A 126,105-nucleotide genomic window follows, 5' to 3' on the forward strand; every position below is an offset into this window, starting at 1 on the left:
TTCCAAGCAACCATCTGGGTCTGGAGAAAGACCAAACAACAGGGAACAGGTGAGGAAGATGAGTTAAAATACTCCAGTGCAAAAGAAAACCAGTTCTGCCCTTAAAGTTTTCTGTTGTGAGCGGTGTACATTCCAGCTTCCTGCTTAACTCAAAAAGCATATCTGACTGAGTAGCACTTACTTTCTTCCACCTTCGTCACTAAAGTAAATAATGTACAGGTTGAGGTTTGGGCTCAGATTCAGAGGGCTGGAAAGCAATGGTAGCACATTGACGGTCTGGCCAGGAGCAAGTGGAAATGAGCTGGAATAAATACAGGGGGGCAGGTAGGAAAGTGTAATAAATCCAATTTAAGCAGCCAATGTGACACAAGCTAAGGTTCTACCAAATTCCAAGATTGTTTTAAATGTTTAACTGGAAATTGACCATTTATAAATGTTTTTTTCTGCTTTGATTAAATCCCACTGCTACTCACTGTCTCTATAGTAGTAATAGTCTGTCAGAAGTCCATCTACTACTGTTAAATGAATAATTTATCTTATTTGTCCATTGTCCACAGATACAGCCAGCAGAGCAGCAGAATTATCTTTACTATGCTAGTGTCCGCTTTTCCAAAAATGAGGCGAATCCTATCTACTCTAACATCAGAGCAGCTCTGCCCCGAAGATACAAGGAAAACAAGAGGGAAGAAGAGATGGTCGAGTACGCTGCTGTAACATTTAACAGTGCCAGTACGCCCTGGAGGTGAGCAGCTCCTCACACAAGAACATTATCTATCAGACCAAAATTACAGCTAGAAACAATTAAGAGTGTTTTCATACTAATAATGCTTTGTGATCTTGGTTTGTATCTTTTACGGTAATACCATATTTTCAGAATCCCTTCATTTAATTTATTTCCCTCCCAGAACCAGAGGTCAGGAAGCTGCAGAGGCTCCATCTTCATTGTACAGTACAATCAACAAACAGCCCAAAAGACATGGAAAGAGGAATCTCTAGTTTACTTTCCATCCACGGTGTTTTTTTCCCCCTCATGAAAGGAAACCATATGGAGTTTTAAAATTTTTTCTGATTGATTGCATTAGATTGTGAGTGTGACTTCCATAAAATGATTTCTCGGCCTTCTCTCTCACGTATTGACTAATTTGATCGACTCCTCGTTCCACCTGGAGCACCTCCATGGAGGCAGGTGGGAGGAGTTGGATGAATTGTTAGAATGGTGCAACACCATCTCTCACTGGCTTCCTACCTACAGACACAGACACAGTTGTTTTGCAACCACTATCCGGAATTGAAACCCATGTTTCTGTGGCAAGTGAGAATATTGATGACCTCCAACTTTTTCTGCATATCAAGCTGGGCACCACCTATTCACTCTCTCATTGCTGAACATAATGATTCCAGTCAGTTCAGTTCATGTCAACATTTTATTACTCAAAAATCCTGTTTTGGCTCAATAATGTGAATGTCGTTGCGAGACAAAGACACCCTAAAAGTGGTGAGCTAGGTGGAGCTGTCACCTCCCGTTCCTTTTCTCTATATAAAGCTGTGAATTCCTAAGTTCTAATCAATCAGAAAGCCGTAAACTGCATTTGGGTAGACAGCACAGTAGGTATGGCAATACTTTACCCTCACAAGCATCCCTACCTCCAGGCTCTATAAGGTGCAATCAGTTAGACTGTTAGTCAGTTTTCTCATCTGAGTCATTTTGTGTTTGGTGGAGGTGTAGACACTTGCCGGAGAAACATTTATTTTACATTAACAAGACTGAAATAGAACCCAGCCTCTGACTTAGCTCTTGAGTGCTGTATCAGTTAGTGAACAGGTAATACGCTTATGGTTCAGTAAAATTGCAATATAGAACTTCTCACTTAAAGCACACAAACAAAACCACAAACCACATCATTGGGGTATTTGTGGATATTGTCCATTTGCTAGACACTTGTAGTTTCCTTTTGCTGCCACTAGGTGTTAATAAAGAGACATATTGGACTAAAGTATTTTTAACATCCTGTCAAGTACATTTTCATTTTGTTTTGTTTTTTACTTTTTTATTTATCTCAAGTGGTTTTATTTTAATTAAAATATCTATTGTCAATACTTTAACACATTCTTTGAATTATTTTTACTCCTGTAACATTATCAAATTGTCTTTGTCTTTCTGTCTGCTTTCTGTATTCTTACTACAGCTTTTACATGGCCCACCTGTTTTTGTTTTGCATTATTCCCATTTTACCTCTATCATCATGTCTGTATTTGACCTATGCTCTATATTTTTCTTTTTGGCTCAAAACAACAAAAAAGTTTTGTTCCACTGTTTGAGTCGAAGTGGTTCTGCTCTTCTTTAAACTTAAATGGGTAATTTTGTTCTGTTTACAGTGTATTGATGTGCTTTGTAAAGCCAGCTACCCCCCAGTTGTTTACTTCTCTGGTTAAATAGAGCAGATTTGTAAACCATTTTAGATGGATTTCATCCCTTGACCATAATTAGTTGATAACACATCTTCACCTTCAAATAGCCCAAGATTTTGAAAGAAGATTTTCAAATAATCAAGACATCCAGGCAAAACAACAGGGCTGCTGATGCAAAGTGTTGAACTTCATTCTATAGGTCAGTTGGTCACATCATTGTAATGTCAGTGCTGGTCTTGTTCAGGTGGTCCACTGTCCCAAACTGGACCAGCTTCCTTTTATTGTTCTTAAAAGTCCAGCATTCAGTATTGACAACAATGCCTCTAGACAAAGTTGATAAAACTTTCTGTATGGCAATGTTTGACCTAGTGTGTAGTCTCTTATATTGATTTTGTACTTTTTCTGATTTTCTGAACAAAGTTACATGCACAATTTCTGCAGTGAAAGATTAGTCAATTAAACTAAAGATCGAGTTCTTCCTCTGTCGAGAAACACAGCAGGTTCATCACATTAAATGCAGACTGCAGTTTCCCTGAGTGAGAGTGAGAGGCCACAATTGGTAAGTTCAAGTTCATTTTTAAATTTAGTCCAGACAAAAGCTTTTGAAAGTGCTTCTCCGAGTGATAAAACAGTTTTTAAAAAGTCAGCAAAAAACTGACTGACTGGTTTCTTTCTTGGGCATAATATTCACCTGCTGATGTGTGTTATTGTTCCTGGGGTTAGACATGAAGGCAAGAAGAGCAACTATGGGTTTGACTGCAGAGCCAGTGGATTTGTTATCTTCCTCCTCTCTTTGCCAGGTATTGTTAATCTACACTTACAGTTTAGCTCATTTAGCACATTTATTTCAAGCACTAGGTTTAAGAAAAAAAAAAATCATAGATCATCATCATTTTGACCTGAGGTACCATTTAGGCTGATGGGATGTCACAGGCTTAGCGGACATATAAAGGTGTGTATCATCAGCATAACTACAAAAATGAACACCGTAGGGGTGGAGGATGTTGCCAAGGGGAGGGAGCAGGGGTGTAGCTATAGACAGTGCAGACAGTGCAATTGCACTGGGGACCGTGTCATGAGTGGGCCCCACCCGACAGCAAGTGCACCTCTAGCAGAACTGTGGTGAAAACGCTTTGAACAGTGCTTTGCTATCTCTCAGCTGCCTTTACTGGGTTTTCAATGAGAGAACAGTTAGTTTATACTGTATATCCTCAAATGTGCACATTCACCTCTGTCATGGTGTGAGTAACTTTATTAAAAAAACGTCAGTAGCAGAAAAGTATAACACAATTATAGGCTTATTCTACATATACCATAAAAACTATGAAGAACCTATACAAAAATGATTCAGTTGAATGAATATTTTCTTATTTTCTCTGGGATTCATGTCATATACAGACGCAATGAATAATTCTGGGTAATATGTTGTTGTCCAACCTTAAGTCTGTATTTGATCAGTATCTGCTCCAGTAGCAGAATCAGCCTGTTGCAGAGTGCAGGAAGCAGATTGCAGAGCTATCCTGACAGCTGTGCTGATACTTGTGCTGCTGTAATGCATAAAGTTGGTGATTTGCAGGTTGGATTGGGTGCAGGTGTTGATTAAGATATATTTTTGGTGGTAGGTTAGGTGGGTTGGCTCTCATGATGGGTCTGGTGAATGTGGTAAAAAAAAAAAAAAAAAATCCAATTGTGTGCATATGTGTGTGCCTGTTTGCTTCTTAACTAAGGAGCTCAAGGACCATCATAATAGCCTGCACTAGGGCCCGTCATTACTAACATACACCACTGGGAAGGAGGTAAATGATAAACAGGAGTGGCCCCAACACTGAACCTTGTGGAACTCTGTGGTGAACTATGGAGCTTTCTGACTAGTAGTTTTGCATTTGTACAAAAAGTGTGACTTGTCATCAAGGTAGATCATGAGTTGAGGCATAAATACCCTCTTGAGCATTTTAGAGATGAATGGTAGTGTACAAAAAGGGTTGGATTTTAGAATTAAATTATTATACTCAGAGGATTGGAAGTTTTTTTCAAATGTTGAATCATACTATCATAAGACCATAGTGTATCCATACTAGATCCTACCAGTCTGCTTGGTTATGTGCATTACATGTTCATATATGGTTAACTTGAACAGCCACATAAGTTTCTCACATCTCAATGTTCTGCATTTCTCTGCAAACAGCAACCTGACCACAGCATGAACAGAGAAGAAACAAACCAAGAGAAAAATCACATGTCATTTCCCTTCCTCTAATGCATACTCTGCTTTTCATCCTGTCCAGTAAAATTGTCTCATGGTTCCCTAGTCCAATGCATTCCTGTTCTTCCACTACACCTGCACACTGTATGACAACCTGCCTCAGTGCACATAGAGATTAACTACAGAGGGCATGTGTAAATATTTACTATCAAAAGAAGTGATTTGGTGTCAGATGTGCTTTGTGTTACACTGATACAAAGTCAGAATAACTGAGTGAGTTACAAACTATACCTGTAAAAAAAGACACTTTTGTTTTCTCTGTTTTTTTTTTTTTTTTTTTGCATGTTTTGCAGCATTTGACTTTTGGCTTCCCAGACTGCTGCAGGACAGAAGAGATAAGATTTGTGGGTTTTCCTTTTTTTAAATGGTGTTTTCTTGTGTCAGTGGGATGTTGGCAGCAAAACACGTTCAACAGGCTACAACAGTGTTCTCTGTAATTAGATTAAATTAAAAGTTTGCAAACCACCACAACACTTTTGTGATGTGGGAATTTACTGACATTTGGCCACATATTTAAGACCTAAAGAGGAAGGAAATCTAGTTGTTCACCAGCCTGATATCTGCTTTTCTGCTTGCTGACCACAGAGGAAAGATGACGCCCTTCTTCATTGAAAGTAGAATTTTTATTCTGCTTTTTATTCTGTTGACCTGTTTTGTTGTCTGTGAAGCCTCACAGAGAAATGAGAGGAGCAGCTATGAGTTTACCTGCAGCAGCGAGTGGATTTGTTGTCTTCCTCCTCTTTGTGTCAGGTACTGTATATCTACAGTCACATTCAACATGCTCAGCTTCTCAGAAATGCCTGTTTTTGTGACGCAAATGTTGGTTTTGCGCACAATTGTTGAAACTCGCCAGACGATAACAATTTATTTTGACAGTTATTGTTTTTGTTGTGTCAGTTGTACTGGATATTGGGAAGATCTTGTATTTTGTTTGCCTAAAATCACCTGCTGCCTTTTTTTCTTCGCTTTTGGAGGGTTTTATTCAGACCTGTTCCCTCCTCAACCTATGAATGCCTGTTTAATTTGTTCTAAAGCCGACCCTGGTTGCAGAAGCACCACCTTATGTGGCAGCTGAATATTTTTTAGTTTTTTGGAGGGACATAGTATGCCTCACAGGAAAGTCATCACATACTGTCTCAACTTCTTTTGTATTGTCTTACTTCTGCACAAAACCCTGCTACTTACTCTTGTTCAGTGCTCAGTGTTGACTGCAGTTTTCTGCTTTTGTCTCAGTTTTATACCATGTACTTTATCAAAGTTTGGAGGACTTTTTTGTTGACACAAAAATTCACTTTTTTACAATTTACAATTTTTAAAATTAATAGACAAAAGATGAAACACCCAGAAGTAATAAGTATTCGTATGTCCTTACAATGATAAAGTATGATAAAGGTCCGAAATAATTTTATATTTCAGTTGAGTTCTAGGTAGACAGAGGCATGATTCGGAAGTTTTTATGACAATGACTGCAGGTAACTGGTCTGAAAATTGATTCTGATTCAGAAGCTTGTCCAAGTTACCTTTCCCCCAAAATAGTTATAATTCGCTTTGTCTCATTAACTGAGTGAAGTCATTGATTTTGATTGTGGTTCCTGATGTGGTCTGTGTTACTTTGGCTGCTTGTATCTATGAGCACAGCTCTCTTCCTAAATATGAAGGCCTGCATTTTTAGGCACACTAGAGGTCAATGTATAACGAGCCAGTCGGACAGGATCATCTGGAAAGAGCAGAAAAGCCACCCTAACATCCCCATAATTCTCCCTTTAGATTCTGTTCACAAATATAAACAGGAGAGATAACAAGACAGATGCAGATGCCAAAGCTGCAGCAAGACCCCCACAAACACATCAGGGACCACATTCTTGAACCTTGTAAAGGCTGACAGAACACATTTAAAAAGGTTTACCTAATTCCTATGAGCTCTTCATTATGAAACAGGGTACAAAAACGACCAAGACCACTGGTCCAGACACAACATGAAATCTGGACTTTCTTGGATCTTGGTATCAGCTTTTCTTGGAAGGCAGAGTCTAACTCCCAGATACCCAAACATCTTTTCTTGAGCCTCCTATCCAGAGGAAGAGACTGTCAGGTTAAGAAGCTTGTCAAAGTGCTTGTAGTAACAGTATCATCAGCTGACATCCCCTCCCTGAACACATACAAGCTGATGCATTTCTTGTTTGTTTTAGACTTTTGGAATTTATTATTTTTTGAAAACAAAAAAATGTCCCTCCCCAATTAAACTGTTATCTGTCAATTTTCAAGTTACAAAAGAAGGGTTTGATGAAGATGGTCGGTCATTAAATCTACCTTCCATGCATTGTATCACACGATGCTTTCTGACCTCGAGTGAAACAACATGCAGCCGAACACTTGTTCTGTCTTCACGACAGAGCCTCATTAACATCATTACACTTTAGTCACTTTGCCATGATAAAAAATAGGACTAAAACCTTTTTTTTATGATCTGAATGCAGCTCCGATGTAATGCTGGAAGTAGTATTAGAAATGCAGTTCAATTCAGTTCTAGAAAAATAGATAATTAAAATGAGTCTATTCTCTGATTTGTTCTGAATCTGATTGTGGCGTCTGATGTCTTCTTGTGTTACAGCGGTGCAGGGCCAGAGTGGTTGGGAAGTTAAATGCAATCCTCCTCAGATCTGTGCCTCAAAAGGATCAACAGCAGAAATACACTGCACCTACAGATACCCGCCCACAGTTACAATTGTTACGAATAAATTCTGGTTTACGAAACAGAAGAGAAATGGTGATTATGTGGATCTGAGAACAGACCCAGAATATTCAGGACGTGTGAAGTATGACTGTGATCAGAACAAATGCACTCTGCGAATCACAGACGTGACAGATAGAGACTCAGCTGAGTACAAGTTTGTAGTTGTAACAGACCAACCAGATGGGAAATATACTGGTTTACCTGGAGTCACTTTGTCTGTCGCAGGTAACATTTTCATCTGAATATTTATCAGTTTAGTTCCAAGTGTTCAACATCTCATGAAAGTTAGTGGTGTGTGCTTATATGTGTGTGTATGCTGACAGTTCAGTCTGAAATGAAGTCCTCTGTTCCTTTTTCACATACTCAGATCTCCAGGTGCAGGTGAACAGTTTAGAGGTCCAGAAGCCTTTTAGCTGGGCAGAGATGACGTGTCGCAGCAGTTGTCGTCTGCCAGGTCATCTTCACTACGCTTGGTTCAAGAATGAATGGAAAATTTGGGAGGAAGTATCTGATTCTTATTCAGACTACGTTGGCGCCGCAGACGTCTATTCCTGTGCTATAGATGGATATGAGGCCTCCCGCTCTCCTCCAGTGTGTGAGTTTACTCCACAGTCCTCCACGAACGTAAAGCCACCTGGTGGAGCTTTTTAGCTAGGGTACTGTACAACATACACACAATCTGCTTTGTTGATGCTAGCAACATATTACTCCACAGTCCTCCACTAATGTAAAGCCTTTAGCATTAGCATATTAGCTAGTGTACTGAACCATGAATGCATGCTTCTTTAATATGTATGACAGTACTTGACTTATACTTTGTGGCTGACCATACAAGTGTGTGTGTGTGTGTGTGTGTGTGTGTGTGCATGTGCATGCAGCTTCATAGATAACTGTCAAGTCTCCTCTGAGGTAACTTGAGGGAAGAGGTCCAGTTCCCCAGCAAATGTTTAGATCAAACAACATATTCAGCTCTGTCCTCTGATGTTTTGAGGACTGTGGTTGTTGTTGCATACAAACAGGAATGAGGGATAGTTTAATGATACAGTGCCAACAACAGTGACAGTGATGATAGAATAATGTTAGTTAAAGATCTTCACTGCAGCAGGTAAAACAGACATCCTGAATCTCTATGAAGAGCACCTGAGCATAACAAGCACAAAAAACATCTCAGATTGCTTGTCCTCACTCTGCTTCCTGCCCATTCTTTGCTCCATGATCATTTCTAGTGAGTCAGTGGGTCAAGCCAGTAATGGATCGTGCCTTTCTGGTCAGTTATTGATGTTGTTCCTGCCGTCTGACCTTAAGCGGCACCCCCAACTGGCAACAGCATAAACAAAGGACACTTTACTAAACTGTTTTAATTAAACACATGCAGTAGTTACCTGCTGCCATCACTGACTGGAGCTTCCTGAGATAAATCAGCCTGGATTGCCTTTATATCCTTAAAACAATGGCACTAGTGTTCTCTTTGCAGTCCAGCCTATTATCACCTTGTGTTGGTAAGCTACATGGTTGTCTTTAAGGGTGTAACCAACAAGTATGGAATCATTGGAAATTTTTTCCAGGCCTCAGCCAGATGTTGGACTCAGTGCCCAAAAAATCAGGAGAAAAAACTGAAGGGAAAAGGGGGAAAAAGGAAAATTATTGTACTCTACTGCTATAAAGCTGTGTATATATTATATTGATCAATTGTCTGTCCTCACCACTACATGAGAGGATCAGCACTCTGCCTTGCAGGAATAATCAATTATTAAAAAGAAGAAATGTATCCTGTTTTACTGTCTTGGATTATGAATTATTTTCTTTATACAAACAATAGCAAATAAAACAATATGTTTTAGAATAACATTCTCACATTAAAGTTAATGTTTATTTCTCCTCCAGATGCTCCAAAGCTTCCCTCTGTGTGGGTGAGTCCCTCTGGTGTGATAGTGGAGGGCTGTTCAGTGAATCTGACCTGCAGCAGTGATGCTAACCCAGCAGCTAATTATACCTGGTACAAGGAGAACCAAACACTGCTTAAAAACGAACAACAGCTCGTCTTCAGGTCCATCCGGTCCTCTGACACTGGACAGTATTTCTGCACAGCTGAGAACAAGCTTGGGAGGAAACAAACTAAAGATATCTTTCTTGATGTGAAATGTGAGTGAAGCAGCTTATCTAAAAAACAACATGCAGCTGATGAATACAAAAAATGTTTTAATCAGTAAAAACCAGGAGACAACTTTGTTAATCGGACCTGCTTTCTTCAGTTCTTCCTGCTGCCAGTCACAAGACCACCTCTGAAATTTAGACACTTCCACACACACGACTAAAACTAATTTCAACACAGGATAGAGTACAGATGACATTGTTCCTCCTTTTTGTTCATTTACTTTTATTTTTTCCAGATGCTCCAAAGCTTCCCTCTGTGTCAGTGAGTCCCTCTGGTGAGATAGTGGAGGGCAGTTCAGTGACTCTGACCTGCAGCAGTGATGCTAACCCAGCAGCTACTTATACCTTGTACAAGGAGAGCCAAACACTGCTTCAAGGACCAGAGGGCATCTATCGTTTTACCTCCATCAGCTCTACGGACAGCGGTATCTACCTCTGCAAGTCTGAAAATCAGTACGGACAGATCAACTCTCCATCTCTCTGTATAGATGTCCTGTGTAAGTAGAAAGCATCACTTCGACACTGATCTGATGATTGATGAAAACGACTTCAACAGTCCGACCAGCTGCAGACTTAAAGGTCAGCTGTGTGAAGTTTGCAGTTACCTCCTTCACACACAGCAGTGGTTCATGGATTTGGATACTGCACATCAGCCATGGTGCATGAAAAGTCTAAATGTTTGTAGAAACTTGTGAATATGTTTGCCTCAGTATATACTCTTGCAACCAGTCTGCCTTTGCAAGATGGTACCACACTCAGAGAGCCTTTGCCTAAAATCACACAAATGAGTTTGCATATATTTCACCAGATGCTCCAAAGCTTCCCTCTGTGTCAGTGAGTCCCTCTGGGGAGATAAAGGAGGGCAGTTCAGTGACTCTGACCTGCAGCAGTGATGCTAACCCAGCAGCTAATTATACCTGGTACAAGGAGAATGAAGACTCACCAAAAGCATCAGGACAGAACTTTACCATCACTGACTTCATAGGTGAACACAGTGGGAATTATTACTGTGAAGTCCAGAACAAAAGAGGACGTCACAACTCCACCTTACATCTGAATGTTGTGGCAGGTAAGTCATGTTCATTAACCTGCACACACACCTGTTCACTGCACCAGATCACATGTTGAATATTTAACATAACTGGTGCAAAGACAATAACATCCCCTGTCTTTCAGACAGACAGTCAGATAGTATCACCTGCCAAAGCGATTTATCAGTCTAATCCCACTAGTGAGGTATACATATCTATCTATACTTCCAGGGAATTCAGCAGTGATAATGAATATCATCAGGCTGACTCTGATGGGCTTGATGGTGATTCCTCTTCTTCTCCTGCATCTGTGGATGAGGTAAAACAGTCAGTGAATCAATTCGGCCACCTTTTAATTTTCTTCTGCCAGCTTCCTGTGTTTATGTTTCATTTTATGTTTGTGTTTGACTGAATCCAGGAAGAAGAAAACTGTGATTGTCACCGCTGAACCGCATGAACCTGTAGAGATGATAGAGGTAAGAGAGAGGCCCTGCTGACAAAACTGTTCCTATGTCACAGGTCTAAATAACTGGCTCATATGAGCTTCTCTGGAAAGTGAAGAAGGTGTTTTTTTAAGTAATGCATTTGTCTGTAACACAGTCTCAGCAAATCATTCACTTTTAAACATGATTAAGTAGATGTTTAAAATTTTTCATGAATGTGGTCCATTGAGCCTTATTTTCTCATCTCTCCCCATCAGGTAGACCCTTCTCCTGTGTATGAGTACATCTCAGACACGGAGTAGCAGGAAGACATGGTCAGGTTAGAGCCTCCTGCGTCGAACAAAGCAGGCTAACTTCAGATTTATAATCATTGTTCAACCACAACATTACACAAGATTGTGTGAATTCCTTCAGGTGCAGCTGAACCAGAGGCAGGACTCAGTAGTATGATATTAAAGTATCACAGTGGAGAGCGAGGCTGTGGAGGAGGTGGCGGATGTGGATGCATTTACCTTCAGCTCCAAACATTTTCATGCTCAGTTTTCAGTAGCAGCAGCAGCAGCAGCAGCAGGTAGGAGTCAGCAGCGCAGGCAGTCAGCAACAGCAACAGTCAGTTTAGGAGAATGTGGTGCTGCTGACTGAGCTGAATCATATCAAGGTGTCAAACATGATTTATTGATTAGATCAGCTGATATCCAAGCATACTTATGTCCCCACAACATGAGTTATACATGTCCACACACACACACACACAGAAACACCAGCGTATAACTGACACCTGTCTTTTGCCGACAGATGCTTTGCCTCTCTCTCTCTCTCTCTCTCTCTCTCTCTCTCTCTCTCTCTCTCTCTCTCTCTCTCTCTCTCTCTCTCTCTCTCTCTCTCTCTCTCTCTCTCTCTCTCTCTCTCTCTCTCTCTCTCTCTCTCTCTCACACACACACACACACAGAGTCCTGAGTGTGATGTGCTGCCGTCACCCTGGTGTGTGCAGCACAGGAAATGAAACTTCTGCATTGAGCTCCTTGTTCTCAATGAAAATAAAAAGAGATTTTGGTCAGGTTTTAATTTTTTAAACTATATTTTAGTCTCATTGTTTCTTGTGATCAGTTTTGCATGTTGATGTAGTCAGAGTTAGTGTTTAATTTCGGCACTGCTGTCTTGTCTTCGTCTTGTCTTAGTCATGGACAAAAAGGTGAAAAATAACAGATTTTGTCACAGTTTTCATTCATGAAATTAACTCTGTGCCACTGTGTAATTTTTACTGAAGATGACCTGAACTTATATTTGAGCTGTAAATCTCCATGCAGCCCTTTTAAATTCTTTGGGCTCATTCAAAGTAGCAGAGTAGGTCGGGATTCACGAGAAGGGAAGTTTTTTTCAGAATAAAAGCTCATTACTGATAAGCTTGTGCAACTCCTTAATTATGAGTCTTTGTTCCACTGAAACAAGTCGTTTTAAAGAGTTTGTTGCTCTTGCAATAAGCCATAGATGTTGATGTTGACATGATGACCTCTAATGCTTCATAAATGAACTGTCCAGGGTAAACAAGTGAAAATGCAAATAGTTTCAATCATAAAATGTGAACATAATGTAAATTAAAAATTGACATACCAACCAGTGAGGGATGGTTAAATGTTGTTTGCATTGATACATTGAGGACACATTGTGATCCAGTCAGCCCAACCACCTCTGGATGTGGTCATGCATGCATTGTGACCACTTTGAGCACACGTGTAAATACAGTTTCCATCCACTTATAACAACTACATGGCTGGAAATAATACCAATAAATGTGGAAGCTTTAGTTTGGCACATTCATCACTCTGAGAGCTTCCTTCACTGTCTGCTTTAAAGGCTCAGTTCAGCCAAATAACAAAAACACAAATCTTCTCTCTTACCTCCAGTTGTATCCATCAATGTCAGTAGTTTTTGTGTTATTTTGCTGCATACTGTGAGATTTGTGAGTTTTTTTTTCATATTTTTTATTCCAATTTCAATGGATAATGTCTCTTTATCCAGCTGAAGCACCTAAACAAGGCAAAGTCTTAAAATGACTTTTTCTAATCAACATGATTATGTCACCACTGTGTGTCCATACCAGATCATACAGTGCTCTTGATGTGTGTTAACATGAACAGGCGTATAAGTTTCTTACAGTTTCTCTCAGCCAACTGCAGTGACCCGACCGCAGTGTGAACAGAGAGGAAACAAACCAAGAGACAAATAACACGCCAGTTGATACTCGACTTCACTACACCTGCAGACTGTGTGACATCCTCTTTTTTTTCTTTAACTTTAAAACAAAATGTGTTTCACAGCACTGTGCTCAGCATTTGATGTCCTGCACTGCTGCAGTACAGAAGAGGTTAAATATGTGTGTTTTCCTCTTTTTGAATGGTCTTTTCTTGGGTCAGTGGGATGTTGGCAGCGATACATATTCAACATTCTAAAAATAAATTTAAAGTTTGCAAACCACCTCACTGTTGTGATGTGGGTGTTTACTGGCATTTGGCCACATATTGAAGACCTAAAGAGGAAGGAAATCTTGTCGGTCACCAGCCTGATCTCTGTCTTCTGCTTGTTGACCACAGTGGAAAGTTGACGCCCTTCTTCAGCGTAAGTAGAATTGTTCATTTATACCACCTGTATATTTTATTTTTTAATCTGCTGACGTGTTTTATTGTCTGTGAAGCCTCACAGAGAGATGAGCGGAGCAGCTATGAGTTCACCTGCAGCAGCAAGAGGATTTGCTGTCTTCCTCCTCTTTGCGTCAGGTACTGTATATCTATATATATCAGTCATGTTCACTGCGCTACACGAGGGGAAACTTCTCAGAAATACTTGTTTTTGTGACACAAATGTTGGTTTGGAAACTCGGGATGTTTTGTTTGCCGATCTCCTTTATTCTTGGACTTTGTGTATAGCAGCTGTTTCATGCTGTAAACTGAGAATATTGAGGGTTTTATTCAGACCTGTTTCCTCCTCACCCTGTGAAAACCTGTTTACCTGTTTAATTTGTTGTAAAGCTGACCCTGGTTGCAGAAGCACCAGCTAATTTCTTTAGAGGGACGCAAGCTTCACAAGGAATTCATCGCATACTGTCTCAACTAGTTTTAAATCATCTCACATCTGGCCCAAACCCTGCTTGTTCCTTTTGTACTGTCTGGCTTAAGTGTGATATTTCACACTTAAGTTTTTTTTATCTCTTATCTCTGTTTCTATCACATACCTCACTGTTCTGCATTTTGTTTTAGTTTTCACACTTAACTCAGCAGCAACCTGACCAGAGCGGGAACTAACCAAGAAAAGCCCAAACAACTCTATTCAGTAAACTGGATTAAGGTCCGGTCAAGTCCTGTTCACTTCACTGCACCTTCAGAGTGCTCAGACATGAACTGTAGGAAGCATGTAAACACTTTCCAGTCTTCCTTTGCACTGACTGTGTATAACTGTGCAAACGCTTCTCTGTGCCTTTGTTCACCCTGGTTTAAAAAGTTAAAAAAATCATTTTTGTGGGGAAAGAATGATACAGAACCACTCTAAATATTTTATGTACTGCTCTTCTGTTGGATCGCAGAAGAGTGTGTTAAATGTCTTTTTATGAACTTTCTATTTGGATGAGTTGTTGTTTTTATAGTTGTTTCGATGCACTTTGCAGACATTTTGCTGACAGTTTTTATAATGGATGGACCAAAACTGAAAGACAGATGCATGACTGGGAACTTGTTATGACCATGACTGCAGATAACTGGTCTAAAAATGGAGGATTTTGAAGCTTGTCCAGTTACCTCCCCCTTTATCTCATTACCTGATAGTTAAGTGAGGTTATTAGTTGTGATTGTGACTCCTGATGTCTTCTTGTGGTACAGTGGCACAGGGTGAAGATGTCTGGGAAGTGACTTACACTTCTACTCAGATCTGTGCCTTAAAAGGTTCAACAGTGGACATAGAGTGCAGCTACAGATACCCAACCAGAATAAATGGGCAAGATACGGAAGTTCAGGAGGAAATCTGGTTTAAAGGTGATGAACAAATACATCTGCAGCGCGGTGGTGACAAGAACTGCGCTCTGAGAATCAGAGATCTGAGAGAGAGCAACTCAGCTGAGTACAAGTTCATGTTCACAACAAACCAACCAGATGGGAAATATACTGGTTCACCTGGAGTCACTGTAACTGTCGCAGGTAACATTTCATCTGAATATTCATCAGTTTAGTTCCGAGTGTTCAACATCTCATGATGGTTTGTTGTGTGTTTATATGCTGACAGTTCAGTCTAAAATAAAGACTTGTGTTCCTTATTCACATATTCAGATCTCCAGGTGCAGGTGGACAGATTAGAGATCTACCAGTTTAATAGCTGGGCAGAGATGAAGTGTCAGAGCAGTTGTCGTCTACCTGGTCATCTTCACTACACCTGGTACAAGAATGGATTGAAAATTTGGGAGCAAGCCTCTGATTCTTACTCAGGCTTCTTTTATCCGGCAGACAGCTTTTCCTGTGCTGTACGAGGATATGAGATGTTCCCCTCTCCGCCAGTGTGTGAGTTTACTTCCAGTCTTCCACTGACGTAACACCATCTGATGGAGCCTTTCACTTTTTCTGCCTTAACTGCGTGAAACTCACTGGTATTTGGTGGTTGATTGTACAGAATGAGATGAAAAACAAATCACTGCACTGTGAGATTGTGGGAATGATGCATACTTATCTCTTGGCACTGATGAACTGTAGGACATTTTGAGTCTTTCTGTCTGTGACGTTTATGTGGTTTAGGTTTTCAATTCAAGTTAAAAGTAAGATGAGCTAGTTTGGCATTTCTGATATGGGCCTTATTGCCATCAAACAAATTGAAATTAAATGTTCAACATGTTCATTTTTCTCCTCCAGATGCTCCAAAGCGTCCCTCTGTGTCAGTGAGTCCCTCTATTGAGATAGTGGAGGGCAGTTCAGTGACTCTGACCTGCAGCAGTGATGCTAACCCAGCAGCTAGTTATACCTGGTACAAGAGGAAAATATATGAATACTCTCATCGTTTCAGTAAAGAACCACAGATCGTCTTCAGGTCCATCCAGTCCTCTGACACTGGACAGTATTTCTGTAGAGCTGAGAACAAGCTTGGGAGGAAACAATCTGAAGATTTCTTTGTTGATGTGAAATGTGAGTGAAGCAGCTTATCTAAAAAACAACATGCAGCTGATGAATACAAAAATCATTTTAATCAGTAAAAACCAGGAGACAAGTTTGTTAATCGTACCTGCTTTCTTCAGTTCTTCCTGCTGCCAGTCACAAGACCACCTCTGAAGTTTCAGACGCTTCCACACACACGATTAAAACTAATTTCAACACAGCATAGAGCACAGATGATATCTTTCCTTATTTTTGTTCATTTACTTTTGTCTTTTCTAGATGCTCCAAAGCTTCCCTCTGTGTCAGTGAGTCCCTCTATTGAGATAGAGGAGGGCAGTTCAGTGACTCTGACCTGCAGCAGTGTTGCTAACCCAGCAGCTAGTTATACCTGGTACAAGAGGAATGCAAATCCAGACCCTCTCGGTAAAGAACCACAGCTCGTCTTCAGGTCCATCCAGTCCTCTGATGCTGGACAGTATTTCTGTAGAGCTGAGAACAAGCTTGGAAAGAAACGATCTGAAGATTTCTTTGTTGATGTGAAATGTGAGTGAAGCAGCTTATCTAAAAACAACATGCAGCCGATGAATACAAAAATAATTTTAATCCGTAAAAACCAGGAGACAAGTTTGTTAATCGTACCTGCTTTCTTCAGTTCTTCCTGCTGCCAGTCACAAGACCACCTCTGAAGTTTCAGATGCTTCCACACACACGACTAATGCTCATTTCAACACAGCATAGAGCACAGACGATATCTTTCCTCATTTTTGTTCATTTACTTATATCTTTTTCAGATGCTCCAAAGCTTCGCCCTGTTTCAGTGAGTCCCTCTGTTGAGATAGTGGAGGGCAGTTCAGTAACTCTGACCTGCAACAGTGATGCTAACCCAGCAGCTAGTTATACCTGGTACAAGGAGACTGGACATGAATCCCTTCATCCTCTCGGTAAAGAACCACAGCTCGTCTTCATGTCCATCCAGTCCTCTGACGCTGGACAGTATTTCTGTACAGCTGAGAACGAGCTTGGGAGGAAACAATCTGAAGATTTCTTTGTTGATGTGAAATGTGAGTGAAGCAGCTTATCTAAACAGCAACATGCAGCTGATGAATACAAAAATCATTTTAATCAGTAAAAACCAGGAGACAAGTTTGTTAATCGTACCTGCTTTCTTCAGTTCTCTCTGCTGCCAGTCACAAGACCACCTCTGACGCTTCCACACACACGACTAATGCTCATTTCAACACAGCATAGAGCACAGATGATATCTTTCCTTATTTTTGTTCATTTACTTTTGTCTTTTCTAGATGCTCCAAAGCTTCCCTCTGTGTCAGTGAGTCCCTCTGGTGAGATAGTGGAGGGCAGTTCAGTGACTCTGACCTGCAGCAGTGATGCTAACCCAGCAGCTAATTATACCTGGTACAAGGAGAGTAAAGCCTCACCACAAGCATCAGGACAGAGCTTCACCATCACTGACTCCAGGCCTGAACACAGTGGGAATTATTACTGTGAAGCCCAGAACAGAAGAGGAAGCCTTAACAACACCTTACATCTGAGTGTTGTAGCAGGTACGTTTGCACACATTCTGCACCAGAGATCACAAAGCATCTTGTGATACAATGCAGGAAATGTGGTCTTAATGACCGTCCATCAGTGTCAGCCTTTCTTGTGCAACTCCTCATTATCAGATGGAAGGATTCACTTTCAAATAAAAAAATAACTCAAAAACAAACATCCTAGAAAAGCTCATACCGAGATCCAAGAAAGACAACTAGAGATGAACCTCAGATCAACAGCTCAAAGGTGGAATTTCTGTTGTTTGCAGATGATGTCCTTTAGGCTTTATTAGACATTGACCACCAGCGTAAAGAAAATTAATGAGGCTTTATTAATGTAAGATGTGAGATTTCTTCACAATAAAGTGTGTGAAAATATTGAGACACAGCAAGGAAAGTTGGGATATTTTTGGGGCACCAGGAGAAGGTGATGGGACTGATCTCCAACTGGTCTGGGAGAGCTTGGAGGAGCACAGGAGGACTGTTGCTCCAATGTAATTTGTCTCTCAGGAGATCCATAATTCTTGTATTTTCTTGGTGAGCAGTGTCTCTAAATGAGCTGCAGTGAAAATGTGGCACAAATATGTGTCAATTAATTACTACAGTTAATTACTTTACAGTTCTGTCACTATACCAAACTGGATGTCAGTGTATTACAATGTGATGTACACACCAGAAGAGAATGTTCAGCACACATTTGTTCATTTTCAAACCAATATTGACAGATTTGTTGTCATTATTACTGTGAATGACGTTTGTTTATGTGTTACACTCAGATGAAATGCATCAGGCACAGCATAGCACTGGACCACAAAGACCTTTAGATTAGCTCTGTGGCATCTCTCTCTCTAAACAGTGTCTGCTTACTGTCCAACCATCATGATCCAGATGAGAAAAGCTCTGACACTCGTCATCCTGCTACTGCGCGCTTACGGCAATGAATAATGCCAAGTGTTTTTAGGAGATTTTATGATTTTCTGTCAGACGAATTAACTGTTTTGCTTTGATCACCATTTCTCAGGGGCAGGGGGATTAATAGCTGCTGTAACAATCCCTGTTGTTCTTCTCGTTATCATATCCCTCTCTGTCTTCCTGTGGATCAGGTGAGAAGCTCGGTTTAAAATGAATCATTGCATTTTACATCATTGAAAGTTTGTCAGAATTAAAACATTCAATCATGTATTCTATTTATTCTCTCAACCAGAAAAAAGAGGGCTTCCAATGAATCTTCTGAGACTGAAGAGGGCCCAGGCAACCGGGAGCGGGGGAGAATAGCTACAGTACTTATACATATACAGCACTTCCTGTTCATTCATGCTGCTGAGTCACTAACTGTCTTTAAGTGCTTCTAGAAAGGACATCTGTCTGAGAAGGACTTCTTGTTGCTACTGTTTGTCCTGTCCTTCTATATTTCTTTACCCTGCTTCTTCTGTCATACAACAGCATGTTACAGTGGCCCTGAGGGTCAAAACACAACTTTACACAAAACTGGACATTTGAGAAAACACAACATTTCAGATGGTGGGAAAAGTAGGCCAACTTGTTTGTGATTGGACAGAACCAGGGTCCCTGGCGACAGTTCAACCATTTCCTGTTACTCTCAGCAGCATCCTTGTACGAATTTTAAACTGAGTTTGAAAGGATGGAAGAGGAGATAATAACAAGTTAATATGATCAACAATTTTCAATTTGTTTTCAACATATTGTCATACATGACATTATAGTTAGGACTGAGAAGTCAGTAAGTGACATCAGAAGGGTTATGTTATCAGAGATGGATAAGATGGCATGCTAACACCTGCTAACACATGCTGTCTTTTGTGAGATCCTGTTGTGTGTTGTGAAATGTTTTTGTGTTCTGTGAAATGTGTTTTGAGGAGCAGGATGACCTTCAGTACGCCAGCATCCTCTTCTCCAGCAACCAGTCAGATCTTCTCTACTCCAACATCAGACCAGCTCAGCCCTTAAGACACATGGAACAACAAGAAGCCACTGAGTACAGTGCTATCAAATATATCAGTACCAGCTCTGCCCTGAGGTGAGCAGCTCTTCACATACACTATTCTCACTGCAAGATTAAAATGACCTAACTTTGAAATACGTTCATTGCATTTTCCTGCTCAGTTTTTATTATTATAATTTTTGAGATATGATGGGAATTATTAATTATTCTTTATTCTCAGAACCGGGGGTCAGGAAGAGGATCCAGCTGCATTGTACAGCACAGTCAACAAATCCTGATGAGCGCAACAGGCAGAGTGCATTTAAAGTCTGATATTTCCATGTTTATTCATACATCCTTATAATTTGGATTTAAGCTGGTGGGATTGTTAAAATAGATTTCTCAGGATGGGCCAAGAAGGTACGGTAGAGACCACTACGTATCTTTGAGAATCTTATAAACTGAACACTCACCCGTGTTCAGCTTTGTGTTTTACTCAGCTCTCAAGAGTGTGTGTGAAATCCTTTCATTCATTAAATTGCAAACATTACTTGTTTAACATGCTTTTCATGGCCACCTGACCCCTGGCCCCAAAACATACCTGAAGAAGTTGTTGAGGGATGTGATGCCGCTCAGAGTTTGGAGCTTCTTTGTGAATTACTCTTTGAACAAGCATTGATTTCATTTACTATCATCAAAATTATATATTTTTTTGTATATTCATGTTACTATGCATTTTATGACCTGCAGAATATAATGGTACCAGAATGAGGGAAGTCTGAAACTGTACGTGTGCCTTCAAATATTATGATGTCTGGAACCAAATGTACCAAGAATGTGTTTGATGTCTATTCTCATGAAAAAGCAGTTCCCGGGTCCAGCTCGGCTCATTGTGTACATTTTGGCAACACACAATAACCCTCACATCACATCAGGCTGACAACTGGTAATTATTGGAGTGACACTATTGGTGTGTAAGTGGACCTGAACCCATCTGCTCCATGCTTGCACCCATTTTTCCATAGACTCACATGTCCAACATATTTTTAGGAGTTTAATCTAACTTGACCAGCTAGGAGCTACTTTTTTAAGATGTAATATGGCCCAACTTTTAGTTCAGGGGAAGTAGTTAAAGTGATTTCCAACATCTATGTCTGCTGTGGTAACACAGTTAGAGAAAAGTCAGGCTGAAGCTGTTCCCCTGCTTTCATCGTGGAAAAAACACATAACCCCTTCAGACCCGGTGTTCATGATAATGGACATCAAATATGAGTCACATCATTGCTGCCCGAGTTGCACTGATGGATTTCTGGATTTCTTGGGAAAGGCTGGGGAACCTCTGGTCCATTCATAAATAAAAAGCATTTACTGTTGTTTTCACTGATAAAAAATTAACATAAAATATAGGCTGCACGATCTTTAGAGTGGTCCCTGAACGCAACACAAGCGTCGTGTGTGATATCACATCATCATATAATGTCGTTGCATTATGGCAGCTGTCAAGACAACGGAAGTAGATTTTGTGTGGCGCCCTTTCCAAGAGAAATGGAGAAATTATTTTATTTGTTGTTGTTGTTGTTGAATGAGAAGACAAACCAGTGTGTCCGAGTTAGATTGTGTGGACTGGCTGGCAGTGGTGAAGAAGGCTAACCTCAAGAGGCTTTACAACAACAAACATGCTAAACTGGATTAGTTGTGAGGTCCAATGTGCTTGGATAAAATTAATGCTCTTCAGTGGAGTCTGTGTTCCAACAAGCAGCTTTCACGAGACCACATCCTGACAAAGACAGTGTCATAAAGGCAAGTCTTGTGGTGAGCGAGCTAATAGCTAAGAAGCTAAAGCCTCATTCAGAGGGAGGACCTGTGAAGGAGAGCCTTGTTGCTGCTGTGGAGCTGCGAGCAGCAGACAAAGTGAAACTGTTCCAAAGCGTCTGTTTGTCTGGATTAATTCATGGAGACAAAGAAACCTGATGTGGAAACTCAGTGATAGCAAGCGTCTGTGTGATTTTTACCTTCATGGTGGACATTACCAAGAACCTCTCTGAACTGAGCCTCAAGCTCCGGCAGCTGGAAAGAAGAAACACTGCATTTTCCTGCTGTGCAAGAACAAAAGCTGCTGTGACGTCTGAATCTGCTGCTGAGTGTGAAAACTCCTTCAGATGTTGGTTTCAGGACATGAAGAAACTGGAGATATTTGCTGTTTAATGTGGCACCGGCTGATGTGACCGACAACCTACAACATAAAGTTATTGAGCTGCAAAGCACGAAGCTACAGCAACCTCCATCTGCTCCAGTTCTGTTAATTATACGTACATCTGGAGGATTTTCCCATTCAGAGGAGACATATCCTGAAGTGTACATCTTTGTTTGGGACAACCTTTGGGACAAATATTAAATGTTATAATAATAATAAATGTTTCTGGAAGTAATGTCACAATCGTAAGAATTTATAGAAATCATGACTGTGTAAATTAAATTCCTTTTTGAGTTGCTCAAATGTATTCAAGGTTTGCTCTTGAAACACCTGTGCAACCTATATTAACCCTGAGTCCATAGTAGATGGTTAAAGTCTGGGTTAGAAGCTATTTTAGTGGCCCTGCTACTAGACTTTGACAATTTTATTCTCTTACGTACATTTGACCATATTTTCATTGTTCCCTTGATCCATTCATTTCCAATCTTAAGTTTCTTTTGAGTCTTCTGGGTCAAGAATGGGAGTGATTCTATCGGTATGTCTGGACCAATTGACATAATTAGTCTATAAAGGATGAGTGAAATCCAAAAGCTGCTAATGTATGGTAAAGGAAGCTTCATTTGACCATATCAAATGCCTTATGAGCATCCAGACTGAGCAACATGGTCGGCACCATTTTTTGTACATGGCATAATGCTTAGTGTCTCCTAATGTTAGTGGCACCTTATCTCTAGAATGAAACCTGGTTGGATTAATTTTGATATACATCTTTGCATCCTCTGTGCTAATATATTTGTCAGTATTTTTAAGTCATTGCAAAGTAAACTAATAGGCCTGTATCCCTCACATGCTGTTGGATCTTTGCCTTCCTTATGTAAGACAGAAATAATGGCCTCCAACCATGTTATTGTTAAATCACCTGATGACTAAGCATAATTGAATACCTTGTGTAGTACTGGTATTAACACATCTGTAAAGCATTTATACAGAGAGCCATCTGTGCCGGGGGATTTATTATTAAGATTTTTTATTGTATCCGATATTTCCCTGAGTGAAATTGGCTGAATCATTTCAGATGCTTCATCCGCTGATAATGATGGTAGATTTAATTTGTTTAGAAATTCTTGTATTTTGTTGTCAATGGAATCAGGCTCTGAGTCATTATATAAAGTTTTATAGTCTTCTGCAAATGCATCAGCTATCTCTGTTGGTTTTTCCCTAATTTGTTTTGACGCTGGATGTCTTCTTTTAAAATTATCCTATTTGTTTAGTGTTCTCAGCAAGCTCTATTACCAATATCTTTGAGATGTAAAGCGTAAATTTCCTTCTGCTTTGTATGTTAAAAGCAGTTGGAGGAATGTGGAATTAGCTAATGTTCTTTTATGCTCTAATTCTAACTCTTTGATTCTGTTTTCTAGGATTCTTTGTTGCTCTAAATGATCTTTTTTCAGCCTAGATGTTATTTCTATTATTTTCCCTCTTACGACCGCTTTTCCCGCCTCCCATAAAATTGATGGTTATACCTCCCCATTGTCATTTATTTGAAAGTAGTCCTTTAAACATTGTTTTATTTCCTGTAATACCTTCTCATCTGATAGGATTGATACATTAAACCTCCAGTACTTGAAGCAAGATCCTTGACCCAAATCCACAGTCAATGTAATCGGGGCATGATCACTAATGGCTATATTCTCAATGTTACAATCTGTGACTTTGTATAAATGTTGTTGTGACACACAAAAAAAGGTCTGTCCTTGAATAGCTACCGTGTGGATTGGAGTAAAAAGTAAAATCCTTTCCTCTAGGGTTCTTCCTTCTCCAGGGATCAACCAGGCCTAGCTCTGTAATTACATTATTTAACACTTTGGATTTTTTGGTGCTCAATCTAATTTACTGTTTTGCACAGTGTTGAAGTCTCCGCCCATTACTATCATTCCTTTCCCATTTGCTGTCAGCATATTTGCTAAAGTTTTAACAAATGTTACGCTTTCTTTATTTGGGGTATATACATTTAATATTGAAATAGTCATGCCACAGTGCCCACAACCATTACATATCTTCCCATATTATCTTTTATCCCTTTTTCAGGTAGAAATGGTAGAGATGTATTGAGACCATTAACTCTGCACCTCATATAAATAAAAACAATTGTGCATAAGAAAGATACACAGTGAAAAAGACATAGAAATACACACTTCTTTCAAAACAAGTTCACAATAACAGTAGAACATGACTCCCAAATGTCTCTCACCCAGAGGGTGGTGGCTAGTTCTCTATGGGGAAATGGCACTATGTGCACTTGCAACTCCCAGATGTAAAACAAAAGTTGCTAAACCTACTCCCAATCAACAGAAATTATGCTCACAATAACCAACTTTTCTATTTATTTGTGTAAGTAATACAGTTTATTAAACCAGCTCTATTCTTCTAATATCTGCATGAACTTTGGCAGGGTCTTACATTGTCAGTGTCCTCCTCTGTGATGCGAGGCTGGCCCCTCCTCTCCCCTCGGCCTGTCACTGTACTCCAGCTGCCTCGCATCATCACCTTCTGAAGTTTCTCAATCCGATCCTCCTCCACGTCGATGCCCATCTCTCTTAGCACGGGTGCAGCCTCCATCAGTGTAGTGAATGTCTTAGATCCTGCCTCCAAAAACAGCTGTGCAGTGGGGACTGTGAATTCACGTTCTTCTCTTCAGTTTCTTTATTACATCCCGTACCTGTTTCCTCTTTCTCTGAAGTGAACAATCTGTCCCTCAAATGTAGACTTCTGCTTCCAAGCTTGCTGGAGGATGGGGGGTCTCATTCTTGGTTCCAAGTCGTCACATTTTAATAATCTTGCTTCCTCTTGGAGGAGAAAGGCCACCGACCTCTCCAAACCATCCTGTCCTCATTATCTCCCAGCCTCTCCTCCATTTCCACTGTCTGCTGTTCCAACAAGGCCGTCCTTTCAACAAGTTCCTTCATGTTACTTTCCAGTCTTGCCAGTCTCGTCTTGTTGTCTTTAGCCGCCTCTGTGTGTTCTTGTCTTAACTTTCGTATCTCCGCCAGTATAATCGAGTCCTGCTCGCTGCCACATGCTCTCATCCCCGGCTCAGTCTCAGTCATTGCGTCGGTGTTTGCATTGGATAAATTATTTTTCATTTTTTGCCTACTCTTTCTGTCCATCTTGACTTGTTAACTTCCTTTATCAAGTTCCTGTTAGTTTATGTCGCTTTCTGCCTTCTTTTCTTATTTCAAAGAGCTGGTTTTAGTTGGTTTTTGGAAGAGCTAATTTTTGCCCTGTTTCCTGCCGCATGGCGCCACCGGAAGTCCTCTGCCTTTCAACATTTTAATATTTGAAATAAACAGATTTATAGATTAGATATTACACTCACGCAGTTTCACTGTCTCAGCACGCGCTACAGGTGTGAAGTGATGCATCAAAGTGTCACATGTGTCACTCGTGTCGCTGTTTTCTAACTCTTCAACTGTGCGAACACATAAAAAAGTCTCCCTTTAAATGTTCTCAGTTGTGTTAGTGGATTACATCAAGAAGTTCAGAGTTGCAGAAACAGCAAAACAAGTTACTTCTTTGTTTCGAGTTAAATCTTCCGGCTCATCATGCATGTAAATAATGTAAAGAGGAAGGAAGTTTGGTGTATTTTTTACAACCTGCTGCTTTCAGACCTTATCAGACAACCATCTTGCACATTAGATAATAGTGTCCTTGATGTGACTGATTTACCACGTGCACTATTTACTAATACTACTAGTACTCGTGTACATAGTTTCCCCCCCCACACACCGTTTTAACCACACAGAGAGATGAGAGGAGCAGCTATGGGTTTAACTTCAGCAGCTGGTGGGTTCGTCTTTCTTCTCCTCACTGCGACAGGTATTGTATATCTACATTTATGTTGTAGGCCATTTATACTTCAGGTATTTGCAGTCAGAAGAACCTGTGAGTTTAAGGAACAACATTTTAATTCATTCATTCAGTCATTCTCAGATCACACTGTTCCTAGATTTGACCTGTAAAGTGATGCACGTTGCCTTCCTTAACGCTTGTGACTATAGCAACATTCACTTTTGGATGTAGAAGGCACTGTCAGTACCCCTACCTGTGTGTATAAATGCCCGTATCTGGATTGTCAACCCACAGTGTTTTGTGGATTTCTAGATAAAATCTCTATCATTTCACCCTAAGGATGCTGTAAATGTAAGCCTCTTGCACAGCTGGGAACTTACTGATATCTGCCTGCGATCACTTTTATGATGAGGAAGTAACATTTTGGGGCGGAGGGGTCTCAGTCTGACGAGACTGATGCAAATCAGCGGGAGCCATTCTGCTCCTTCATCTTGTTGACTGAAGTCTCAAACAGTGGACTGTGGCCACGCATGTTACTGCTTCTATGTAATTAAGTTGACGTCAGACATTTTCATTTCAACCTGTTTTTAGGACAGAACTTCTAGAGTCAGTGTTTACACTTTCTCTTCAATATTCACAACATTATAATATACTGACCTGCTAACATGAGTTAGCCCTGTGTGTCCTTTTTAAGAGATTTAATCCTTCAAGTATGGAAGCCCATTTCTGCCAAGAGAAGGGGGCGAAATCCACAGAGAGTTTGGCATTATTAGAGTGAAAATAAACACAATCATGATAGACAGGCAAAAATAATCTTATAGTTTTAATTTAGGAAGTCAAAGATTTGACTTAATGTCATATTTATTTTAAGATATTTGTTTTGTCTTCCTGGGAGAAATGGGCTTCCATATGGCAAGTCCATTTTTAATTTAGATGGATTTGTGAATTGAGCTTTAAAAGCAGGCAGTCTAAAAGTGATATGTCAATGTATGCTCCATCAAACATCTCCTCCATTAGTGCCAGCTGGATGGACTATGAGTGCCAAAAGCGACTTTTAGTCTCTGTATTTGTACTTCTCCATTCCTGTGTTCACTTAGTGTAGAAATAACATTAAAGTCATAAAAAATGAGAAAAGAATTTTTTTTTTGCACCCAAAAGTGATAAATGTCCCCGTGACTTAAACAAAAACGCAAACCTCTGATAAAAAACTGTATCTTTGTTCCCTAAAGTGAGCAGGTGAATGACCTCAGCAGGCAATTTCTCTGAGTTCCCCCCTTTTAAAGTCCCTTAAAATGTAACGAAACTGTTGGTAAATGTAGTTCTAATTTCTACAGAAATACAGTGAAAACAAGTCAGTACTCTGATGTTGTTCTGAATCTGATTGTGGAGTCTGATGTCTTCTTGTGTTACAGTGGTGCAGGGCCTGAATGGTTGGGAGGTTAAATGCAATCCTCCTCAGATCTGTGCCTCAAAAGGATCAACAGCAGAAATACACTGCACCTACAGATACCCGCCCACAGTTACAAACGTTACAAATAAATTCTGGTTTACGAAACTGAAGACAAATGGTGATTATGTGAATCTGAGAACAGACCCAGAATATTCAGGACGTGTGAAGTATGACTGTGATCAGAACAGCTGCACTCTGCGAATCACAGACGTGACAGATAGAGACCAAGCTAACTACAAGTTCAGATTCATAACAGACCAACCTGATGGGAAATATACTGGTTTACCTGGAGTCACTTTGTCTGTCGCAGGTAACATTTTCATCTGAATATTTATCAGTTTAGTTCCAAGTGTTCAACATCTCATGAAAGTTAGTGGTGTGTGCTTTTTTTTGTGTGTATGCTGACAGTTCAGTCTGAAATGAAGACCTCTGTTCCTTTTTCACATACTCAGATCTCCAGGTGCAGGTGAACAGTTTAGAGGTCCAGAAGCCTCTTAGCTGGGCAGAGATGACGTGTCGCAGCAGTTGTCGTCTGCCAGGTCATCTTCACTACGCTTGGTTCAAGAATGAATGGAAAATTAGGGAGGACGCATCTGATTCTTATTCAGACTACGTTGGCGCCGCAGACGTCTATTCCTGTGCTGTAGATGGATATGAGGCCTCCCGCTCTCCTCCAGTGTGTGAGTTAATTCCACAGTCCTCCACTAACGTAACGCCACCTGGTGGAGCATTTTAGCTAGGGTACTGTACAACATACACACAATCTGCTTTGTTGTGCATGATAATCAGTTTGATGCTAGCAACATACTTTAAACAAGTTGGGACAGGGGCAACAAAAGACTGGGAAAGTTGTGGAACTCTCCAAACACACCTGTTGGGAACATTCCACAGGTAAACAGGTTGATTGATGACAGGTGATAGTATCATGATTGGGTATGAAAGGAGTATCCTGGAAGGCTCAGTCATCCACAAGCGAGGATGGAGGGACCTTCATAAGACATTTGTCAGTAAACACAGCTCGCTTGTAAGTGATTGCATTCTGTTATTAGTTACGTTTCACGCAGCCTCCCAAGTTTTTTTGGACCAATTCAATAACATTTGGCAAGAAAGACACTGAGCACCTTGGACAGCTCCAGGATCAGCACTCTGCACCGCCGCATTATCAAACACAAAGAAAACAGAAAATGTATTCTGTTTGACTTTTTAAAATTTCTCTCTGGATAAATGTTTTTCTTTAGGATACAAACAATAACAAATAAAACAGGATATTCGCTATAATAAAATTCTTACCTTAAGGTAATGCTTGTTTATTTCTCCTCCAGATGCACCAAGGCTTCCCTCTGTGTCGGTGAATCCCTCTACTGATTTCATGGTGGGCAGTACAGTGACTCTGACCTGTAGCAGTGATGCTAGGCCAGCAGCTAAGTATTCCTGGTACAAGGAGAACCAAACAGTGCTCATCAACAATCCACAGCTTGTCCTCTGGTCCATCCAGTCCTCTGACTCCGGAGAGTTTTACTGTGCAGCTGAGAACAAGCTGGGGAGGAAACAATCTGAACACATCTCCGTCGATGCGAAATGTGAGTAAAATACAGTCTATAAGATACAAAGACATTTCAACAAGAAGCTTGCATTACTAACGGAGCTAAGAGGTTTGATAAAGATGCTACTTAACGGCGTCATGGTGAATGTAGGATCCGAGTTTGACCCATTTTATGGAGTGGAGGTTAGCATGTCTCATCCTCTGCTACTTCAATTTTCATCATTCATTAAACCTGTTTCTTTTTTTTTTCAGCTGCAGCAGATTTAGACCACCTTCAAGTATTTAAAAACGATGAGCCACTATAGTAATGCACAATCAACTGACGTGACTCTGCATTCGTCCATACAGATGCTCCAAAGCTTCCCTCTGTGTCAGTGAGTCCCCCTGGTGAGATAGTGGAGGGCAGTTCAGTGACTCTGACCTGCAGCAGTGATGCTAACCCAGCAGCTAATTATACCTGGTACAAGGAGAGCCTAAAGATGCGTCAAGGTCCAGAAGGCAGTTACAACTTCACCTCCATCAGCTCCAAGGACGGAGGGCACTACTATTGCATTTCCTCCAACCAATATGGGAATAAAATCTCTTCACCTCTATTCATAGATGTTAAGTGTAGGTCACCAAACTTCTAACACATGTACATGACATTGAGGGCATGAGATGAGCTGATCAGACATTTTTCTCCTCCTTTGAAGCCCCTCCTGGCATTTAATTGCCTAGTTTTCCTGTGTATGGATATAACCCTGCAAACGCATATTGATGGATTGTCTCTCCGTACACATTGTCTTCCAGATGCTCCAAAGCTTCCCTCTGTGTCAGTGAGTCCCTCAGGTGAGATAGTAGAGGGGAGGTCAGTGACTCTGAAGTGTCTCAGTGATGCTAACCCACCAGCTAATTATACCTGGTACAATGAGCACCAAAAGCTGCTTCAAGGGCAGACAAGAAGTCAACATTTCTCTTCCATCAGCTCCAAAGACAGAGGGCAGTACTACTGCAAGTCGGAGAACAAATATGGGCACATCATGTCTTCACCTCTATTAATAGACGTTCAGTGTAAGTCACATTTTATTTTTCGTAATAGAAAGTCAAATCATGCATGCTCATATTGATAGAATATGTCTCCATACATATTGTTTAATTGCTCACCAGATGCTCCAAGGCTTCTGTCTGTGTCACTGAGTCCCTCTGGTAAGATAGTGGACGGCAGTTCAGTAACTCTGACCTGCAGCAGTGATGCTAACCCAGCAGCTAGTTATACCTGGTACAAGGAGAATGAAGACTCACCAAAAGCTTCAGGAGAGATCTTCACCATCACTGACGTCAGAGCTGAACACAGCGGGAATTATTGCTGTGAAGCCCAGAACAAAAGAGGACATAGCTACACCACTTTGCATGTCACTGTTGTGGCAGGTAAGTTTTTCAATTCGCTCATACGTCATAATGCACCATATCACGTCCATCCATTGGAGGGAGGCATCGTCTACACCAAAACAACAGATCCCTGACTATAACACACAGTGAGAAATGATAGCTAAATCTCAGAAGACACAAATCATCCGTTAAAAAAAGAAGAAAAAGACAAAGAAAAAGGATTGCAGTCTCTAATTGCTGGAATCTCAGCATAGTGACATTGCTAAAAAGAAGCCAGATTAGACAAAACAGCAGAGACAACAGAAGCTGTGCATTAATTAGCCATACTGTAATTTGGAAACATCTGTCACAGACTTTCAGAATGACTACCTGGTTTCACTTTGTCCTGTGGTTCTTGCTTTGTTTGAACACTCACCCTGTTAGGAATTTAAACCGACGTTTGGGGTACGTTCCCCTCAGTCTTCCTCTGTATTTTTGTGTTTAACATATATGATTGTCCGACTAATTTTGGCCTGTCAGGACTTGCTGTTGTTGTTGTAGTGGCATCCTCGTGTTCCCATCAATCATCATCAATACAGATTTTTATTTAGAGGAGAAAGTTTAGGTCATTTCAATGTGCCCACGCTGCAAAAAGTTAATTTCAAGTTAGATGAAATATCTTGAATCAGGTTAAATAGTAAGATAAGAGAAGAGAAAATCAACTTTATTAATCCCCAGCTGGGGAAATTTAGTGTTACAGGCAGCATAAAAAAAAATTGTGAATTCTTACTGAGATTTTGTTATTTGTTCTGAGTAGCTTAATGCTTCAAACCAGAATTTCGAGAATTGCAAAGCTGTTTGATCAACACTGAAAAAACTGCTTTGTTGAAGTCTGAATTTCTGTGTCCAGACAAATGTAGGCTCCTTGCCTTAAGTTTGGATGGACTACTTTCAAGATAACTGTGGCTTCTTTCAGGCAGATAATTTTACTTGTTATAAAATTTTTGATAAATGAAAATTTCCTGCTCTGTTGACGGATAATTTACTTATTTTAAGTAAATCTCTGGTTTTGTTGACTTCTCTCTTCTTGAGAGCAGAGTTTTTGCAGTGCAGAACCAGTTTTAGTCTTTGTCCTTTCGGAGGGGGGAAAAAAAACATGGTCAGTCTCAAAAGACCATACACAACACAAACAAAGAACGATATTTTTGTTTTTTTTCACTCTGTGGAGCCACCATTCAGCCCAAACACCCAACTGAAAACACTCAAATTCATTTTTTGATTTTACCGCAGGTCCCCGAAAAGCGTGGACATCAGCAGTCATTGGAACAACCCCCGCTGTTTTCCTGGCTATCATTTGGCTCTCTGTCTACCTACTGATCAGGTGAGTAGATCGGATTACAAAAGCACCATAGATTGAGTATCTGAAGGTGTCGTTTTTAGTAGTCAGTTTGGCAATCAAATCCATGTGTTTATTTTTGATTAACTCTCCGAACCAGAAAAAACAGGGCTGCCAAGCAGTTATCTGAGCCTGGAGACAGACCGCACGACAGGGAAGAGGTGAGCAGATAGAGTCAAACACTCCAATGTAAACTCCTGTGACACCTTGTTCTGGTTCCTCAGTTTCGTAGTCACTAGTGCCGATAAAATATTTTGCTGGGATTTAATTGCCACTAACTTTTATGGCTGTACCAGCTACTCACATGCACTAAATGGCTTCCGTTGCAGCCGTCGCTCACTGGACTGCGTGGTTAAGCTCGTTAGGGTCTCCTTCTTGTGTCAACGACTGTGAACTGAGCTCAGCATTTGTTTCTGTTAATTTCAGTTGATAAATGCATGCAGGCTAAACTAAGCCGAAATGTTTCATATGGGTACATTTATATAGATTCATACTCATACTCACACGCTGATGGCAGTGAGCTACCAAGCTGGGTGCTGGCCTGAGCATCGGGAGTAAATCGGGGTTCAGGGTCATGTGGACAGGCAGACATGGGGATCAAACCACCAACCCTGTGATCAGTGGATGGCCTGCTCTACCACCTGAGCAACAGCCGCACATACACATCAAGTATTAGGCTTGTCACTCGCTTAGCATCTATTAAAGATTACTGAATTTTTGACTTTTTGAAGGAAATCTGTTTTTGACCTGTTTCATAGTTATGAAGCATGTTCCAGGCTGAAGAAGCTCCATACAGCACAGTTCTCATCGTGTTCTTTACACGAGGACGAAGAGCTGCCAGCAGATCAGAACTCACTGTCGTGTTTGATAGATGACAAGCGAATACATGAATAACAAGCCTTGATTTTAATGTAGCCTCCACAGTTTGCCAGGATAGTCGTTTTATGCTTTTCACACACAAGAGTACGGTAAGATCAGTGAAGTGCTAATCTGGCAGCTCTGTTCTGCGCGATCAGCAGCATTTGACCAGATGACTGGGCCCCAGGTGTCGTATAACACGTGTTCTAACAACGCCGGTCACGACAGAAGATGGGACACAACTTACCGTCAGTCCGAACTCCTCGCCTCTGATCACAAATGTAAGCGGACAACATTGCTACAGATGTAAACTGGAGAAGTCGCTTTGTGTTTGCAGTGTCTGCCCAGTGCGTCAGAGGAGGAGGCTGACCTTCACTATGCCACTGTCCACTTCTCCAAGAACCAGCCCGATCCTGTGTACTGCAACATCAGACCAGCTGGACCCCGCAGACACGAGGACGAAGAAGTCGTTGAGTACGCTGCTGTCAAATTTAACAGTGCCGGCACTCCCCCGAGGTGAGCTGCTTCAAGCATTTAGTCGAATTGATGAAGTATTGAATTTTAACACTTTCATTGCCAGTGCAATTGCTTATTTTGTTGATATTTTTAGCCTCTGTTTGTGTTTAATATTATGTCAATCCCCTGATTTTTACTTTTTTTTCCTCTCAGAACAAGAGGGCCAGAAAGTGGGGAGGATCCAGCTGCACTGTACAGTACAGTCAACAGAACTGTTGAATGCGAAAGGAATCTCTAGTCTGTCTGTTTCTTCATTTTTTCTTTTTCAGCCATGATAGGGGCAAAGTTAGTCGTTCAGTTGGTCTGCTAGTTGCTCCATAATACTACTAGTGGTCAGAAACTCCACACAGTATCTTTAACTTTTACCTTAAACAGGCAAGAGAGACGTTTCTTGCTTTAACATATCATTGTGAAGTGATGTTAATTGGCCACAGTAATGACGACAGAATAATGACAGCGTCTGTGTTTGGATTGGTTTCCTATAAGCCTCGCTTTCACTATGTGGCTTTATCTGACATCAGGTACGATCTCTCTGGAAAATGAAGGCTGACCGTGATCCAGTCTGGCTGACACCGTTTCTATCTGCCTTCAGACATCTCTGCAGTTCTGTATTAGATACCTAGCAGATGGTACGTTTGTAATTAGTATTTTTTTTTTAATTTTTATTTAATGCCAATATAAATTTGCCATTTAAAAGCTCATGTGCGATTGGAGCAACCGTGCAATAAAGTTGATTTAGTTGTAGTTTCACACAGCTGCCACTAGATGGCAGTGAATAGACATGTTTTACTGATAGGAAACCACATCAGAGATCCTGTGAGGTGCATTCCTCTCTTTTCTGTGTAAACAGTCAACATTTTTCTGCCCTCCTTTTTAAACAGCCCCATTTTCACAATTGGATTTATTTCTAGTTATGTGATGAAGTTATTTCTACCACAGTACCATCACAGCTCATTAAATTCTCGTCTTCCTTCCGTTTTATACTTATTAGTATCTCTTTTTTTCTCACTTGCAGTTGTTTACATTTTTCCTTATTCTGTTCTGTATTATTTCTGTTTTTCTGGATTAAAAATTTGGTTGAAATTCTCACAGCTCATGTCCACAACAAAGGCCATAACCTGTGATGAAGGTGGGTATTGCTTGATTTTGAAGGGAAATGGTCCAGGAGGAGAAGTGAAGCCAGAGTAGAAGGACTGTGTGTGTTCAACTGAAATGAAACTGGAAACGGAATAAAAAGCTGCAGTATGAAGAAGAAGAAGAAAGGCCGACATGAAAAATAATAATTTCTTTAGATCGGGGGGCGATGACTGCAACTGCTTCTCTTTGACGAGCCATCTGATGGCAGATGGTAGTGATGATGTTGAAGCTACAGCTGGTTTTCCAGGTTTGGGTCAGTCAGTCCTGAACAGAACTGAGTCTTTGCAAGAGTCAGTTTTGAAAAGAGCTGCATACAGCAGGAGGCTGTTGCTTTGCAGCTCAATGGTTTCCTGTTGTGGGTTGCCAGTCACATCAGCTGGTGCCACATTAAACAGCAAGAGTATTCTTCAGTTTACTGTTCATGTTATGAAACTTCTCACCAAACGCCTGAAGGAGTTTCATTCTCAGCAGCAGATTCGGACGTCACAGCAGCTTTTGTTGTTGCACAGTAGGAAAATGCAGTGTTTCCTCTTTCCAGATGCACTTGTCACAGCTTTAATTTCACCTCAAATGATTTCACATTTGAAAGCAGAGAGCTGAGAAGCTGCTGGAGCTTGAGGCTCAGCTCTGAGAGGTTCTTGCTAATGTCCATCACGAAGGTAAAAATCACACAGACACTTGCTATCGCTGAGTTTCCATGACAGGTTTTCCTTCGACCCCAGACAAACAGACACGTTGGAACAGTTTCACTTTGTCTGCTGCTTGCAGCTCCAAAGCAGCAACAAGGCTCTCCTTCACAGGTCCTCCCTCTGAATGAGGCTTTAGCTTCGTAGCTATTAGCTCGCTCACCACAAGACTTGCCTTTATGACACTGTTTCTGTGAGGATCTTGTGAAAGCTGCTTATTGGGACTCCACTAAAGAGCGTTAATTTTATCCAAGTACATTTGTCCTCGCAGCTCATCCGCTTTAGCATGTTTGTAGCTCTTGAGACTAGCCTTGTCATCCACAAGAACTAACTTGGACACACTGGTTTGTCTTTCACTTCAACAATAAAAATAATTTTCCATTTCTCTTGCTACATTGCGCATCTACTGTCCTTTTGTAACAGTCGCCATGATGCATATGATCGGTATAGTGTAACTGTTATGTGCGCGTTGTGTTCAGGGATATGTGATGGATATCTTAATCTCATATTTAATTTTACTGTCTTTCTTTTATATTTTTTATATTATTAGTATTTTTGGTATTTCATAGTTGCCTCACTGGAACGAGACTGCAAAACAATATTTTCTTGGCCATTTACCGCCATCTGGTTCACCACGCCTATTAATAATACAATGAGGAAGGAAGTCTGGTATATTTTGACAGCCTGCTTTTCTATCTCCTGCGGACTCTCCCGGCCACAGGGGAACTTTACAGTTCAAGACAGTTTCTTTCTGAGTTGTAAGTAGAAGTGTTTGATGTGACTAAAGATATCGTATGTACATTAATGACCCTCCTATGTGCGTTATTGTTACCTAAGCCACAGAGACGACGGGAGCAGTTATGAGTTTACCAGCAGCAGTGATTGGATTTGTGGTCTTCCTTCTCTCTATGCCAGGTAATGCACATGAACAGTTACATTATGGGGCATTTAAGCTGCTGTTTTGTGTATCATTTCATGTTTAGCTCATTTAGCATTATATGGTTTTATTGTGGTGATTTAAATTCCTGAGATGTTTTTTTCCCCCCAAGCATGACACATCTCTATCTTTTTAATACGAAGTATGAAAAATGATTTGCTTTATTAAAAAATTAGTCACTTTGTAGATGACATTGAGAGTCTGCTGGCGACAACAATTGTGTTCTTGCTGCTTAATGAAATGAAACACTATATACACATAAGAAGATAATAATATTAATAATAATAACTTTATTTGTATAGCACTTTTCATACAAAAGGAAATGTATCACAAAGTGCTTTGCAATCAAAGATAAAGAGAATAAAGAGGAACCCACCCACACACACACCCACACCCACACACACACCCACACCCACATACACACCCACACACAAGAGCACACAAACTTACACAATCAACACTCCCGTTACATCTTGATGAACTAAGTACTGAGGAAACGCCATCTTAAATTGAAAAGAAATTAAATGAAATAAGGAAAAACAGTGGATAAATGTGAAATGTTAAAACAATAAAAACAAATAAAACTGATTATACAAATTAATTATACATAAAAATTAAGGAGCAAGACCATTAAGAGCTTTATATACCAATAAAAGGATTTTAAAATCAATTCTAAAAGGCACCGGAAGCCGATGCAGAGACTATGAAATCGGAGTAATGTGAGCTCTCTTTCTGGTTTGGAGTAATTATAGTTGGAAAATAGTCTTTTTTGGGAGACCAGAAAGAAGAGCATTGCCATAATCAGTCCTGCAGGTAATAAAAGCATGAATAAGTGTCTCATTGGCTTGAGAGAGAAACTGGTGGACTAAAATGCCTTTCTTGTGACGTCTTTTATATGAGCCTCAAAATTCAATTCTGCGTCAAATGTTACTACAAGATTTTTAATCTGTTGACGTGGGCTAAAAGAGACGGCTTGTCGTTTGCTAGATAGTTTCTATCTCTGGTCTCCTGTACCAATAACTTAAACCTGAGTTTTGTCCTGGTTGAGCTGTAGAAAGTTCTTTGCCATCCAGGATTTAATGTCTGAAATACAGTTAAAAAGGACATCAAGTGGTCATCTGTCATCAGGAGACACGGCGGTGTAAAGTTGTGTGTCATCTGCATAGCTGTGAAAGTTGATGCCGTGCCTCCTGATGACATTTCCAAGTGGTAGCATGTATAGGTTAAAAAGGGTTGGACCTAAAATTGACCCCTGGGGAACACCGCATTTCATTTGATAAAAACTAGATGTGTGTTCACCCATGCTGTCACAGAATTTCCTGTCTGTGAGACATGATTTGAACCAGATAAAGACAGTACCAGAGATGCCAATTAAATATCGGAGTCTATTTAAAAGAATGGTGTGATCTACTGTGTCAAACGCTGCACTCAAATCTAAAAGCATGAAGACAGACGGCATTTTTGTGTCCATGTTTGACCTGATGTTATTGACAATTTTCACTAATGCTGTCTCTGTGCTGTGATATTTTCTAAAACCAGATTGATAAATTTCAGCAGTGTTTGTTGAGGTCATGAAATCATTTAATTGGTTAAGTTGGAAACAGGTCGGTAATTCTCTGGTAATGATGCATCCAGATTGTTCTTCTTAAAGAGTGGCTTAACTATGGCAGTCTTAAAAGCAGTGGGGAAAACCAGTCTGTAGAGAATGATTAATGATGGTCAGCAGATCATCTTTTAAAAACCTATAAATGTCTTTAACAAATTGATGTTGGAATGGGGTCAGGAGGAGGCAGGAAGAGGCAGGTGGCTAAACTTAACTGGGAGACAACTTTCTCAAGCATTTCAGCATCCAACAGGACAAACCTTAAACCCTTTGAAAAATGTTCTCTTCTTGCATTTTTAACGGCCTTGTTGTAGATGATCAGGTGCTGAAAAATTTGAAAATGAACTGTTTGTTTTTCCGCCATTTTCTTTCTGCTATTCTGCAGTGTCTCTTCAATTTTATTATGTCACAGTTTCTCCAGGAAGGTTTTGAATTCGTTTTGACCTTTTTAAGTTTTACTGGTGCCACCATGTCAAGTGCTAAGTTGAGTTTACGACAAAATCACAAGAAGAAGGTAAAAGAAGGTAAAATCTCTGGAGGAATATCATGTAAAATATCAGTAAAACTTGCAGCCACTTCAGATGTAAAATAGTGTTTCCTTACAGTATGCTCTGTAATTTCCTGTTGCTTAAAACTATTTACCTTAAAAAAGACGCAAAAATGATCTGACAAGCCCACGTCCACAACAAAGGAAACCTGCACTGACAGGCCATGGGTTATGACCAGGTCTAATACATGTCCTCTGTTGTGGGTGGGCTGTGTAATACATTGAATGAAATTCATGCAGTTAATTAAGTTTAAAAAAATCTAGGCTAAAAGAGTCTGATTTATTGTCCACATGTATATTAAAAAGATGAGGATTATGTGTAAAACTAAAGTGACAAGTGTGTACAAGAGTATTTGTTTGTATTTGAATGTATGTGGCAGTCCGAGTGCATGCTGTGTAATGTATAAGGCATGTTCAAGATAAAACTAAATTTGATATAGGTCTGACTGCCTCTATATATTTTCATTTATGTCTATTAGCTTTTAGGTAAATGTGGCGAGATCTGGAGCCTACCCGGACCCCATGGTCCACAGAGGCAGCTCTGTTGTGCATGGTAACTGCACAAAGTCATGAATCTTCCCTTTACCTTCACACAAACTAATGTGGAAGCAGCAGATAGATTCAGTTATATCATATATCGAAACGCTACAGAGACATCAGATTCAGTGGTAAATTACCAAAGTCTCACAGGATGAAAATGTAATGTGACTGTATCCTTATCCAATTAACCAACCTGATGAGCGTGTTCAGGTTTTTACGACCTGAGTGTAGCAACAATGATTCAAAACCGATAGACGCCTCATAAAATACTGTACCATGTTCAGTCAGAGCAGGATGGTATATGTTCATCCTGTCTCACTGGCTCACAGTGGGATGAGGTGAGAGGCAAAGTCGCTTTTAAAATTCTGAATTAGTTCAGTTAATTTGATGAAACTGACGGTTGTTTCTGGTGTGCTCTGTGTTACAGTGGTACAGGGTCAGAGTGGCTGGGGAGTGACTTACAGCTCTACGCAGGTCTGTGCCTTAGAGGGGTCCACAGTGGAAATACGCTGCAACTACACATACCCTTCAACAGAAAGCCCTACAACTGAGGTCTTACAAACAGTGTGGTTTACCAGAAAGAATGATGATCTGAGAACAGATTCAGAGTATGCAGGCCGTGTGTGGTATCACTGTGAGGGAAACAGCTGCACTCTGAAAATCACAGACCTGAGGAAGAGCGACTCAGCCAAGTACATATTCAGGTTCATAACAAACCAACCAGGTGGAAGCTATGCTGGTTTACCTGGAGTCAGCTTGTCTGTCACAGGTAACGTTTTCATTTGAATATTTCAAATATGTGCTGAAGAAGAAATTCGCTTGTTCCAAAGGGGCAATAATGAACATGCTCGCACAGATACTGTGAATGTGCTTTGGTGTAAATGCGTGTATGAATAGAAATCATATTTCTGTTCCCTCCACACAAATCCAGATCTACAGGTGCTGCAGGTCCGTCCGAGGTCAAGTCAAAAGGGGACAGACCTGAAGTGTCACAGCAGTTGTCAACCTGATCAAACTTCCTACATCTGGTACAAGAATGGGCAGAAAATTCCGGGAGAGACGTCTTCATATTCAGGCCACTATCGCTGGGCAGACAGCTACTCCTGTGCCCTGAAAGGACACGAGGATCTTCCGTCTCCCTCAAAGTGTGAGTTTTAATTAGATTTAACCTACTGTACTGTACAATGACTGCAAGAGGATTAAATACAGATGGCCCCACTTCCCCTTTCTTTTTTTTAATTATCAGGATCACTTCTGCTGTCAGTAACTTGACAATAATACAGCCTGCTCTGTGTTACTGCTGTGCCAAAAATCTTTCAGGTGTCAGTGGTCAATCCTGCAACAGAGTGACATGCCCTCACAGGAGCATCTGTGCCTTCAAAGGCTCATCAGTGGACATTTCCTGCACGTACAGCAGTAATGGATACTATGTTGATTCAAAGTTCTGGTTCAGTCCTGAACGTAGCGGTCACTGGCTGAATCCATCACAGCCTGAGGACCTCAGAGGAGACTCCCAGTATAAAGGTCGTGTTCAGGTGATCACAGAGAGAGGACGCTCCACTCTGAGAATCACTGACCTGACAGAGAGTGATTCAGCTCAGTATCACTTCAAATTCAGAACAGGAAGCTTTGAATGGACGAGTAGTTTACCTGGAACAACTCTGACTGTCACAGGTACTGATATATATCCCAACATGGTCATGTACAATTGACATTGAGCACATGTATTTTGTTCAAACTGTGTGTATACTTGCAACCCCAGTATTTAATTAAGAACTATTTATATCCTTTCTTTCTTTAAAGATCCAGATCTGCAGGTGCTCATAAGGAAATATTCAAACTCTTGGTCAAAGCTGACGTGTCACAGCAGCTGTCATCTGCCGCATCATTCTTCCTACATCTGGTATAAGAATGGAAAGAACATTTGGGGACAAACATCTAATTCTTATTCAGATTACTTTGATTCTGCAAGCAGTTACTCCTGTGCTGTCAGAGGAAGTGAGGATTTCCCCTCTCCTCCAGTATGTGAGTTCACTCCACAGCCTCTCGCTGACATATCGCTGATGCCTCATGGGAATTTTAGACATGTTGAAAAAGAAAGAAACTAAAGATCTTACATTTCAAAATGTAACATAACCTGATAAATCCTGAGGTTGCGACTGAGTGTTTAAACCTACATTCGCTGTGGAAATTCAATGATGATCCTTAACTTTTGCTTTTCTTCCTCAATCTGTCAAACAGCCTCTCTCACCTCTCAATTTTAGATGCAAGGCCCTCATGAGTACAGGAAAGTCATTAACACAGTGCATGTTTTTATTACATTAACGTCCCTCAGACAAAGAACAGGAAATGATATCACTAAAAGAGCAGTGACTGCTCAGATGTTTGTCAGATTCTAAGACTGGCAATTGGTTCATGTTACATGGTCTGGACAGTCAAAATATGCCACAACTGGGAAAGATTTACATGTTTAATCCACTAATGATCATCTTGCATGCTTTCTAGTAGTGATTCTTATCAAACACTGTATTTTCAAAAGAGTTTGTGTGCTCTTATTTCCCTCTTCACAAAAATACAGGCAGCAGCCTTCTGTTTTATTTCTAAATATGTGCCTTAAAGTGAAGCCCTTTCCCAACATGAGCTGCTAAACTGTGCAATAAATTGTTTTATCTTTCAGGTGTCAGTGGTCAATCCTGCTACAGAGTGACGTACCCTCACAGAAGCATCTGTGCCGCCAAAGGCTCATCGGTGGACATTTCCTGCACGTACAGCAGTTATGGATACTATGCTGTATCAAAGTTCTGGTTCAGTCCTGAACGTAGCCGTCAGTGGCTGAATCCATCACAGCCTGAGGACCTCACAGGAGACTCCCAGTATAAAGGTCATGTTCAGGTGATATCAGAGAGAGGACGCTCCACTCTGAGAATCACTGACCTGACAGAGAGTGATTCAGTTCAGTATCGCTTCAAATTCAGAACAGGAAGCTTTGAATGGACGAGTAGTTTACCTGGAACAACTCTGACTGTCACAGGTACTGATCTACACAAACTTAAAACTGAAAGGCTTTGTTACTGATTAAATTCATTTCCAAATGCTTTGTAGATTAGTGAATCAACATTAATATAAATACATTTTGGGGTCCAGCTCTGCAGGTGCAGGTGACCAGAATAAAAGTCCACCAGTTTTACACCGAGGCAGAGCTGAAGTGTCACAGCAGCTGCGGTCCAGCCGGTCGCTCTTCCTACGTCTGGTTCAAGAACGGAGAGGAAATCATGACGGAGGAAAGTTCGTCTTATGAAGACCAGTTTTATCCCGGAGACATCATCTCTTGTGCTTTGAAAGGACACGAGGCTTACAGCTCTCCCTCAGTGTGTGAGTTTGCTGCACTGCGTAACAAAACTCAGAACAATATGGGCTGTCCTCAAAGGAACCACCGCTACTCACTTTGCATCTAATGTTTGCTTCTACATGTTTTCTACATCCAGATGCTCTGAATTTTCCGTCTGTGTCAGTGAGTCCCTCTGGTGAGATAGTGGAGGGCAGCTCAGTGACTCTGACCTGCAGCAGTGATGCTAACCCAGCAGCTAATTACACCTGGTACAAGGAGAATGTGAACCTCAAATCTCTCAGTGAAGAAGCACAGCTTGTCTTAACGTCCATCCAGTCCTCTGACTCTGGAGAGTATTACTGTGCAGCTGAGAACGAGCTGGGGAGGAGAACATCTCAGTACATCTCTATTAATGTGAAATGTGAGTGAAGTGGTGAATTGAAAAAAAAACAATGTGCAGCTTTTAAATCGTAATGTTTGGGTTATAATCACTTGAAAGGGGTCTTCCTGTGAATGCTTTCTTTAACTCTTGCTTCACATCATGCACGTACAGTTATGTTAAATCCTGTCCTCCAGATGCTCCAAAAACCTCCTCTGTGTCAGTGAGTCCCTCTGGTGAGATAGTGGAGGGCAGCTCAGTGAACCTGACCTGCAGCAGTGATGCTAACCCAGCAGCTAATTATGCCTGGTACAGAGGGAACCAAACACTGATCCAAGGACCCCAAGGACGTTATCACTTCACCTCCATCACCTCGAAGGACAGAGGAAGCTACTCCTGCAAGTCTAAGAATCAACACGGCCAGTTAGGCCCCAAGTCTGTATTCATAGATGTCCAGTGTAAGTATGAAACATTGGTGCTTCTCTCAGGCCAGGAATTGATTTACAAGAAGAGATTAGTGGGTTGATTTGTGCCGTTGGACAAGTGGAGCAACAAAGGACAAAATCAGTTATGTGGCCACTTTATTTACTCCATGATGGAGAGAGAGAGAGAGACAATGAGCAAGTCTTTGTGCATTTGAGTTTTACAAATCTGTCCAGGCATGGCAGGCCATGATGAACTGTCCCTCTGTTCTCATCTGTCCTCCAGATGCTCCAAAGCTTCCCTCTGTGTCACTGAGTCCCTCTGGTGAGATAGTGGAGGGCAGTTCAGTGAATCTGAGCTGCAGCAGTGATGCTAACCCAGCAGCTAATTATACCTGGTACAAGGAGAATGAAGACTCACCAAAAGCATCAGGAGAGATCTTCACCATCACTGATTTCAGAGCTGAACACAGTGGGAATTATTACTGTGAAGCCCAGAACAGGAGAGGACATCACAACTCCACCTTGCACCTGCTTGTTGTGGCAGGTAACTTGTATTGCACACTTGACATGTGTGACTTGACTGTCGTGCACTTTGGGTCGGATCTAATTTTCCTTGTGTCTCCGTCAGATATTCTGACTCACCAGATTTTTGAGAAGTAATTTACACACAGAAGAAGTGAAGATCTATATATTTAATTATAAGGCAGAGTTTCTTTTTTCATATTGTCACTCTTTCAGTGTACCTAAACATTGTATAACGGCCTAATTAATTGTCAGTGTTGTATTTTATCACCTGTGCACAGGAGCTTGGAAAGCAACAGCTGGTGGAATATCCACTGCTGGTGCCCTCGCTGTCACACTCCTCTTGGCCTTTTTGATTAGGTAAGCAGCCCACTTTCATTAAATGTTTGTGAAAGTTGAATGACAAATTATTATTTTTTTTACCCTTCAGCCATCATTTGTGGCAACATTGTAGTCACCAAAGTAATTTGGAAAAACGAGGGACATTTTTAACCAGGAAAGAAACACGATATCTGTCAGATTGTATAAGAAGCCAATACTTTAGCCAGATTTTCTGACCCACTGACCAAAACTGCAAAAATAAGACCCAAGTTTCTTGGGGCTGAAATTTCCCTTTCATGAAACCACTTTAGCAGCCAGTTTGTCCGAGTTAAATTGATTAGTTCTTCATTCTTTTTTATTCTAACAGAAGAAAGAGGGTTTCCAAGCAATCGTCTGAGCCTGGAGAGAGACCAGGCAACAGGGAAGAGGTGAGGAAGAAGATTTGACAATTCTAATGGCAAAGAAAACTCATTCTCTTTCCACACTTCCTGTTTCCTTTTTACTCAAAAAAGCTCTCCTACCGCTTATGTTTGACTTTTTGGCCTGTGACCTCGGCCCTGTCCTGGCTGCTTGTCATGTTGGTGTTAGCCGAGCAACTTGAAGAGCTTGGGCAGTTCCATCCATGACATGACAGCGTGATTTTCCAGTGTGTTGTAATCATCATCAGAGGTGAACAGTTTTCACAGATTTGGATAAAAACTGTTGACAGAGACATCTGAGCAGAAGTCTGTCTTTGGATGGCGTTAAGCAGCTGGGAATAGTGTCAGCACCTCTAATCTGAGACCATGACACACAGTCTGTTACCACGTTCAGTCTGGAGGTGAATTGTAGCCCCAGTTGACAGTATTTTGGGGGTCTTGTTCATGCATAAGATTGTCAGGATGATCAGCAGTGATGTAGGCCTTGTAATGGGCTGTGTTCAGGGAGCTGATGTCTTGAGGTCTGGGTAAGTGACAGAGAGAATGATATTGTGGATACAAGTGAGCATAATGAACTTCTGGGCTGACCATTAAGGGCCTGGTTTGGATTCCATATATCTAGAAGGAGCCTTGAGTGGAGTCGCTGCTCCGTCACATTAAAAGGAGCCACTGGAGGTAGTTAGAGCATCCGAATGCCTCTGGAATAGTCCCTGTGGAGGTACTTCAACTTCTACTTGGAAGAGATTCTGGAGCAGATCCAACATCCTGACAGGGATTACATCGCCACCAGGAAAAGCTGCAATGTGGCATCTTGGATACTCTGCTTAGCTACTCTGTAAGAAGTTATACAGCCCAAGGTTCTGTCTAAGATTGTTTTAGGGGGTCACTAGGTATTCTAGGAGCAGTGCAACAACAACACTCAAATCCTGGACAAACCTCTTTTTTTGTGGCAATCATACAACCCTTTAAATTGCTAATTTATGCAGCATCTGCTCACTCAGAGACAGCCAGAGGACCAGCAGGATGACCTTCACTATGCCAGTGTCCATTTCTCCAAGAAGCACTCAGATCCTCTCTACTCCAACATCAGACCCAAGGACGAGGAGGAAGACATCGTTGTTTACACTGCCATCAGATTTAAAAGTGGCAACACTGCTACAAGGTGAGCAGTCTCAGGAACATTAGCAAAGTTGCAGTAGTTCGAAATAGTTCAAAATTGCATTTCTTTTACTCCAACAATTTCATAAACATAAATCACTAATGGGCCATTTGCATCATTTCACATCTGCAGAGTTAATTAAATTAATTTTTTCCTTTGAAAACCAGAGATCAGACGTCAGCTGAGGAGGATTCAACTGCATTGTACAGCACAATCAACAAAACCTGCTGAACACGAGGGGAATCTCGAGCCTGGTATTTATATTAAATAGGTTGGTTTATTTGAGCAGACAAACTATATTTCCTATGACAGACCAGTCACAGGGAATGCAGCATCGAGACAAGCATACTTTGTTATGCACATTTAAATGTACAAACTTAAACTAGTCTATAAAAGCTATAATACCCCTGAGGGGCTGTTTGGTGTGCCTCTGTTACTTTTTTGGATTCTTCTTCCTCATTCTTATTATAGCATCACAGTAGAAATACTTTACGGGTATGTCTCTATATCTAGCTCTCCTTTCGGTTCTTTTTTCCACAGTGAAAACACAACTTGTTTTATGCCCTTATTTTGCCGGCTGGGTTGAAATGATCATTGAATCTTCACAATTATTTGGCAGCTTTGCACCAAAATGGCACAGGAGCGTGGCGTGCAGCTCAGACACCTCTACAGCCTGCAGCCGTTGACCGACAGTTCATACGCAGTGTCACTGAGGCTCTTGCATTTAGCTTGCAGGCTGGGGTTGCTGGAGCACTCTGCCGGCGAAGGCCAGCGTTCCACCCAGGTGTCCTTCCCGAACATGTAGATGAATCTGACAGACAGGAAGCAAAAAGGTTAGGATGCATCTTTCATGGCAGTCATTTTAAGAATATCCCTGTTGTAATTAACCCTGTTGAGACTAACTGTAAGCCAGAATATTTGAGGTTTTCTTCTTCTGACAGGAAAATACAAATGAAGCAGCCTTTTTAAGTCAGTGCAGTCACACAGTAATGAAAAGCACTTCTTAGATAGAGTTTCTGTTCTGCAAGCAAAGCAATTTTTCTATTTTGGTATCTTATATGCACGGCGGCTGGAAAAGATAGATCATCCATGTATAGTCAGAACCTCAAACTGTCTGTTGCACTGCCAGTAAATCCTGACCTCACAGAACTGCCAGCATTTTTTTCTGGTAGTGTGTCTGTTCTTTTCTTGCTTTCCTTACCTGTTGGTGTCACTGTCAATGTTCCATTGGTCTTCTTTGGGGCCAATGATGAGGTACTGGGAGTCCTGTGTCAGGTTGAGTCCATCTCTGCAGCCTCCATGAGACATGAAAAACCTCTTCTGGCCCACTTCAACTCCATCCTCCACACCTGGATGGTAAGCAGGAAGGGATTCAGAACATGTAAAGCTGCAGCAAAGCCTCAAAGTGTGAAAATGGGTCAATCTGATTACACGCTGGGCTGTTGCAATGCTACTTTTCACAGGGACAGTAGACTTTAATAAACTTTGCTTACATTTGTTCGGAAATTCTTTGTTGTGTTACTTATCTTAAGTAGTAGCATCTTACGACTGGGGTTTAAGAAAGCAGATAACCACAGAAGGCACACAGCCGTCGCACTGACTCACCCAGCTTGATAACTTGTGTGATCTCCACCTCGTATTTGTCATAGTAACTCTGGCTGACGTTCAGCACCTTCACCTGGAAAACTGAAGCGCAAGAAAAAAACGTGTTTTCTTTTTTTTGCCCCGTTCATACGCAGGCCCGTGCTGATGATGGCACGAACTTCGTTGTTGATGTTCATGGTCCAGAGAGGATGAATCCTAATGTTTCTGCTGTGCCCCTGACCTTTCTTCTACGGCCACAGTGGGGTCAAAATTTTCACATGTATACAAGAAATAATGCATCCTAATATGCAAGCTGCAGCAGACCTTAACAATACTGTATTAAGAAAGGGTATATCAGTGTTTCTGTATCCTAATAAGAGAAGTAACTAGAAGGACCACCAGCGAGGCTGTAATCATGCAGCCAAACAAACCAGACCAAAAACAAATCCTCTTTGGTGGAGGTAATAAAAAATAATATTATTGTTAATCCTACTAACAGCAGATAAATGAATTATTACTAAATAAAATAATAAATAGGTGGCTTGGCGTAGTAGAGATTTCTTATTCATCTGCTTTATCAGCCTCTAAATATCTCATTAGCTGTTAGTCGTTTTTATAAAATGCTGTAGATTACTATCGATCTTCTCTGTATCTGGTCGCAGCAATTGCAAATAATTCATTATTCATGTCATTAATGCTGCTGTGATCAATCAAGACAACATAGTAAATATTGGCAGCTCCTCCTGGAATATTGTCCATTGTTCAGCTTTGTGCATGTATGCGTGTTAAAGCTGTTAAATGCTGTGTGATGACGTACCGTGGTGTAAAGACTTGCAGGCAAATGTCTCCCGATCTTTGTTAGGGTAGTTTTCACTGTCGGTTTTGGAGACACAGCAGTCACCTGGAGGTCAAATAAAAAAATATTAAATATGGGAAATAGCAGAAACCATCAACACACATCCGCTAACAGGTGTACGGTTTACCCTGCGTGCAGCGGCAGACGTTGTCTCTGCAGATGTGACTGAGCCCCTCTTTGTCCTCGCTGGGAGTGTAGGTACGACTGCAGCGGTGATCTGTGACAAGAGCGGAGATATGACACCGTTACACTGAAACCTGCAATACTTTTCAATATTATAATAAATAAACAGGACATGTTCTGGTGAGGGCCAAGTCTCAGACTGGCTTTTGGCAGATGTTTAACATGTTTTGGGAGTGAACTATTTCTCATATTATAATTGTCTGCAGTGGATTGTAACCAGCTGAGAGGCGGGAAGGTGAGACTGAGGGCCAACCCACAATCACACTGTTGTATCAGTAGATATCTCATTTCCAGATTGAAGCCTAAAGTTCAAGAAGAAGTTGCAGGTGAGCTCCTGAGCTTGGCTGTCATGTAGCGTAAGCTGCGATGGTCGGGATGTGCTCTCCTACCTGGGTTGTAATACTCATAGACAGTAACTGAGGATGGCTGGAGGAGGCCGACTTTGAAGTTCTGCTGAAGCCTGAAGATCAGGATCTCTGGCTCTTTGTGAGACACCTAAGAAGAGGACGGAGGAGGATGATTTAGTGCAACAGAGAAGAGAAGCAGAAATAGTACAGAGCTGATTCAAGAATCTGATTTACTGTAAAAATGGTGCGTATAACCAGGAGTCTCCTCAAGTCTAGAGCTACTGTAAAAACATTTACTAAACAAAGTTCAGATAATTCCGCAAATCAATGACATGAAGCAGCCAGTCGAGCTCCCTCTGGATGCAAACAGGTAAATCGGCCCGTTCTTTTTGGTGTGTTACCTTGAACAGGTGGATGATGAGAGAGCCTCTGTCACTCAGGTTATCAACAATCTGGAAGTTATTGATGTAACGGTCCACCGAGTTGGACAACTGGACAAACACACACAGAATGAGAATCAAGAATCATTATCATTTTTTTTTCTTTTATATATTCAAACTTTAATTTTGCTTGTATAATATGTACATAGTCTATAGTCCAGTTTTTATTTTGTATTGCTTTTTTTTTTATTTCTCCATCTCTGTTGCTATTTTTTTCCAACTGCTACCAAATGCTGCTGTAATGCCCAAATTTAAAGTTTAAAGTAAATAAAGTTTTATCTTATGTCTAAACTGTTTAGACACATTGATTGGCATGTTGCTCCAATTAGGTGGCGTGTGTCGCCCTCAGAATCGACCTCTCTGATCTCTCAGGGATTTTAAGACACCCCACATTCACTCATAAAGATTTTTAAACAGTTTAAACGAAACTGACACTGAAAAGCTTTTTTTAAAATATGAAAACATGCTAAAACGATTTAGATAATTGCTGTCATTGTGTATTTACTCCTCCCTGTTGTGTCAGTTACATCACTTCAGGTGTTTTTCCAAAATAAAACCAAAAACATTGGCAGTAAAAACAATTCTTGTGGCTTTAACTCTTTAAAATCTTCACTTATAATAATCTTCACTGCTGTAAGATTTCCGATTTTCTTTTTTTGCCCTCCCTGAAGAGGCTGATTACCATCTCCAGGTCTGAGTTTTCTGGGGTGAAGCCAGTGGGCAGACTTATATCCAGAACCACCATCCTGACGTCTGCAGGTCCTAAAGCCCTGTGGGATAGAAAGAGACCAGCACTGACACTAAACCTGAGAGGATGTCAACAGAGAGACTCCAGTTCATCATCATCTACTGATCAGACTGATAAAACTCAGATGCAGCGGTCTGGCCAATCACTGACGAGATACATCATCAATCAATTAACATTTAAATTGGACCTGAAATTAGAAGAACATTTTAGTCTTTTTCTTCAAGTTTAATTACAATTAACAATAACTCACCTGACTTTGATGGAGATCTGGTAGGATTTTTCGACATCTGCTGGAGGCTTTTCTGTCACGGCACAGAAAAAAAGCTCTCTTTTATTACATAAGACAATATGTCATTCGGTTATGCAACAGTATTTTATTTTATTCTTATTAATGGTGTCAGAATTAATGGACGTTAGTTAAAGATGTCAGGTGTGTGTTGTGATCCAAAATCCATCTTAAATGCACAACTGGATTCTTTTTTTTTCAGGTTTTGTATGTTTGGGTTTTATTATGATTGTGTTATGTTTATGCTTCAGGAAATTTGATCAGTTTTAACTTTTCTCTGTGTAATGTACCATGCTGCCGTATTGTTGTAAATATGTTTTCTGCTATTTGTTTCCAACATACAAAGGAAATGGAACAATCCAAGAGAAATTTCATCCCTTTGTGGCACTACAAGTGTCCTTGTGTGGCCTCCAGTAAGAGGACAGAAAACAGCACTGAAAGCAACACGTCATGCAGATATGAGACAGCGTGAGAACTGGACTTACCGCTGGATTCTTCAATGCTGACGCTGAGCTCAAAGTCTTTGCAGGGCATCTTCTCATCAACCTCATGCAGCTGGTTGTAGTAGGTCACAACCTGGAGTCAAAGTTCAAGTAACAGGATGGGACACACAAGACACAAAACAGTCAAAAACAAAACCCCCTAACATCCATACATGTACGAAAAATAAAGCAGTTAGATAGAAAATGAATGGATTTCATAAGTCCTCATGTACAGATTCACCCATGATCGCACCATTGATTCCATTCATTTAAAAATGTGTGTAAAAAAACAATGGTGAAAAATGTGGTCGTACCTCCAATATTCCCTGTCCATTTCCTCGAGCCTCCACTTCCAAATCAAGATCAGCAGGTAACTATGGATTGAAAGCGCCAGAGGAGAAGACATTTTTGTTCAAATACATCTGACATGCATCAGAAACACACTTCCTGATGTTAAAACTCAGCTATGAGGGTGAGCCTCTCACCCTGGAGGAGCGAGCGGCGTAGGCGGTCTTGGGGTTGAAATGGTAGCGGATTTCCTTGCGTCCTGTTATCCTGACATCCACATCCAGACTGAGGTCGTCAGGAGGAGGTTTGTTAATCAGGTACTCTGACAGCGCCTGGAGCACCACCATGGTGGACTGGGAGAAAAATAGAGACAGTAGGACGTTTCATTTGACACATTTTTCACCGTAGTTTGGGGTAATGTCTTCTTCTTGCCTTACTGTGAGGACTAATTTCATCACTTCTATTTGGCATTACAATGATGACTCTTTATTAGTTCAACAAGACTGCTGTAGCAAGCAACATTTGTCAACTACTAAATATTTTGCTACACAGTTTGTACCCAGGCAGGTATCCCATTAATATCTCTGCCTGTAGTTAGTCATTTTGGGCTGTGTTGCAATCAATGAGCAAAGCCACTTTATGCCAATTTTTGCTCATTTAGCCAACACATGAAACATTTCCCAAAAGTTTATCCTAAGTGAAATATTGTGGCTTCAGTTTTGAGGTACTTTTAAAAAATCCTGTTGATATCACATGTTCTGGTTAACAGTATCAAAACATACTGAAGTCAATACTAAACTTGTGAGATGCATTTGAAAACGTCCAAAAACAATATACTAAGAGGTGTTTCTTTTATTTTGTCCACCCTGTTCATATCAATTATGTATAATGCAGTGCAGTTCAAGAGCACCGCAAACTTCATCCTGCAAAATTATCACACAGGTGAATCATCATCTCTAAAACAGCTGCGACAAACTGAACACCATAACCTTCATGTTTAGTGCAGGACTGTTGTGTTGCAGTGCACTCGTTTCACACAGGTGTACCTAATAAACTGGAAACTGAGTGTAAATAACATTAATCCACTATGTCCACTATCCACAGAACTGTTGTCCAGAAGGCTGGACACATGAGACATGGTTGGATTCGCAGACTTCAGCTCAGCTACCAGCCTCGCCCCGCTGTTACCTGAGTGGAGCCGAAGCCTCCTCCTCGCCTCCGCTGGCTGTTCAGCCATTTAAACGGCGCCGCGGCCTCCTGCATGTGTCCCAGCTTGATCAGAGCCAGCAGGGCGTAGCCGGTCGCCTCCAGCGTGAACAGGGTGTTGTGACGGTCGGGCCAGTGACTGCCTCCTGGAGGACGGAGAGGGAGGTAAGTTCGCGAGAAGAGCGGCTACTGTCATTGTTTCACTTTGCTCACACTGAATTATTTAGAGGAAATTATCAAAATGAACGCTGCAGATAATTTTTCTGGTATGTTTAATATCAATTCATTTATGTTAATTGTTAAATGTTTGCTTGAGCGCTGCATTTACTGCGAATAAGAGGGGGGGTGAACAGGAGGTGGAGACCAGAGAGAAAAGTGAGATACAGAAAAGTAACTTGAGTAACTTGATGTCTTTGCAGGTGAGATTCTCTGTGTGAGTGTACAGGACACCTGGAGCTGCAGCTCTGAGTAAAGGCTGTGTCGGGTCATAGGGCCGAGGCTTCCCCTGCAGGGCCAGCGCATACGAGGCAATGGCCACGGTGTATGGTCTCCTGCCCGATGTCACCAGAGCTTTCTTCAGGTACTCAGCTGTCACCCGGGTAACAGCCTACAGCAGACACCCACCATAACGACAGTGAGGTGAAAAAGCCTTTCACAGCAGTTAACTGAAGAGGAAATATGGCACAACCGACGCTGCAGATCATTGCTGGCACGACTCACCTCGATGTCCGAGCCTTGGCCAGTGCAGCGGATCCCGGCCTGCTTAGCCTCAGAGAGCGCTATGAGGACAAAGGCCGTCAGGGTTATCTCGGGGTCATCGCCACGGAGACCGCCCTGGAGACACATGTGCAGAAAATGGGTTTTTGTTTAAATCTTGAAAAGAAGTTTTAGTTTGCTCAGAAGACATCTTCTAGTAAACTGAAACTGAGCTTAAGAAAGAAGGACCAAGGGGGACAGGTCTTAGTGTTTATGTCTCACAGTCATGGTAGTGCTGTAAACGGGGTTGTCCTCTACGAAGCCCCTTAAATGCCGGAATTTGTTCTTCGCCAGGTAGAGCAGAGGGTCACACACTTGCTGCTCACTGATGCCAACGATGGAGTGAGCCATGGAGAAAACTTTCACCACGTACGCCGTGATCCTGGTATTCAGACACACTGGGATTAGCCTTTGGTCTCCTTAAAACAAGTTATCTAATGTTTGTCTAACAAAACGAGGAATTGAACTTGAGCATGTATTCACACCTCTCAAACATTACACTGTCTCCCTTTTTATTAGACATCATACTACCCCACGCATGTCTGTCTTTACTAAGACATGATCTCAAATTGATTAAAAAAAAACCTGAATATCATCACAGAACTGAAATGAAACCAGATTTTCTCAAAAAATTACTTTGTGTTCAACTTCTACATGTAAAATGTGAAATTGTGACAGTACCATGTACTTGCACCTTCCCTCCTGTAGGGGGGGTAAGAGCCATCACTCTTTCTGTATGCCAGCTGGTTCTCGTAGCCTGAAAGCACAAAACACCAAAATCATCCATTCATTCATCATCCACCCAGCTAACTAGCCATCCATCTGTCCACCCAGGCTGCAATTCATCCAATGCTGTGTCATTCATCTACGCATCAACTGATCCGTCCATGTATCTAAACGTGCATCCATCCATCAGTCCATGAATCCATCCATCATCCAACCATCCATCTATACATCCGTCCACCCATGTATCCAACTATTGATTTGTCTTCCATCCATCCATCCACCCATCCTTCCTGCTAGCAATTCATCCATTGATGTATCATCCATCTATGCATCAGCTGATTCATGTATCCATCCATCCATAGACATATAAACATAGACGCCTCATCAAGTGGGTTTGCCCGTTGCTGCGATACATCAGTGTGTCAGCCGAACTTTGTAAAAAGTGCCTTTCTACAAAGTGATTTAAGATAATACAATTTTTATCTACCCATTCACACGCACTAATATATTAGGGAGAAAAATATGCATCAAAAACAACATATGTAACTTTTAATGTGACGATTATAAATGTTTACTTCTTATATGTTTAGGACATAGGTAAGCACCAAACCAACGTATGTATTTTTCTAATGATTTTATGAGATTTACTGCTACCAATGTAGGCAAAGCTGTTATTGTGATGATAAATATTGAAATATTTATATTAAACATCTGTGTTTATAATAACCAGACAGCAGACACTGACTGTTCGCTTTTGCCACATCCAATATGGCATTGACGTTGACGTATGATTTAGCGCTCGATGCGGCATCTACGTATGTATGTCTATGCATCCATCTATCCAAATAGCCTTTTGGCCATCAGTTCATCCATCCCCCCATCTACAGATGGGTGTCCATCCACCTGTCTGTCCATGAATCCATCCATCCATCCATCCATCCATCCATCCATCCTATCCGTCTTTTCATTCCTCCATATACCCACATGTTCTCTCCTTCTCTCACCTCTCCTGATGTATCGGAGAGCCTCAGCCTTGCGCTGCGGCCCCACACTTTCCCAGCTGTCGGTTCGGTCCAGGTAGAGGGTTGCGATGAGTGGCAGAGTGATGCTGGCCAAGTTCTGCTCCACACAGCCGCCGGGCATCCGGATCAGAGAGGCCAGAGAGTCCTCGCTGATGGAGTTATCAATGCTGTCTGCCAACACGTTGCCTGGAGGGGAGAGGAGGAGTCAGTTCATTCTCCCTGGTTCATTATTCATCCTCACCGCCGCTCTGTTAGGGACTGACCTCTGACATTGATGTGTGTCTCTGGCTGAGAGTTCGGCACAACAGACTCCAATTCGATCTTGCCCACACGAACAGTCTGCGTTCCTGTGGAGGACCGAAACAGATCCATAAAGTTCAACTTCATAACTAGCGAACAAACCTGATCTCCACTTGAAATGGTCAGTACCTGTTTGTAACTCATACATGCGATCACAGAAATTGCACACAGCACCAACACTCTACAGGTGCGTTAAGTCAAAGGATTTTGAAAGAGAGGCACTTTTTGTGTCCACAACAGCAAAATTAGAGGCTGAATCAACTCATTCCGAGTATCGAGGATAGGACATAAACGTGACATCTCACAATAAATAACAGTAATAATAATAATAAATCGTGCATCAGTGCGACCTTCTTACCTCCCTCTGCAGACGGGTTTAACACCGCACTCCAAACTTCAGTCTTCTGCACTCCGTCCGTCTGTTTGGGTTAAGAAAAGAGTTATTAGGAAGGCAGATCTTTATTCAAGTAAATCTGTGTTATCTTTTAATTATTCTCTTAATAATTATTCTATTCATTCTTGTTGTGCATGTTGTCTATAAAGTAAATGTTTTGGGATCATAGAAGTAACACAGAAATAAAAAAAAAAAGTGCCATTTAAGGAAGGAAACACTTCAGACACAGAATCTAGAATATCAACTGTCCTGCTTCAGTGGCTGACGCTGTTTTTAGAAGAGTGAAGAAGCCTGTTTATACTGCCGTGACATCTTCATCACGGATGACTCACCACCACCCGTAGAAATTTCTGGATGCGGTCTCCTCCCATCAAGTCCCTGGCGACCACCATCACCTCCAGGGGAAGTTTTCCCACCGCCAGCGGAACGATGGTGTAAGGCACCACAATGGAAGAGCCAGCCGACAGCACCACTTCCTGCGTGTGTTTGTCCTTGAAGGCCACGCTGCACATGTCCTCTGTCTTCATCAGCACCACCCTCACCTGAATGGAGACCAATCTGTCGGTAAATCACTTTGGTCTACATTAACATATCTGAACAACCATGAGATGCATTATATGGTACAAGCATTCATGTTCCCCTGAGGATGAATTGTAATAACTATGGTGATCCACAGCTTTTCTTCTAGTGCCAGTATTTGGTCAAAAGTTCTGTTTGTCCAATACTTTGATTCATGGCCAAATAAATTCTGTATTTACTCAATTCCCCGGCATAAGAAGGGGATGGTAGTGCAGTTTCAAGGCGATCTCCTTACGTGCAGGTCGTCGTAGCCATAGTTGTGGACCACGGCTTTGATCTCGACCTGTTCGTTCCTCGCCACTGAATACGGCAGCTTGAGGTCCACGAAGAAACGCTTCCATGCTTTGACATTGTAAGGCTCGGCCACACAGAAACCTGCACACATTCAGTAGCACATTGGCGAGGTTTAGGCTTGCTGTCCTTTTGCAGTTTAATCAACACAATGATTAAGCCACCGACAGGTTATTCGTTTCCTGCAGGGTTGAGCGACTGAGCGATGGAACGCTCCATCCACTCAAACTCAAACTTTTATTTGAAAGTCTACATAGATGAATAAAATTAAACACTTGAACAATAATAACAGAGATCAAATAGGCGGGGCGGATGGCTGCATCAGTGCTGCACACTCGCACTACCTCTTCTGTCTCTTTTTGTCCTCGTTGAGCTGTACGTGCTTTTTTCCAAGTACAATTAGTGCAAAGTTCAAACCACAGTCACATTACATACTTCAAGTCATTTGTTGCTGTGTGTACACCTCATCAAGCTGACGTTAGATTTTAAAAGGCAACAGCCAGATAGAACCTGCGAGCGTGTGACTATGACTTTGGCAAATTAGCTGAGAGCAACAACATAGAAATAATTTGAATACAGTGGCATGTAGAGGTGGCAGCTACTGTTATGAAATTATACACATGTGCGCATTGTGATATTTTTTACATTAAGTTGGTCGAGAAAAATGTGGGCATCTCAAAGCACATTATAATAATTAAATAATTCCAACAGAGCAGACCACCATGTGACTGGGCATCTTGACGACCCCCTCACTCTCCTCCTCCTCCTCCTACCTGTGTGAGGTGAAGCACTGATGGCCAGAACTCCCCACTCTGTGATGCTGTCAGGCAGCGCATTAGCCACGTCCTTAGACGCCAACCTGTTGATCAGATTCATGTGTTATCGCCAGCGAGGAGGCCAAAGGTCAAAACTGCAGCTGCTTTACTAGTAAATGTAACAAAAAGCAGTATATTTACTGTCTGAAAGTGAAAATAAGACCTGAGATTTAAACTCTTCTTGTGTTTTTGCGTCATGCTACAGTGTCTTCAGCTGACTTGTAAAACATTAACTGGGTGATAAACAACAACACAAACTTTGCAGTTTTGGATGACTGATATGCTTCACAATGCAAACAAGGACACACACACACATATATACACACACTGTGCTTTACAGGGCAGAGGAACAGAGATCAATGCTGTGCTTGTGTAATGCGGGAAAGAGTCAGTATTGTTGATTCTGAGCTGTTTATTCAGCTTTTATCACTGACCAAACAAAACCTAATGCAACGCAGGGAGACCGTTGCTCACATATCTTTCAGGCCTGTTAAGCCGGCTATCACTGGCTGGATGTGGACCCTTGGGGGCCCAGTTGCTGGTCCATTCCAAGACCTTTAAATTTGTGTGAACAGCACAACAAGGTGCTACATTTGTTTAACCATCCAGACACTGGACAGACAAGATATTCAAATGGACACAGGAGAGCTGGTAACACCGCCATTGCAGCATGCCAGAATCTTAAAATTGCAAAACCTTGTTAAAGGTTTATCACCCTCTGCAAAACATGACAGCAAGACATCAAGTCTTCTGTCCGACCCCCGTATTCACTCTAATCTTTCACTCACCCGTCTGCGTCAACCTGGACGGGCAGGTTAACATCCATCCACAGCCAAGACTCGTAGAACTTGGATCGCAGATACACTTCAGTCTCATCCAGGTACTCCCACTCTTCCTCCTCCTCCTCCTCCTCCTTTGCAGCTGCCCCTGCCCCTGCTGCCAGCCCTGGCAATCCCGCCGACCCTGCCGCTGCTGCCAGCATAAATCTGTCTTCTTCTGCCATTTTGTTTGCATTTGTGTAGACTCTCGGTGGTGAAGGTTGAAGATATTGTCTTCCTGCAAATTCACGTTCCCAGTCTGTGTGAACAAATATAAATGTGATCAGCAGGTCTTTAACTCTCATTAAATATCTCGAATATATCAATTTTGAAGCTGTTAATGTGTCCGCACCCACACACAACAACTTTCTGCACAATTAAAATGATTTTAATTATACTTGTATGCAAACATCATACCATGAACTTCAACGCAACATGGCGAAAGGTTTCAAGCTATCCTGATGACTTAAAGTCAAACGTGATGGAGAGCTGAGGCTGATGATCAGCACTTACTAAATCTATGCGGTGAGAGCGGTATCCTCCCTCGCTCTGCTAAACGATGGAATGGAAAGGTGGGCCTAGGTGGAGCTGTGGTCGTGGGCGGCGGGGTGGTGGGAATCTCGGTGTCAAACACTTGGCTCCTGTAAGTGGCGCAGCAGTAGCGGAAGGCCCGGATGCACTCCCAGCCCTCCGTGATGTAGAGGGAGCGTCTGGTGCAGGAGTACGGCATGAGGATCTCCCTGAGGCCGTCCTTACAGCAGCGACGCTGGAGCTTCTCCTTGTAATGACTCTCTGGAGGCAGAACAGGGGACGAGAGGGAGCCAGCAGAGTCATCAGTACTAATAATATTGCAATCAATGTATTTATTAAGTGTTATGTGAAATCTACAGAAAATTACCGCCAAACTCGCCAGTTTTATACAACTTTTTAGCTTTTCAGCCTCTCATGGCTGGTTGTTGTGGTTTTAATAGAAGCAGCAGCAAGTTCTGTTTGGTGAGACTGCTACAGTTTCTGCCCAGACGCAGTTAGTGACTAGCAGGTGAACAGAGTGGAAAATTTAGCAGCTATAGAGGAAGATATCTTCCTCACCAAGAGGCAACCTCCGGGCTGAAAAATAAAGTGTCAAAACTGCAGTTCCTCAAATGACCACTTGAGGCTGGCTTCAAAAGCGAGTCAATCCCCGTAGACCCCCAAACCAAAAAATTTCCAACTTTACGGCAGATATAAACATGTTTTTACGACATAATGAGCAGAGTTCAGAGCTAAGAAGTGTTCCCTCCGACGAGCTCAACAAACCCTCAGCGAGGAGAGGACACTCACCCAGCTGGGCTTTGCGCTGCAACAGTTCAGCAGAGCGCCTCCTTCTGGCGCTGCCTGGACACTGCAGGGCTGAGGAGAGGAGAAAAATGTCTTTAACTGTGATGTACAATCATTCGGTTTACCTGCATGTCTCCATCCTGTATGATCTTTTTACAAATCAACATTATGCTTTTGTGTAATATCTCACCAACATTGATTAGTTTTTAAAAAAAGATTTTGGGCAATCAGTGTTGCCATTCTGCTAGCTATCGATGACGTAATGGATAAGATGCACTTATCAATACTTACTTATTCATTAGATGATTGATCAATATTACATTCACTATGTATGGGGAGCTCTTAACCGAGACTGATTGCTATTCTACTTTTTCAAACTGATTTTTTGTTAAAAAAGCTGTTTCTGATTATTGTTATTTGTGGTAGAAGAAGCAGTAATAGCCGTTTTTTGTCCTTAGTCCAAAAATATTGGCATTATATCAGACGTCAGTATGACTTCGTGTTTGCCGCAGAGGCAACTTGCACACTTTATGATCGGTTTCTTGTAATGTGAATAAGTTGTGAATCTTATTGGACGTTGTTTTGGATGTTAAGTATCGCCTCAGTGCCAGAAATGACTCTTTCTAGCAGTGTCTCTGCAACTCTGTGATAAGCGGTATCAGACACAGGCCGACTCATTTAGAGACTATGTTCAGCCATAGTATTGCTTCACATTCAGCAAACACACAGTGCAAACATGGCTGTCAGTGGCTGTCAACTAATCGAACATCTGCTCATCTTGTTTGTGGAAATCACAGCACATGAAGCAATCCTGTGTTTCACTCAGCAGCCTGAGGGTTAAAGCTAGAACAAGTCAGTTTCCTTAAGCAACATGTGAACAACACACAAAGCAGCGTCAGCTCATCTTATTACACAACATAGTGACTGAAACACATGGGCTGAGCAGGCAGCTGCTTCATGCTGCTCTTAGGTACCTTGTCTGGTTCGGGTCTTGAAGCTGGCGCTGGAGGCGTAGAGCAATCCCGCATCTGAGAACACCGCTGCAGCATCTCTGCCTCCCCCTCGAGTGCAGCCGATGTCTCCGTGCTCCACCACGTCCCAAATCTGTGGACAAGGTGGCATGAGGTTTTTGCACTTAAAAAGAAACCCAAAAACACTCCTGATGCAGCACGATACAAAAAAAACCTGTTGGATTGTGACACACGTATTCCATTATGGCACCTTATAGCAACTTTTATAATTATTGTACATATTTGTAAGAAAAGATTACACTGAAAACACACTGAGCAACTAAGATGATTATTCACATCTGTTCTATACCCTATGTCACAAGGTGCTTAATGAAGATGCTCTGCTGCTGCTGCAGCTACGATGTTCCACTGTGTCATTTTATTACATTAATAGATATTGAAGCTGATGTTGCAAGCATGAAACACTGTCCACCCCACTCCCAACCCTCAAATACACCCACAAACACACACACACACCTTGTTCTGTGTAAGTCTGTCCTTGTTGAGCAGATACACGGAGTTGTCCACGGCCACCAGGCTCACCTTCGCACCCGGATCACCTCTGACCTCAAACCTAAAGCTCTTCCCCGGCATGTAGTCTCGATGTACGCCGCCCACCGGCCCGACTGTCAGCTGAAAGAGAGAGCAAAAAAAAGTGCCTCAGTAAAACGTTGCATGAACGCTGAACGTTTTCCGCTGTAGAGCAAATTTTGGTGATTCCTGAGAGCCGATCTCACCCCTCCAAGACAGGAATCTGCCACATCCACCCAGATGGAGTCGGGCACCACCTCCTCTCGCCCCGCCCAGGGGATACTGTAGAAGGCCACGAAACGGAACGACGGCATCATCGCCGGGGTGACCGCAAGCCCGACGCTGGTGATCAGCTGACCGGTAACATCCACACGCTGAGCATCAATGATTTTGCCTTTATTGAGCACCTGAGAGAGGTTTGAGGAGAGTCCTGATCAGCACACCTTTTTGTGTTTATCTCTTCTTTTCTTTGATTTTGTGTCGCTTGCTGATTGTTCTTTCTAGGTTCCAGGTGTACTAGAAATGTGAGGTTCTTGTCTCACCAGGTAGGTGATGTGATGAATGGATTGTCTCAGTGTCTGGTCTGAAGTGGTGATGCTCAGCTTCAGGGACAGCCTGTCTCCCAGAGACACCCTGTTGGTCCCCGTTGAGATGTACAGGTAATTCTGCTTGCGCCAGTTAAAGGTGACGTACGGATGAACAGTGATTTGCTGTTTGGCCTGCTGCTCTGGTCTCAGGTCAGCCTGCGTGGTCTCAGCCTGGCAGACGAGATAAAAACAAGTTGAGGTTTGTGACCGTTTTGTCTCTGCAATTTCGAAGATAGATCCTGATGTCCAAAGGCCTCATGGGTAGACATACAGGTCCATACATAACATGAAGACATTATGCACAGAAGACACCAATACAAACAATCAATCAATCAAGGAAATGAATCTCAGTAACAAAGACGTTATAATGTCCCAAATCACGAAATGGCCAGTTTGTATCTGAGGGATCTGTGACAAGGATGTCCATAATTACAAAAAACAGACCCACAAATACATGTTGTACAGCAAACTAGGGCTACATCTAACGATTATTTTTATTCTCAATTAATCTGACAATTAGTTGCTTTTTATTAAATGTGAGAAAATGGTGGAAAGTGTCCACCACAAGGGGATTCACTTTACTTAACTTCACTTTTTTCAATTAATCAGTTATCAAAAAGAATTCTTCCTGACTAACTTTCTGCTAGTCAACTAATTGAACTTCTACTTATCATTTTATCTCTACAGCAAAACCCGGTTCAATAAATAATAAAGAAATATTAGACTTGATCCCAAAGTTACAAGGATACCAAATATATACCCTGAACTTTGGTGCGGCCATGAATATCATGGCATCTTGGCATGGCATCAGGTGTAAGGTGTGACGGCGTCAGACCTCCTGGCTGTCAATCCAAGCTCACCCAGCGACAGGTGGCTGAAGCTCTGTGAGTACGAGGAGCATGCGGTCATACTAACAGTGATGGTTTGTGGGCGCTGATCGCTGGGCATGTTGATGGTGACTCGGGTGGTGCCGGCGGAGACGACCAGGGGCGTGTCAAGCAGATTCAACTTGACCAGGACGCTACGGGGCAGGGAGCCGTCGTGGTGGCTCACCTGGATCTGAGCAGGTTGGGGAAATCGTTAACACAAGACACTGGACAAAATACATGAAACACAGAAAATATGCAGGTGTAGTCGATAGATCCTGAACGCAGAGGGTGGTCCTTACTGTGAAGTCGAAGGGCAGGCCCGGCTTGAAGTACTTTGGTATGTCTTTGAAGGACACGACGTACGGAGACTCGACAATTTTGATGCCAGTCTTCTCTGCTTCAACCAAATCACTGCCTGTACAGGAGAAAAAACAGGGCTGATCAGCAGTAGATCAGCCAATAACCACAAAGCAGAATAATTTCATCAATCAAGACTCATTTTAATGGATTTTTTTAAAGCTTCTGAAGGGGAGTTTCAAGTTATTTTCACCTTATGGGTGTTGTTATTTGTTCCAGTGATTAAAACTGGAGACTTTCACGTCACTAAAGTTTTGGCATTGCTTGTTTTTGAAAACCACTCGTCTCTCTTTCAAACTCATCGCAGCTACGTGAGCCAACGTGTCCCACGTTTCCCAAAAGCTGAGACACAGGACAGACTTGATTACTTGAATTTGTCCTCTGGGCTGAAGGAGAAAAACAAACTGTTGCCTGATTGTGACATTTGGGGAAATTTGGTGTGACTAGGCTGTGATACAAGGAGCAAAGCAAACAGTAAGCTGAGCCTCAGCTGGTGTGACGACACACGGCAACAAGCAGCTCACATCACAGTTCGTCTGAGATCACATGGCAGCTTCCTGCGTCCTGTGAATGATGTCACCCATGTTTGCCGATTTTTGGAACAGTTTGTCTTCTTGCTTTTTTCCTGATCTAAAGTTCTCACCTGTCTTGGTGAGCACAGAGGCCTTGACATACACAGAGTTGCCCACCAAAGATCTAACGTTGGGATACGCTCTCTTGATCTCCTCCATGCTCAGTCTGACGACTCCACCGTCCAGCTGCAGGAGAGCACAGCGAAGAATTTCAAAACATTTGACAGAAATAAAAGCTTTTCTGACACCATTAAGGCTGATAAAAAGAATTATCGACCAATATTTAGAATTTCAGAAAAATCCAGCTTTTTATGGAGCTACAACAGGACCCCACAGTCTTCATAAGTGGAGCTTCTGGTACTGATACACTTCAACTAAAGCAAACTGAGGAGGGCTGTGAGATGTGGTTGAAAGCTCTAGAAAAAGTGGTCCTTGAGTATTTCCACAAGGAAGAGAAGAATTAACCAAAGTGAACGCTAAGGAGAAGCAAAACTTTGCAGTCGCTCCCATATGTGGCGGGAAAATTTCACGACATGCATCTGTAAACCACTGACAGCAGCTGGTGAATTTTGGGATGGAGCGGTGACTTACATCTGACAGCTGCTTCACTGAAGGCAACCTTATCATCTCTTGATTGATCTTCACTCCAAACACCACAAAGGCCGTCCCCTGGACTGGCTCCCCGTACAGGTACCTGAAACACAGTCAGCGGGTTTCATTCATTCTGACAGCGAATGAATATGGCTGAAGGACGCATAACAACGTGCGTGTGTGTGTGTGTGTGTGTGTGTGTTTGTGTGTGTGTGAGTGAGTGAGACCGACCTGGCTGAGATTTCTACTACCAGTTCACTGTCATCCAGGCTGAGGAAGGACTTCCTGGGCGTCAAGGTGACATTAAAGGCAGGAAGCACTGAAACGCAACACCATAAAAACATCATAAAAAGCTTGCATAACTGTATTACCCAGTGGTAGAGTTGTCAGAGTATAGTTTTAATTAAGCATTAATTTCTAACATTACAGTATCACAGTTTCTTATATTCCTGAGTTTACCTTTTAATATAAAAGACAAATAGTCCAATCACAATGCAGCAGAGTGGCACCATATAAATGTAATATGTAATACTTGTTTCAAACTAAGGTCTGCCTCTCACTGGTCAGATAGCCAATCATAGAATAGGATAATGTGGGGGCACTTTGGGTGGCCAATCAGATTTCGATGGTGGCCGGCTTCACCCAAGGCCTTATCCTGGACATCAGTCCCCTGTGGGAAAGGCTCCTAACTCAACTACCTCAACAACTGAGTTGAAAAAAGGTGATGCCTTCCGGACAAAATCATTTTTAGTGTGACAGAAAAAATGCAACTGATGTTATTTTTAAAAGCACAGTTTAACTTGACCTACCGTATTTCTTCACCTGGAACTGGGAGGAGAACGTGTTCTGTTGCCAGTGGTCAAACTTTGCAGTCACAGTCCATGTTCCTTCACTGCACAGAGACAGCACATAAAACAGAGGAAAACATTTTGTTTTAGGTGTTACATGAACAACTTAACAAGACTAAAATTATAGCCGTGCAATGAATGGTAGCATGTTAGCATGCTACATTTGCTAAACCGTAAACATGGGATTTGACCTATATTTGAGATATTTTAGTCTGGACCAAAGTCGTGGATTGACAGACCGACCAACAATGCTATGCCAAGAGCCAGACAGCTAGCATGGCTAATCCATAGTATCATTAGCATTTTAATTATGATCCCTGAAATGGCTATAGAGAAGTGAAACAGTGGTCAAGACATGTGGAGACCTCAATCTCACACCGATTTTATTGTAGAGGCTGTTTCCTCAAAATGAAAACCACGTGTCCCACAAACCCTGTCCCATTCCTTTCACTGCGCCTTTCACAGTTACCAAAAAATGACATTTCTAATTCAGTTTACACACACAAAAAAGTGATCTGTGATTAGAAGCACAGAACTACTGCTTCTGCACAATTTAAAAGCAAAGCACTGCCAGTGAGAGTTTATAATGTTACATGTAATCATGTCCCTTTTTTCCCCACAGTTGCATCATTTTTTATAAAAAAAAAAGTTTGATGCCTCACTCTAACAAAACACAAAAGACCAGAGACCATGCACTCAAAGTCTCTTCTGTTCGGTCAGTGCTGCAAAATGTGTCTTGAGCTTTTACTCACTGTCATTTCTTTTTATTATTATGAATGAAGTCCCCCTAGCGAGTGTTTACATTTTACTCAATTTAAACAGGGGCAGGTGGAGGCCTAAAATACACATTTATGAGCAGTGAGTTGCTGGTTCTAGGTCTTCTGGGTGATTCTCGGATGAAAGCCTTGACTGAATAACACTCCTCAGCATATTGTGCTGAGATGAGGATGTGATCGTACTTGACAATTTCAGAGAGAGGAAAAGTGTCTCCAAAGACGCCATCGACAGCTCTGGTCCTGGAGATCTGCTTAACCACCACATTGTCTGGATTCTGGAACACACAAGCAGGTCCTTTGAGCTAATAGGATTTATAATTAAACAGGATATCACAGAATATTATGAAAACCCACAGATACTCATTTAACTGTGACAGAGAAAATCAGCAGATCCTCAGAGGCTGGAACCTGTATAACCTATATGATTACTCACCGACAAATTTTCGATTGATCGTTTATTTGTTTACCTGGATATCTATTGTGACGGATGTGTCAAAGGCCTTGAAGAACGGAGAGGACACGAAGGTTCTGAACCGGACTGGAGAAGGAGAGAGAGGGAGAGGGAGTTTTCATGATTTGTACATCAGTGTTATGTTATTCAGGTGCGTTATCATCACTAGTACTTCTTATACCATCTCCTGGGTGAAAACTTGATTCTGATTGGCTACAGGGCGTCCATTTATTCCTGATAAGTTCCAGTGAATCTGCCTGTTAATTAATGTGTAGCCTGTATCTAAAATGAGTGACAATAGCAACAGGCTACAAAGCCTCGATTTACAATTTTAACCTATTTGGAGATTATGACAACGTTGATGACTGAGACGCAGCTGAAACAAACGTTATGTTAAATGTGTGATATGTGTCATTCATTCATTCATCTTGTGCTTTCATCAGCGTCCTTCGCTCTCACCGGTGTCCCCAGGGTTATAGATGGGCTTGTCTGTCTGGATGAAGATGTATCCAGAGTGAAAGGACACCATAAGCAGCCTCTCCTCAACGTGGAAGCCCTCAAAGTTCACCTTCAGATACACAAACTTGTTCTTCTTCTCTTCGCGATTCAAACTGTGGGAGGGGAGCTGGGATAAAATGAGATTCAGATACAGGACGGCGTTCAGAAAGCATCATGGTGACGACGACTCTTTATTATGAGGGAATGTCTGTTGTCATTGTTCTGCTTCTCCACAAACACTTTCAGTTTTCATATGAACTGGTATCAGTGTTGGATGTAGGAACAATTTTGGAAACAATGGTCGGTTTCCATCGAGGCAAAAAATCCCCAAAAGATATGTTTTAATTAAGTGGGGGCATGAAACTGAGCAACTCTCATCTTCACTCTTTATTTTCAGTTTTGATATTGGGGATAAACATCCAGAACAAAGTAAAACACAACAGAATTAACTTTCATTTCCAAGAACTCGTTTGTATGGATGCATGTCTATGAACTTTAAATCTTCAAAGAAAAATGCCGCCCAATCCAATATCATATTATAAATTCACTTCTTTTTTCCAAAACATGGATGGTTAGTGACTTTTAGTCAGTAACATTTATATGATCCTATGATCTACGATCCTGGTGAGTCACCTGTATAGTCTTGAGAGCGTGGAATCCATTTTCCAGATTGAGTGTGACAGAGTCCTGGAGGAGCATGGTGGTCCTTCTGAAGTCCTGGATGGAGATGGAGACAGTGACGGGTTTGGACACGCCGTCTGCCTGTAGGTAGATGTTCTCCTGGCTGTCTGTCCTCAGCAGGTCTGGAGCCAACAGGGTGAACCTGTGGGAAAACACACCATGAGGCCGGGGAAGTATTCATTGACTGGGTCGGCACTGCCTGAAGTCCTGTTTCCACTACCACTATTAGTACTACTTCATTAACTGCTACTAGACTACCCCAACCTCTGCTACTGCAAATAACAACAATAATAATAGAAAGTAATACATTATTACAGGTCCTACACTATCCTAAGTTCACAGGAAGATGATACGTAATCCAGCACAAATTATAACATAATTGGAGACCAGGCAGTCCAGTTAAATCATATCAATTCATAACATAACTGGGAATGAGAGAATACAATTTTAGCACATAGAGAACAAAGGTTCCCAAAAACACATCAGTATTTGCTTTGGTTTAAATAGAGCTGCGTGTGTCTGGTCTGTACCACACTGCTATTATTTATACTTTTAGACACTAAAACACAATGTCAGTACTTCCTGAAGTGAATTACATTCCTGCCAGCGAGCAGAAGGCTTTAAAATCAGCAGTCGGGATGCAGAATGCACAGAAAATATTTTTAACATATAACTAAATGAGTCAAACAGTTTTTTTGTTTTTATTTTGAGACACTTTTTGGTGTCTGGTCAAAACTTTGAGGAAGGACTCATTATCTCTGACAATGAATACAACTACTACTAATATTAGGCCACTACTACCTCTACCACTGAAAACAAACAGTACCTGTAATGATGATAAAATGTGTTAGATTGAGTTTTGAAAGATAACGATAACAAGAAAGAGAACTGATGCTAATTTACAATAAAGGTTAGACTATATATGGAGTAAAACAAAGCTCATCCTTCCTTCAGTCGCAGTAGTAGACTGTTTTATTAATGGCTGTCGACGAGTCATACCTCGGTGCAGGACTAACTTCGACCTTCGGGACTGGTATTCTGCAAATAAACAGGACAAGTATTAATTTCAGTCACGGCACAGCCAACAAAGGCAGAGATAGAGCACGTAGTATTATAACATGGCATTATAAGTCACACTGTATTGCAGACAGGAAAGAAAAGGGCATTTAAGTAGTTTTTAATTTGTTCTTGTCGAACACAGTGTATCCCGTAATTTATCCCACAACTTAAGAGACTAATACAAGTTATTGTGAGTTTAAGATGAGCTCAAGACATTTTTAAAGGCAAACACGATATATCTGTAAATCCAAGGCATTGAAAAAGTGAAATTTAAAGACGTTAGATGATGGCACTTAGAGTATGAATAATGAGTAATGATTCCAGAATTGGTATAAACCGTAAAACTCTGGCTTAGATTGTTGTTGTTTATTATACTGTATTGCTGTTGCTTTTTCTACGCCCAGCTTTGGTTACTCACTCATGGAGTTCCCAGAATCTATCCATTGTCGAAAATCTGGGGAGCAGATTGAGAAAATAATACCTTCAGAAACTAAAGCTTGTAACTGTGAATACGATCTCAACAGTGCACACACATACCTGTCGCGCCAGGGGGGTCTGAGTCTGTAAAGAAGACAGCTTCATTAGTAAAGAAAACACCAGAGACATAAAGTGTCCCCACAGTCAGCAGAATCAGAAAGTACCTTTCAAAAGCATCAAACTGTCCATTGGAGCTGCAGAAAAGCGCGAGAAATAAAATGTTGTGTAACGTCCACCGACCCATGTTGGCTGACGGGGAGCCTCAGTGGACTGTGGCCACGGGAGAGATGGTCAGCGACTATATCAGACCCCAAAGCCCCTCCTACAGTTGACCTCATCAACTGTACCCAACACTGAACAGTCAACAGGAAGAGGAGGAGCTACGGTTTCTGATCAATAACTCTGACCAGACACAAAAACACACTACAGGTTTGTTGGTCAGCAAACTCTCACACTCCACCTGCTCCCAAACCACGAGGGGTCCTTGATGGAGTCTGAGAAATAAGCATTAAACTTTCATTCCACACAGGCTGAAACACAAGATTTCTTTGCTGTTGTTTTTTTATATATATACTATTTTTAACCTACATTTCGTCGACGCCACCCGTCACAAAAGAACAAATACATTCACAATAGTTATCTGTAAATACTCATCTTTCATCCTCATTTTACTAACTTTTTTTTAACTCAACTAATTCAAAACCACAACAAGTTAAGTATATTGACAAGAAAGATAATCACATTCACAACCAATGTGTTTGCACTCTTTTTAAGCCAAACTTCATTTTATTCAAGCATGAATTTTGGCAAAGAACAGCGTCCACTAGAGGGCACTACCTCTGTTACACTAGCTATGAACTAATAATTCCATATCCTCATTACAAAATCCCATTACAGGACATTTCAGCAGTTATATAAAATCTCCAGCAATAGACGTTTGAGATGCTGTCACTTAGAATCCATCTTATAGTGTAAAGTGTGCTCATAGCTTTTATACTGAAAGGATTTAACAATTGGTGTTAACGCCCCTAAATGCCTGTATCACCCCACATAGGTGTTTTCACTTGCTGTGCATGATGAGACCTCCTCTCAGGAGTCTGTGGGCATGTACAGAATGAGCTGATTGACATTCAGGTGACTGATGCAACTTGAGCATTGCACTTCCCAACTTCAACCTGAGCAGACAACAAGATCTGAAAACACCTGTGTGGGTGCGCAGGTTAACACAAAAGACTAAATGGCCGACAACACAGCACCGCCTGCAGGCCTTGTTCAGACAGCCAGCCCAAATCTGTTTTTTGGCATATCCAGATTGATTTTAAGTCTGGATAACAAAATCCAGAAAACGCTGTGGCCACTCACACTGGGTTTATTTGCTTTACTCACAACACAACATACAATGATGATGTCAATTCCAGCAGGATTCACATGGGAGAAAGCTTTTTCTACCATGTTGTTAACACTGTGAATGAATAGTAGGCTGGCAGCTTTTCTTTTTAATCACCTGATGTTCCTCACTGAGTGATGTAGATTGTTGCAATAATATATAAAGTTTGAGGTAACGAACTCAACAGTTGAACAATATTTTACACAGTATTTTGCATTTAATTTTGCAAGGTGCCTGACAGTTTTGTTATCTGATCACACATGTGGTAATCTAAAAATCTAAATACCATCAAATAGCATTTTAAGCTAGGTCTGTAGTGTTTGGATGTTCTTATTTCACACATTTTGTTTTAGAAAGCAGAATATTTCCACTGTGACCAGACAGGTGGGTTAACCGCCACTGTTTGAAAAGCAATACAAGTTACAGCAGAGGTCTGCTGCTTGACAGTCATCATGTTTGTGTCTCACTCTCACAAAATGACATTTCCATTGACCTCCATTGGCTGAAAACAAAAACTGTCCCATTTTACTAACATTAAGTCTCATTGTCCAGGATCTGAATCTGAGTCACTGTAGTCCGCCACGAGGGACGTGACCACTCCTGAACTTCTGTCCTGTTCCTTCTGCTTCCCAAAGTCCTTTGCCTTTTTCAGTCCTTCATCTGCTTCCTCTGTGGTTTTGACATGTGTCTCCCTGGAGTCACTGCCATTTGTCTCTGTTACCTCCTGTCCCGCTTGTGTTGGTGATATACTTGGGGCTTCCTCTCTCTGAGTGACCTTTGAAATCTCTCCATCACATGTGCTGATTTGAGGGTGTGACTGTCTGCGGGTGATGGTGGCGCAGGGTTCAGTTTTGATTCCCGGTCCTCCTGTGCGTTTGCGGATCAGGGGGCTGTGCGAGGAGCCCAGGGCTTTGGCCACTGCGGCTTCTTTCCCCTGCAGACCGAGCTTATGGAGCAGACTGCCTGCAGCTCCTCCGGGTGGGGTTGAGATAGCGTTGAACCACGAACGAGAGGAGATCTCTTTCCGCTTGCTGTGCTGCTTGTCCTCATAGGCTGATTAGAGAGGAGAATAATGGGGAGTCGTAGTAATATTAGAATTCAGACTTTGCTCTGTTTACATACATGTACATCAAAGAATATCTAACTGTTAAGATACTGTTCGCTTTGCAAAGGACAATGTTTTCGGTCCCGTTAGAATGTGTTTTATGTTAGTCAGCTGGACAGCCAAAGAGTTTTTAAATCTAGCAGAAAGCTTGGCCATGAAACACAGCAGAAGTGATTGAGAGGATATAGAATTTTGTTTTTGAGACGAAGGATTTTTTTCCTTTTATCTATTTTTGGCAAATGCATCCCATCTAATGCACATTTAGATCCAGCAGCAGATTAAACATTTTGTGTTAGTATAATACATTCTTTTTGCAGTTGCAGCTCAAACTAATGTGGCCAAACAGAAAAGCCCTGCAATATATTCATTTTTCATGAAAACGTTTTCTATCAAAGGTGCTCATTCAACTTTATGGTTATGCTGGAAGCTGTAGTTTGGTGATGCTGTTAATTGTACTGCTGTGGATTATATAAATGTGGATGGACTAATTAATTCATTAAACAAAAATGTTAAAATACACAAAAACAAATGGGGCAGGCTTGATGCATGTGTTTGATTTCTAGCCAATATTCAAATGGGTTTGTAAATTTGAAGTTTCTCACACACATAATCTGTTTCCAGGTAACACACTAGGACCTAGGACTAGACTTTGTCAACAAATGTCTGTCTGTCTGTCTGTCTGTCTGTCTGTTTACAGCCTGTATGTGATACTTACAGTCTGGTGCCTGGTAGGTAAGCAGTGTTGCCAGTTTCTTGTCCTCCTCCTTCTCTGGCAGCAAGGGGATGGACAGGTTGGTCCTCATCCTCACTGCGTTGTCCTTCTCCTCCTGCTCAGCCAGAACTTTCTTCTCTGTCTGCACCACCAATTAAAACAGAGCCGTCACTTCAATACAATCAACAGTCATGCAATACAATCTCAAAACATGGCAAGATTTCAAAAGAAATCTCGACCTGGCATGACTCCCTCATGTGCTGCTGGGAGTAATTTTCTGATTATTATCTTCTTTGAAACTCATTCTGTGTCACTGGTGTTTGTATTGAAATGACAGAAGCAGGTAATGACAAAATTGCATGTTTTGCATAAACTACTCTTTAGTCCCAGTGCACAGAGTATGACGTGTGAGAAGACTCAATAATATAGGCTGGACTGTATAGAACAATACACAAAAAAACAGTGGTACTGCAGGTTTTCACAAGTCTCACTATAAATGTTAAAAGAAAAATTCAACAAAAAAACAGTGACACTAACTAATAACTATTGATGAACATAATCTTGGGTAGCATTAATACAGCAGTTAGCAGTCACTACCTTACCCTGAACTTCCTGCGGAGGGTGCTGTTGAGCTGGAAGTCATCCTTCCAGCCAGACTGGTGGTCCTGGATCTCCGACAGAGAGGGCAGAGCCTTCTTAAGCTTCTCCTTGTCTTTCCCACCGTGGTCAAGTTTGAACATGGCATCCGTCTCAAGTTTCTCCTTCTCTGCTCGCTCTGTGCAGACAGATGGAGGAGAGAGTTGATTAGAAAGAGAAAACAAGCATGCATAAGAAAAATCATGCAGCAAACAAACTGAAGAAAAACAATATCAACCCTGAACAGAAAAGCCTCAAGACATCCTCACAGTCTCAGAAGAGCTGTGCACTCATGCACACACTGCACGATTCAAACAAAAACCTTTTGTGTCGTTGTCATGGTGCTGATTTCCAACCTAAATAACACCATAAAGAAACACCGTACTGAACTGAGCAGGCCATTTATCTTTTCATTGATAACAAACATGAATACTTTACCTGTGGTGAGGATCTGCTCATTTTCAGCCATGTCCCAGCGTTCCTCCTTCCTGCTTGCCCCGCTTACTATTACATAGTCGCACGTTGCCGGATCTGTCTGCATCTCGATGTGGTTGACACATAGATGGCACTTCATCCTAAACCTGGTTGAGGAGACAAAAAAAAGATTTAAATATCTGAATTTTCTTATGTTAAGACGTTTTAAGTCACCCTGTCAGAGAGCTTCATGATGATTCAGTGTTCCTGAAGGAGACACTGTGAACTGCACCACGAGGCTTGGAATGTTTGTTCATGTCTATCGTCAGCATAGTCTGTTTGTGTTTACCTGTAGATTGGCGTGGTGTAGTAGTTCCCCACTTTCTTCTTCTCAGCATTGTAACGGACCCCTGTACAAGCAGAACATCAGTGTCATGGAAATCAAAAGACACTGTATGAGACAGTGAGACTGCACATTCCTAAAAGGGTCGTGTGTTTCTTCTGACTTACCCATGCCAATGTGATTTTTGCAGCCATCACACCAGATGTTGTAGGGCATCTCAAACCTTGATGGACAAAAACAGTTACAAACATATTCACTTAGGCTGGGTGTCGAGGAAAAACAACTGTTCTTACCTTTACTTCCTGTCTTTATTTTATTAAATGTTTAATAATATAATTTTTACATGTCCCCAGGTTTATTAGATATGTGACACATGCACAGTTAGATTCATCAGTTTATTCTAGAGTTTCATATTGATCGTATTTTCACCAAACACTTGCGGTAATAAAATACATTAAATGTTCAGATGCACTGTAGCATTTGTGCTTATAATTTGCTTGTATAAACATGTCTTTTTAAGACATAACAAACTAATTTTACGTATCTGATAACATAACAGTCTCTGGATTGTAAGTGACAATTTATCATTTCCAATCTCCAGCCAGCATCAGTATATAATTTCTGTAAATGGGTGCACTAACCTGATAATGAGGATGCCCTGGGACAGTTTCCTGGCCCTCTCCCGCAGAGCGTGAGTTTTATGGTAGCCATTGAGGGATCCATGCTAAAAACAAAGAATGATGGAAACATAAGTCGGTATCTATACACAAAAAGTGAACTAAAAAGACTGCGACACACTGGTCTGTGTGATCATACACACCTTAGCCGGATCAAAATCTGGAGGGTAGTATTTGTTTGTTCCTTTTCTTTCACCCTGTCAAGAAAACAGTACAACAGTACAAACTGATTACCCAAACATCCTATATTCTTGTTATTATCTGCATCTTGGCAGATACGGTTAATTTATGGACATTGTGGCTTACCATAGTGACGACTGGATCTCCACACCAGTGATTTATTGAACCTTTAAAAGATTAAACAGAAAAAAGGTTACATGAGAAGTGACAGAAATAGGGTCACACGCCGGTTAATTAGGTACACCTAGCTAAAACGAATGAAGTCTAATAACATACAGTCAACAATAACAGTCCTGCAATAAATCCTACATTTATGAAGGTTAGAGTGTTAGGTTTCTGTTGAAACTGCTTTAGAGAGGTGTTGAATTAACTATGTTCTTGAACGGTATTGCCTTACACAGAGATGTGGTTCTGATATTGGTTAAGGTGTTTGTTAACTAAGTTTGGTGAAGGACTGCTGGAGTAACGCTATCAGGCTTAACGTGGTAATTCGTTACAATCCATTATTTTACCACAGTTATTTAACAGTAGACGCTTGTAAACCTATGATTAGCTGAGCTGTAATAATGTAGATATAATTTAGAAATAGATATAATTTTAAGCAAAACCACGTTAAGCCTGACAGCGTTACTCCAGCAGTCCTTCACCAAACTTAGTTAACAAACACTTTGCTAGCTGACGTAAAGGTTATGTCGTGTACAATATTAGCTGTTATTAAGCTGAGAGGCTAACAAACGTCTTAACATCTTAATTTCTGATAGACGAGTGATGTCAATTACATGTCGAACGTAGACGCTTACATTGTATTACAGGGTGAATGAAACGTTCAGCTTGAAATTTGTACAGAATTTGGTATGACGCTCCATCAATACATGGTAACTCATGGGAGCTAAAGCAAGCCAACATTAGCAATTAGCTAGCTAGCCTACTAGCTTCATGTGTTAGCGTCCGCTTCGTGCAAATATGAACAACGTCTAGCTATATGACAACCGCAAACGAAACCATTTGTATGCCAATTTTAATACTGCTGTCATGCTTACTGTTGAGTAAAACTTAGTAAAAAACTTACTGCTCTTGTAGCTGCAGAAACAGCTACCTGCGAAACATCAGAGGGCCGATGGGTAACGAAGACGTAATATTTACGTTACGGAAATGGCGTCACAGTGCGGAGGATTGTGGGAAGTACCGGTGTCAAGTTGAAAAACGTGCTCAGAGCAGAGCGAATTATTTCCTATTTACATTGGCTGTTATCTGTCAATGTGACGGATATGGAAACTACAACGGAACCGCAAAAACGTTACATCTGCTCGTTTCCCGACTGCTCGGCGGCTTATAACAAACAATGGAAGCTGGACGCTCACTTGTGTAAACACACGGGGAAGAAGCCGTTCACATGTGACCGCGACGACTGCGGTAAGTCGTTCTGTAGTCCCTACCACCTCGCGCGCCATGAACTCAGTCACAGCGGTGTGAAGCCTTTCCACTGCACCGTGGAAGGCTGCGAGGAGGCCTTCACCACCAACGCAAACCGGACCAGACACATCAGCCGCGTTCACACAAAGGGGCAGAAGAAGTATGTCTGCCAATCTGAGGGCTGCGGGCTCGAGTTCAAGAAGAACAAGCAGCTCAAGTCCCACATGTGTGAGCAGCACACACAGCTGCCCCCATACCAGTGCACTTATGAAGGGTGCCAAATGCGATTCACCTTCCCCAGCAAACTGAAGCGACACGAGAAGGTGCACAGAGGGTACCCCTGCAAGGAGGAGGGCTGCAGCTTCATGGGAAAGACCTGGACAGAGTACCTGAAGCACAGAAAGGAGCAGCACAAACTCATCCTGAAATGCGACCAGTGCAGCAAGGTGTTCAGGGACTCTTGGTTCCTGCAGCAGCATCAGCATGTCCACTCTGACACGCGGGTGGTCTTCAGGTGCACCAGGGATGACTGTGACAGGTCATTCACCACAGTTTTCAACCTGCAGAGCCACATCCGCTCCTTCCACGAGGAGCTGCGGCCCTTCGCCTGCACCCACGCAGGCTGCACGAAGACCTTCACTATGAGGCAGAGCCTGCAGCGTCACAGCATTGTCCACGACCCGGAGAGGAAGAAGCTGAAGAGGCCTAAACCCAAAAGATCTCTGGCTTCCAGGCTAAGTGGATTCAACGAAACAAAGAAAGTGGTCTGTAAAAAGCGCAATCAGCCTGAATCTGTCCGAGAGTCTGCTGAAAAGAAGACCGATCCACCTGGTCCAGTTGAGTTGGTGTCCCTCCTGCAGGACACGTCCTTGCTGTGCAGCCCTGCTGTTGACACGCATGGACTTGCAAATGCCCTGACTACACCACTGACAGTGTAGAAAATGAATCATGAATGAAGAAGTCAGCACAGAAGTAAGCAGAGATTTTGGCTTGGAACCAAATCCTGCTGCTCCGTCCATCTGGGTGTCATCACCTGCACTTTTCCTCTGCATTTAAATTATTTGTGGAACTTCATTTTCTGGAGCCATTAAATCCACTTTTTTGTGACAAAATACACGTTTTGTATATATTGTAAATAGAAAAGCAGTTGTTGTAAAATGCTGAAAGTCATTGTTTATTTGACTATAAACTCTCGATGTCTTGATGAATGTGTTTTGTGTTTATTGCTCTTTTAAATCAGTTCAGCCCAATGTGATATCCTGTCCGGGAGCCTGATGGAAAAATTTTGGTCTAATCACTTCGGGCAAGAGAAGAGAGAGATCCCTCAGACTGTGCTTTTACTTGCAAGAAACTTTACTGAAGATACAAAGTTTCTGTCCTCAGACCTTCATCAGGTAAACCAGAGGGAAAAGAACCTGGAGAGGTGTTGGCTGTATCTGTCTAGGATGTTCTTTGTCCCTCCTACTTTTTGCAAGTAAAGGAGTGTGCAGGAATATTGATTTTGATATTGATTTTAGGAGTTTAAACATTTGAACTTTTAAATTTGCCCATTTAAAAGTTGCAATAGTGAAATGTATGTATATATATATATATATATATATATATGTGCATGTATATATACACACGTATATGTGCATGCATATATATATGTGTGTGTATGTATATATATATACGTATATGTGCATGTGTATATATATGTATGTATGTGTGTATATATATATATATATATATATATATATATATATATATGCCTATTTTTGAACACAAATAACCTTTAGAATCTTTGCTAAGCTTGTCCTTGTTTTTTAGCTGTATGTCTATTTTTATCTTCCTTTAAACTGTTCTTGGAACTGTGAAACTTTGAAAGCAACTTAACATTGGACTCATTCCTTGTGTGTGACATAATTTGCCACCAAAGCTGATTCTGACTGAACAATGAACATTGCTATCAAAGATCATGATACAGTATCTGTCAGCCAAAATCGATCTATTCATTTTGGTGCTGCTCTGCTGTGAACACTTGAATTCCTGCTTTCTTGGGGGTTTGTCTTTTTACAGTTTATCTCTTTCTGAATTTTTTTGCACTTAATTCTGGTTGTTTGGGTCAGCTGAGTCTCTACAGCTGTAACTGACCATCAAGTTTGTGTTGTGTGTGTTATCAGCAGGATTTCCCTGAACCTGAACTGTACTGAATATATTTCATTTCATTCTAACAGAACAGTTACACCATATGGCCAAAAGTAATGGAAATCTTCATACATACAGTTATATAACAGCACATTTCCAACTTTGTGGCAACAGTTCGAGTAAGCCCCCATTTCAACATCACAGTGCTTCTATGTGCAAAACCAGGACAAGAGAGACATTATTTCCCAGTTTGGTGTGGAAGTACTTGGCATCAAATCAAATCAAAATCAAATCAAATCAAACTTTATTTATATAGCACTTTTCATCCATTTAAAATGCAACACAAAGTGCTTCACAAGATAAAAGAATACAACAATAGAGAGAATAAAAGCATAATCTGACAGACAATATCCCACTTCCAGATATACACACATGTGCTCACACAAACATTCACAAAACACACACACACACAGTGCTGAGACATGGCAGAAGAACAAGAACTTGGCATCAACCCTTTCCATCACGTTTGCAATAAACTGGAATGGCAATTAGATGTTCAATGATCACACATGAGTAAACTGTTCAGGTTTTCAAACGGTGTGTGTGTGCGTGTGCGCGTACGTACGTGCGTGTGTGTGTTGTCAGTGAAATAACCTGCTGCAAAGATTGGCTGGAATGAAAACCTGCAGATTCTTATGCCCTGATGACACACAATGATTCACAGCATAAACAGGAGCAGCTCGGTGCAAGTTTGAGATTCCGAGGCTAAATCCTCACTGAATATTTCCCATTACAGGAAGGCTGCTCCCTACATTCCTGCCCCGCTCAGCTCAGACAAGCCCTATATGGACTGACTGTCTTGACCAGCTCACCAGGAATGCGAAGCAGACCTCGTCCAATTAGCATCCATACAGTTTGAATCTAACGTGTAATGTCCTGTAATCGTTTCCTCTTAAAACATTCCTGCGTGGCTGTTGGAGTGATAAACGCTGAATTCGTCAGGCAGAACAAACGCCTTGATTAGACTGCTGCGGGAACACTGACGTCTTACAGTAACAGTGCAGTCAGAAACAACATGTAATCACTCTGTTCTTTCGTGGCATCATTTGGATTGAGATGCAAATCATACACAAATGATTGTGCTGGGTTCAAAGGTAGCTATTGTTAAACCTGTGGCTGTTATCTTTAAATGTAAGCACTTGAACGTAAGGAAAAAGAAAAGCCTTTCTTTTATGGAGAATTTGTCTGGATTATAAAGGAGACAGGTAAATTCAGAACTAAGAAAAATATTTTAGAGATAAAAACCATAGTGGAGCATGGGACCAGCATAATTCTTTTTATCATGTATCCTATAAACCCTCTAAAGTAGAGGAATTTTCTGAGTGAAGAGATAGACATACAGGAAGCAGTACATCATTAAAAAATATATTTTGACAGATGACTGCTTCATGACTCAACAAAATGAAGGTGCTGAAGGTGCAGGAATGTGTCAGACGAGAGTGGGAGAAGTGATTCTCTCCATAAAGATCTATGATGCCTGGAGAAAGATTTAAAAGAAGACTAGAAACCAGACGATTGTGACATTTATAGAGGGAGCCGAGAGCAGCCCAGAGATTAGAAAAGATTGAATGTCACTGTCACTGAAAGCTGGGCCATCAGGCAGAAAAAAAACATCCTGCCCTGCATCAATCAGTCAGCGTGACAGCTGTATGTAAAGAAATATTATAAATTACACTTAAAAACTAAAAAATGTAGTCAAGTGTTGCACTATAACTTTTATAAGATAGATATCTGGATAGATAGATGACATGAGGTGGGTAAGAAATATACAATTTTGGAAATATTTCCATGTGGATGAAAGCTATAAAAATATGATAAAAATAGATTAAGAATTAAGAAAAGATATAGCTCTCACAGTGCAAAAAAAAAAATTAAGTTGAAAAATGGCTAATAATAACAATAAACTTTATCTGTAAAGCCCCTTTCATACAAAAATTGCAGCTCAAAGTGCTTTACAACAAAGAAATCACATTCACCAGGTGCTGCACATAAATCACACATAATCTCACATAACATCTTTACCAAACTCCCGTACGACCCTGCTGAGATATTTCAGTCTGGACCAACACGGTGGACACCCTGGCTGATCCGTCCCTCACATATAGTGGATGTGTAAACACATTCTGTTATTATCTGAGAGCTCAGCTCATCTGATTTCCATCCAAAGGTGCCCTGCTTGGTTTTAAATGTGTCACATCAATTCTGGTATAAAGAGCAGGTGACACTTTTTCAAACGATGCTTTCAGATCTGGCCAGCTGTACCACTGTAGAAAAATGCTTTCTGTGCCGTTTCTCTTTTTTTTACAGAAACGGATGCCACGTTCTTTCCATTCCTCTCTCCTGACAACCCAGGATTCCAGACTGATTCTCTAGGCCGTAGTCCAAAGGGATTGCTCTATCTCCACTGTATTTCTCAAACCACCTCCTCTGCTTTCTTTCTGTCTTTTCATCTCTCACACGGCCTTCATCCTCCCGTCTCTTTGAGAGGTGGAAGGAATGTGTCAGGCCCTTTGCCCTTTCGTGTTCTTGTTTTCTGTACAAATTACCAGGAAATACATGCTCTCCGTGAGAATAATTTTGATTGCTTGTGGACAGCTGGGTTAAGTAGAGTTCTCATTGTTTTTAACTTGTGCAGGTTGATGAAGGTCTTTATTTACTGCATCACCTTTATTATGTTATGTTTGCAGAAACGAGCAGGGTCGCATGCCCACTATAATCGCAGTCCAAACAAGGTCCATTATAGCATCTGGGTGCAGTTCTGTGTGCTTTACTATACAGTGCTAATCAGGGTTAGCACTGTTGTTTCACAGCCAGAGAGTTCGATACCTGGCTCTGTGGAGTTTGCATGTTCTCCCCTTGCGAGTCTGGGCTTCCTGTCGCCAGTCCTCCTGTAGGTGCCTTTGACCAAGCTACTGGCTTAGAGCTGGTCTTGGTCCCTGGGCACCGCATAGTGGCTCCTCAGGGAAGGGTCAAGATACAGAGAAGAAATTTCACTATTTTTTTCTTCATGAAGGTGAAGAAGCTGATGATGTTTTCTTATTTCCATCTTTGTGTTTGTTTGGGTTGTTCCTCCCACAGTCCCAAAAATATGACAGACAAGAGAAGTGGAAGTTTGTAATTGTCACAGGTTTGAGTGTGCTTGACTCTATGTGTTTAACATCTAACTGTAAAATGAAACCAGTGTCCATTTACTGTCTTCTTGGGATGGATCGAGGGAACAAATATGCAAGGACTTATAATTATTGGGGGACAGTGGGATAATATACAGTATATATATATATGTGTGTGTGTGTGTGTGTGTGTGTGTATATATATGTCTGTGTGTGTGTGTGTGTGTGTATATATTATTTTTTTTTTGTTAGAGTCAGATAGAGCTCACTTAAAAATACATAGTCATTTTTCATTTTAATGTTTAATTTAGTGCCATCTCAAAAAGCTGATCCCTGAAAGAATTACTGAAATTCCTGGCAGTAAATTTCATGGACTGTTATTAGTTCAAGATTTAGGGATGGCTCCTTTGTAATTCATATCAACAGAGCTTTTCACATGAGAAATGGGGCTGTTTAAATATAATAAATACATTTTAAATCTCATTGGACACACTCCTCATGTCTAAATATAACTAAGTGTAGCCAGGAGTCAGGCATGAACAAAATGCAGTAGAGGTGATGCTCTAAGTTTTGATTTGTCTAGTGACTGCACTGAGGTGTATTTTTCATTATGTACGTATTACTGACTCCTTTTTACCCACCTCTTCTCATTTTTCCATGCTGTCTCTAATATTATTTGAATGACTTATCCAAACTCTGTTTACTATTACAACAGTGATGTTAATCAGTGTGTATTGTCCCTGTACCACATAGATTTAATATCCTGACACAATAAGAGGAGTTAGCATCTAAGTAACCACTAATGTGTATTTTCTGTCTGTAGGTCACATAGAGTGTTGGACCTTGTCTGTTTGAGGAATTGCTTCTATTTAACCTAAACATAACTTGCAAACAGACTGCACAAGGATGCATTAGACAGTCGTCTCTGTTATAGACAACAGACATAACTAATTCTATTGTCTTGATTGAATAAATCTCTTCCCTAATATCTAATATGTAAATCATTCAGTTAGTAATCATAACAATGCTCTAGTCGTGCTCTGCTGTGGCTTGGCTCTACCTGATCTCAATGTAAATATAAATAAAAGTGCAATCATTTGCAAACAAACTGTGTTTACTGACAACACTTTTACAAAGTGTTCCTGAGTCCATGTAGTAACATCCTTCATACAGTCATGTGTTCACAAAGTGGTGAACCTCGCTCCATCCTTGCTTGTAATGACAGAGCCTTTCCAGGATGCTCCTTTCATACCCAATCATGATACTGTCACCTGGTACCAATCAACCTGTTTACCTGTGGAATGTTCCAAACAGGTGTTTTTGGAGCATTCCACTTCTTTCCCAGTCTTTTGTTGCTCCTCTCCCAACATGTTTGAAAGGTGTTGCTGCTTCAAGCAGATATCTACGAATCTACAAAGCTAATGAGGTCAAATATGAAATATATTGTCTTTGAGAAGGATTAGCAAATGATCACATTCTGTTAAATTTTTCAACATTTTTGGAATCAGGGTTGTATCACATTCTGTGCAGATATACTGTATATTATAGACATATATATTCATATATATTATTATTTACATATACTATACTATATATGCTTGGAAAACAGGTTGAACACAGAAACACACACCTTGTTACATCTGCCTTGCAGTAAAACAGACAACTTAACTGAACTGTAAAATACAGGAGAAGGACCGTCTAATTCCTGAAAAGTGAAGGTTTTCTAGGTATTCATTGGACAGCAAAAAAACAAAACACACAAACAACAAAGTCAGAAAGGAGTAAGATGGGGCAGAAAATTTTAATTTAAAATGTTTAGCAACTCACACATCAGTTCAGGTTAGTCTCATATTTTCAGTTACACCGGTAGATAAATGAGGTGCCCTGCAGTGTTTGACCTGCACCTGGATGGCAGAAACAGGGTCCAAATATGCACTTTCTTCCGAACTTCAGATTCCAGTCACTGCCTGTTTGGGCCCTATAACCGTTACATAATGCATATTCTACATAATCTACATGTCAGCCACACATTGCTGATGAAATCCCTCAATTTATGGACCAGCTCAAGACAAGTCGCCCATTGTGGAATGTCTGCTGAAACAGGCCCCGTTGTGTTCTAATTATAACCTGACTTCCCTTTGGTGTTTTTAACCTCTTAAAGTTCTCTTTTTCGGCTTTTAGCGATACTTAGAGGTTACGTTTACGATAAGAAAAGTGACAAAAGCACAATACGAAAGGGGCCTATTTTAAGACATGACTCGTCCTGCCTTTTTTAACCTTTCACCTTTCCTTTACATTTCCTACATTTATGTAATGATTCTGTTTAGGAATTTCTGGCTGTCTGCTTGCCTGCCTTTCCACTTCCGTGTCTGTCCAGCTACCTAACTAATGATTCATTTATCACACATACTTCTCAGCATCATCATTGTGACATCATTGTCCAATCTTAAATTTGCAAGAAACCCCAAACCTCTGGGAATCCATTTTGCCAGGGGCCAACATCCTCTGGAAAAACATCTGGGGAAAACTCAACAATAAGCCAGTGATTTACACCAATTAGATAATCCCAACAGGACAAATTCTGGGTCAAGCGCCCGCCTGCCCTCCTACGCTCCCTGTCAGGCACAGGTGAGTGGGATAGTCTGCTGGCAAGTAACGGGTTAGTGTCTGTCTCCCCCCTACACCTCCTCACCTCATCCCTTCACCCCCCTTCATCTCCGAGGGCTATATATTGGAGGTTGTGACTCGTCTGCATCTTAAGCATCACTCGCACCCGCCGACACTCGCAGACATACAAACACACACGTGTCTGGTTCATTTTAAGTGACGGCTCAGACGAAGAGCAGACTGTAGCGATGAGGTCCCTGTTGAAGCTGGTTGTGATTCTGTTTTGCGTCCAGAGAGGAGAGAGCCACTTGCTGAGATCACTGATTGGTAAGTGCTGGCTGAAGGGAAGGTCGTGACCTATGACCTTTTGGTTACAATTTCATTTTTGCCTGCTTTGAGAGCAATGTGTTAATTTCTGTATCTAAACATTAGTATGTATCACTTTAAACTCTGGTTTTCTGCTTTTTAGAAGTTATTAATTTCCAGTTCAGCGAATCAATAAGTGGTGTTTACATTTTTAGACATTTTCAAACATTAATTTTGTACATTACATGTATAGGTAACCCTTTTCTGCCTTTTCCAGGTCAAAAACAAGAGACAGCATCTCCACACGCATCACCAAATGATAACAAGAAAAACAGAGATCCAGCTGCAGAAGATGGCCCAGCAGAAGTTTCTGCATTCGGGCCATCATTCGATCCAATCATTCCAATCCCAGTCCGGTCCCGTCGCTCCCCTCTAGACTCCCAGTGTGGCCTGCGCTCCATCCTGCTGCAGGTTCGGGACCTCGGGCTGGGCTACGACTCAGACGAGACCGTCCTCTTCAAGTACTGCAGTGGGACGTGTCCCCACGTTCGCTCCAACCACGACCTCACCCTTACCAACCTGCTGCTAAGTGGGGTCCTCCCTCAACCAGCACCTGGGGAGCTGTGGCACAACACGCCCTGCTGCAGGCCCACCCACCACGAGGACATGGCCTTCCTCGATAACTCGCACCGCTGGCACAAGGTGGAGAAGCTGTCGGCCGCGGGCTGCAGCTGCGTGGGCTAGACGGCTGAGCAGAGACGGTTGAAGGGGGGAGGGACGCATGATGGTGTGTGAGGACGAGGCGATTCGGAGAGGACAAGTTCGCTGGCAGGTTCTCTTGTAAAGTCTGTAAATGAAAAGTTTTATTTAAAAAGTCCAAAAATGATGGAATGAGGAAGCTGAAACCTATTCTGATGTTATTTATGTAATAATCAGTGAAAACAAAATGAAGCTATTTCCCTTTCACTGTTAGGTGAAAACCTCATGAATCCAGATTTGTTGATTTCAATGTTTTGACTCCAAATAGTGATCTAATGATCTTCAATCGGATTAGAATTTTATTACTTTTTATCATTTGTGAGCTTTTAAAAACTACTCCGATAGCTTAAAAAAAAAAAAAAAAATCAGGCTGCTTTCTTTGTTCAACAGTTTGCATTCTGGAAAAGTGAAAGTGAAAAAAAAAAATGAAAGCATTGCTTATGTCAACTGATTCTGCCACATTCAGAATCTTGATATTCTGACAAAACAGTCTAAAAGCGTAAAACTGAGCAGAGACACGATTTTGATATAAACTACTTGACTATTTTTGTAAATAAGCCGACATGTATTTATTTAAAATCTTTATGCAGTTTTGGGGTTAATAACAGAACGGATCATATGTACGAAGTTGCGCAGATGCACCTTGTGGTTTGACAAACGCAGCTGAGTGAAGTTCACAATTCAGACTATTCGTCAACGGTCCAGCTACAGTTTCAAGAAATGTATTTATGTAAAATAAGTTATTTATTTATTTGTTGCCATTCTTTTGTCATGCTGACTAACTTATTTTGTAATGTGCCTGTCTCTACATTCATTGTGTGTACAGTTACTATTAAAGATAAACTTGCAAAGAACTCAACAGTGTTGGTGGGAGTGTCATTAGTTTATACTTACACAATGTTCTGTAATATATACAAGAAAATGTTTATTCAAGGTTTTTACCAAAAATATGTTTTGCACACATACACAAATCTCAGTCTGACACCATTTAATTAACTCTTATAATTAACTCATTGACTAAAATTACATTCACATCCAGATCATGTACATCTGCCCAAGCACAAACTGATAACTGCTGTGTATCTACGTTGGTCATCTCTGATTGCTTGGGACTAATTATTCCTGTACCAAACTTTCACCGACCCTGTGTTGACAGACGCAAAAACTAAACGTGGGAATAAGATGTCATGCCACCATGAGGTTTATCAGGTTTAAAGTTATGTTTACAGGCTGTATGTTATTGGAATAACAGACAGATGAGGGGACTTTGACTGCTTTCACCGTGTCTATGTGGCCATGGCATCCTCCTCTGTCTCCTCTGGCTCTGCCCCCCACACCTGCACACGCCCCTCCATGGCTGTGAGGAGGCAGATCTCTGTGGGGTGGAAGGACAGCGACTGGACAACAGCTTTCCCCACTGGCAGTTTCAAGGATAAAGAACCCTGTAGGTCAGAAAAGATTACACAGTATTTATACAACTTCTGTTTCTGACATGAGGTAACTCCATATTTGTCTGAAACTTGAACAAATTTCTAATTTTGGGGGATTTAGTTAAGACATAATTATCCACTGTTCGTGTGCTGCTGGGATGAAACCCAAAAGATTACAGGCCGATGATCTTGATTGACACTGTTGCTACATATGACAAATTCCTTTAAAAGGTGTGATTGATTGAACAAAATAGACGAAATTTAAATAAAAATGCACTCAAATGACAATATCAGTGGGCCTAATCATAGAATTTAGTCTCTATTAACACATGGTGTAACTGCCATTTTCTCCTCTGCTTAAGAATTTCTTCAGCCTCCTCCTCCCTACTCCGAACAGTTTTTCACCTTAGGAGCTCTCTTAAGGGCTAAGGTGCTTTGTGAAAACTTTTATCTTTACCAGGATCTAGTTTTAACTGTAATGGGAAATTCTTAGAAAACATCATAAATCCACAGAAATAAAGAATCGCATCACTATGAGCAACTTTTCGTACTATTAAGTTTTATAAATATGATGCCGGTTAGCTCAGTTTTTATAGACTCCCGCCCTAACACCCTGCATGATGTTATTGGCTGAGAGCTACACAACCACTGCCCAAAAGCTGACACCCAGATAAACTAGAAACACAACAATATAAGCAAATACAGGCAGCGGGCAGGGTCTGCAGATAAATACACCACCAGGGACTGTATGAGTCTACAGGTACATTGGTTTTCAGGAAAAATCGTACTCATCCTACTTATGGTGAATCCATTATGATGCACTTTTGACCACAAACGTAACCAGACACTTACTTCCACCAGGTCCCAGCAGTAGACGTGTCCGTCCTCTGAGCAGCTCAGGACGTGGGTATCTTTACTGGACAGGCAGCAGTCCAGCTTATAGCCCTTCATCTTGTGCCCTGTATACCTGAGTGAAACAAACAAACACAAACACCACGACATCATGAGTCTAAATCAATTTGCAATACTTTGTCAAAGAATGTTCAGAAAACAAGTTTTCCTCCAAGCTTGTCGGTGTTTCAGTAGCTCAAGTTAAAACGAAAATATGATGGTAAATGTTCTAATGATGACCAACAACCAATAAACAAAACAGAGGACAAGTCTGACTCAAAACCAGGATACTCGTGTGCATGTAAACACACTCAGCGATGTTCAAATCGTCAAGAGATTTAATACTTTTTCAAGACTCACTGCTTTTGGTTTTTGCAGATTTTTAGCAAAACACGCCGAGAGTTTTAGAATGAGCAGATTGGTTAAAAGGATTTACACTGACATCTCTTTGTCCTTATGCATCCAATGTGTTGTTTTTCTGCTACGGGAAGACACTGTTCACCACTGCATATACTGAGTCATGTATACTCATCCTTTCACTGATTTAGAGTAAGGGGAAATTAATAAAGAGAAATCACAAGTGAGCTACTTACAGTAAACAACAAATAGTGTTTTTACTTGAATCAAATGTTCTCTTGGCTTTCTGCATTACCCATTTTTATCATCCAATTTTCAGATGTTTTATAACATGAAAAAAATACTTTCCAACATTATTTGGAACACATAATTTACAAACTGTAAAAGAACACTGTGTGCCATGTCTTACAATTTAGACTTTTAGACAACTAAACAACAACAAAAAAGTTTTATGAATTAGTAGAAGCCACAATGGGATCACAGCTCACTGTAAATGAGACAGAACAGCACTCACTCTCCAAGCATTTCCCCGGTGCTCTTGTCCAGTAGTCTGACTGTTGAATCGAGACTGGAGCTCAGAGTGCACTGACCATCCTGACTGAAACACACACATGTGATGGGACCTGGCGCACACAAACATATACACAAGTTTAGGGTTCTACATTTCCATGGTCTTTAATAAAGGTTAGGAACAGTCGTTACTTTGCTATCACTACTACTACTACTACTACTACTACTGCTACTGCTGGTTTAAGTACTGCAACTAACAATATCAGTAACAGCTATTCTTAGTATTCTTTATGAATGCTGAAAAGTTACGAAAATGATCACTAACTGTTGATGAAGTCGACATGTAGCTGTCCCATTCTCAGGTCATAGCGCCTCACTCTGCCGTCAACCGACCTAAACACAAGATAAACATTTTCAAACAACGCTGCAGGGGAATCTTAAAAAAGGGCTGCTACAGTCTGAAAGACCTGGAGGTATAAGAGCTACTGTGCTGACCCGATAAGCAGCTCATGTTGTGCCACCTTCAGGCTGCTGACGCTGTCCCGGGCCTCGTCTAGAACCTGGATTGGTTCAAATCTTCTGGACCTGGTGTCCCAGCACCGAACTGTTCCATCTATGGATCCTGGAGGATGAGATAAAACAAACACAGACACACCCAGACCACAAATAAATCAATGTACACATTGACTGAGTTAATACTAAAACACAATTAGAATGAGTTAGTGAGTTTTGATGAGTTGGTTACAAATTTCACATACATATAGATAAAAAAAACTTACAAAGACAACTCAGTGTTCAAGTGGCAAGATATTTCACATTATAGACACTGCACTACGCAGAAATAGACAATGCATACTGAATAATATATTGTGAAATATAACCATTTCACATGCATCTCACCAGACAATATTACAGTTGCCTCCTCATTGAACTGGACACAGTTGACTTTCTGTGAGCAGAAAATTTAAGTGAGAGATAAAACAAATGAAAAAAAGAACAAATAAACATAGGAAGAAGAAGAGTGAAAAAAGAAAATTAACTCCAACACAGTTCAAATAAACAACAGAACTGACCCCAGCATGACCTCTGAGTTTTCGTGTGACCTGGCCTGTTGCGACGTCCCACAGGATCACTGTCTTATCAGAGCTGCAGGAGCAGAGCAGGCTGTTGTCGTACGAACTGTTAAAACAGCAAATAAGAAGATCTCTTCAGCATGCATTCAGGACTTACACTCACTTCTTGTGCATTTTGATCAGATATTGCTGAATTAACCTTCCTGACATACTGTGGAGGAGGCTCAGACAATTCTCTCACCCATCAGCATCCAAAACTTCGTATCCATGGCCGCTGTATGTCTTCAGCAGGGTCCCTCGGCTCACGCTCCACAGCTTTAGAGATTTGTCACTGCCACAAGTCATCAGGTAGTTCCCATCAGCTGACCAAGCATTGACACATTAGACAGAGACAGGTGTAAGTTAATGCCATTTCATGGATGATTCCTGACCCACATGGAGAGTTCATACTCAGGATGCTGGAGGCTATGTGATATGTCAAAATAAAATGAGTGTGATACAGTAACAATAACAAACTCTGTTTACCTTGTGCTGTCAACTGAACTGCATGTTTTCATATCTTGGAGATGATCTTAAAACAGATTTCTCATCACAAGCAAGCTGCTCGTAATGATACAACAGCAGCATCAACGTTAGGGTGATAAATACGTTGGCTCTGTCTCACCGTTAAAGCGAACAGCCCTGACAGCTCCTTGCTGACAGTCTATGGTCCTGAGTAGATGTTGAGGGAGCTGAGGAGCCTGAGGTCTGGGCTCAGGGAACGCCATGACATAATCTGTGTGGAAAAAACACAGACATGTGAGCTGCACGAACAACTTCCCCTTCCTTACAGTTACTTGTGATGTAGTTCTATACTCATTGTACGCTTTGTAAGCTTGAAAATACTGCTACACAAACTATATGCTAGGTTAAGTTCTACTTCTAGCCACATGAAAATAAATGGACTCCGTTAGCTTTCTCAAATGAAATTAATGGAGCTACGGAAGTTTATGAGATACATTGTTTAGGTACTCTTGAACATTACATTATTTAGACAGGAGCGTGTTTTAGCTTTATATAGTAGGCTAAAAGCTAACGCTAATCATTTCCTACTCACAGCAGTTTTCCGTGATACTTACTTAGTTAACTCACTTGAACCGTTTTACAAGAGTTCAGTGTCAGTTGAGTGCCACGTTGATGTTCTTGGTGCAACTAGCATGATAACAACAAGTTTATCCCCAGTTTGTAACCATCAATAGTTTCTTCCATTCATTTTGCCCACCATGTTTGCTAGTAAGCGCAATGCACCCTGGGATCACCTATTCTTGTCAAAATAAAAGTTTAAAAACCCTCCCCACGTTTCATCTGGGGATACAGATTATTCTACGCTTTTATTTTGAAAACTCACCGGACATAACTATCGTCTCTTCCTCATTAATGACGAGGCCGATCAGCTGTCTTTCGGTCACTGGAGTTGAAGTTTCTCGATATTAAATCACACCAGGAGCGCATTGTAACATATGATGTCTTCCAACAATATGGCAGACCCGAGGAGACAAACTAAGATTTTAAGGTGAGTATTTCATACATAAAACTGAAGATTTTCTTCACGGAATTAGCTGAACATATTAGCTTAGTAAACACTAGCTAACAGCTAACAGTTTACCAGCTAACCTTTAAAACCAGTCATGAGCAGAGGGATTAGCGATTAGTTGATTTAGCTGTGGGATTTCTACACCTTCTAACACTCAACAGATGATAATAGTTGCTTAATATTTAGTCTGCTATCAATGATTTAATAATCGGCCATTTAACAGTTTATATTATCGCAAAAGGGTTGTTTCTCCACCTGTGTTGCTATTTGCCCTTGTCTTACACTTCGCTCGAGGGTCAAGAAAATTAACCAGTGACTTTTTAACACCTTTACAGAAACCAAGACAACTGTGGTCAGTCTGGTCCCATTACGGTGATTTAACACTATATTGCCAAAAGTATGTGGACACCCCCGTTCACGTACTGAAGTAGAATTTTGGTCAGGGTCTCATAGTTTGAACTAGACTCCTTAGTTCCAGTGAAGAGAAATCCGAGACAATAGTGTTCTTCCAACTTTGTTCCAAAACTTTGTTGAAGGCCCTTTCCTGTCTCAACATGACAGTGCCCCCACGGACAAGCCAGGTCAATCATGAAATGGATTCCCTAGTTTGGTGTGGAGGAAGTTGACTGGCCTGCACAAGGCCCTGACCTCAACTCCATCCGACATCTTTGAGCTGCGCTGGCACACTGACTGTGAGCCAGGCCTTATCATCCATCAGTGTTGTATCTGTAATGCTGCTGTGGCTGAAAGGGAGCAAACCCCTGCAGCCAGGTTCCAAAAAAATGTGGTGGCCCTCTGAGAAAAATGGAGGCTGTCACAACAGGAGAGCAATGCCCATAGTTTTGGAATGAAATGTTGAACAATCACATATATAGGTGCAATGTGATGGTACAATAATAGACATAGCATAGGACTGGTAGTGTAACAGTGGACCTTTCATAATAATGAAGTGCATGTTACACTCTATGTTTGTGGTGTTGCAGGTACAAGCCACCCAGCACAGAGACCAACCCCACACTGGAGGACCCCACGCCTGATTACATGAACCTGCTGGGCATGATCTTCAGCATGTGTGGATTGATGCTCAAGGTGACCAACACACACACACACACACTCACGCACTTACTCTGTGACTCCCACCTTTCTTGTGTCATGTGCGTGCGTGCGTGCGTGCGTGTGTGTTTGTGTCCCCGTCCCAAAGGGGCGTTACCCCTGAATGGTAGGCCTTGGTCCAGCCCGTTCCATTTAGAAGATTAAAGGTAAACTCACCTTTTAGATGGAAAGGATGAAGGGCAGCCTTTTGACTTTCAGCACTAAGGACACAATTAACAAAACAACGAGGGGGCAGCAGCAGGCTCATGAGGCCTCCCAATCCAATAGTAGATCATCTTGATTATCTTATCAACAAAGAACTAGTTTTCCTTGTTGGTGTAAAATGTTTTTTTTCACCAAAAAAAAAAACAAACAAATGGCATAAATTATTTCTTGACAATATCTCATAATTTATTGGGCAAAGATTGGCAATGACACTACCAGATTCTGGGTTTCTTGTCAGCACAGGAAACACTCATGCTAAAAATGGATATTTTACTAGGAGTGTACAAAATACATGACAAAATAGTGTGTGAATATCAGGCACCTACGAAGAAGTATCAGGGCCACCTTTTGCCTTCAGAATAGATATTACCTTGGAGTGCTGGAGTGCTGTTATCCTGTTTCGGAATAATGTGTCAGGGATTCACCACTTCATGCAGCTTTGTGTACTTGGGAGGGCATGGGCAGTTTCCAAGTGATGACACCAAATTGAAGGCCATTATGTACTCATTGATCAGCGCCATTTATCAGTTATGTTGTTGTCCAGTTATCTCCTGAGTGCTCATTTATCTCCACATTACTTCAACCGCTGAGCCTTGTCCATTTCTAATAATACAGCAACAACAAACGTATGTTTCTATTCTATTGATAAAAGCTTTGGTCTGCTCCACAAACTTGTCCATCTAACCTTTGTAACCTGTGTCGTGTCGTGTGTTTCAGCTGAAGTGGTGTGCCTGGATCGCAGTCTACTGTTCTTTCATCAGCTTTGCAAACTCCAGAAGCTCCGAGGACACCAAACAGATGATGAGCAGCTTCATGTGAGCACACAGCACCATGCATATGAGCATACAGAGTATGCCAAATGTGTGTCCTCAGTGTGCATGACGTTTACACTGATTTATAGTGTTTTTATCTTATGACATCAGAACACTGCACAACACAGCATGCTGCTATTTACCCGCACTGTTGTTCTGAGAGGGTTGCATCAAGGAGATAAAACTGATAAGTTCAGCTTTCTGGTTGAAGGGCCGTCTGTCAGCTGTTGGGGAGACAGTTTGAATTTCCAACTTAGTCATGTCTAACCTAGATTCAGTATCATAGTTTTTTTTTTACTTTTTGTGCAGTCTCTCTTGAAGAAATACTCATCACATTATCATTTTTACGACATATTAATTATTCTAAGCAAATTATAATTTAAATTTTACATTTTTGAATAGCTCTTTTGTATGTAATCCATAATAGTGGAAACCAGTTTGATATCAGAAAAATATTCCTGTCAGTCCTGATATTGAATTCAACCATTTTGTCCAGGGCAAGGCTCCCCCTGCATTTTGCAGAGAAGTGAGCTCACTCCAAAACAAAAATTTTGACAAACTGTGGGAATCTTTACTGTGTCAGCTATTAGGGATGTGCTCCTTTTCTCTGATGTAGCTCTTCGTCATGAAAAGGGCTAAGGAAGGTTCTGTGTGTTTTACATTAAAGTCACGAATTATTCAGCCTTAAAACTGTAGGTTAGACCCGCTTCTGTCTGCCACTGGGACTTGAGATGAGCCAACTCTAATGTCCAAAAGCTTTTAAGTGTCTGACCTCCAGGGGTGGTACATTTCCATTTGCTTATAAAAGACTACTACAGTGGGGCAACTTTCCAGGCTCGCAGACAGATTTTTAATGAGGTAAAACCTCCTGGTCCATCGTCTAGATGAGGTTGTATAAAAGACAAGCTTGATGCGCTCATAGTTTAGTAACGTAAAATGTTTGGCTCAGCAAATAATGTCAGACGATGAACTTAATGCACCAGCCTCGTGTGCGCTGAAGCTGGTTCAAGGCCAGTTTTAGGACATTTGTCTATAGCCAAGATATGATGTAAGTATCCCTCTGTTATTAAACAAAGGTGAGTGGCTATACAGGATGAAAGAGCGGTGGAGGGCAGCTATGTCATTGGCGTTATCAGGTGAACCTGTCTTCATACTGTACATGCTTGGATTAATTAACCCCACAGTGGCTTCACATGGCTCAGGGAGAAATTCTTCATACTGCATCAGTTCTAATCAGACCTGTGCTCAGCTGAATAGTTTCTTGATATGCCAGCTTGTCAGCAAAATATCTAGTTGAATAATGAAAGGACAGTTCGAGCGTGCTTTTGCTTTACTGGCAATAAGTGAAAAGTAATTTTAAAAACAAAGGTGTTCAGGGACCGCAACAAATGCAAACAGGAAAGAAAAATCTGAGGTAGCAAAATAATTCATCCACACCTTGATAAAGGCTTTTGCTCAAATGCATAGGTGTCAGCCCTGTATTATAAAGGCTTTTTTTTTAAGTCTCCAGACTGGGATTGCCTTATTCATAATATTCTTTACTCTTTTGAAGAATATTTAACTGCAAACTAAAGACATAAACTGACTTTAAAACTAAAATCACACACTTGACATGATGTTTCTTCCCATCCTCTCTTCTGCCTGCAGGCTATCCATCTCAGCAGTTGTGATGTCCTACCTCCAGAACCCACAGCCAATGTCGCCGCCATGGTAACCAAGGGCCAGTCACAGAAGAGCAAGGAAGTAATTTGTAGATGCTGGAGTTGGTTACCAAACAGCTGATTGGACCCCCTGGCTGTTGAGGGCAAACAGAGACAGAAAGGAAGATAATGTGATGGAAAGAGATGAAGAGAGGGAAAACAGATGACCAGGAGGGGTGGACAGTAAGGAGGAAGCTACGTCAGGATGGAGAGATCAAATGGTCTTTGACTGCATTCTCATGTTTTCTCTTTTTAATCTTTTCTAAGTTTGTTGATGAAAACTTTCACTGTTTGGCTGATCTGTTGCATGATTTCATAAATAAAGTTGTACCGTTTTAAAGGAACTGCTTCCTTTTATTTGTCTTTGGAAGAAGATGTCAACGCCATGCTGACTTCACATTTAAAGTGACATTATTTACTAGTATGTGACTTGTAAATACTGTTCATGTCAACATCCTCGTGGCAGCTACACTAGGATTCTCACATTTTTCTCAAAATTCTAACTTTGTAGCAAACACTGATGTCTCTGTTCAAGTAAAGTCACCACGATAATTCACTGTGTCAGTTTTGCTTCATTCATTACTCTTGTCATAAGCAAGACTGTCATGTATAGTTATGAGCCCTCACAACTAAGCATGGGAATCTATGAATGTTGCACATCAGTCCACATCACTCAGTCAATTATGAGATTATACAAAGGTAGTTTAAGCCTTAAATATCAAATATAAAGGACAAGTTGCTCACAGGTAGCTTTTAACCCTCCTGTTGTCTTCGGGTCAATTTTGACCCGTTTTCAAGTGTTTGCATATCATAACTATGGTTTTCTCTCATATAATTGCTTGAAAATGACATGGATGGTTCCATACTATGCTCTTTGCAAGTAAAATTAATTATGACTATATTCTTTGAATTATGTGTGTTTTATTACAATTTATAGCATCTGTGGTCTTCCCGGTCAAATTTGACCCGGCCACAATAAGTGGTATAATGGATCATCCTATTGTGCTTTCCAGTACAATAAACACACGCACACACACACATGTATACTTCATGCTTTATAAACAGTCGAACCACACCGGGTCAATTTTGACCTGGGAGGACAACAGGTGTGACTATTTGCTGCCATTAAAAAATTTTACATTATTTCAAAACAGTGTCCTGACTAAATTTTGACATATGCCAGCCTGTGATAATACATCAATTTATGTGCCTCAGATCAAAACCATAGTCAAAATAATCAGAATTTCTGTTTTTTTTTAAATCAAAAATTAAGTGTAATTTTTTATAAATTACATCTATTATATCATACATTACAAAAATAAGTCTAAAATATATGTTGATGTGTTGGAAACAAGTTGACTAAAAAGGTTCAACACAGAATTTGATGATTATTTTATACTTCATGCTTTACAAGCAGTCAAACCAGACCGGGTCAATTTTGACCCGGGGGAGACAAAAGGTGCATAGTAGATGGGAAGACAATATGAGGGTTAAAAAGAACTGACTACCTGCCCTGTGCAGAATTCTTCCATATTAGAGTTTGAGTGTGTGCTTTCAAGTCTTTTGTAGTAAGTACACGCACAGCATCTCATCTGTTCAGGAGCTGGTACATCTAGCAATCAACCACACACACACACACACACACACACACACACACACACACACACACACACACACTAAGGTTCTGTTCTTTCTCCTTTACAACACATGCAGACGCACACAGCTTTAACTGCTTGTGTGTGTGTGTGTGCTGATGACAGACAGGAAGCCAAGGCGTCAGCTAGATGTGACACTGATTTAGTGGTATATAACTCACGTCTCCCCAGGCCTGGCTCTGCTGCAGCCACGCAGAGTGGCTGCTCAGGCTGCTTGGCTTGCAGCCATCTCAGCAAACTCCACTGGATTTTCTCCTGATTGTGTCCTGACTCACACTGCTAACTCGCTCCTTTTTGGAGCACTAACAACTCCTTTTATCCCATTGTTGTGACTTTTAAATTCTGTCTGCCCCAGTCATAATGGTGCATTTGTTGTTGATTGCTATCAGAGGAGAGGATATTGAATTTGTCCGAGTCAGCAGTTATCGTCCTCACTGATTGCTGGGCTGCGTAATTTGGATATTAAAAACTGTCACAGTTTGCTGAATGTAGATCTTAAGTTCAGCGGGTGACGGGCTGGACGTGATTTTAATTAAATCTAATCTCCATATTCTGCTCTGCTGGATCTGACCAATGAGAGCAGAGGGTAGAGAGGCTCCTGGGAAACAGGCATCCTTCTCACTTTGTGACACTAGAGGGCACAACGGCATCACAAATGAGTGGGTTTCTAATGACTCGTAAGGAAATATCATGAGTCTAGTATCTGTAGCCTCCACTAATTAGTTAATTTACTCATGAAAGGCATTAAAATTCTGCTAGAATCATTTTCCCTCTCATAACCATTTCACTGGCCCTGATAATTGTATTATTCACTTCTTTATTATGTTTCCTGGTGATGAAGAATGGATGGAAGGTGGTTTCAAGTTTAGAGAGGCTGCTAAAACCAGTAATGCTTGAGTATACTTTAAGTGTAAATAGCAGTAGTAATTTTTACAAACTTCAAGTGTACTGAATTACACTAGTGAAAATCAAAACACATTTGCAGTACAACTGTATTATATCATCATTGTGTTTGAAATATACTCAAATATACTTAAAATGATGTGAAATTAAAATACACTTTAATTGATCATGTTAATTGTGTATTACAAAGGACTTAAAATTAGTATTCGGTTCATAAGTGCACTTTATTACTATAAACACATTTGTAATTTAGTGCACTTTTTAAAAGTACACTTAAGTAAGTATTACTATTAAGTATTTCACACAAAAGTACACTTTTTATAAGTACTTTTGAAATACCACTTTAAGTATTGCAGAATTAGTATATTAATTATTTTAATACATTTAATGACATCTATTTAGAAGTACACTTTTTAAAAGCAAATGTCAAACACACTTTAAATTAGGTCCAAAAAGTACAAGCATATTTGTTATGACTTTTCTATACTTCAGCTATATTTCTAATACACTAAAGTATACTCCTGCAGGAGAAGCCATTTACCTGCTGTTCGTTTGCAATGTCAATTCCACAGATTGGAAATGTGGTCCACAGCATACCTTCATGTTGCCATGTCCCTTTCTTTGTGCCATGGCTGAGTGATTTCACATCAGTGAGTGAGTGCATTGTGCAAATCACAAGAATGTAAAGTAAACATAACCAGCACTAAATCGATTGTAACTCATGACAACATTTCTCTATTGAATTAAGTTTTAGTGTTCAGGCTTAATTCCTGCCTTGCAAGCTGGCTGTAAAAGGCATTACTCGGCACGTTTAAGTGCCTTGCTGAAGGGCAACTTGTAATGGGCTTTTTTGCACTACTTGCATCTTAAAGTCTCTTAGTAGATTTAAATATGGATGTATTGCACATTCTCTTTTTCGGGATAACCAGGTCAACTTGAAAATGAAAAAATATTTGATGTGACAACCTGCATATCTGATGGATTATACATTATATTTGTAGACTATAGGTTCACCTAGAAATGTCCACAAGAGTGCATTTTATTATGATTTTATAGCTCAATATAGAATAATAGTCCTACTGACTGACTGCCTGACTCAATAGGGGTCAAGGGTCAAAATCTAGATGGTAAATGCATCGTGACCAATAAATAATCCAGGGGACAATTCAATGAACTCTTTACAGCCTATTCTCCATTAAGGGCAATGGAACACAAGCAAACACAATGCTTTAGACCTGACACAGTAGTTTAACCTCCAGGTGGTGTCCTACTCTGCCTATCATGATTATAACACCATTTAAGTGGAGTGTTTGCTGTATGAGACCTGATGTGCATTGTAGCTCAACACTGCAGTCTGTACCATTTGGGAGTGTGTGTACTTGTGCTTGTGTGTGTGTGTCTGTGGATGTGTGTGTGTTGTTTACTGATCCGCGGTGAGTCTCTGCAGTATATCAGCCAGGTTGCTTTCTGTGTCCTCAAATGAGGTTAAACTGTGTTGCACCTCTGCAATATCTGAATCTGTTATGTGTGTGTGAGAGAGAGAAAGTGTGTATACGGCTACAGGCTTTAATTTTCAGGGGCAAGGTGTTATTATTGGATGTGAACACCGGCTCTGTTGGTGGGAAGATGCTGAGTCGGACATCCGCCTTCCTGAGACTGTTGGGCGCGCGCGCGCGCACACACACACACACACAACAGAGACTCTTATACACAACATGATACACAAAGACTTAAGAGCCGTACAGAAATGCTAACACATGCACACATTCAAATGTTCATGTGCATCAGAAGTGTCACCAGTCTTATGAGGTCAATTTTCCAGCTGCATCACAGTTTGATGTTGAATTCAGATACCTGAGATGTTGGTCCTGCAGCTTCAGCCTAGTTGCTTAGAATGATCTCAATATTTCTCTATTGCCCTCTGAATCTCCTTTCTGTCCCTCTTAAAGACACACAGCTGGGAACGGGCCCAAACACCAAAGACAGACGGAGAGAAAATGGTGAATTAAGTCGAAAACCTGCACTGCCAGTGGAGGCTGATGATCTCTGTCAATCGTCTGTTAAATCCTGGTTATGTCTGTGAGGATTCTCCGTCATCCAGGTCATGGTTATCCAAGGAGGGTTGAATCGAGGCCAGCTGGACTTCATTGTCATCCATAGGGCTTCTTCAGTTCTAACTGACTGATGGGGAGTCCATGTATAGTCCCAGTACCTCTGTGTGGTCATTAGCAAGGTCATTGATGCCACCTAGTGCTCTTGCCTTATCATGGCTGATCATGTATACATATAATATCTGTAAATGTCTGTAAATAGTCTGTCTTAATATCATGTCAGCCATGGGAAGAAAGGACAAGCATTTGTGTCTAAATTTGTAGTTTTCACTTTATTTTAGGTATTTTTGGAGACTTAAACCTGTTTATGCATTTTAAGTAAACATTATGTAGAGTTGAGAGTATATAGCACTTGTCTGTCAGCCTGTTTGTATTGGTTGTGTTGTAATGAATGTTTTTATACTTGTATGTATTTGGCACTGAGACATTTACATATTCACATAAAGGAAAATTAATGAAAATTAACATACATGTTTATTGTCCACCATGGCCTGCAGTAGGCAGTCTATACTATACTGTAAAATATAGACAACCTCCGCCCTTAGATCTTTTATTCAGATAATAAAATACTCATAAAACAAACAAAACAACAACAAAATAAACATATGATGGGGGGAAATGGGAGCAATCTCAAGAACACCAACAGAAGACATTCCTCCTGCAGAATGGACAGACATGCGATAGGTGTCATAGACAGAAGTACCCATAAGTGCGGGAAGGCGGGGGCTAGCAGGTTTGAAGCCCCCCATAGTATCGGCTACGTAAAATCATAGATGCAACAATAATAATTTAAACCCCTGGTTTCTTTTGAAAGGTAGCAAGTTTATGCCCAGCAGTCAGAATAACTGTAAATGCTACTGACATTGAATAATGGACGTTTGGAGACACTGAAGTAGAAGGGGTTTTCTTTCTGCCTGAATTTTTCTTTTTCGAAATAGATGCTTGCAGATGACTATATCTGGGACTTATTAGCTGGAAAACACAATAGAACCACAGCATGAAGCCTTTCCCTAGTCCAAGTTTAGTAAAAACTGATAACAATACCACAGAAACTGAATAGTTACCTGTTTTCTCTAATGTTATGTTTAGGCGTCCCCCCCAAAAAAAAATATTGAATATATATTTATCTACATACATAGCTATATTTATATTCATGAAATCAAAATTTTAGCCAACTATATTCACATTTAAAGTTTACCAATATTTTGCCTATATAACTTTTTATTGAGGCCATTTATTACATTTATCACTTCAAATGATGTGTAATATTCCCATTAGCACTAAAATCCTTGATCTGAGGTGACTAAAGCTGTACATAACAATTGTGGCAGAAGAGCTTGTTCAGAATTTCATTGGCTATTTGAAGTGTCAGTCATCTGCAAACTTGGTTGCGATTGGCTCGATTTTCACTCAGAAAGAGTGTATGGCCACCTGTGTTTCCAGAACTTGTAACTAGGAAACACAGAAGACAAGAGGCAAACCAGCTTGTTGTCTGCTAATTTGAAAGGAGAAAACATATTTCTGTGGATTATTAACATGTTTTGGACTAAATATTTTTACTGCAGTGGATCATATGGACCTTTGTCGATGTTACCAGACCGTTTCTGGCAGAGTGTTATCACCTGTGGATCACTGAGAGACTTCACAGGTGAGTTGCCTCAGTTGTAGAAACTGTTGTTTATCCGCTGTTGGCTCTTATTTTGCCTCCTGTTGTGATATGCTAAAGGTTTGTCAATCCATGTGAATCATTGCTGTATAAAGTAATGAGCATAAACCTGAATGTATTTTGTCTCAATTAGAGGTTAGGAATAATAATCAGTGCTAGACCAGTAAGTTGAGGCTAACTTGAATAGATTTATCGCTTTGTGCGTTTCATTGAATATGCCTATAATAGGACTAAGTCATTCAAACTGAGTGGGAAGCTTGTTCAACTTTGCTGTATTGCGTTGCTTTGAGCCATTAAGGAAACAGGAAATCATTTGTCACTTCTTTACATTTGCTGTGCGACTTGATGCTAGCAAAGCTTGATGCTAACGCTATGGCTGATGGTTAGCGGTCTTTCCAACTGACAACACGTTCTGTGTGTGTGTGTGTGTGTGTGTGTGTGTGTGTGTGTGTGTGTGTGTGTTCATTGTTTCTGACCTAAGTGACATTGCCACAAAACCCCCTATTCTGCACTGAAAATACATGTTGCCGCACTTGTGTATTCAGATGGCAGCTCATATGTCGGCTAATATTCTCTATATCTGGCAATCAACAAAGGTGCAAATCATGCAAGACAGTTCAAACTCAAAGTACCAGATCTGACGCAGAGTTCATCAAAAGCCTTTGAATGAAGCTGAGCTGAGAGGAGGAGCTGGAAATGCGAGGGTGACACTTTTCAGATAGAGAAGAATGAGAGAGTGAAGGGTCACTGGGAGGACTGAAGGCAGAGGAGGAGGTGGAGGGAGAGAGACGGATGAGGAGAGAGAGAGTCCGGTGTGGTGGATGAGTAGCAGCCAGCGCACAGACCGAAACGTCCTTTTAAGAACAACGGACCTTTTAACGCGCCTGGATCGACAGATGCCCTGACTGCTCTCCAGCTTTCCAGTTCGGTGCGAGCACCACCAACTATTATCGGATCCCCAGCTGATCCCAGTGACATTCAGTGACCGGCGGACAGCACTTTTGTCGGGATGTTCTGGATGTGAACATGGAGTTTTCCTCCCCTTCGCTGCTGGATACGTTGCTGTTCCGTCTCCGCCCGTCCAGTCCTCCCCGCACCACCGACCGGTTTCCATCCGCCTCCGCCCGACAGGTGAGCAAGTCTGGGCCAACGGAGACCCGGTGGGCGGGTCTGGAGTCCCCGGAGCCCTGGAGCACCTGACAGACAGGTATGTCTGCATGGACCGGGCCGAGCCGCGCTTCAGGCACCGTGCGAAGTAAAATTCACTCCCAAGTTTTTTCTTTCATTTGGCAGAAAAGGACAGACTTTCTGCGCAAAAACGAAGGCGACGCGAAATATTATGCTAATTGTGAATTTATGATCGTGAAGTACAGGCCTATTCTTACCAAGTCTAACATAATATTATTTGGTCAATATTAAACCTTATTGTCTGACACGTTAGGTCTTTTTTTTTCTTCCTCTGGATGCACAATGAAACTTCTAATTTGATCACAATGATAATATATTCTATGAATGCCAATCTAACAAAAAAAAACAGCACACAAAACTAGCTTTATTTAATTTGGTATTTGGTCAAGTATTTATTTGGTATTTCTGATCATATATTCGATGGCAATTGGGCAAATATAATCAGATGACCAGAAAGCAGCCAACTGGCCAATGACACTGCATTGGAAATTTTTAAAACGCTCTTTTTGTGATTTTTGCTTAATCTTTGATTCAGTTCTCCAAAAACGACAGATCACTCATCACTAATGTCACATTAGGCCGATCCGTCTCCTCACAGACAATCAGTGTATTTTCTAAATATCAGAAAACTACAAAATGAAGCATCCCTTCAAAATGTGTTTACATAGGACAGCTGGTGTCTGAGATGCTACACTCAGACTCAGAAGAGCTCTCGGCCATTGAATGCCTCAAATAAGCCAACTATTGTAATTTGTAAGGAAGAGATTTGATTTGTGCCCAGTTTCATCCAAATCTGCAGTGTAGGAGTAAACCTAATTAGGAGCCTTTCAAATGCGCTTAATTAAAATAAATATGGGCAATTCCAGAGTCATTAAAAGGTTTAGGTCTGATAGTTGAACCTTTTTTCTGTAATTACATGTCCCCATCACACCTCCAAATTTGGTCAAAACGAGATATGTTGTTGTCTGAGATTTTACGGCTTGACATTTGACTGAGAGACAACGCTCAAACCAAACAGAAACACAGAACAGTGAGCCTCAGGGCCCTGGAGCATCTTCATCGCAATGTAATAATAAGTCTGTTTGCCTTTGCTCAGTCACTGTTGATAAAGGACCTACAGAGGAGCGCCAGCAGTTTATTTACCGTAGTGTGCTGAGAATGAGACCTTTGCTCTCCTTATTAGTTTCCTGTCCAGTGGATCAAGGAAAATGGAGCTTACTCTCAATTTAAAAGTCTGTCAGAGTTGCTCATGAGCAGTACAGCAGCCAAATGTTTAAATGTGAAATGCAAATATATGGACAGCAGGTAGTAGTCTACCTCTAGACTGGATGCAGAACGATTCTCAAGTAAAGAACTCAGGAAATTTGCACTTGGAGGCAGCGGGACAACCTGAAACAGCCCTGACACACGATGATATGGTGAGCATGTCAGCAAACAGTTCTGTAATTACTCATCCAGCAGACATGAATCAATATTATCATTCATTTGGAGTCGTGTTACTGTCCACCTATTGAATGTGTCCGTTACTCACGAACTCTAGCGCTGTTTTGATTTCTCATCAAGGCAAGTTTCTCATCACTTGAACATCTGGCTCTTAAGCTGCTAAACACTCTATGTTCACCACTTCCTTTCTGCCTGCAGACATAGCTCAGTAGAAGTGAGAGAAAATGGATTTGTTGATAAGCCTCTGTGGGTTGATCACTACAAGCGACCACGTTCACATTACGTGTAGTAATGTGACTCATTGTTCATATAAAAATATTGAATAGTGCAGCTTTAACCTAAAATTAAAACAATAGTCAGAGCATTAGGTGGATCTTTTAATAGCCAATATGAACAGGAGGAAATTACATATCCAGTGTTCATACAGTGGGCACCAGAAATATTCTGAATTTACAACAAATAGGTCTAGCATATTTCATCAGATATGATACAATATATATACATTACACCATATATATATCAGATTTAAGGGCCTTAAGAATGTGTTTTACACAATATTGCGAAAATTGGACCAAGTAGTTGCAGCAGAAGCACCAAAACAATGACAGCCATGTAACCAATATCCACATCACAGCATCACAGCATTGTAACATTTTCAGTTAAGACATTGCATAAGGTTTGTCTGTCCTTCGCCTCGGTGGGCGGATAGAGATGAGCATTTGAACTTCTTAAGGGCTGCTGCGCAGGTCTGGAGAACACACACTGCGAAATGATTTGATAACTCCCAGCTCACTAATAGTTTCGGACAGAGAGTCCTACAAGGAGAAGTTGAGTGAAAAATAATAATTCTGTGTACTTGCTGTAGACTTGCTGGTATTGACCCATGACTAAAATTCAATATTTGAGATGAAAGAGCCACAAGGTGGGGTCAGATTGAGCCGCTGCTTCAAGTGTGAGACCACCCTGTAAACAAACAAACAGCTCTCCCACTGCTGCTGAAGAAGACAAATGCCTCTGAGATGCCTTAACTCTTCTTCAAAAGGAGCCAAGGTCATGAGAAGACACTGACGTTTTCTACCCAGGCTATTATTGCACACTTTCCGCATGGTGTCACATCTGCTGTTGGATGAGTGAGTTATATAAAATCTCTATGTACAGATCTCTCAAAAATGCCACTCCACCTCTCCGAAAATATTCTCCATTCCCTCTTTGTTCCTTTACTATTTTGGCTCGTGCTGGCCCAAACCTGACATCAACGTAACATCATCAGATCTAAATGTTATCGATTCTTTACTGGGAGCAGTCTTCCTCCTGCTTCAACCCCCACAGAAGCAGAGTTGTAGAAAGGATTCGTAGGAGTCATTCTGACAGGTGTGTGCATGTGTGTTTGCTAACTGCAATCTCGCACCTGCACTCTTGCCTGTTGCTTCTGGGTCATCTCTCTCCTGATCCCCTCTGTCCCAGTTCTCCATTTCTCCATCTCTCCATGCCTTCATCCGTCAATCCATCTCGGTGTTTTCCATCCCTCTGTTTGTCAGCTTTACTCCACTGAATAGAGCCTTATTGGCATGAGACGAAACAGTGGCGCTGTCACAGTGTGTAGCTGTCAAACTAAACCAACAATAAGCAGCAGTTGCCAAAGATGAAAAGTCAACGATGTCCAGCAACGGGGACAAGCAGAGATAAACAAGAGGCACAGAGAGAGTAAATAGACAGCATAGATACTGGATATGGTGCTTCAGTTGCATCATTTGATTGAAGGGCATTAAGTCAGTGCTATGAAGTTCAGAGTCTATACAGTCAATACGTATGGATGTGTTAGTATTAATTGATTTTTGTTGATTTCTATGACAGTATTTCCTATCATACAAGATGTACTGTCCTCAGATTTGAAAAACAACAGAAAATGCATCATTAGTGTTGGAGGCAAAAGCCACGGCTGCTAAGCTATTTGTATCACACTTTGTTAGACTCAGCTTCCTGTTAAATGTACAGTATTGATGTGCAGGTTTTTTTTATTTGCAGCGCAATTATTTCACCAGTAGAGGGCCAACTAAAATCTGTCCAAATTTGTAGTAAAATCGCTAGTATCGCCAAATAATTAGCTAATTAATCTTCCATATGTCCAGCAGCTTCAGGACAACAGACATGCCATGATTCTCCCTCTACCTGTGGTATTAGCCCTCATATATTTTGTATTCTGTGTAGGACTGACCTCTTTCGCTGCCAAAAACTGCACAAACAATCCTATGCTACACAAGCACAACCATTAATGCATACATGGAAGAAATATCTATTACAGTCAACATTGGTAAGATAAAGGGAGAAATATATTTGTCATGTTATTTGGTTTCATAACACCTGATGTATGTACTGGTGAGGATGCCTTTGTCTGTGCTTTGGACAGAGACATTATTTATAACCTATATGCACAAATCAAGTAAAGAAACACACAGCAGTCTTGTCACCTCACATAGAAATGTTCCTGTTTCACCATTAAAAGAACAAATGCAACACCCCCCAAAAAAATTCTTCCACCCTAACTCCACACTGCAGCAACAGCTACACTCTATCCGACAAATGAAAAATAAGATCCCACCTCGCTGTAGGCCGACGATAGAAAGAAATCTCCATGCAACACAGAAAACAAGCTGAAGGCAGCATCACATCCCATAAACCACACAACAGGGAGCCCTCTCAAAAAGGAAAATCCAAATCCTGACGGTGCAAAGGGGGCCATGACGTCCAAATACAGCATGTAGATGTGCCGTGGCAGGCCCCTGAGGTTCAGCTCCATCATGCGTTGAAAGGTGGAGAATTGTGCAGGCCCAAAGGCACAGCCTGTCACTGCTACAAGCCTCTGCCTGTCTTGAAGGCTGTTTTCTCCAGCTCCTCCTCGGCCACTTCAGCTGCCTGTAGCCATTTGAAAAGTCAACTGTGCTAAAGCGGGACGTGCCAGCAATGGCGTCCAGGCTGTCATCCGTCTGTGGGAGGGGGGAGAGTTGAGACAACGATAGTCAATGCAGAATCTCCTCTGTCCCTCTTTCTTTCTGACTAGCACCACTGGGGATGCCCAGGGGCTGCAGCTCTTCCGCTACCCATCAGCCACTATACCAGCTACCTGACATTCAGTCTCTAGAGAAGCCCAATAGGCACCCTGTTTGAAAGCGGTGGGCAGTCACAAGTCCTGATGTGGTGTTAAACAAATGTGCACCTTCCTGTATTTTTTCAGACAGGCTGAAAACACCACCAGCACTCCTGACAGTCCCCGGGTGGAGATTTTGACAACATATAAAAAGGGCCACAGACTTTGAACTGCAGCCTATGTTAGCTCTCTGACTAGCATGTCTTCTTCTTGGTCTACGAGCATGGGTGCATATGCATGGATGTAATGTGTTGTACCTTTGCTTGCTGTACCTTTGCTTGCTCCCGTCCACCTCTCGGAAAGTGCAATGAAATAGCCAGCTTCTTCAGTTAGCTAACATTGAGGTGTGCAGGATAAAGTTTGGGGTTAATTTTAACGTATTCATGTAATGTATTCAACTTATGCTACTTATACTTCTAGATATTCTGCTTTTCACTCCATTACATTTATCTGACAGCTTTAGTTGTTATTTTGGTAAATTCTACATCCAAAACACATAATGATTTTTATAAATTATGATGCAATGTTACGTAAAATTGAACCACTCAACAGTAGCCTATATAAAGTAGTTAAAATTGGCAACATAAAAATGCTGCTTACACATTGTTGCATCAACAAAAACAATCCTGTAATATATACTGTGTATCACTCTGAAAGGGGGCACTCTGCAAAATTAGTGCTTTTACTTTTGATGGAGTATATTTGCTGGTCATACAGCTGCACTTTTACTCTCTGTTGAGTATAACTTTGAATGCAGCAAATATACTGGTAGAGTACTTTTACACTGGGCTGTTTCCTCTTTTATTGAAATTCATGATCGGAATATTTCTTCCATCGCTGCATTGGATTGTAATTGAATTTAGTTGTATCTGTATATGTTTACTGTTCCGTGACTGGCTGAGTTTTCCTCTGTTTACACCAGGCCGTCTGTGGTGCAGGTAGATCTGCCCACTCAGAGGATGACGTAAATCAAACATGGTTGTTATGGGTGTACCGGGCTCGGCGGCGTAAACAACATCCTGTGTTCTGGCTTAGTCGGGATGAAAGCAGGAGTGAGTCAGTGTGTCGCGGCACCCTTGGGTGAAACCCAAAGTAAATACTTCCACTGTGAAACACTGGCAGGGTTCAGGGGAGCACTGAGGCGGACAGCAGCCGTATGCCTGTGTTTGTATTTTGGTTAAAAAGAGGCACCTTGCCACTGCATCTACTTTGTCTGCCTTTGTCGAGGCTGTCTGTCTCTCCGTGTCCATCCGTAACTCAGATTTATAAGCTCCCGTAACACCTAACTCTCCTCTGCCACCCCATCATTTTGGCCACCCCTCTCAGAATAATGGCTCTCAGCATGTTGCCAGCTGATTTTATTCATGTCCAGAGCTAGTGTGGTGACTCACTGAGACAGTTTACAATTTAATTGCATTTTCCTGAGCCAAAATCACTTGATCTCCATTTGCTAATTGGAACCAGCTTTTGACTTTTTAGCAGCACGGTGGTGGGGTGATCTTCTTAAAACCTTTACACATTTGGTCTAAAAATGGCAGCTTCATAGGGTTTACCCTCTGAATTAGAACAAAACTGTATAAATACATTTCCTGCTGTTCGTAGTCCTAATGGTTTGTCTTTAAAGAATCAAGCAATAAGGTTAAAGAAGTCTGGATAATACACACATAAACACACTCTATAAATGTGCACTACTCTTTTCACAGTTCAATGGTCCAAGAAAAACACTCTCACACTTCATTTAGCTCAGTGCATTTACTCCTTAATGTTCTCATCTGGGACATTTCTTGAGATGTACATTTTATAGCATGAATGACATAACCTACGCACCTGCTGAGGCTCACGTACAGAGGTCCTGTATGATATTTATACAATATCACTATGTCAAGGAGTTGCGTACACTGTATGTTACGTATTATGTTACACAGAGCATATGGAATTTAAAAGCTGACATATGTAACTCTGCAGGTTGTGGCTCCACAGCAGCAATTGGTAACTGAAACTACAACGAGAGTCCTGCTAGTGATATGATTTCACCTTGTTGAGGGAAATTAAAATGTAGTCAACCAACGATTTACTATACCCTTCTGCAAAATGTAGAATACTTTATAGTTTCACAGACACAAGGTTTATACAGACTTGCAGGACTGCATGATCCAAAACAGCATTGATTGTTGTTAGATGAGGTTGTGTAGCTGGTGTGGTAACATCAACATCAATATTTTTGCACATCAAAAAGTTATTTGTGTGTGTTGGTGTGGGCCTTAAAGTTTTGCTATTTCCCCAGATAATCAAGTTGCCCACATTTATTTGGTTCCATTGTTTTGTCTAATTAAACTCCAAGTCAATGCAAACTAATTAACTGCATTAGGAACCACAATTCTGGCCATTTCCTCATTTAAATGAATTAAAATGGACAGTATGTTACATCTGACACAATTTTCTGAATCCAATCCAAGATGAAGTCCTGCTTGAAAGTAAAAGGTTTGACTCGAGGCACGTGTTTAGCTTTTAGCTGTTTAAAAACATCAAGCGTGAGGGGTGGGAAAAGAATTAGGAGACTTTTTCCAGGCTGCTTTTGAGCCTCATAGCTGACGTGAGAGGAGAAAATAGTGTGGCTTGTTAACATTCACCTGCTTCTTGACGGATGCAGCAGTCAGAGAGCTGTGACCTGAGAGGTCAGAGCGTTTGGGGGGTTGACAGGCAGAAAGAGGTCAGCGGCAGTCAGACAGTCAGAACACCAGGAGACCGAGAGCTGTGTTTGGCTGCTAAACGGAAGGCTGGATCACTCTCATACCTGCCGACTGAGTGACTGACCAAGAGGCTGCCTGCTCTGTCTGACTCATTTTGAATGACTGACTTGATTTCTGTGAACCACCATATCTTGAAATGAGCCTTCTGTTATAAAATGATATTCAGTTATTTTTCTGCCCTGACTTGATCTTGCCCTAACAGAACTGCACAGCTATTATTCATGGCCTCCACCCAGCTACAGCAGAGTTCAGAGCACCTACACAGCTGCAGCCCCACAGCAAACTCCTACTTATTTACCACACAGACAGAATTAAAAAGTGTGCGTTCTGGTCATAGTTCAGTAACAACATCCTAGCGCACCACGGAGCGTCCCTCCTGATTGGCTGCTGACAGTGCTGTCAGCTGCTGCCATACTCAGTCACACAGGATGACAATAGGGGAGGTTGTACCAGCATCTGGTTCAAAAGCAGTTTAGCTGACTATGCTGCATTCGGCACCGCAGCTGAGAGCGAACAGTAATGAGTGTGTCACGCTGCCCTCTGTTCCCATCACCCTTTTCTATTTCAATTATGGTTAGTTTTGTCGTTTGATAATTTTGTGTTGCTCTGTGTTCAATGACACAGCTAAAAATAAAAATCACTGCTGTAAGATGGCCACTTACCAAACAAAGGCGAGGCTGTGTTTCTTTGTTTCACTGGAGGAAGAGGCTCTATGAACAAAGCATGCAAACCAGATAAGTTACCTGTTTCGGGGTGAGTCTGTGGCTGTATTCAGAAGTGCCTGCTGCATACGACTGACGAACATACGCACATGCACATACTGTTTTTTTAAGTAGTATGCAGTGTCAAACTATTATATTGATGTTTCGTGAAATGCCAGGCTAAGCTCAATTGGCTTCCAGTTTTGGAAAGTGTAAGTAAACAATAACTTTTTCTCTTTTTCTGGAAATGAACATTTAATTGATGGGTGACATTTATCTGACGATTGGAAGGAACCAGATTCGCCAAAACATTGCACAATTTGTCTGAATCATGACAGCTAGAATTGGTACTAAATGAAGAGCCATTTGGGAACCGAATGGGACGCCTCTCATTGCTGAGCTGAGCCAAATGAACTGACTCACTAAAAAGAGCAAAGTTAACACAGCCTACTGTTTGTCACATGACACTGATTTGGCTATCTGTCATGTTTCGAGTAATTCATGTGTGATGGTGTGAGGGAAAATCCGTGGACAGGAGCATGACTGTAAAAGTAGCTAACATGTAATTAGCTAACGTAGGCAACGTCTTAATTGGTCTGCTATTAATGATGCAATGAAAAACTCAAAAGCTGAGGTTATGTTCACTGTCCAGCATGCAACCTTTGTGTAATTTTGGGCTGTTGTTGGCCAAAACCACTGTCCCACAACATGTGCTAGAGTCAGGCCTCTGTGTTGGCTGTGTGGCTGATTCAGCTGATAAATCACTTAGAATTTGGACTCCAAATTAACCAGAAATTCATCATTACTGTGAACTGTTGTTTTGCTGCTGTTGTCTGACAAACAGGGGGGGGAATGTCTGCAATAAGAAACAACATTTAGTCTGTGTTTAATTTCAGAGAATGTAAAAAAAAAAAAAGTCAGTTCACCCCACTACAGTCAGTTTGTTATATATTTATTATTTATTGTCCTATTTGTCGCGAAAGCATTGTTGGAATCAGTTTTGTAAAATGAATGGTCTGATATCTGCTTTCAGGATTAACCAACATATCGTGGACTTGAATGCAGCTGTCATGTAAATCATCCTGTCTTGACTTAGTCAGCTCTTCCCCTGCTGAAGTCTCACTCTTTACTGTATTGATGAAAAGGTCTTTTTCACAGTAAACTGAGAGAAATTATGCTCCAAGTGGCTGCTCAGGACTGCTTCGGGGGTAGGAAAAGGTTTACTCATCCACTTTCTCTGGCCAGATTTTCCTGTAACTGCCCAGGGATTCACTTCAGTGACCTTCCAATCAAAATCCTGCTTCTGTGACTTTGAGGCATTGCTCCCTGTTTCTCTTCTCTGTGCCTCTTAAATGCACCAAACCCATGCTCCCGTTTTATGGTTCCCCTTTTCAGAAACAGCTATGTATCTGCACACAGTATTACTACCTCTGTGTTTAGCCGGTTTAAATGAAGAAGACAGAGAACTGGAAACATCCCATGAAAAATTACTTTGAATTTAATCACAATGACAAATTCATGGTGAGTCATGTTCAATTTCGCGAGCGGAGTCTGGCTGTTAATCTCCACTGTTGTTTTTATTGGTGTCACGTTGGAAACTGAAGCTTCTGACGTCAGTGATGTATCAGGAGTCAGCAGGATGAATGAATTTACTTGGTTAAGTGTGTGATGACGGTCCCAACTGAGCAGCCATATTAGCAGTAGTTTTGTGTGTTAAGCATGTTGTCTTTCGCCAGCTGAGGGAAGCTGAGCCTGGATGAACAAGTGGCAGCCACCGTTCCTGAGAGATGGAGTCTTAGACATCTGTCAGTCAAGGCAAACACGAACAAATAACTCAAATTCAGTTGTAGTGCTTTTGTTGGAACAATGGTTTTATTCTTTATTGAGAGCCAGATTTATGTTTAAAAAAACAGATTAAGATTATCTTTGTGCTGTGAGAAAGAATTGTAATTTGGGGTTTTTATTGGCATTAGCATCTATAAGATTAGGATAAATAACCATTTCATGCCCCCAGCACCCAATGTGTCATCTTTCAAGTGATTATTCCGTGCTGAACGACAGTTTAAAAACCCCAGATTACTCAGTTTTATGTTTGTTTATATATTTGAAAGACATCAGATTTAACCGCTGTGAAGATGACACCTCCTGTTTGTTTCAGCGCTAGCCTTCAAGCACTTTCTTCAAGCACCGTTCAGCAGCAGTGGTTGCCACTTGGTCCCCAGTGTCTCGCGGTCTTAAAGATGGGTGACTGACACCCCCAGTTGCGGGTGCAGTGTGTGGCTGTGAGGCTTCACTGATGCTCTGTGCATCTGCAGCGTGTAGAGCTGTAGTAGCTCCCCGCTAAGCCAGATGTGCAGAAGCCTCCTTGTCCCCTCTGCTGTCAATCCCCGGGGGAGAAAGAGAGACTAATGACTGAAAGCGAGAAAGGATTTTGCTACATCCGCATGTCTCTGCTCTGTCTTTCTTTCTCAGCAATTATTCACTCTTCCACTCATCTGTCATGTCCCCTAATCTCTCCCGCTCTCTCCATCGTAACCTCGTGCCTCTGGGCTAAATGCTGGTTACGTGTTTTTTGTTTCCCACTTCCTCAGTGTCTAACTTTTTCTCTCCTCCATCCTCCTCTTTCACCCTCTTCCTTCCTCTTAATCTCTCCATCAACCTCTCTGCCTCCCCTCATAATCTGTCCACTTCTTTGCGAGTCCTCTGTGCCCGTGTTAGCTCTGTAGTTTGCCCTTGCTCTGTGCTATGCATGGTTTGTGTGTCCTCCACTGCTACCACTAATACAACTAGACCTGTGTTATTCAAGCCCTGCGGCACACACACACACACACACACACCCTCAATCACCCAACAAAGTCCTTACCATAGCAGTATGTCTCATCATTGTACCTGCAGTGTGTGAGCGTAAATCTGCGTGTGTGCGCCTGTCTCTGTGAATTAGTTTTCGCTTTACACCATGTCAGGGAGAAATAATGCGTAATGCACTCTCAGCAGATAAGTGGTGGGGAAAAATGCGGTTTCCAATATGTTTGTGCAGGCACACGCACGCACACACACACACACACACACACACACACACACACACACAACAGAGGCATTTTTTGCAATTAAAAGTTGAAATGCCAGGTTGGTGTCATTAGTCTTTGCAGGCGTTTAATTAAGAGTGTTTCTCCTTTATCGTCCAGACCACCCCTCTCTTCTCTCCTCTGTTTCTCTCTCTACCTTTCATTGTTGTTTGTCCTCTGTACTTTTATTGAATGTCTGGTTTATTAATGTGCCGCCTCTCCATGTGGATTCATATTCTTCACCTTCTCTCACTCTTTTGTTTCTTCCTTACCAAGGACAAGAGACATTATTTTAGTTTTTCTGACTGCGCCCTCTGCCTCATATTTATATCTTACATAAAAAATTAAGAGAAAGCAAAGAACAAAGCTGCCAGAAAACAAACAGCCTGCATTTTCCATACGAACAATATTTAAAATTGGTTGAAAACTGCAGCTGAATTGAGCTCATCATTACAAACTACACTAGAAATGGGAAATGAGATAGAAGGACAACTGTATAGCTGGAAATATGTATGCATTAATTAATAGAGAGAAAGTCACAAAGACACCTTACTGACACTCACCTTCAGTCTCCTGTTCCCACAACACAAAATGAGTAATAATGTCCATACCCGTCTTGTGTTAACAGAAATGCCTTATCTTAAAGTACATGTTCAGTAAATAGGGGGGAAAAAAAGTATTTACTTGAAAAGCTGCTTCTGAAGAAACTGCTGAAGTTGTGACGATGCTAAAGCTTTGTAGCAGGCAAAATATCTGTCGTATTGTTTTTCTTTCTAGCAGCAGCTTGTCCTCTTATTGAACAGCTTTTATCACACAGTGCATTTTGTTATGGATGTTTTTATTGCTCTTTTTATGTTGCGTGACCACTGGATTAAAGGAAACGCTTTTCCTTTATTTCCTTCCTTGTTCACCTACATCTCCTTTTTCACTGTTCACTCAGCTTTTCGCAACTTTCTTAGTCTTGTTTATTTCTTGGCTATTTCTCCTCCTCTGTTCCCTTTTCTCAGTTCCTTCAGTCCCTCCACATCATTTCCTTTCTTTCTTCCTTCCTTCCATCCATCCTCTCTTCCGTTGTCTGTTCAAAAATGTGCTCTCTGAACTGATTCCCTCCTGACTGTCCCTCTCTCTACATTCAGGATTGTGGCTACAGCCTCTCTCAGATGTTACTTTGGTCAACAGTCACAAAAAATTCAGCAGAAAATATTTTTTATGCAAGTTGATTATTCATCATCCTGATTTCATGTACACTGGTGTTTGTTTTCCTCCACAACGTCAGCCAATAATCCAATAATATAGTCAACTACTGGATTACAGTGAGTGTACTGCAGCATCTGATTTAATGGAATACAGAGTTCTTGGTTTAGATCTTCATATCACATAATTGAAATAAAATAACATCATTTCAAATTTCTTAAAGAAGTTCATCTTGTTTCTGTGAGGGGATAAAGAAGAGTATAGGTGCACCACACAGCTTTCTCATTTAAGGCTACAAGTCCTGGTTCTTTCATTTTCCAGTTTTATCAGATCTGACCGACCATATGCTTGAAACGAACCAGGACGTATCACGTGTTTTCCGACCATGTCTGAGGGCATAAGTGTTTCTACCTGTCCTCAATAGACACACTGCGAGCTGGGGAGAAAAGCCTGCTGCCATAGCCTCATCCTGGCTGCATTCCACTCATCACAAAAACAATAAGTTATTTGCATCTGTCGTTATCTGTCTTATCTCCACGCAATGAATCGTAGATTGGCCGCAACAGTGCACGCTTTCCGACAGCCTCTCCTTGAAGGCGTTCATGGTGTTGCACTTGGTTGTGCAGATGATAAGTGACAGTGATAATGATGAGTAGTTATCTGCCAACTTTTACACCTCTGCACCGGTGGGCCAACCGCTGAAGTACTCATGCTTGTCTAAGGTTACAAAAATTGTTTGACCCAAAGGAAAAGTGACCATAACAAGATTTCAGACACTGAGGTATCAAATGTTGTTTTTTGTTCATCTCATCATCACTATCTGTTCTTGGAGTTCAAGTCATTTTTAATTTTCTTAATTATTTGACTGCTCTTTCCCCTCTCTCACTTCCTTCCTCTCCTCCTCTTTCCAGCTCCATGCTGTCCCCCCTCTATCAGGACCATGGCGGCTCGGTGGTCTGGCCCCAGACTTCGTCCTGTTCCTCCTCATCTCAGGGCCTCCACCGCCCACTACGCTGCCACCCTCCCCCAATCAGCGGGAGCAGCGTGGGCCCCAACCCCACCTACTATCATGCTGTCTATGACGTCCGGGTGGAGCAGTACAGAGAAGTGCCCTTTTTAGGTGGAGGCGGTGGCTACGGGGTGCGCTCAAGCCGGGGATCCATATCCCTGGTAACCAGCAGCAATGACCCCACAGTCCCGCTGATACGCCGGAGAGGAGGACTGGTGGACCACCGTGATGTCATCTTGGCCCACCAGGCACACAAGCGGCACAACACACCACAGGCCAGGAGGAAGCAATGGGAGTAAGTACAGTTCACTTTTGACAGAGATAACAATAGAGTTATGAAGGAGGGGAGCTGTGTTTACTCAAGGTTACTCAATAGAGCAGCATGGAAGTCTCCTGGATAATTTGATTATTCTGTACATTTATTTTATGGCCATCAGTTCTAATATTTTATTTTTTGTTGATGTTAAAACTCTTTTTCATGTGTACTATTACTTCATCGACCAGCCATTGCTGGCCATCGCTACGGTGAAAAGAGGGGAATAAGCAGTATAGCAAATTCTGTATGCTTGATTATTGTAATCGTCAGCAAAGCTCCACCTCATTGTTGCTGAATTTATTTAACATAGATTAAAAGAGTGAACCGACTTATACTGCTCAAAATCTTATCAGGTTTCTACAAAGTATAATCTTTGGCTTCTGTTGACTTTAAGTGGCGCCCACTGCAAAATTTAAACCTTTGTGATTGTGTCGTTTTCACCAAAATGTTCCTTGGGAGTCATAGTTGATTCTCCACCTATGTTTTTATTAATGCAGGTTTGTGCCTTTGAATTTTTGTTTAAGAACCAGTTTTGTTTTTTAAGGCAAGTTTGGTGCTCATCTTAACTTTCAACACCATTCAAACTTTAGACATGACTTCCAGTCAACTAGCATATGAGTTTATGCTGGAACTTTGGGCACCCAGGATAAGTCGCTCTTTTGGAATGGGAGCATAGTTGGTGAGAGGCAGTCTGATTTGTTCATTTTTGAATGGCCCAAACCCAAACCCAACATAATACTAACCCTGACCTGGTCTGGGGCTGTATTTTCAGCAGTACAGACGGTACTGAATGATCACAGAAACATTATTGGAATACCACAAGCAGCAGTGTGTCTCTGTGATCCTCTCGCTCTTCAGGGATTACACGTTGCTACGTGTTACTTTGATCATGACAGTGACACTAGTCTATACAGCGTAGAGGCCACTACACAGTATAGAACTGAATATTTATAGTGTCCAGTTTTGAGAATATTATAGATCCAAGACGAAACTGACAGTAAGGTGGGACTGAGAGAAAAAGGTGCTATTGCAAATCAGCCCTCTACTTCAGCACCATGGACAGCGCCATGTTCTCACATACACAGCACAGTTGGGCTGCTGATATTTCAGAGCCGTGGTCGGGGCCATAGATTCAAAATTGCACGAACCTCAGTCAGATAAAAGATCAATAAGTCAGACAGACTAGACTAGCATACTCAACTAAACAGCCCCTCTGCCCCTGCACTCTCTCTGCCACTAGGGGATGGGGAGTGGGGGTTGGCAGGTTTCCAAGGGGGATGCATTTTGGTCATTTTGCTAACAAACAGAAATCAAATTGCCTACTGGTGAAAGGTACAAAGGAGAGAACCTGGCCAGGAAACGTAGAGTATCAGATAATCAGCTTGTGTCAGAACATCAAGGAGCGCTTTCCCTCCACCATGTCCATCCCTCTATCTGCCTCTCACCCTCCCACCACCTCCTCCACCTGTTTCCCATAGAGACAATAGTCATTATCCTGCACACCTTATATCTCATATGTGCAAACCTTCTGCAGCTTATCTGTTACCTTCCAAACACAGGACTCTGTGCAGGTTACCTAGAGACCGACGAACAGCCATTAAACATAATTACTATTGTTCAACGCTAATTGCTGTAATCATAGCTCTTAACAAGGTCCCAGTTTATCCCAGCCATAATTATCAAATACAGGGTGTAAACAAAGTCTTCATGGAAAAAGACTTCAACTTAGTCAGTAGCTGCTGCAAAGTAGAGTCATATTACTAGACTGCATGTCAAATAAAAGTATTTGACAGCTATAAAACTGTCTGGCATTCAGCACTTTGACGTGTGAGACATGTGCGCCATATTTTGTAATATGGTTCAGGAAACATTCTTAAAAGACTGTGCTAGTTTATATCAAACAAAAATCGGTCGCATGTTGAAACTCAACAAGGATGTAACGTGGCAGGTTGTTGAGCACTGCTCATTGTAGTTTGAACAAAAATGTGAAGGCGGTGTGTCGAGCTGAAGGACGAAAGGAACAGAAGGAGACAAGTCTACTCCACACATTTTGTGCTGTTAAAAAGCAAAGAAATAGGATGAACCAACACTCTTCAGAAGACCTTTCTAGTACATGTTCTCTGGTGCTTCATGTTTATTTCAGTCCAAGGATGGAGAACAGAGCTAAAATTTCCAACCAGAGGTTTGTCAGATGGTTATTTGGCCCTAAGAATCGGAAGCTACCGGATTCATTCCCAGATCAATACATCGTGTCCAAATAGTGCTCGAGCTTCTAGTACAAAAGTGATTCAAACAACGAAGAAAATCGATAGCTTTGTCTTCATAGATTTTATGTCTCTGAAAGACAGCTCAGGAGGAGAATGTTTTCTTTAACAACACAAGCTGCATTTGTAGATTTGATTAGCACACACAGCGGAGACTGTTGCCAGATGTCGAGAAAAGTCTTAAAACGACATTTAAGAATTCAGTTTTTGCCTTTCTCAGCTCTGTCATGCAGACTCATACACTAAAATGTCCAAATGTTTTGTTGTTGTTCTTTTTTAACTCTGTTTACATTATGTAGGGAAATCAATGTTGTATTTTAGAGTTACTTAATTGAAACAGGAACCATTGATACCACTTATAGAGAAACCATATTCACAATGTAGTGTATGCACTGTACACAACCCGATACGAAAAGCACTGTGTGGATAAAAAAGTTTGAGGAAGTGTTTCTGAGCCCATATATTAATCTCCTTTATACAATCATGTGTTCACGAAGTGGTGAACCTCGCTCCATCCTTGCTTGTGAACGACTGAGCCTTTCCAGGATGCTCCTTTCATACCCAATCATTATACTATCACCTGTTACCAATCAACCTGTTTACCTGTGGAATGTTCCAATCAGGTGTTTTTCGATCATTCCACAACTTTCCCAGTCTTTTGTTGCTCCTGCCCAACTTGTTTGAAATGTGTTGCGTCAAATTTGGAATAAGCAGATATTTACAAAAGTCAATGAAGTTGATGAGGCAAACTGACAAGGAATTGAGGTTGTAGTTGCCACATATATTTCTTAGACAGGAAATGAACTCTTTGTGCAGCATCTCTCAATCAGTCATGGAACACAGAGAGTCTGCAGGTTTTTCTTGCAATCAAACTCTTCAGCAGTTGATTTGACTGACTAACACACCTTCAAACAGAGAAGGGGAAGTAATCAGTGAAATGGAAGTGAGTTGGGCTGCAATGAGAACATGCAGACTGTTCACCCATGACGCCACAGGGTTGACAGCAGCTGTTCTTAAAGTTACCTGAGGTAATTCTCTTACCAGCCACTGACCAAACTGGGCCTTTCCCACCGCAAGTCATGTCTTTGAGCCTACCGAGTCCTGAGATTTGTAACGGAGGCAGTGGGTGGTGACTTATATTGCTTTGTTCTTTATGACAGACAAACAAACAGAAAGACAGGCTGACAGACAGCTGCTGACCCAGTTGCAGATCAGACCAGGTGTTTCAGGGAAGCCTTGGGGGGCTAAGCTGATTTTTATTAGACATGACAGGTTAAAACCCCTCTTACCCTGTCACGCAGTAGATCCATTGATGGAAAGATTGCTGATAGGTTAGATGGATTTTATTACCCTCTGGTCCTGTGTGACTGTCTGCTTCTTCCCCTTTCTGTCCCTCCCTCTCTTTTAATGCCCCCTCAGTCTCTAAGGTAGTCCATACCAAAGAGTTGATCACACCCAAATGGCACATACTGCAACAAGATCAGTGGTGGCAGCATTTCATCCGTCCTCTGCCATTATCGCCCTCTAACTGTGATTGAGAGCATGTTTACGGCTTCTGCTGGATCACCTGTCTCGCTGTCTCTGGCATCGGCTCAGTTCAATGAGTTCATTATCGGCAGAACACAGAGATTCCATATGTTGCCAAAAAATGGTGAAATCAATCAAATTACAAAAGAACATATTAGTTATTAAAAAAAGATGAAATGTGATAACATATATCCCCAGGAAGGAAATTAGTGTGAAAGCAGCACAAGAAGCAAACAAAAAAAACATATAAAGTTAATAAATAATGGTAATATAATATATAACTAGAAAATTCCCCCTGGGAAATTTTGAAAGGGACACGGGGTGCGTTCGAGCCGACAAAATTATCTACGTTTTAAAGTTTGAATGAAGTCTCTAGGAGAAACTATGGCGAAGCAGCGGACAATTGAAAAAGGCTGCAATTTGAGAAAACTGCAGATATCAGAGGCAGTCAGTCCCTGATTAATGAATTGCTCCCAGCTGTGTTTCTGTGGCTTTCTCCTTGTCTGTCTCTGTTGATCACCTCAGCTGTCTGTGTCTGCTTCTCTCCTCTGCTTCATGTCTCTGTTAACATGAATTAATGAACTGAATCAATAAACATGAATGGAGCTAATGCTAACAGAGCTAACACTAACTGAGCTAACAGCTAACGGTGCGAATATCGCTAACGGCGGTAGCGCTAACAGAGCTAACTGTGCTAGCAGAGCTAATAGAGCTAACAGCGTTAACAAGGGGGCGGGGGGATGGGGTTTTCATTATGCATTTGTCTGTGTGTGTGTGTTTATGTATCTGTCGTTGTGTGTGACTGCGTATGTGTGTGTCTTCGTCTGTTTCTGTGGCTTTCTACTTGTCTGTCTCTGTTGATCACCTCAGCTGTCTGTGTCTGCTTCTCTCCTCTGCTTCATGTCTCTGTTAACATGAATTAATGAACTGAATCAATAAACATGAATGGAGCTAATGCTGACGGAGCTAACGGAGCTAACAGCTAGCGGTGCGAATAGAGCTAACGGCGCTAATGCTAACAGAGCTAACTGTGCTAACAGAGCTAATAACGGCGTTAACAAGGGGGCGGGGGGATGGGGTTTTCATTATGCATTTGTCTGTGTGTGTGTGTTTATGTATCTGTCATTGTGTGTGACTGCGTATGTGTGTGTCTTCGTCTGTTTGTGTGTGTGTGTCTGCTTGAACTACACAAGCAGCCCAACCTGCTCCTACATGGAGATGTGTCTGGTATATGTGTGTCTGAATGTGTGTGTGTGTGTGTGTTTGTTTGTGTGCGTGTGTAACTTCTGCCCCACCTGCTGATAATTACCTCTCTACCTCTCCCACTTTTTACCTGTTCCTGTTCAGTTTTGACGTGCTTGTTTTTAATCACTTTTTAGCTGTTGGTTAGCCCTGCTTGTGTGTGTGTTTGTGTGACTACTTTCTCAACCTTTTTGGCAAAGCGCTTGGTGAAGCTGAGTTTAACTGTTTGTTGGACGGAGATTGTTTTCAAACAATGCCCTTGTTTTGACTGAGCTCGTTAAGATAATCATTCTCAGGCTTGTTGTCCTGCAGATGTGTGTGCGTGGGTTATTGACCGGTGTGTGTGTAAATGACAGTTGCACCTGTTAAACTCCTCCCTTGAAAAGCGGCTTTTTCGCTGTCGGTTTCTTCCGAACAACTTGCGATTGTGTCAAAACCGTAGCTGCTATCAAAAAACCGATTACACTGTGAGATGCGGACAAGTCTGGGCCAGATGTACGTGTGTTTTATGTCCAGATATTCTTTAGAAAAATGACAAAATGGTCGACTTAAAAAGACTCTGCGACTCAGAGAACAGGAGTTTGTATTGTATGCAGTGAGATTTGGGTTCGGCGAACCTCCTGAACTAAATCCTCTGGTGAGAGAACCGTACCTCGTATCAGAGTGTACTATAGATCATCGGACTCCCGAGAACTTCCTGAGTCCGGCCATCTCCTCGTTTTATTCCTGACACAACAACTTTTCGTTTTATGGCGATCTAAAGACAGGAGGCATTTCTGCTTTGCTCACAAAACAGCTCTGAATTTTAACATGGGACTTAATGGGAGAACAGGAGGGCGCTGGCTGCACAAAACGTCTCACTATTTAAATTCAGTAAGTCTCTCGGCTTTTTCGAGGACATCACACGAAAGAGGACAAGTTTGTCTACAAAATGAGCCCAAAATTATGCGTGTAGAGTGTAATTTGTGGCCGTAGCGACGAGAAAAAGAGAAGATTTTCAGATCGTTTTTAGACTCTGTGCCACTCTAGCACGCACTCTAGCACGAACATTCCGCGCAATACACACCCATTATAATCTCAAAATTTCCCGCCAAACGATCACTGTCATTGAACAGTGACTGATCAAAAACTATAGGACCAATCAAAATGTGGATGAACACACCAATAGACCAGACTTGGGTCTACATTTTAAAGTTGAAATGAAGTCTCTCGGTGAATGTATGCCTGAGCTACAGATGTTTGAAAAACTCCAATTTCAATCTTGTTTTTTTCGCCCGTCCCATTCATTTCTTATGGGAAATTTATCGCAGTTTTTCGCGTCTTACGACGCGAAAAACTGCGATAAATTTGAGAAAAGTAATAGCACACCGATCCCGAACAATACGCACGTTTTGATATATAATTTGCGAGGGTTTTCTCAAAGCTGTGGGACGAGTTTGAGGACGAAAACTTGGAGGAAGATGAAAAATAATAACTAGAAAATTCCCTCTGGGAAATTTTGAAAGGGACACGGGGTGTGTTCGAGCCGACAAAATTATCTACGTTTTAAAGTTTGAATGAAGTCTCTAGGACAAAGTATGGCCGAGCAGCGGACAATTGAAAAAGGCTGAAATTTGAGGAAATTTCCCCATTCATTTCTTATGGGAAATTTATCGCAGTTGTTCGCGTCTTACGTCGGCCTTCGATGGTCATAGCTCGAAAACCGTAAGAGATATCAAAATGTGCCGAGGGTCATTTTGAGCCGACAAAATTATCTACGTTTTAAAGTTTGAATGAAGTCTCTAGGAGAAACTATGGCGAAGCAGCGGACAATTGAAAAAGGCTGCAAATTGAGAAAACGGCAGATATCAGAGGCAGTCAGTCCCTGATTAATGAATTGCTCTCAGCTGTGTTTCTGTGGCTTTCTCCTTGTCTGTCTCTGTTGATCACCTCAGCTGTCTGTGTCTGCTTCTCTCCTCTGCTTCATGTCTCTGTTAACATGAATTAATGAACTGAATCAATAAACATGAATGGAGCTAATGCTAACGGAGCTAACAGAGCTAACACTAACTGAGCTAACAGCTAAAGGTGCGAATATAGCTAACGGCGCTAGCGCTAACAGAGCTAACTGTGCTAACAGAGCTAACAGAGCTAACGGCGTTAACAAGGGGGCGGGGGGATGGGGTTTTCATTATGCATTTGTCTGTGTGTGTGTGTTTATGTATCTGTCGTTGTGTGTGACTGCGTATGTGTGTGTCTTCGTCTGTTTGTGTGTGTGTGTCTGCTTGAACTACACAAGCAGCCCAACCAGCTCCTACATGGAGATGTGTCTGGTATATGTGTGTCTGAATGTGTGTGTGTGTGTGTGTTTGTTTGTGTGCGTGTGTAACTTCTGCCCCACCTGCTGATAATTACCTCTCTACCTCTCCCACTTTTTACCTGTTCCTGTTCAGTTTTGACGTGCTTGTTTTTAATCACTTTTTAGCTGTTGGTTAGCCCTGCTTGTGTGTGTGTTTGTGTGACTACTGTCTCAACCTTTTTGGCAAAGCGCTTGGTGAAGCTGAGTTTAACTGTTTGTTGGATGGAGATTGTTTTCAAACAATGCCCTTGTTTTGACTGAGCTCGTTAAGATAATCATTCTCAGGCTTGTTGTCCTGCAGATGTGTGTGCGTGGGTTATTGACCGGTGTGTGTGTAAATGACAGTTGCACCTGTTAAACTCTTCCCTTGAAAAGCGGCTTTTTCGCTGTCGGTTTCTTCCGAACAACTTGCGATTGTGTCAAAACCGTAGCTGCTATCAAAAAACCGATTACACTGTGAGATGCGGACAAGTCTGGGCCAGATGTACGTGTGTTTTATGTCCAGATATTCTTTAGAAAAATGACAAAATGGTCGACTTAAAAAGACTCTGCGACTCAGAGAACAGGAGTTTGTATTGTATGCAGTGAGATTTGGGTTCGGCGAACCTCCTGAACTAAATCCTCTGGTGAGAGAACCGTACCTCGTATCAGAGTGTACTATAGATCATCGGACTCCCGAGAACTTCCTGAGTCCGGCCATCTCCTCGTTTTATTCCTGACACAACAACTTTTCGTTTTATGGCGATGTAAAGACAGGAGGCATTTCTGCTTTGCTCACAAAACAGCTCTGAATTTTAACATGGGACTTAATGGGAGAACAGGAGGGCGCTGGCTGCACAAAACGTCTCACTATTTAAATTCAGTAAGTCTCTCGGCTTTTTCGAGGACATCACACGAAAGAGGACAAGTTTGTCTACAAAATGAGCCCAAAATTATGCGTGTAGAGTGTAATTTGTGGCCGTAGCGACGAGAAAAAGAGAAGATTTTCAGATCGTTTTTAGACTCTGTGCCACTCTAGCACGCACTCTAGCACGAACATTCCGCGCAATACACACCCATTATAATCTCAAAATTTCCCGCCAAACGATCACTGTCATTGAACAGTGACTGATCAAAAACTATAGGACCAATCAAAATGTGGATGAACACACCAATAGACCAGACTTGGGTCTACATTTTAAAGTTGAAATGAAGTCTCTCGGTGAATGTATGCCTGAGCTACAGATGTTTGAAAAACTCCAATTTCAATCTTGTTTTTTTCGCCCGTCCCATTCATTTCTTATGGGAAATTTATCGCAGTTTTTCGCGTCTTACGACGCGAAAAACTGCGATAAATTTGAGAAAAGTAATAGCACACCGATCCCGAACAATACGCACGTTTTGATATATAATTTGCGAGGGTTTTCTCAAAGCTGCGGGGCGAGTTAAGGGACGAAAACTTGGAGGAAGATGAAAAATAATAACTAGAAAATTCCCCCTGGGAAATTTTGAAAGGGACACGGGGTGTGTTCGAGCCGACAAAATTATCTACGTTTTAAAGTTTGAATGAAGTCTCTAGGACCAAGTATGCCCGAGCAGCGGACAATTGAAAAAGGCTGAAATTTGAGGAAATTTCCCCATTCATTTCTTATGGGAAATTTATCGCAGTTGTTCGCGTCTTACGTCGGCCTTCGATGGTCATAGCTCGAAAACCGTAAGAGATATCAAAATGTGCCGAGGGTCATTTGGAGCCGACAAAATTATCTACGTTTTAAAGTTTGAATGAAGTCTCTAGGAGAAACTATGGCGAAGCAGCGGACAATTGAAAAAGGCTGCAATGTGAGAAAACGGCAGATATCAGAGGCAGTCAGTCCCTGATTAATGAATTGCTCTCAGCTGTGTTTCTGTGGCTTTCTCCTTGTCTGTCTCTGTTGATCACCTCAGCTGTCTGTGTCTGCTTCTCTCCTCTGCTTCATGTCTCTGTTAACATGAATTAATGAACTGAATCAATAAACATGAATGGAGCTAAGGCTAACGGAGCTAACAGAGCTAACACTAATGGAGCGAACAGCTAACGGTGCGAATAGAGCTAACGGCGCTAACGCAACCAGAGCTAACTGTGCTAACAGAGCTAATAGAGCTAGCGGCGTTAACAAGGGGGCGGGGGGATGGGGTTTTCATTATGCATTTGTCTGTGTGTGTGTGTTTATGTATCTGTCGTTGTGTGTGACTGCGTATGTGTGTGTCTTCGTCTGTTTCTGTGGCTTTCTCCTTGTCTGTCTCTGTTGATCACCTCAGCTGTCTGTGTCTGCTTCTCTCCTCTGCTTCATGTCTCTGTTAACATGAATTAATGAACTGAATCAATAAGCATGAATGGAGTTAATGCTAACAGAGCTAACAGAGCTAACACTAACAGAGCTAACACTAACGGAGCTAACAGCTAACGGCGCGAATAGAGCTAACGGCGCTAACGCTAACAGAGCTAACTGTGCTAACAGAGCTAATAGAGCTAACGGTGTTAACAAGGGGGCGGGGGGATGGGGTTTTCATTATGCATTTGTCTGTGTAGTGTGTGTTTATGTATCTGTCATTGTGTGTGACTGCGTATGTGTGTGTCTTCGTCTGTTTGTGTGTGTGTGTCTGCTTGAACTACACAAGCAGCCCAACCAGCTCCTACATGGAGATGTGTATAGTATATATGTGTCTGAATGTGTGTGTGTGTGTGTGTGTGCGTGTGTGCCTGTGTAACTTCTGCCCCACCTGCTGATAATTACCTCTCTACCTCTCCCACTGTTTACCTGTTCCTGTTCAGTTTTGACGTGCTGTTTTTAATCACTTTTTAGCTGTTGGTTAGCCCTTTTTGTGTGTGTGTTTGTGTGACTACTGTCTCAACCTTTTTGGCAAAGCGCTTGGTGAAGCTGAGTTTAACTGTTTGTTGGAGTGGAGATTGTTTTCAAACAATGCCCTTGTTTTGACTGAGCTCGTTAAGATAATCATTCTCAGGCTTGTTGTCCTGCAGATGTGTGTGCGTGGGTTATTGACCGGTGTGTGTGTAAATGACAGTTGCACCTGTTAAACTCCTCCCTTGAAAAGCGGCTTTTTCGCTGTCGGTTTCTTCCGAACAACTTGCGATTGTGTCAAAACCGTAGCTGCTATCAAAAAACCGATTACACTGTGAGATGCGGACAAGTCTGGGCCAGATGTACGTGTGTTTTATGTCCAGATATTCTTTAGAAAAATGACAAAATGGTCGACTTAAAAAGACTCTGCGACTCAGAGAACAGGAGTTTGTATTGTATGCAGTGAGATTTGGGTTCGGCGAACCTCCTGAACTAAATCCTCTGGTGAGAGAACCGTACCTCGTATCAGAGTGTACTATAGATCATCGGACTCCCGAGAACTTCCTGAGTCCGGCCATCTCCTCGTTTTATTCCTGACACAACAACTTTTCGTTTTATGGCGATCTAAAGACAGGAGGCATTTCTGCTTTGCTCACAAAACAGCTCTGAATTTTAACATGGGACTTAATGGGAGAACAGGAGGGCGCTGGCTGCACAAAACGTCTCACTATTTAAATTCAGTAAGTCTCTCGGCTTTTTCGAGGACATCACACGAAAGAGGACAAGTTTGTCTACAAACTGATCCCAAAATTATGCGTGTAGAGTGTAATTTGTGGCCGTAGCGACGAGAAAAAGAGAAGATTTTCAGATCGTTTTTAGACTCTGTGCCACTCTAGCACGCACTCTAGCACGAACATTCCGCGCAATACACACCCATTATAATCTCAAAATTTCCCGCCAAACGATCACTGTCATTGAACAGTGACTGATCAAAAACTATAGGACCAATCAAAATGTGGATGAACACACCAATAGACCAGACTTGGGTCTACATTTTAAAGTTGAAATGAAGTCTCTCGGTGAATGTATGCCTGAGCTACAGATGTTTGAAAAACTCCAATTTCAATCTTGTTTTTTTCGCCCGTCCCATTCATTTCTTATGGGAAATTTATCGCAGTTTTTCGCGTCTTACGACGCGAAAAACTGCGATAAATTTGAGAAAAGTAATAGCACACCGATCCCGAACAATACGCACATTTTGATATATAATTTGCGAGGGTTTTCTCAAAGCTGCGGGGTGAGTTTGAGGACGAAAACTTGGAGGAAGATGAAAAATAACTAGAAAATTCCCCCTGGGAAATTTTGAAAGGGACACGGGGTGTGTTCGAGCCGACAAAATTATCTACGTTTTAAAGTTTGAATGAAGTCTCTAGGACAAAGTATGGCCGAGCAGCGGACAATTGAAAAAGGCTGAAATTTGAGGAAATTTCCCCATTCATTTCTTATGGGAAATTTATCGCAGCTGTTCGCGTCTTACGTCGGCCTTCGATGGTCATAGCTCGAAAACCGTAAGAGATATCAAAATGTGCCGAGGGTCATTTGGAGCCGACAAAATTATCTACGTTTTAAAGTTTGAATGAAGTCTCTAGGAGAAACTATGGCGAAGCAGCGGACAATTGAAAAAGGCTGCAATGTGAGAAAACGGCAGATATCAGAG

General features: G+C 41.4%; 9 protein-coding genes across 12 annotated transcripts; 6 read left to right on the forward strand and 3 right to left on the reverse strand.

Annotated features, from left to right (window-relative positions):
- The first annotated feature begins 3,128 nt into the window (after positions 1–3,128).
- On the forward strand, positions 3,129–24,181 carry LOC121604393 (hemicentin-1-like). Its single transcript, XM_041933892.1, has 22 exons — positions 3,129–3,209; positions 5,341–5,422; positions 7,284–7,631; positions 7,774–8,001; positions 9,291–9,548; positions 9,797–10,057; positions 10,369–10,629; positions 10,823–10,910; positions 11,010–11,067; positions 11,292–11,332; positions 13,560–13,650; positions 13,727–13,808; positions 14,904–15,218; positions 15,348–15,575; positions 15,921–16,190; positions 16,440–16,703; positions 16,952–17,221; positions 17,462–17,722; positions 18,732–18,813; positions 18,915–18,990; positions 19,588–19,748; positions 19,894–24,181. The coding sequence occupies exons 1-22, from the start codon at positions 3,135–3,137 to the stop codon at positions 19,949–19,951; spliced, it is 3,858 nt and encodes a 1,285-aa protein (XP_041789826.1). The 5' UTR covers positions 3,129–3,134; the 3' UTR covers positions 19,952–24,181.
- Positions 24,182–25,515: 1,334 nt separating this feature from the next.
- Positions 25,516–34,232, forward strand: LOC121603807 (B-cell receptor CD22-like). Of its 2 annotated transcripts, XM_041933042.1 has the most exons (11): positions 25,516–25,722; positions 27,108–27,455; positions 27,598–27,825; positions 28,468–28,725; positions 29,037–29,297; positions 29,478–29,738; positions 29,835–30,095; positions 31,326–31,416; positions 31,532–31,592; positions 32,627–32,805; positions 32,959–34,229. In XM_041933042.1, the coding sequence occupies exons 1-11, from the start codon at positions 25,653–25,655 to the stop codon at positions 33,041–33,043; spliced, it is 2,103 nt and encodes a 700-aa protein (XP_041788976.1). In that variant the 5' UTR covers positions 25,516–25,652; the 3' UTR covers positions 33,044–34,229. The 2 variants fall into 2 exon arrangements, with proteins under 2 accessions (XP_041788976.1, XP_041788977.1); XM_041933043.1 differs by lacking the exon at positions 31,532–31,592 and having other exon boundaries at positions 32,959–34,232.
- A 1,102-nt stretch (positions 34,233–35,334) lies between these two features.
- On the forward strand, positions 35,335–45,963 carry LOC121603806 (sialoadhesin-like). 2 transcript variants are annotated; one of them, XM_041933040.1, is made up of 15 exons: positions 35,335–35,543; positions 38,683–39,024; positions 39,187–39,402; positions 39,576–39,929; positions 40,059–40,280; positions 40,933–41,286; positions 41,400–41,627; positions 41,741–42,004; positions 42,160–42,420; positions 42,671–42,931; positions 43,191–43,269; positions 43,598–43,658; positions 44,651–44,811; positions 44,976–45,062; positions 45,428–45,963. In XM_041933040.1, the coding sequence occupies exons 1-14, from the start codon at positions 35,489–35,491 to the stop codon at positions 45,037–45,039; spliced, it is 2,922 nt and encodes a 973-aa protein (XP_041788974.1). In that variant the 5' UTR covers positions 35,335–35,488; the 3' UTR covers positions 45,040–45,062; positions 45,428–45,963. The 2 variants fall into 2 exon arrangements, with proteins under 2 accessions (XP_041788974.1, XP_041788973.1); XM_041933039.1 differs by having other exon boundaries at positions 44,976–45,963.
- Positions 45,143–67,797, reverse strand: LOC121604400 (complement C3-like). Its single transcript, XM_041933900.1, has 41 exons — positions 67,718–67,797; positions 65,970–66,159; positions 65,298–65,463; positions 64,855–64,925; positions 64,571–64,662; positions 63,573–63,655; positions 62,995–63,082; positions 62,764–62,866; positions 62,244–62,358; positions 61,543–61,658; positions 61,290–61,433; positions 60,330–60,545; positions 59,994–60,194; positions 59,734–59,889; positions 59,221–59,350; positions 58,250–58,318; positions 57,443–57,721; positions 56,900–57,188; positions 56,070–56,155; positions 55,241–55,380; positions 54,759–54,968; positions 54,391–54,451; positions 53,996–54,079; positions 53,715–53,918; positions 52,666–52,741; positions 52,207–52,366; positions 51,949–52,062; positions 51,679–51,835; positions 51,211–51,374; positions 50,220–50,375; positions 50,049–50,108; positions 49,738–49,828; positions 49,217–49,268; positions 48,901–48,988; positions 48,180–48,269; positions 47,821–47,926; positions 47,376–47,465; positions 47,210–47,293; positions 46,414–46,494; positions 46,010–46,157; positions 45,143–45,619 (listed from the first exon to the last, which is right to left on the reverse strand). Exons 1-41 carry the CDS (start codon positions 67,795–67,797, stop codon positions 45,475–45,477), a joined length of 5,235 nt encoding a protein of 1,744 aa, XP_041789834.1. The 3' UTR covers positions 45,143–45,474.
- A 568-nt stretch (positions 67,798–68,365) lies between these two features.
- On the reverse strand, positions 68,366–74,160 carry yju2b (YJU2 splicing factor homolog B). Its single transcript, XM_041933141.1, has 10 exons — positions 74,077–74,160; positions 73,134–73,174; positions 72,971–73,024; positions 72,792–72,874; positions 72,318–72,373; positions 72,157–72,217; positions 71,832–71,974; positions 71,360–71,532; positions 70,761–70,899; positions 68,366–69,993 (listed from the first exon to the last, which is right to left on the reverse strand). The coding sequence occupies exons 2-10, from the start codon at positions 73,134–73,136 to the stop codon at positions 69,482–69,484; spliced, it is 1,224 nt and encodes a 407-aa protein (XP_041789075.1). The 5' UTR covers positions 73,137–73,174; positions 74,077–74,160; the 3' UTR covers positions 68,366–69,481.
- Positions 74,161–74,188: 28 nt separating this feature from the next.
- LOC121603873 (transcription factor IIIA-like) lies at positions 74,189–75,833 on the forward strand. The gene has a single exon (XM_041933142.1). It carries the CDS (start codon positions 74,276–74,278, stop codon positions 75,356–75,358), a length of 1,083 nt encoding a protein of 360 aa, XP_041789076.1. The 5' UTR covers positions 74,189–74,275; the 3' UTR covers positions 75,359–75,833.
- A 5,848-nt stretch (positions 75,834–81,681) lies between these two features.
- wdr83 (WD repeat domain containing 83) lies at positions 81,682–88,924 on the reverse strand. 2 transcript variants are annotated; one of them, XM_041933732.1, is made up of 11 exons: positions 88,769–88,924; positions 88,315–88,425; positions 87,892–88,012; positions 87,651–87,756; positions 87,478–87,526; positions 87,073–87,199; positions 86,903–86,970; positions 86,582–86,690; positions 85,672–85,786; positions 84,671–84,831; positions 81,682–83,477 (listed from the first exon to the last, which is right to left on the reverse strand). In XM_041933732.1, exons 2-10 carry the CDS (start codon positions 88,415–88,417, stop codon positions 84,676–84,678), a joined length of 954 nt encoding a protein of 317 aa, XP_041789666.1. In that variant the 5' UTR covers positions 88,418–88,425; positions 88,769–88,924; the 3' UTR covers positions 81,682–83,477; positions 84,671–84,675. The 2 variants fall into 2 exon arrangements, with proteins under 2 accessions (XP_041789666.1, XP_041789665.1); XM_041933731.1 differs by lacking the exon at positions 81,682–83,477 and having other exon boundaries at positions 84,182–84,831.
- LOC121604406 (persephin) lies at positions 82,573–83,374 on the forward strand. Its single transcript, XM_041933908.1, has 2 exons — positions 82,573–82,651; positions 82,908–83,374. The coding sequence occupies exons 1-2, from the start codon at positions 82,573–82,575 to the stop codon at positions 83,372–83,374; spliced, it is 546 nt and encodes a 181-aa protein (XP_041789842.1).
- Positions 88,925–89,059: 135 nt separating the features above from the next.
- Positions 89,060–93,392, forward strand: wdr83os (WD repeat domain 83 opposite strand). The gene is made up of 4 exons (XM_041933651.1): positions 89,060–89,202; positions 90,207–90,312; positions 91,258–91,355; positions 93,000–93,392. Exons 1-4 carry the CDS (start codon positions 89,150–89,152, stop codon positions 93,064–93,066), a joined length of 324 nt encoding a protein of 107 aa, XP_041789585.1. The 5' UTR covers positions 89,060–89,149; the 3' UTR covers positions 93,067–93,392.
- The last annotated feature ends 32,713 nt before the right edge of the window (positions 93,393–126,105 follow it).

Source organism: Chelmon rostratus, chromosome 3 (genome assembly GCF_017976325.1).
Source record: "Chelmon rostratus isolate fCheRos1 chromosome 3, fCheRos1.pri, whole genome shotgun sequence".
Classification (NCBI taxonomy): domain Eukaryota; kingdom Metazoa; phylum Chordata; class Actinopteri; order Chaetodontiformes; family Chaetodontidae; genus Chelmon; species Chelmon rostratus.

Excerpts from the sequence above, each read along its gene's own strand:
- LOC121604400 (XM_041933900.1), bottom strand. The coding sequence starts at position 67,797 with ATGGGTCGGTGGACGTTACACAACATTTTATTTCTCGCGCTTTTCTGC. Across the intron at positions 56,156-56,899 it reads GTCCAGGTTGACGCAGACGG|GTTGGCGTCTAAGGACGTGG; the intron begins GTGAGTGAAAGA and ends TCTGATCAACAG. Across the intron at positions 54,080-54,390 it reads AAACCCGTCTGCAGAGGGAG|GAACGCAGACTGTTCGTGTG; the intron begins GTAAGAAGGTCG and ends GGTCCTCCACAG.
- LOC121603873 (XM_041933142.1), top strand. The coding sequence starts at position 74,276 with ATGGAAACTACAACGGAACCGCAAAAACGTTACATCTGCTCGTTTCCC.
- wdr83os (XM_041933651.1), top strand. The coding sequence starts at position 89,150 with ATGATGTCTTCCAACAATATGGCAGACCCGAGGAGACAAACTAAGATT. Across the intron at positions 89,203-90,206 it reads AGACAAACTAAGATTTTAAG|GTACAAGCCACCCAGCACAG; the intron begins GTGAGTATTTCA and ends GTGGTGTTGCAG. Across the intron at positions 90,313-91,257 it reads TGTGTGGATTGATGCTCAAG|CTGAAGTGGTGTGCCTGGAT; the intron begins GTGACCAACACA and ends CGTGTGTTTCAG.
- LOC121603806 (XM_041933039.1), top strand. The coding sequence starts at position 35,489 with ATGAGTTTACCAGCAGCAGTGATTGGATTTGTGGTCTTCCTTCTCTCT. Across the intron at positions 39,025-39,186 it reads AGTCAGCTTGTCTGTCACAG|ATCTACAGGTGCTGCAGGTC; the intron begins GTAACGTTTTCA and ends ACACAAATCCAG. Across the intron at positions 42,005-42,159 it reads CATCTCTATTAATGTGAAAT|ATGCTCCAAAAACCTCCTCT; the intron begins GTGAGTGAAGTG and ends CCTGTCCTCCAG.
- LOC121603807 (XM_041933042.1), top strand. The coding sequence starts at position 25,653 with ATGAGAGGAGCAGCTATGGGTTTAACTTCAGCAGCTGGTGGGTTCGTC. Across the intron at positions 29,739-29,834 it reads TCTATTAATAGACGTTCAGT|ATGCTCCAAGGCTTCTGTCT; the intron begins GTAAGTCACATT and ends ATTGCTCACCAG. Across the intron at positions 31,593-32,626 it reads GACCGCACGACAGGGAAGAG|TGTCTGCCCAGTGCGTCAGA; the intron begins GTGAGCAGATAG and ends TTGTGTTTGCAG.
- yju2b (XM_041933141.1), bottom strand. Across the intron at positions 72,875-72,970 it reads CAGATTTTGATCCGGCTAAG|CATGGATCCCTCAATGGCTA; the intron begins GTGTGTATGATC and ends CTTTGTTTTTAG. Across the intron at positions 71,533-71,831 it reads TGAGCAGATCCTCACCACAG|AGCGAGCAGAGAAGGAGAAA; the intron begins GTAAAGTATTCA and ends CTGTCTGCACAG.
- LOC121604393 (XM_041933892.1), top strand. The coding sequence starts at position 3,135 with ATGAAGGCAAGAAGAGCAACTATGGGTTTGACTGCAGAGCCAGTGGAT. Across the intron at positions 15,219-15,347 it reads AGTCACTGTAACTGTCGCAG|ATCTCCAGGTGCAGGTGGAC; the intron begins GTAACATTTCAT and ends TCACATATTCAG. Across the intron at positions 17,723-18,731 it reads ACATCTGAGTGTTGTAGCAG|GGGCAGGGGGATTAATAGCT; the intron begins GTACGTTTGCAC and ends ACCATTTCTCAG.
- LOC121604406 (XM_041933908.1), top strand. The coding sequence starts at position 82,573 with ATGAGGTCCCTGTTGAAGCTGGTTGTGATTCTGTTTTGCGTCCAGAGA. Across the intron at positions 82,652-82,907 it reads CTTGCTGAGATCACTGATTG|GTCAAAAACAAGAGACAGCA; the intron begins GTAAGTGCTGGC and ends TGCCTTTTCCAG.
- wdr83 (XM_041933732.1), bottom strand. The coding sequence starts at position 88,417 with ATGGCGTTCCCTGAGCCCAGACCTCAGGCTCCTCAGCTCCCTCAACAT. Across the intron at positions 87,757-87,891 it reads GAAGTTTTGGATGCTGATGG|TTCGTACGACAACAGCCTGC; the intron begins GTGAGAGAATTG and ends CTGTTTTAACAG. Across the intron at positions 85,787-86,581 it reads ACCGGGGAAATGCTTGGAGA|GTATACAGGGCACAAGATGA; the intron begins GTGAGTGCTGTT and ends TGTTTCACTCAG.